The sequence below is a fragment of the Dryobates pubescens genome, chromosome 20 (assembly GCF_014839835.1).
Source record: "Dryobates pubescens isolate bDryPub1 chromosome 20, bDryPub1.pri, whole genome shotgun sequence".
NCBI classification, from domain to species: Eukaryota; Metazoa; Chordata; class Aves; order Piciformes; family Picidae; genus Dryobates; species Dryobates pubescens.
Window position 1 is genome coordinate 1,408,151 of NC_071631.1, and position 137,131 is coordinate 1,545,281.

At 55.4% G+C, this 137,131-nt stretch overlaps 5 protein-coding genes across 6 annotated transcripts; 2 read left to right on the forward strand and 3 right to left on the reverse strand.

Moving 5' to 3' along the window:
- Positions 1-2,136: 2,136 nt before the first annotated feature.
- On the reverse strand, positions 2,137-12,866 carry RCAN3 (RCAN family member 3). Of its 2 annotated transcripts, none has more exons than XM_054170994.1 (5): positions 12,790-12,866; positions 7,033-7,275; positions 5,813-5,986; positions 5,096-5,267; positions 2,137-4,321 (listed from the first exon to the last, which is right to left on the reverse strand). In XM_054170994.1, the coding sequence occupies exons 2-5, from the start codon at positions 7,225-7,227 to the stop codon at positions 4,113-4,115; spliced, it is 750 nt and encodes a 249-aa protein (XP_054026969.1). In that variant the 5' UTR covers positions 7,228-7,275; positions 12,790-12,866; the 3' UTR covers positions 2,137-4,112. The 2 variants fall into 2 exon arrangements, with proteins under 2 accessions (XP_054026969.1, XP_054026970.1); XM_054170995.1 differs by lacking the exon at positions 12,790-12,866 and adding an exon at positions 12,734-12,748.
- A 4,867-nt stretch (positions 12,867-17,733) lies between these two features.
- NIPAL3 (NIPA like domain containing 3) lies at positions 17,734-27,979 on the reverse strand. The gene is made up of 11 exons (XM_009908451.2): positions 27,771-27,979; positions 26,145-26,213; positions 25,502-25,673; positions 25,321-25,380; positions 24,215-24,360; positions 23,392-23,488; positions 21,810-21,945; positions 20,625-20,713; positions 20,216-20,279; positions 19,232-19,326; positions 17,734-18,104 (listed from the first exon to the last, which is right to left on the reverse strand). The coding sequence occupies exons 1-11, from the start codon at positions 27,867-27,869 to the stop codon at positions 17,905-17,907; spliced, it is 1,227 nt and encodes a 408-aa protein (XP_009906753.1). The 5' UTR covers positions 27,870-27,979; the 3' UTR covers positions 17,734-17,904.
- An 18,047-nt stretch (positions 27,980-46,026) lies between these two features.
- GRHL3 (grainyhead like transcription factor 3) lies at positions 46,027-80,178 on the reverse strand. Its single transcript, XM_054170692.1, has 16 exons — positions 80,090-80,178; positions 64,509-64,695; positions 63,513-63,574; positions 62,035-62,371; positions 61,677-61,756; positions 59,722-59,875; positions 59,146-59,257; positions 58,285-58,379; positions 56,484-56,642; positions 55,387-55,465; positions 54,310-54,446; positions 53,402-53,436; positions 52,506-52,594; positions 51,976-52,061; positions 49,843-49,907; positions 46,027-46,216 (listed from the first exon to the last, which is right to left on the reverse strand). Exons 1-16 carry the CDS (start codon positions 80,104-80,106, stop codon positions 46,102-46,104), a joined length of 1,809 nt encoding a protein of 602 aa, XP_054026667.1. The 5' UTR covers positions 80,107-80,178; the 3' UTR covers positions 46,027-46,101.
- Positions 80,179-119,530: 39,352 nt separating this feature from the next.
- IFNLR1 (interferon lambda receptor 1) lies at positions 119,531-124,690 on the forward strand. Its single transcript, XM_054170880.1, has 7 exons — positions 119,531-119,599; positions 120,170-120,293; positions 120,834-121,015; positions 121,581-121,723; positions 122,723-122,879; positions 123,373-123,497; positions 123,768-124,690. Exons 1-7 carry the CDS (start codon positions 119,542-119,544, stop codon positions 124,623-124,625), a joined length of 1,647 nt encoding a protein of 548 aa, XP_054026855.1. The 5' UTR covers positions 119,531-119,541; the 3' UTR covers positions 124,626-124,690.
- Positions 124,691-128,484: 3,794 nt separating this feature from the next.
- Positions 128,485-136,135, forward strand: IL22RA1 (interleukin 22 receptor subunit alpha 1). The gene is made up of 7 exons (XM_009908541.2): positions 128,485-128,602; positions 130,935-131,067; positions 131,821-132,002; positions 132,952-133,136; positions 133,655-133,790; positions 134,257-134,378; positions 135,212-136,135. The coding sequence occupies exons 1-7, from the start codon at positions 128,560-128,562 to the stop codon at positions 136,133-136,135; spliced, it is 1,725 nt and encodes a 574-aa protein (XP_009906843.2). The 5' UTR covers positions 128,485-128,559.
- The last annotated feature ends 996 nt before the right edge of the window (positions 136,136-137,131 follow it).

Genomic DNA, 137,131 nt, shown 5'->3' on the forward strand with positions numbered 1-137,131 from the left:
TCCTGTGCCTGGGCACCACCCAACAGAGCCTGGCACCTCCACCCTGCCCCCCAGCCCTGATACTGGCAGACATTGAGCAGATCCCTCTCAGCCATCTATCCTCCAGCCTGGAACAGCCTCAGGTGTCTCAGTCTTCACAGCAGAACTGTTCCAGTCCCTTCCTCATCCTCATAGCCTCTGGTGGACTCTCTCCAGCAGATCCCTGTCCCCCTTGAACTGGGGAGCCCAGAGCTGGACCCAGTATTGCAGAGCAAGTCAACAAACCCCAGTAAGGGTGAGAGCCACAAGACAATCTGTCCTGGGATTACAGGAACCACATCAGGAAGCCCAGGCAGACAAAATGGGAATGGAAGCTTGCAGGGAATAAGAGATTCTATGCACAAGGTCGTTGTGGGGGGAAGCAGCTCAGTGACAAGGCAGAGGCAGAATGAGATGCAGGCAGCAGAGGGCTGCAGAAGCAAAGCTCCATTCTGAGCTGTAATGCAGAAAGCCAAAGCACCCCAGGGAGGTTTTCCTCCAGAATCCCCAAGCAGCCTGCCCAGAGCACAGCCCCCTCCCTTTCCTCAGCTGCTGCTCAAGAAGGCTTCCAAGGGAGCTGGGATATTTATTTACACAAAGTGCAAGCTCAGAAGGGGCTGAGCTGGGCCTCTGTGCAAGCCTAGGTCTAAAAATAGCACTCTGCTTGAGAGCAGGTTAAGAGAAACAGGTTCTGATGGTCACCACCGGATCATCCCAGGCAGTAAATACAGAGAGCTTGACTGGCTCTCAAATGCAGGCAGGTTCTGTCAGCCTGGAGGTTATGGACACAGCGAGAGTGGAGTGGAATCACTTCAGGTCTTGAACAATGGCTAAATTCAAGCTTCCTGCCTGGGTTTGCATTTCCTTTCTTTCCTCTGCTCTGCCTCCTCCTCACTCACTGTGTCAGCACCTGCAAGGAGTCAGCCACCTCCTTCCCTGCAGCTCCCCTGACCCCAGCTTGGACACAGTGCCTGTGCTGGAGCCTCTCCCTGCCCTCTGCACAAGGATGCCCCTTGGCAGCAGGGAGCAGGGCAGCAGGGAGCAGGGCAGCAGGGAGCAGGGCAGCGTGATTGTGGAGCCCTCGTAGCAGAATTCAATGCTGCGGTGCTGCCGCGGGTGGGGAGAAGGCTCAGAGCCTCCCTCTGCCGGCTACCCTCACCCCTCTGCCGGCTGCCCTCACCCCTCTGCCGGCTACCCTCACCCCTCTGCCGGCTACCCTCACCCCTCTGCCGGCTGCCCTCACCCCTCTGCCGGCTACCCTCACCCCTCTGCCGGCTACCCTCACCCCTCTGCCGGCTACCCTCACCCCTCTGCCACAACCTGCCCGGGCTGGGAGAGAGCAACCCGCAGGCAAAGGCAGTTTGGTTTACACTATTTCACAGCAACTCTGCCCCCTTCCTGCCTCTGGAAGTGAGTCTGTGGAGAAGAGGCTGAGGGGAGCCCTGAGTGCTGCCTGCAGCTGCCTGACAGGAGGCTGGAGTGAGGTGGGGGTTGGTCTCTTTTCCTGAGTATCAGGCCACAGAATGAGAGGAAATGGCCTGAAAATGTGCCAGGGGAGGGTTAGGTTGGAACAACTAGGAGCAATTTCTTCCCTGCAAGAGTGGCCAGGCCCTGGGACAGGCTGCCCAGGGAGGTGGTGCAGTCTGGAGGTGCTCAGGAACTGTGTGGCCATGGCACTGGGGGCCATGCTTTGATGGCCACGGTGGGGGTGGCTTGCTGGTTAGCCTCAGTGCTCTTTTCCACCCAGTTCTGTGGCTCTGTGATTTCTGCCCACCTGCAATGATTTACCTCCCTTACAACCCACTCTGCAGGGCATCCTCTGCCACACCACCAGTCCAAGCAGGTGTCAGACTCCCACTTCAGCTTCCATCCCCATGGACCTTCTGCAGTGACAGGAACCCAACCCCACCTCCAAACCCCTTCTCCAGCCCAGAACTTCCCCAGAGTTTTCTGCTGAAGCCCCCAAACTCTTCAGCAGTGTTTGTGCAGTCATTTGGCTCAAGGGGAAGCAGAAACTCTCTGGCCTGCTCCCTCACTTGCACAAGCAGGAAACAGCCTCAGAAAGCTCCAGCTCAGGCCAGCATGGAAGAGGGGTAAGAAACCAGAGGGGAGTGGCACTGCATCGTTTTTATTGTGTCTTTACACAAGGGAAGATGTTGGGATGAGAGTTGTCAAACACTTCACACAAGGTACACTGACAACATCACTTGCTTGGCTTGCCTTAGAAAACTGTTTCTGAAGGTTCTTCCACCGACTCCTACTCACAGCAACTTCTACAAAGGGGGAGAAATGAAACAACCAACAAAACAAACAACCACAGAGGCAAACATCCCAGCTGGACCTTCTGGAACGTCAGAGACACACGAGGCTGGGAGACGACACAGGGGGTTTGGTGTTGGGCTGGGTGGAACAGTGAGACAGAGAGCTCAGACTTGGGAGTGGTTTTAATACCTCTTTAAATAGTGAAGTATTAACATGAAGAGAGAGAGAGAGAGAGAGAGAAATACCAGCCCTGGGAAGGCCAGAGGAACAAACCTCCACTTCCCTACCTTGTTAACACAGCCTGTTCCTGCCTCTGGAACGAGGACCTGCCTGCAGGATCCCATTGAGCAGCTGGATGCTGGTGGCAGGAAGGGGCCACGAGCTGGCACAGCACTGAGCTGGAAGCTGCCATGCCCATGGCAAATCCATGACCACTGCTGCTTGGCTTTTTTTCCTTTCTCTGCCATCACATCAAGTGGGAACACTCTGGAACACTCAGTCAGCACATCATGAACTGAAGCACACCCAAATGAATTTGGGGGAAACCCCACCGAGGCCAACTTCTGAGTGATGGAAATTCCATCCAAGAACATCAGCAGCCTGCTTTGCTCCCAAGGAAGTTTCATTCCTTTTCAAATAGGAAAGGAAAAAAAAGAGCAGGATCAGTCTAGACTGAGAAAGGTTGGTTATAAAACAGCATAAAAGCACAGGAGCATGTGTCTTCCTACTGAGGCCTGCTTGCCTCCTGCTAAAACACTCCAAAATTCACTAAAAGAAGAGCTCTGTGTTTTAGAAAGATGCATCCTGGTCTCAAGAGGTGGCAGCTGCCCCATCAGGCAGGATGCCCCCCAGAAGACAGCAAACAAGGGCTGAGACTGCATTAAAAACTGGCTGCAGGCAACTGATTGTCTTAAACAAAACCAGCAAAGAGGCTGGAGCCCAAGTGGAAGTTCACCGAGGTGGTGTTCACCTCCTGCCAGACCTCAGAGCATGACAGTCACTGAATTTGTGTATAAACAGAGGCCATCTCCAGGAGTGCAGGAACAAACCTTGCTGTGTTTTCAGGGAGGAGCAGACACCACACAGCCAACAGCTGAATCTCTTCCTCAGCTGTCAGTGCACACCGTGGTGTCCAGCAGTGTTCCCCCCAGGCAGGAGCAGCAGCAGTGCTGGGGACAGCCTGGAGCCTGTCTCCTCAGCAGCCTGTGGGTCTTCCTCCCATGTTCTCCAGTGGGTAGCCAGCAGAAGGCCTTGACTCCAGTTCCATGCCTGTATTTGTGCCTCATGCCAAACCCAACCCACATCCCTGGCATTTCTGAGAGCAGCCAAGATGAATCTTCACCTCAGAGAGCTGCAGGCTGGGAAGGAACTTTCAGCCTAAGGAGTAGGTTCCACTTGCATTTAATGCTCTGGTAACTGGGAGCTGTTGCAGCAGCAGAGCTCAGCTTCGAGCTGCTGCACAGTGAACGTCCTTGGATCCAAAGGTGAGAGGGAACATTTCAGCACTGGGTACATCACACTGCACAACATAAAGGAAAGGGCAACACCTCTGCAAAACAAACCCCAAACCCACAGAAGAAACCAAAACAACCACAACCAGACTTCCTACTTCTCACTATTTCAAGTCAGGTGGATTTGCTACACTTAGGGGGGACTAGGCCCTAAAATTAAAGTGCTTTTCAGAGCATTGGCATCCAAACCCTTGAACACGAGAGACAGCTACAAGTAAAACCTGTTGTCGCTATACAGAAGATATAGCAGCAGGACAGACATCAACACAGGGACTCAGGAGGTGTCTGGAGGCTTTGATACTACCTGCAGCATCAGCCAGGTTAACAGTGCATCCTACCCCCGACCTCCAGCCTACAATCAAAGGCTTTGGATTCACTCAGGATTGTGGTGGGTGGCTCTGGGCGCCTCGTCTGCAGGATCTTCTGTTTGGGGTTCTTTATTTCGTCCTCCTCTTCTGTCTCACTCTCACAGACATGAACAACTACACTGGGGGTTGATTCTGTTCCTGCATGGAGCTCATATTTCTCCCCTGAAAAGCAGCAAAACAAGAAGTCATGCTAACACCACCCCCAAGGAGAAGCATGAAGCCACTCTGTCTCAGAGCCTCCACACTGCCTGCAGTGACACAACCAAATACTCCTTCGTTGCCATCTCATCTTCCCTTTGCTCAGCTGCCACACTTCACCAGACCTGCTGTGAGGCCCTAAACCAGGCTCTCTCTCTGTCACACTGCAGTCTGAACATGATCAGTCTTTTAAAGGGATGGAGAGAAGGATGGAGGGAAAAGAAGTGGCTGCAGGCAGCAGAACACAAGCAGCATGCACACACAGTGCCATCATTTGTGCCCTGCATTTAGATGAGGTCTCTAAATGAAAAGCTACAGCAGGATTTAAAGACATGAAGCCTCCTGCTGCCCTGCTTTTCACAGCCAGCACCCAGCACATTGCCTAGGAAGGCTCCTAAAGAAGAGGGACAATTAAGCACAGGAAGCACACACTGGCATCCTTAGTAACTGGAGCTGTCCCTCTGCAAGGGATTGAACTTCTCATTCCTTTGCTTGTTTCCTACTTGGTCCTGAGACTGTGACAGAATTCAGCAAGTGGATGTGATGGAACCAGTACCACACAGCCTGGTTCCAGGCTGCACTTTCAATCAATGAACCAATTAAGTGAAAAATACAAGTGATGGCTCAAGTAAGAAACATCACATAAGACTCAGATTCTACTCACAAGGAGACAAATTCCCTTGGCTGGTTGTTGGTTGGAAGTTAAGCAACAGAAGGCAAGCAGGGAGAGAGCCCTACCTGGTCCCAGCTTGGAGACAGCACACAGCAAGTCATAGTTTATCAGGGGGGTTGCATCTTCACTCTGTTTCCATCCAACTGGTGGAGATGCAGGTGGAGAGATCAGGAACTGTTTCACAGGTTGTGGAGGAAGGAGGTAGGACTTGTCAGCTATTTCACCAGACACCTGCATCTGCAGACAAAGCCAGGAGACAGAGAAGGACAAACATTAGTCCTGGGTTTATTCAGCCTTCCCCAGTAACACACAGCCAGGCTCTGCACCAGCCTAGCTTTAGCAGTAACAGCAGCACAGCTCCTCTCAGCTCTCTTGCTGTGGAAGCCTCAGGGAGATGCTGCAGTTAGGAACCTGGCCAGTGGAAGTGTTGTCATGGAGCTGCACCAGACACAGACAAGCTGCTAAGCCTGCAAGAGTAACCTGCCTGGAAAGAACCTCTTACAAAGAGATCTTTGGAGCCACTTGTTTCCTCTCAGCACATTTCTGCTTATGGGGGAGGGTGGTCCTGTGTCACTCCTCAGGGACTGCTCCAGAACAATCACAACCCTAAGCTCAAGCTGAAAAGCCAAACTGGCCCCTGAAGCATTAATTGCTCAGTGAGGGGAAGTCAGAGGAGAATGAGGCTGAAGGTTAACTTGAGGTGTTTATCACAAACTCAGGAGGCAACACAGGACAGAGGAGAAACAGGGACACATGTGCAGCACCTCAGTGCTCCACCATACCTGTGCAAAGTACAGCTTCAGCTTCTTGCCATTGAAGTCAGTTTCATGCAGCTCTATCCGTGCTCTGGCTGCAGCCTCTGGACTGCTGAAGTTTATCCTCACTCTTCTAAAGCTTTTGAACAGCTGGAATGTCACTTGGTTGTCATAGACCGTGAACAGTGCTTCAAACCTCTCCTAGAGACCAAGTACAAAGATGTCTCCAAACACAAGATGAACATTTTTCACTCACTGAACACATCTGCTGTTCACTTTCCTCTCCCAGATCCCACCCACTTCCTTAACCCCACACATTCCCTCCTCCCCAGGTACCCTGACCTGCACACCTCTGCTCAGAGCTGCTTTGTCTCGCTGTTTCCAACCCAGCTCCACCGGCACCGCTGTGAACCAGCCCCTCACACTTCTTCGTGCACCAAGTGCCACCTGCTGACAGCGGCTCGGAGGTGCAGATCTCAACAAAGAGCGGTGCTCAGACAGGACTCCTGCCCAAACACCTCCCAAACCACCACCTGAGTCACTCAGGTTTTGTTATCAGCTACACTAGAAGTACTGAGTGCTTAAGCCAAGTGTCAGTGTTCTCAGGGTGAACAAAAGGCAAAGCAGCCACCCAAATGAAATCAGTTGTGGGTTACTGGAGATGGATCTCCTCCTTCAACAAACAGCAGCAGCATTCCTAGGAAATGGAGCCTGGAGGGGATCTAAAGGCAGGCACAAAAAAGGGCCCTCTGCTGTGAGGCCAGCCTGAGAGTTTGGGTTGTGACAGCCTGGGGAAGAGAAGGCTCCAGGGAGGCCTTCTGGTGGCCTTTCAGGGCTTGAAGGGGCCAGACTCTTCAGCAGATGTGGTTTGTTCTAAGGTCTTAAGCCACTTCCAAGGTGTTCTCTTCACCCCAGTTAGAGCACACCCTGCAATGCTCTTTTGAAAAGCAAACTCTTTCAACCAAACATTTGGGTTTGGTTTAAACCTGACCTTGGGTGAAAAGAGAAATCAATAAAGCAGGAGAGCTCCTCCTACAAGTGCTGTGCAACGTCAAATGCCAGCAAAGTGAAGAGCTCTCTGCTCTGTGGGACCCAGACTCACTCTGAGCTTGCCAGACAAATGCTTGGGGTTGGTTTTCCCTCCCCAGGTACAATATACAGCAATACACTGAAAATGCAGGCAATATGTTCAAGGGCTGTCTCTCTGCTTACAAACCTACACCCCAAGGGTGCTTCTCTCTACCTACCTTTTCTTCCTGTACCTCAAACACAGCTTCATGGACACTGCAAGCAAAGAGTGAGGTAGGCAAGTCACTTAAATCCATCATCTCCTCCAAGTCATCCTCATTTTCTCCAAAGATCATCTGTTCCTCCTCTTCTTGGTCACTGCTGTAGAGGTCTGACTGGCTGTCACTCCAGGACTTCATGGTGTCTCTGAGCATCCTTCACCCAAAGCAGCTTTCCCTTGGCTTCCAGCTTCCAGCAGGGGTCTGCCATGCCAGAAGACAAAAGCAAGAGGGAAGGGGAAGATATCACATCTTGCTTTGGCTGTTCTTGAAGGCTCTCAGCCACAAAAGAGCAGCACTGTGTCCCATGGCTGGCAGGAAGAGAGACTCTGCTGTTCAGTCAAGGGAGATAAAGGCACTCAGGCCAGTAAGTAAAATTTCCCCTCCCTCTCCTCTGCCACACTCAGGAGCTGCAGAACCCTTTCAGCAGCTCTGCTCCAGGAGAGATTTTTCACTTAACAGCAATTTCTCATTAAATAACTCAAAAGCAAGCTGGCCCAGTGGGAGGAGTTCCTGTTCATGGCAGGGGGGGGGTTGGAACTAGATCTTTAAGGGACCCTTCCAACTGGAGCCATTCTATGATTCCAACACTTCCAGCATGTGCAAATGAGAAAACCATCACTGAGTTCCCTTCTTAAGGACTGACCAACTGCTCAGAGACAGACACAGGGTGTGAGGCTGCCTTACATGAGTTGGATCAATGAGCCCTCAGTGTGGACACCTACAAGCTGTCTGAAGCAGCATGTGCACATGCACACCACTGCACCAGGTGACTGTCACACCTGGACTCAGAGCATCACAACCTCTTGCACAGCCCTGGTGAAACTGTCCCAGCCCAGCAAGCTGCCAGGGAATACTCCTCAGCATCACAGGGAGAAGGATGGCAATGCAAGGAAACAGCTGGCTGGTGCAGCAGCCCTCACTTTCTTTTGTACCTGCTGATTCATGCAGAAAGAGAACAGGAAAGGAGAATACATCAACACAGTGAAAACAAAAGCCACCATCTGGCTTGGCAGCACAGGCTCCAAGGGAGCTCTGGCCTAACAGATCCAACATGCAGCAGGACACAGACACCTACAGCCAAGCCAGGGTAGGTGCAGACAGAACCAAGAGCACTATGCCAGCCTCATCTTGGCTGTGGGCCTGCCTCCCCCAGAGCACCCCCCTCAGAGAGGGGCATGGACCACAGTGACAAACACCTAGCCCAGAGGTGACTGCTCCAAACCCCTGGTTTCTGACCCACCAGAGAACAGAAGACTTGCAAACAATGTGAGAGAGCAAACTGGCACAGAAAAAGGAGAGCCAGGGAACACTGGCAAGTCAAGTCAAAGGATGTAAGGTAACACACAGACAAACATCAATCTTGGCCATGCCATGAAGAGCTTTCAGAAGTTCAGGCTGTCAGAGTCTCATCCTCTAGAAACAAAAGCCAAAGCAGCAGACAAGCAGGAGGCCAAAGAAAATCAGATGAATGGAGGGCCACGATTCCTGGGCCTTACAGTGTGCCTGCAGCACTGCTCCTCTCGTCACTGCTAGCACCACAACTCAGACAGAACTGCCCCCACAGATGATCAGCTGAACCCACTACTCCTCCTTTAAGGTTGTTACCATCCATGATGTCACTTAAGGAGCTGCAATGAGCAGCTTGCTAACAGCAAACCTCGCAGTGACCTGCGGCGTCCCTGGGTTTGGTGTCAGCAGGAGGGACAGCAGCTCAAGGGGGAAAAAGGAGCAGAGAGACAGACAAAAAGGCAGGCCTGGGGTTTGCTTAGGCAAAGAACACACCTGAAGTCTGGTCTGGGTTGATATTCTTTACAGTGAGGCTTCTGTGAGCTCCTTGAATAGAACCCATCCTTTAGCAGTGATACAAGTATGCAAAGATCTGCTGGGAGCTAGAATAAAAACGAGTTACACAGAGCCACACAAAACACTTCCTGAAGCACCAGCTTAAAAGATGTGAAGCACTGGGGAGTGGGGGGAACAGAAACCAGTTTTCTCCTTCTTTTGCCAGACTGTGTTAAAGTCACTCAGAGAATTAAAATGAAGTCCAAAGTCCCAGGGTGAGGAGGCTCTAAAAAGTCTGCAAGTGTTGTTTTGTGCTTGGGGAAAAAGGTCTCAGTGCTGTTTCCCTCTCTGCTTGGTGTCACAGAAAAGGGCAATTCTGTGCATGAGAAGGGGACAACACACAGAAGATGGAGCAGGAGAAGAATGACAGCCAGGGGAACAACACAGTTAAGGAAAGGTCTTTGCCAAAGCACCTTAGGAACAGGAGAAGGATCAATAACAACCTGAAATGCTGGCAAACAAATGCCAGGAGCTCAGGTATCACAGAACACCACAGACTGTGAGAGAGAATGGGAAGGGGGGAGAAAAAAAGAGACAGGGAGAAAAGCCAAAGGAAAAGCCACAAGATGTAGCTCCCTTTACAACTCCCTTTCTAGAAAGTAATGTCTATGAACTTATTAAAGCAACCCAGGAAACAAAGGGATGGCTGTGAGGCCACTGTAATTTTCACCCTGAACTGGTCAACAGACATGAGAGACACTGCCCAGACAGCCTCTTAACACTGAAGAAATTCAACCTGCAGTCCCCACATCTTCAGTCTTCTGTGTCCCAGATGGAAGCAAACCAGCAAGGCACAACTGCTCAGCTGCAGGGCTGTGATGAGAGCCCTGGGGATCCTCCACCGACGAGCTCCCCGTAAACCTTTCCCAGCACCAGCACCCTTGACACGAGGGGAAACTGCTGCTGCTTTGCTCAGCAGCACTTTGGGGTATTATGAAACACAGCAAATTCTGCAGAGGCACAGCTGAGACGCTCTGCAGGTTTGTAAAGAAGTTTAAGGAGCCTGCAGGGAAAGACAGAAACCTGCCTGGGCTCTGCAGGCAGCAGAGAGCCTCCCCGGCCCCACGCTGCATGCCACGCCGAGCCTGCTGGCTTTGAACACAGCAACAACACATTTCACCTGGAGGTATCTGCTGCTCTGCAAAAAGGCAGCAGGTCTCAAATGATGTGGATAAAGCAGATGGGAGAGCTGGGGCTGTTCAGGCTTCCCCACTGCCAGGGGGCAGACGATGGCCTTTTTCTCAGCTAGTCACAGAGACTGAGTTACCAGAAGTCATCTTGCTCCTGCAGAAGGCAAGGGAAGAAACTCCTTCCCTGCTCAGCTGCAGAGGGCAATGAAGTGATGCCCTGAATTCCTGCAAGCAGTCTGCAGGGAAGGGGATTTAACAGAAGGAACCTTAGGCAAAGTTAAGGATAAGAAGATAACAATTCTGCCTGATTTGCAGGACCAACCTGGTGCTGGAAGTGCTCCCTCATGGGAGGATAATTTCAGCCTGCAGACTCCTGAGCAGGGCACAGGCAGGGCAGAAGCCATGGCAAGGGGAGAGCCAGTGGCATTCTGTTATCTCTGAGTGGAGGCAGGAAGGGATTTAGGGCTGATTACAGGCACTGCACCTCACTTCTTACTGCCCAGCACCTGCCTCTCGCAGGGGCTCTGGTCAGCTGCTGCAGAGTGAGAGGGTGTGAAGGGCCAGCCCTACCTCATCCAGGCTGTCATCACCACTGGGGAGGTACATTTCAGCCACACTTAGATCTGGAGGCTGTTTGGAGCTGCCTGAATGCAGATTCCCTGACAAAGAGGCTGGAGGGGAACTGGGTGACAGGTTGGACCGGATGATCTTGGAGGTCTCTTCCAGCCTGGTTGGTTCTGTTTCTTGAGGGCATCAAAGGAAAGTCTGAAGAGCTTCTGGAGGAAGCACTGAGCTAGAAAAGCTGCTTCAGTTAGGTTTTGTTTCCAGAACACCTCACAGCTCTAATTCTTTCCCCATCAGAAACCTACATGGTTAATTTCAGTTCTCCCACAGACTACTTCTGCTTCCTGACTTCACCCAAGTCACTAGCAAAACACCTCTGGTTACTGAGCAAGGCAAAGCTCCCCCAAAAGAAGGGTAAGAGAGGCAAGAATGATGTATGAGTGCTAATTAAGTGGTGCTGCTGGGAGCAGTTCTGTGGGGAGTGCTATGTGAACAGGCTAGGCAGAATTATTTTATGGTGCAATTAGCAGAAAGCAACCAAAATAAAAACCCCAGAAGAAATGCTCCAAGTGTGCCAGGTACCAATGCAGCAGCCAAACTCTGCTGCTGCAGCTTGCTTTGCCTGGGCAAAATCCCTTCCCTCCCCCTGCAAAGTTTAATCTAGTCACACTTATCAAGTAGTCTGATGGAAAGGAACGAATGCAAGTGCTCATTGTTCACACTGCAACCTGCCAGTTCTTCCTGCAGTAAACAATGCAGCATTATGAGCAAATTAATTGCACAAACACCTGGCAGTGCTCTTCAGCAAGCTACCTGATGGCTCTCTCCCCCTCTTACCCAGCAGCACTGAAAGGATCCCCCCAGCACTAAATCCGCCGGGATTAGACCTTGCACTCAGTCCTTTGTTCTTCTGGGAATCAGCAGCTGCTCACTGAAATGGCAGATGACAGGCACTCCTGCTGCACTTCCAAGCACCCTCTTCAACTCCACACAAAGCCTGAGATCTTCCAAAACCTAAGCAAGCTGTGGAAGCGCAGCTCCTGCCATCCATCCCTTGTGTCCGTCAGGGCACGGGCACAGACCACGCCGGTGTCTCCTCCACCTGTGCATCACCTTGACCTGCTCTTCAGGCACTGCTGAAATGCAAGCAGCTTGCTCACATCATCACATCCCATGGCTTCGGGGAGCAATCAGCAGCCTGCTTCCCAAAAAGCCTGATCACGAGGGCTGAAGATGGAGCGGCAGTTCCTGCACCCACAGCCAAGCCTGCTGCGAGGAGTTTCGTGGGAGCACAGAGGAGTTTTCAGTTGGAAAAGGCCTTTAAGATCCTCGAGTCTCGACCCCGGAGCGCTGCAGGGGACTGGCGTGCCCAGGGGAGCTGCCCTGGGCCAGGTACCGGCCAAGTGCAGAGTCAACACAGGACGTGATCAACACAGAGGGGGAGGCAAAAGACCCTCTGGGATCGTTAAATACTAGAAGAAACCTGCCACAGCCCCCCGACAGAGAACCGCAAAACCATTTCGGCTGGAAAACACCCTTGAGACCATCAAGCCCAAGCCAGCACCACCAGGTCACCACTACACCAGGTCCCTCAGTACCACACCTCCAAGGCTCTGAACCCCCTGCAGGGATGGAGGCTCCAGCACTGCCCTGGGCAGCCTGGGCCGGGGCTTGACAGGGCTTATGTGGAAGAAATTGTCCCCAGTATCTCACCCAGAAGCCTCATCCCTGGGGGTGTTTGCAGCCAGGCTGGAGGTGGCTGTGAGCAGCCTGCTGTGGTGTGAGGGGGCCCTGCCCATGGCAGGGGGTTGGAGCTGGCTGAGCCTTGAGGTCCCTTCCCACCCTGACAGTTCTGCGATTCTAACCCTCCCCGGCACAATTCGAGGCCATTTCTTCTTGTCCTACCCCTGGATCCCTTGGAGAAGAGACCAACCTGGCTCCAGCCAGGTTTCAGGGCACTGCAGAGAGCCAGAAAGGTCTTCCCCTCAACCTCCTTCCCTCCAGGCTTGAGCACCCCCAGCTCCCCCAGCCGCTCCTCCCCGCACTTCAGCTCCAGACACCCAACCCTGAGGAGCAACTGGTTGAGGAGAAAACAACTTCGCCGACGCCACCTCGGGACTCACCCAGGCCTCAACCGCGCCCTCACCGACCCCCTCAGAGCCGCCGGGCCGGGCCTCACCTCCACCGCGGGACTGCCGGTGAAGGACGGAGCCGAGGAGCAGCAACAGATGGCCGCCGGCAGCGCGAGGCTGCTGGGTTGAAGCGGGGGGGGCGGAGAGCGGTGGTCTCTCAGCCTCGGTCTCCCGCAGCGGGGGAGCCCCTCAGAGCGGCGGCGAGCGGGCAAGGGGTGCGGAGGGGCAGGGGGGCGGCAAACGGGAGCGCGCCTTCCCCACCCGCTCGCTCCGTGCGGGGAGTGCGCGGGCACGCGCGTGCGTACGCGCGCATCGCCCGAGGGGAGCTGCGGGGAGGCGGCTCGGTGACCCGGATGGAGGGGGCGGGGCTGAGGCTGCGCATGCGCTCAGGCCGTCCCTGCGCTTGCCGTGAGGGGAGGGGGGCGAAGGGCCCAGACCCCACCCCCCAACCCCCCCCCCCCCTTCCACCCCGCCCCCGGCGGAGGAAAAATGGCGGCCGCGGCTTCCCGCCTGGCATCCGGCCTGAACCTCCCCTGGCACAGCTTCAGACTGTGTCCTCTTGTTCTGCTGCTGGGTGCCTGGGAGAAGAGACCAACCCCCAGCTGGCTACAGCCTCCCTTCAGGGAGTCGGAGAGAGCAAGGAGGTCTCCCCTGAGCCTCCTCTTCTCCCTCAGCCTCTCCTCCCAGGGCTGTGCTCCAGACCCCTCCCCAGCTTTCTTGCCCTTCTCTGGACACCTTCCAGCAGCTCAACATCTTTTTGCCTGCCTCAATTATTTTGGCCTTTCCTTGCTGCAATCACATGCTTTATTAATCAATGTGCTGATTTTATTAATCAATGTGCTGCTTTTATTAATCAATATGCTGCTTTTATTAATCAATGTGCTGCTTTATTAATCAATATGCTGCTTTATTAATATGCTGCTTTTATTAATCAATATGCTGCTTTATTAATCAATATGCTGCTTTATTAATATGCTGCTTTTATTAATCAATATGCTGTTTTTATTAATCAATATGCTGCTTTATTAATCAATATGCTGCTTTATTACTCAATGTGCTGCTTTATTACTCAGTGTGCTGCTCTTCCTCCCCAGCCAGCTGTATACTCTGCTTCAGTAGCAGAAGCACCACTCGTGTCCGTGTCAGGGAGGGTCAGATACTGGCTTTTGTAGCTCTCTTGTGGCAATGCATTTTGCAGTGCTCCTGCCACCTGCCTGATTGCTGCCTCGTACCAGAGCTGCCTGGGGGGTGACACACTAACCCCTTCAATGATGGTAAAGAATTGCCACAATGAGTATAAACTCTGGGGCTTCAGTCTGCTGCTTCTGCAAGCACTCCAGCAAACTCCAGCCAGGGTTTTAATTCTGAAGTGCAGCTTTAAAGCCAAAGGCTGCTCTTGATTCCGCCCCCCCCCCATTTGTGGTTTGGGACCCCAAGAGGTGCATTTAATTAAGAATATCCTGAGGGTGATCTTCTGCTTATCCCACTGGACTAGAACCCATGTGGTGAGTGTTAATTAGGTTGGCAAGCATTTGATTAAGCCACGTTGCCAGCACTCTGAATTTTTAAGTGCCTGTATCTCTTGATGGTGTTGTTAGGAAGTGCCCTCAAGCTGTCTGCTCTGCCAAGCACAGGCATGATCTCCTCTGTCTGAAGGATGGCATCTCCCCCAGGACAGCATTCCTGACGAGGATGAGAGGTCTTCCCTGTCTCAGAGAAGCTTGCTGGAGTCTCAGCTGCAGCACTGAGCTGGCAGGCACACAGAAGCCTGAGTCAGGCCACCACCAAGATCACGCTCTTGTGATCTGGCTCCTCTTACGTGTTCCCCTGCTCCTTCAGGCTATTCTTGGATCACATTTTCAAGCTCTTTTCCAAAATCATGAATGCCAAGATGTATTTTTAAAGCCCTGTAAAACTCAGATTTGAAAGCAAACTGTGTGACTGGTAAAGCTGACTTGGAGACTGATGTTAAATGCTGAGCATTAGTAACGCAGCAGCAGCCCCAAACGTGAGCAAAGCTGCAGTTCATTTACAAGCAGCCTGTTAAAAAAAGGTCTCTCACTGTAGCTGGTCCTTAGAGTAGTAAACTAAATCCTGCTTTAACTTCTCCCAAGTCATTTATGGCTGATTAAAGCTGCGCCAAGAGTATGAAGCAGGCCAGAATCCTATAGGGTTCAGCACAATCTTTTATTGAGTTTCATTTCCAAAGGTCTCCCCTAAAAGACAAATCAAATTAAATAGACATGCAGCATGGCTTGTGAAAAATTAAGCAGTTATCCTTAGAGTCCAGTACTGGAAAGCCTGATTTATTTACACATTTGGATGTCAACAAGAGAACATTGTAGGCAGCTCATTGTGTACATTCAGCCAACAGAGGAGCACTGAGTTATGGGTGAGACAGACACTGAGAGAGTATTAAGTGCTCTGGTGCGTTGGGAAGCCACAGTGTGGAGAGGCAACAGCTGTCAGTTCACCTGTCAGAAAGAATCCCAGAATGGCTCAGGGTGGAAGGGACCTCAGAGATCATCTGCTCCAACCTACCTACCATGCCCACACTTGGCTGCTTGAGGCCTCATCCATCCTGGCCTTGAACAGCCCCAGGAAGGAGGCAGCCACAGGCTCCCTGGGCAGCCTCTGCCAGAGTCTCAGCACCCTCCTACTGCAGAACTTCTTCCTCAGCTCCAGTCTGACCCTGCTCTGCCTCAGCTCCCAACCCTCCCCCCTTGGCCTGTCTCTAGCCACTTTCATGAGAAGTCCCTCTGCAGCCTTCCTGTTGTAGTGGAAGGCAGCTCTAAGGTCAAACCAGCTCCTGCCTCCTGGATTAAAAGAGAAGAGATAAGGAAAGTCAGCATTGTTGTACCCTTCCCATTCAGCCTTCCCTGTCCCAGGCTTTGGTTTGCATTGTTAATGAGCAAAAGCTGCACAGGAATTCACAACCCACTGATCACCAGGGAGACAGAGCTGAAGGTAGTAAATCAGTGTCACTGCAGCCCCAGCAAGATAAATGCTCTGGCAGTGGTGGCCCATTCACAGTCCTTATCTCAAGGTACTGAGGATAAAAGAAAAGCTGTTTTGTTTCTTGGTTCCATAAGCTGCAGTGCAGGGGGGGTCACTGATAAGGTCTGCATGGTCAGGTGTGCCAGGCTGGTGAAGAAACTTCACCCACAGGTACAGCCTCCAGGCCCCTGTGCTTTGTAAGGGTGAGGGGAAAGGGTAGAGCTTTCCCTAAGCTGAGCAAAAATGCTCTGAGGTCCCCCCTGGAGTCTTCTCTTCTCCAGGCTGAACACCCCCAGCTCCCCCAGCCTGGCCTCACAGCAGAGCTGCTCCAACCCTTGGTTCCTTTGGACTTGCTCCAGCAGCTCTGTGTCCTCCTTCTGCTGGGGACAGCAGAGCTGGAGGCAGGACTGGAGGTGAGGTCTCAGCAGAGCAGAGCCAAGGGGCAGAATCCCCTCTCCTGCCCTGCTGCCCACACTCCTCTGGCTGCAGCCCAGCACACTGCTGCCTGCTGGGCTGCATGGAGGGCACTGCTGGGGAGCTTCTCAGCAACCAACACCCCCAAGGCTCTCTCTTCAGAGCTGCTCTCAGCCCCCTCTGCACCCAGCCTGGATTTGTGCCTGGGACTGGCCTGACAATCCCAAGTATTTCCAGACTCAATTTGTAGTCACAGCTGGCAAAGCAAACAGGCAGCTAACAGTTCTGTTGTCAGGTACAGTAGGAAGAACCTAGGACTATGTACAAGTCAGTAGAATTCTTGGGCATGTTTGGAGGTGGGAAGAGAAGCTGGCCCTGGGCCAACTGAGAAATAGAATAAATGAATGCAGAAAGCCACTGCTGGAAGGCCAAGGTGCACCCAACCCCCCTGGTGTCAGAGCAGCCACTCCACAGTGCAGAGAACACAACCCCCACTGGCTTCAGAGTGAGCCCCCAGCCACTCCTCTGTGCACACAGGGCAAGGCTGAGAACTGACTGAAAAGCAGAACAATGGCTCTGGGAGGGGAGGTTGGCATCACAGTGCCAGCCCAGCCTGCCTGGCCCAGGAAGTGTTGCACTTTGTCCTTTTCACTTCAGTTCTCCTCTCTGTGTCTATTCTCCCTTCTTATCAGCTTGTAGCCATCTCTGGGAAGCTGGAAAGATAAATATCCTTGAGTCCACAACGCTGCATTGTTCTTACAGGCCTCACTCAGTGCTGGGCTGGGCACACTTCTGGCTGCTTCTCAGACCACTAGCTTCTGCTCACTTCTTTGAAGAGAATAAGAGGAAGGGACCACAGCCTACAACTGAGCTTTTCAACTAAGGAAGGCCAACACCTTTGAGCATTTCAGATCACCAAGCAGCCTCAGCCAGGCAGAAAAGTGATGGAGAATGAGGACCTCATCAAGAGCCACCCAAAGATTCCCCCCAGCCACGTTACTCTTCTCACTCCTTGTTCTTGCAGTGAACAGTGATCCCCTCTGCACCACTGAATCAACCTGCAGCTCCTGCTGTGGAAGCAGAAAGCTGGCAAATCAGCTTTGTTCTAACCTGCCTCCCAATCCAGTGGGGCTGGACAAGCAGTTCACATTCTCAGTGCATACATCAGAGCAGTGGGACAGGAAGTGCCCAAGACTCACATTTGGAAGGGATGAAGTAGCTTTTGCTTAGCCTGCCCAGCTCTGCTGCTCTGAAGACCCAGCAGCAATCAGGACTGGTGCTCAAAACCAATTCCATCTCATTGCCATGTGAGGGGAGCTTGCTGCTCACACAGGGACAGGAGGAGCTGCAGCTCTCCTGGCCATCCCTGCACAGCCTCTGTAAAGGGAAGCTGAAATCCTGCCCTCCCCTCCCCTCTCTCTCAGCAGCTCCTGGAAGCTAAACTCCCTCCCAGCAGGGCCCAAAACTGCACAGTCACTTCTGTCCCCACAGCTCTGCGTTTCCACAGCCCCTGCAGGCTGCTGCACTCGCTGCTGGGCACTGCCAGACAGCTTCACCAGAGAGCTGGGAACTCCCCCTGCCCAACCTCACAGCTACAGAGAGCTGTTGATTTCAATCATCAGCCTTGGAAGTGAAGTTTGGAGAGGAGCTTTGCACTATAATCAGGGTTGGCTTTACACTGGCTTATGTTTTAAGAGGCAAATAAAGAAAGGTCACACTGTGATGCTTCAGCTCAGTCCCTCGCAGGTCACTCACTCCTCCTTGCTGTGCTCCAGCACTCGGTAGGGTGGAGCAGAGACTCCTTTGGATCCATGCTGCTCCTGCACGATGGGCAAGGTAGCTGGGGTGTAAATCTCTGGCATGTTGTCATTGTTCTCTAGGGCACCGTAGGAAAAAGAGGCTTTGAGGTCAGGCTGCACTGCAATCCCTTTGTCATGCATGTTCTGCATGCCTGCAAAGAGCAGAGACAGAGACTCAGTGCTTAGGAACAGAAGTGCATCCCTCCTGCTCCCTGTTCCAGCAGCAAGGGATGACACAGTCTGGGTGTTTGTGATGCTCATCGCTTCCTTGAGTGCTAAATGAAAGCCATCAGGGCCTGCTGCCTGCCACTGGAGCAGCTAATGAAGAAAGAAGCTGCCAGTGAATGAGGGCTGGCAGCCTGGCATTTGTCAAGTGCTGGGCATCCCTCCTCCAGCTCAGTGGAAAGACAGCTCAGCTGTGCTTCCCCAACAGAAATTTCTGCTCCCCTTAGCCTCTACCTTTTGCAGCAGATCTCAGCCTTTCCCACCCATCAGTTCCTCCTGCTGGGTAACACTGAGCCCAGTTCCAAGCATGGGCTCAAAACTAGGTGATGATCTTAAAGGTCTTTTCCACACAGATGATTCTGTGATTCTAGTTCATCTTCCCAGTCCAGGGGAGGCCACAAAGATGAGTGAGGGGTTGGAGCACCTCTGCTATTAGGACAGGCTGGGGGAGCTGGGGGAGTTCAGCCTGGAGAAGAGAAGGCTCCAGGGGGACCTCAGAGCTGCCTGCCAGGACCTGAAGTACAGGAAGGCTGCAGAGAGACTTTTCCTGAGGGTGTCTGAGACAGGCCAAGGGGAAATGGTTTGAAGCTGAGGCAGAGCAGGGTTAGACTGCAGCTGAGGAAGAAGTTCTGCAGTAGGAGGGTGGTGAGGCTCTGGCACAGGCTGCCCAGGGAGGCTGTGGCTGCCTCCTGCCTAGGGGTGTTCAAGGCCAGGCTGGATGAGGCCTTGAGCAGCTGAGTCTAGGTGAGAGGTGTCTGTGGTGGGTCTCTGCCCATGGTGGGGAGGTTGGAGCAGATGAGCTCTGAGGCCCTTTCCAACCTGAGCCATTCCATGACTCTGGGGCTGTGATGAAATATGCCATCCTCTCTTGTGCCAGAGGGCCCAGCACAAATGACCTCTTCCCTGCTCCACATCCCCCTCATGAAGCACAAAGAGAAGGAAAACAACAGAGCTGCCTGATACAGCCAGGCAGCCTCCAGCTCCTAGAGCCTGAGCTCTCACTGTGAAGCCCAACACTTAGAAGCCTGCTAAAGCACTTAGTTTGTGCTGTTACCTGGCATGGCATCCATTGAGATGTAAGGTTCAAATGGGACAGATTTCTTCCTGTTTCTTGTGATCAGGAAGACACCCAGAAATGCTATGAGGCACCTGAGAGAGAAGACAAGATCTCCTGAGATCATTCTGAGAGGGAGAGGAGGGAACATGGCATGCTGGTGCTCCTCAGTGCCTATCATGCAGCTCCATCAAGAATTCACAGGTGGAAAGTAAGGAATTGTGAAGTCAGCTGCAGGGAAGGGCCTCAGCTAACAACCCTCTGCAAAAGGATGTCAGAAAAGGTGAAACTGCTCTGATTGCAGCACAGTGCAGGAAACAGCCTTCATGGTAACTCATTACCTAACCCTGGCTCACTAAAGGCAAAAGGAAGCATAGCAAAAGTTGGCTTTCTTGGAGGAGATTCCAGGATTTAGCAGCTTGACCTCTGCAAGGTTCCCCACAGGCAGGCCACTAACAGCTCTCATCTGGATGTCCCCAGTGTGCTGACAGAAGTCACAGTTCATTCATTTCCCACTTGGGAGGTTGTGGACTCTCCTGCTCTGGAGACATTGCAAACCCCTGCCCTAGGTGAGCCTGCTCTGGCAGAGGGGTTGGACTGGATGATCTCCACAGCTCCCTTCCAAGCCCTAACACTGTGATTCTGGGAAGGCTCAGTGCAAAACCTCAATGAGATGCCCTAGGGAAGGCTTCTCTTGGCTATTCTGCATTCATGGGCAGGACACTTGGGAAAACCAGCCCACATGCTTGAAGGTCCAAGCTGATCCCAGCACAGCCAGGGAGGGATTTAGTGCTCATCATGGTCCACTTGCAACAGGACACTGAGCTGTGAGCCACCCTCTGCTCCAACAGAGGAACTGCTTTCAGTGTGCCCTCCCCTCCAAGGCAGCCCCTGGACATACATGGCTAGAGAGAAGAGATGCACCTGAAACACTTCAGTCACATGAAGCACCACTTCTCTACCAAGGAAGCCTGAAGCACTTACCCCAGTGCAAACATGCAGATGTGGAGGACATCTTCCCCAGTGAAATCCAGGTAAAAAGTTGCTCCTTGAAAGGAAAATAAACCTCATGAGATCCCTCTTGCCAGCTTGCATGAGCAACCAGTGCTGCACCTCCAGAAGCCACACCATGCAAGATTCCTGCCTCTATAGGCAGCACCTTTAGGGTTTCCCTGCTCCCAAGGCAGGAGGGGAGGGGGTGGCCTCATCTCCCCTTCCACACAGCTCATCGCCAAGTCCTTTACGATTCCGCTCCCCGGTGGAGAGGCAGGGCAGCCTCCCCTGCAGCACAGCAGCTAGGGCAGACCTCTCCAAGCTGGGCCAGGAGGTGGTGAAGGAAGCCCTGCTGGGAGGGTTGGAAGCCTCTCTGCTAGCAAAGCCTGGACACTGTTACCTGCAGTGATGGCTGCAGTGGTGGACAGGATGTAGCCGACGCTGGCGATCTGCGAGGAGTCGTAGAGCTGAGAGGCCTGAGCCAGGAACCTGCCACAGGGACAAACAGGAGGTGACTGGGGAAGGAGACACCAGCTGTGGAGCAGCCCCTGGGGGACAGGCTGGGGAGGGCTTCTTGTTGGAAACACCTTTCCAGAGTCATGCCACCAGTTTAAGAAACCTTATTCCCTCTCTCACTGAACCTGCAGCAGCATCCTTTGGAGCTCCTACCAAGGACAGAAAAGTGAACCTTAAGCTTGCCCTGGCTAAAGGCAGGGAAGTTGCTGCCCCTGAAATGTCTCTCCCATTTGGAACAGCTTTTCACCTCTGCTGCTAGCAGCTGTTTGTTATTGCAGCTATGGAGAGGAATAAAGACAAACAGAGCCATCACCAGCAGCCCTGATGCTGCACTCTGGTTGCAGCCAGGGCACAGACACTCTGCTGGATTTGCCTCCACTGCTTTGCAAATACCTGAGTGATGGATAGGTTTGGGAGTAGAGCTGCTTGGCAGTGCCACCACATGGAAAAGCAAAGAACACAAGCACCCCAGGCTCCTCTGACAGGGAATTGAGGGCAGGTCACAGAAGACAATGGGTCATTCTTCTAAAGTTTAATTAGCATTCTTGGAGGCAGATGATGGTTGGACTTGATGGTCTTGATAATGGATGCACTTGAGTGTTCAGCCTGGAGAGGAGAAGGCTCTGGGGAGACCTCAGAGCAGCCTTCCAGTACCTGAGGGGGGCTACAAGAAAGCTGCAGGGAGACTTTTTGCAAGGGCTTGTAGTGACAGGGTGAGAGGGGATGGATGGAAGCTTGAGGAAGGGAGATTTAGACTGGACATGAAGAAATGCTCAGCAGTGAGGGTGGGGAGACCCTGGAACAGGCTGCCCAGGGAGGCTGTGGCTGCCCCCTCCCTGAAGGTGTTCCAGGCCAGGCCTTGAGCAACCTGGGCTGGTGGGAGGTGTCCCTGCCCATGGCAGGGGGTTGGAATGAGATGGTCTTGAAGGTCCCTTCCAACCCAACCTATTCTATGAACCTATGAACCTTGGAGGGCTTTTCCAGCCATGGTGACTCTGTCATAGCAAGGAGGCACTGAGCAGTGACCCCCAGGGCCCAGCACAAGGACAGAGAGAGCCGAGAGCCTTACGTTGCTTGGTAGAGCGCCGTAGCGACCATGCACACCAACATGATGTAGAATATGGGGTAGTCCAGCTGCAAGTTCCCTTGGATGGAGACCACAAGCATGCCTGCCACGGCCTTCACTGTCACCACAGTCATGGAACCTGTGAAATGTTCACCAAGGCTCAGCTGAGGCACCTGAGGGATGCTCAGTGGGGCAGACTGCTGCTCCTTCGCCCCACGCGTGGCAGTCCCGAGGTCCCTGCAGTGAGGCACTGGAGTGGGCTGCCAAGAGAACTCGTGGATGCCCCATCCCTGGAAGTGTTTAAGACCAGGCTGGATGAGGCCTTGAGCAACCTGGGCTAATGGAATGTGTCTCTGCCCATGGCAGGGGGTTGGAAGTGGATGATCATCAAGGTCCTTTGCAACTCAAACCACTTTGTGATTCCCATTTCTTGAAAGCACAAGGCCAGGCCACTCAGAATGAGGACAGCTCCTTTGGCTTATAATGCCAGCAGCCTCTGAGGCACCACCTGCTGAAACCCAGCCCCACACCAGCCAAAAGCACAGCAAAGAGAGAGCACTGCAGTCACTGAGGCTGCACACAGAGCTAAGCCTGAGGAGTGTGACACAGATTCAGCAGCACTGCGTCGCTGCCTTGCTCTTACTCAGCCTCTTTAAACTTTAATTGATCACAGCTGCTTAAAGAAAACCCCAACAGGCTCATGCAGAGAAAGGTGCAAGTGAAGTCCTGGCCTCCCCAAAGTCACTGCAGGATCCCACTGGAGGCTGTGAGGATCTCCAAAGCAGCACTTGACCTCAAGCCCAGAGGCTCTCCCAACAGGGCCACGCTGGACTGGCAGAGGATTTCTCATCGTGTCTGCAGCCACCAGCAGGAGGATTCTTGTAGGTCAAATCCTCTCTTCCACCCACTGCACAGATAAGATCTGGCAGTGTGCTCTGCATGCAAACACCTCCAACAAGCAGTCTGCACTATCTGCAGCTGGCAGATTCTTTGCCATTAAGAGAAATAAACCTTAAGTGTTCAAAGGCCATCTGCAAAGGTCCTGAACATCACTGCAAGGCTTCACCTAACCTGCAGCAACCTTTCTGGGGCAGATTGGTGCACTTGGGGACATTGATTAGGTTAACCTCATTCCCTGTATGCCACAGATGCTTCAGTTTACTGCAGTTTACTCTTCTGAGCCAGGGTTAGCTCTTACAGAATCACAGAATGGGAGGGGGTGGGAGGGACCTCTGGAGATCCTGGAGTCCAACCCCCCTGCCAAGGTAAGGTCACCTAAAGCTCACACAGGATCTCATCCAGGAGGGTTTTGAATGTCTCCAGAGATGGGAGCCTCCACCACCTCTCTGGGCAGCCTGCTCCAGTGCTCTGTCACCCTTACAGAAGTTCCTCCTCATGCTCAGATGGAACTTCCTTGTGCCCACTGCCCCTTGTCCTGCCACTGGGCACCACTGTCCCACCCTCCTGGCACCCACCCTGTAAGTGTGTGTCAGCAGGCCCAGGCAGGTCCCAGCTGATCCCTGGGGAGCACACTGCACCCAGGCTTTGTGTCTGCACCATCTCCTGTCAGTTCATAGCAACTCACCCAGCAGAGCCACCAGCAGAAGAATAACCACAATGTAATTGGCATTTTTCTCCTTGTAAAAATACAGCAGCAGGCAGAACATGATGATCTCCACCAGCTGCAGAAGAGAGGAATGAGAGTCTCACAACACAGGATGGGCTTGGCAGCAAATGGATTCTGAGCCAGCCAAGCCCTGGAGTCACACAACAGGGCAAAGCAAAGGGAAATGAGGATCCCACACGATCATGGATCCCATTTAGCATGATCTTAGCTCCTAATCAGATGAGCTATTCAAAAGTTTCTTGCTGAACAGGAAGCATGGGACATTTGTGAGAGGATCTTCATGGTAAAGCAGCAGATGAAACAGCCCTGGCTGATGATCCACAGCAGAGAGCTCAGCCTGCTGCCCAGGATGTGGGCCCTGGAGCACACAGCTCATGAACTGCCACAGCTCCAGTCAAGCCCACAGACCCTCCCAAGACTGCTCAAGGACAGACTGATGGCCCCAGAGCAGGCCACTCCAGAAAAAGCCCAGAAGCAGGCAGAGCATTTGGACACCTCTGGAGCAGCTGCTCTCAGCTGCCATCCATACCAGAGGCTGAAGCTGCCAGCTCAGGGAGGGAAGGAGCTGTTAACAGCTCTCCAGTTCAAGGGAATTCAGCCCTAACAGAATCATTCAGAGAAGGAATGGGAGGGCTCCTGCAGGTGTGTCCACACACAAGGTGGAACTGACAGCAGGGGAAGCTGGGAGAGGTTTGTCAGCAAGCACAAGGAATGTGGTTAGTAACAAGAGAGAACAATGCAGGGAGCAGGAAGCTGCCCCCCCTTTCCTGGGCCACCTTACCATATACAAGAGAAATGGCCAGCTCACTAAGTGCCTAGTGATATTCTCTCCTGTCATCTTCTCATGACTATTAGGTCCAAATGTTATCAGCAGGTAAGTTCCAACAATTGCCAAACCACAGCCTACAAAGGACAAAACATAGCGCCCTGGGGGCAGCCAAGGCACAGGGAGAGAGAGGGGACAAGGTTAGTGGGGTTAGTGTGGCTGCACAGAGCAGCCCTGCACATGCACCAGGGCCCTGGGGACGTTCCCCTGGCTGAGTCATTCCTCTGCCCTTCGTGCCCCACCTTCCAAACAGCAGAGCCAAAGCCACCCTGGGCCCCGTGTGTGCTGCCAGCCCAGAGGAGAAGCTCACAGCAGGTAGCAGCTGCAAGAGCCCTCTGGGAGCCTTAGCCCAGCCTGGCACTGCCCACAGCCCATTTTCCAGGAGAGGGCAGGATGAGAGCCCCCAGCTCTGCAGATGAAACCCAGGCAGTTCAGCTGTCACAGAGCCAGAGCCCTGAACTGCAGCCCCAGCCCAGAGAACAGTGAGGCTGGGGAGACACTGGAACAGGTCAGGTTGTGGCTGTCCCCTCCCTGGAGGTGTTCAAGGCCAGGCTGGATGAGGCCTTGAGCAGCCTGGCTCACTGGGAGGTGTCCCAGGGGTGGAACTGGATGAGCTTTAAGGTCCCTTCCAACCCAAACCATTCTCTGAATCCATGGCCCATGGTTCCCCAACCCTGCAGGCACCATTCCCCTGGATTCCCAGAATCTCTGAGGTTCAGAGGGTTTGGCACAAGACAGAAAACAAACAACAACAAAGAACCCCAATCCAACCCCCCCAAACCCACCCCAACTCCACAAACCAAACCCCCCCCAGGCATTGTTCACAAGCAGAGGACAGCTGAACCTGAGGAGCTGCAGGAGCCCAGCCTGGTGGAGCTTGGAAGGGCCCTCTGGCAATCACCCAGCCCAACCCCCATGCCAGAGCAGGTTTGCCTGGGTCAGGCTGCACACAGCTGATGGAGATCTCACCACCCTTCTAATGATGGTCCTTGAGAGGTCATGCTCTGTGTTGAAGGGTTTGTAAACAGGGAGGGAAAATGAGAAGGAACCTTGGAACTTACTCAAGAACTCCTTGGGCTTCCATTTTTCTTTAATAAAGATAATTCCTATGATTGCACTGGCTGGGGAAAAAGGGAGGGCAAACAAAAGAGAGAGAAAGAGTGAGCTGTGCAGCAGCCAGCACTCAGCACCCCAGCCCTGCAACACTCAGCCTTGCAAGGCTGCTGCCTCTTTGCCCCTTACCTACAACAGACACTGCACTGAGTGGCACAATCAGGGAGAGAGGAGCAAAGGCATAGGAGGAGAACACTCCCAGCTCCCCCAGCAGCAGCAGCAGCAGCCCACACCACCAGGTCTTGGTTCTGAAGTAGGCTCGGGGGTCCTTGGAGCCTGCCAGCCTGATGTGGCTGTACTTCTGGAGAAGGAAAACCAGGCACAAAGATGATGGAGTGGAACATCTCCCTGCTGAGGGAGCTGGGGCTCTGCAGCTCGGAGCAGAGCAGCCTGAGGGCTGCCCTCACTGCTGGCATAAGGATGTGCAGGGCAGTGGCAGGAGGATGGAGCCAGGCTCTGCTCAGGGATGGCCAAGGACAGCACAAGGGGCACTGGGGGCAAGCTGGAGCACAGGAGGTGCATCAGGAGCAGAAGGGAAAACCCTTTCACTCTGAGGGTGACAGAGCCCTGGAGCAGGCTGCCCAGAGAGGCTGTGGAGTCTCCTGCTCTGGAGCCATCAACCCCCCTGGCTGTGTTCCTGGGTGACCTGCCCTGGGTGACCCTGCTCTGGCAGGGGGTTGGGACTGGAGGATCTTTCCAGTTCTCTCCCAAGCCCTAACACTCTGATTGCTGCTGTCCAGTGCAGGATGAGTGTTTGCTTCATGGCACTCACCTGGAGGTTGAGGGCAATACTGGTGACAAGATGGCCAAAAATAGCCAGCAGGGCTCCAATCAGGTTCTCCTGCAACAGCAAAGCAAAGGCACAGGCATGACACTTGGCCGGGGGGCTCTGAAGGAGCTGGGAGCTTTCTGCACAGCCTGGAAGGGAACAGACTTGTAAAGCAGCTCCAAGATCACCTGCCAACAAAGCCTCTGTTTACCTTCCTGCTTTCCCAGGGCAAGCCAGGTAAGCTCCCTGTGGCTATCTTCCAAATCTCTGAAGCTCAGGGGAAAAGGCAGCAGACAGACTCAGCAGCCTTCCTGAACAGCCACACAAAGGAGTGTGAGAGGGCTGCATGCTAGACAGCCTGAGAGCAGCCCAGGCTGGGGGAGGAGGAGGCTGACAGCAGCCCTGCAGAAACACACTTGAGGGTGCCCACAACAGGCACTGGCAGCCCAGAAGGGCAGTGGCAGCCTGGGCTGCACCAAAAGCAGCATGGCCAGAGGTGGAGAGGAGATCCTGCCCCTCTGCTCTGCTCTGGGGAGACCTCACCTGCAGTGCTGTGTCCAGCTCTGGAGCCCTCAGCACAGGAAGGACTTGGAGCTGATCAGGAGGGTCCAGAGAAGGCCATGAAAATGCTCAGGGGCTTGGAGCAGCTCTGCTACAAGGACAGGCTGAGGGAGCTGGGGGTGTTCAGCCTGGAGAAGAGGAGGCTCCAGGGGAGACCTTTCCCTTTGGAAGACTCTTTTTGTGAGGCTGTTGGCTGCCCTGGGATTCAGCAGTGTGAACCAGGAGCACCTGCACTGCACCCTGTGGGGCACATCTTAAGCACTACTCTGCTCCTCTCTTCTCTGCTGGTTCAGGGGAGGACTGAGCCTAAGCAGGCAGCTCAGTTCTCACAGATTCTATGCTGCTTTTTGTAGGAACTAATTATTCCAAGGCAACAGGGGACTGGTAGCAGCCCCCAGCAAGCCCCCAGCCCCTTCTCCATTAGCATTCCCAACTCAGCAACAATTCTCACGGTCTGCAGAAGAATTTGAAACGCAGAAGAATGCAAAGCAGGCTGAGTCACAAAGGAAATGCACTCTGGGAGTGAAGAGAAGAGCCTAAGGCTAAGCCAGGCCACTCAGCATTTGTGTCTAGAGCTCATTAGGTGTCATTAGCACTCTTCATTGCAGTGCTGCTCCCCAGCACAGAGCCTGGTACCTCCTTGGATGGCTGTGGGATGACCCAGCTCACGTCCCTGCTCCTCCCTGAACGCTAAACAGACAACCCAGGGGCTTGGAAGGAGATGATCTGTAAGGTTCCTTCCAACCCATTCTGTGACCTCCACTACTGCAGGCTGGGTCAGTCTGAAAAGGCACCCAGCAGGGCTCCTTGCACCTAACCTCCTCTAGGCATCCACACCTCCCAGCTGCCCATCCTTTCTCCACTGTGTTTGGCTCTCCAAGGCTCACAACTTGGTCTCCTGGCTTACACACACAGCACACAATACCCTGGGGCCTCCAGGTGAGGCTAAACACCAACAGTGACTTCCTGCAACAAAACCAGACCAGACCCAACCCAAACTACAGTGGTGCTGCCAGCTCAGTTGACTAGTTCAGGCCTCCTAGGGTTAAACTGAGACACAAATCTGACCTTGTAAGAAAAGGAGTCAATGTGTGGCTGCACAGAAACTGCTGCTGTGGCCAAGGGGAGTTGCTGAAGCTGCAGGTTGGGACTGTTGCCTCCTTCCATTCTGGTCGATTGGAGTCTTTGCTTTTCAGCCTCTTTGATGCTGGAGCTTCTCTTCAAAGGAGAGACTTGGACCCTGCTGGAAATGCCTTGTCTGTCACTCGGTGCCACTTCTCATCCATCCTGTTTCCCTGGGCAAGCAACAATTAGCTCAGTTGAAAGCAAAATGAACTGCTGTGCTCTGCCTGCTGCTTTTCCTCCCCTGTCAGCTCACACTGCAGGCAGGGCAGGCACCACCTGCAGAAGCACAGATGAGGCAATCACTCCAGCCAAGTTTTCTTCCTCCAAGGTGATACTGAGAGGAAAAACAAACAAACAAACAAACAACAAAATACAGAGGATTAAGCCAAATGGACTCAAAACCTGCAGTGAAAGCCTGGTGAAGGACAGGCCACAGAGAACTCCCTGGAATCAAACCAGCAGCAGAGTTGAGTAGGTTTGAACTGCCTGCTTACAAAGCCTCAAAGAGAAACTGCCACAGACCTCACTTGGCCCCAAGGGTGACACATTCAGCTGGCATTTACCATCAGGCCTTGCCATTTGGAAAGCTCTCATTACAAAGCCTCTGAAGTTCTCCAAGCCCTGCTTTTCATTTCCATGCTGCCTCTGTTGTTTGCTCAGGACCCAGCACCACGTTAGTCACACCATGCCCACGTGCTAGGGATGACAGTGCTGCTCTTCATGCAAGCAGAGGTCACTTCAGTGGAACCGCTGCGAGCAGACTGTGGAGGCTAAATCGCTCAGAGCCAGACTCATTAGAGGCGTCTGGAGAGCACCACACACAGCAAGCCTGCCTGAGGTCCCTGCATGTTGCACAGCTCCTTCCACCAAAGGCCTCCAGGAGCATCGGCATCACCCCTGCTGTCGCACAGAGGGGCACGGCGGTGCTGACACTGCGGGGCTGTGACACAAACCCTTCTGGGGCCACTCCAAGACTGTTTGAAACGGTGCAAGCTGTGCATCCCCTGGACTCAGAGCCTGGGCAAGTGGCCTGCGGTCTGCTCTTGAGGCAGCAGGACCCAGCTCATGCCCCGGCTGCAAGCTCTCCGGGCAGCCTTGGCCCCAGAGGGACGACTTCAACTGGAGCTTGTCCCAGCGCCTCCAGCAGGGCAGGAGCTGGGTTAGTGTGGCAGCTTACACACCAAAGGGCAAAGCTACGCCGTCCTGAGGGGAGATGGAGGGCAAAGCCCCCTCCCACGGCGAGGAAGCGCGGCCAGCGCAGGGCAGAGCCTGGCTGAGGCTGCCCCCAGCTCACCCACCCCGGGGGGCCGCCCTGCCCTGCCGAGCCCTGCTGACAGACCCCAGCGGCGCCTTGTTTCCGACCCGACCCCTCCGCCGGCCCCTCACGGCCGCAGGGGCAGCGGCGGCCTGCCCCGGACCCACCTGCAGCCTCAGGGAGAGGAGCGCACACACCGCCCCCGCCGCGCTGTCCCCATGGCCCGGCCCTTTGGGCCCCCAGCGCCGGTTCCCGGCCGGGCGCCGCGGTCGGTTCCGGTCCGGCCGCTGCGATTTGCCGCCAGCGCTGTCAGTCCGGGGCCGTGCCGCGGCTGCCGGCCGGGCCTGGCCCAGCCTATGGGCAGAGCCCGCCTGAGGCGCAGGGCTCGGAGGCGGCGGCAGGAAGGAGCCAGGTTGCGCCGCTCCTTGCGGGCGGGGCTGCGGCGGCAGCGCCCTGTGCGGGCCGGGCCCCTCCCGGAGCCCCGGTCCTGAGGACGGTTGGCTCCCCGGCCCAGGGCTCCAGGGACATCCGCGACTGCCACCCCACCTTCACCCGGCGGGGTCCATGTCCCGCAGTCTGCCCGGCCCGGGAGAAGCGGGGGACGAGCCGCCTCCGGGGCACGCCCCCGAGCCGCCAGCGCCGCCTTAAGACGCGAGCGGAGCGCGGCATCTCCGCGCCACCTTAAGCAGCCGCGGGTGGCTGTGAGCGCTCGCTTGTGATTGGGCGCCCGCCGGAAGGCCCCAAGTAACAGCCGCAGAGATTGGAGGAGAGCTCGGCCGTTGTCTCGGCAACCAGGTGGAAGCGATCCCTCGGACGCCGGTTCCGCCGAGGGCCGCAGCGTCCCGAGACTAACTAGCCGGTAGCGGCGGGGACAGAACGCTCCCGACCGCACCGCACTACCTCACCTGGGTGAGGAGGAAGAGTTGGGGCACCCCCGGTGCTGTACTGGCACGGCCAGCGTTCACTGCGCTACCTGGCGCTCCCGGCATGCTCCGCGCCGCCTCACCTGGGCGGTGACGTCACTTCCTGTACCGCGGCGCGGGGCCCTTCCTCAGGCGGCTTCCCCGCTGCGGGCCGCGGGTAGCAGGCAGCGTTTCGCAGGCAGCGCTTCCCTCCCGCCTGCCCTCCTCACCCCGCGAACCATCGCGGTGTACACAGGCAGCCTTTCCCTCCCGCCTGCCCTCCTCACCCCGCGAACCATCGCGCTGCACACAGGCAGCGTTTCCCTCCCGCCTGCCCTCCTCACCCCGCGAACCATCGCGCTGCACGCAGGCAGCGCTTCCCTCCCGCCTGCCCTCCTCACCCCGCGAACCATCGCGCTGCACACAGGCAGCGTTTCCCTCCCGCCTGCCCTCCTCACCCCGCGAACCATCGCGCTGCACACAGGCAGCGTTTCCCTCCCGCCTGCCCTCCTCACCCCGCGAACCATCGCGCTGCACACAGGCAGCGTTTCCCTCCCGCCTGCCCTCCTCACCCCGCGAACCATCGCGCTGCACACAGGCAGCGCTTCCCTCCCGCCTGCCCTCCTCACCCCGCGAACCATCGCGCTGCACACAGGCAGCGTTTCCCTCCGCCCGCTGCAGCCAGCGGGACGGCAGCGGTTCGCCGCCCGTTGCATCCCTATGGTAAAGCAACTCCGGCCCCTGTCCTTCCGCCGCGGGTTAGTAGCTGTGACTGGTGCGGCTTGGCAATAAACCAGTGGTGCTGCACGGAGCTGCTGGTGGGGGCGTGGGGGCTCCGGAGCACGGCTGCCTGCCTGTCCGCAGCTGCTCTCCAGAGATGCTCAGAAGCACGAGGGCCGTCAAGCAGAGCCAACCAAGCACAAGGGGCTTTAGAAGTGCCGTTAAGTCGTGCCCCTGCTGCTGTGTCTTTTGCAAGCCAGTCGAAAGTGTGCTGCCCTGTGGCACTGCCCCAACTCCTTGTCCTGCTCATCACATCTGTCCTTAGCACTTGCTCAGACTTCTTCACTAACCTTCCCTCAGAGCTCATCTGGAGCCCTGCCCTATCCTTGGCCACAGACACACTTAGGTTTTCATGGAACTTCTATTCACACTTTCCCTAAGGCAGCACTGTTGCCAGTGCAGCCACCCCTGCCCATCACAACAGGAGAGCTTGGTTAGATGAGGCAGCAGTGGCTTTGCTGTGATATCTCTGGGAGAGACTACAGTCTGAAACCCTGCAGTGGCTTCTGCCTCACTCTTAAAGCCAACATCACCAATAGTGCTTCAAAGTCTTCCCCCCCTCACCCCTTTCTTTGGGCATGAATTGCTGATTTCTTGGCTTGAATCCTGCACTCACATTAAATTTACCTTACAAATCCTGTTTAGAACGAATCCTGGCTTTGTATTTCCATCTCTCCTGCACCTCCATAGCCAGAATTCTGTTAGCATTGGCTGTTTTCCACTTCAAGATTTCATCCAGTCCTTACAAACACCACAGGGAAATAATCTCAAGGGGGGGGGGGGGGGGGGTGTAAAATGAAGGATTTAATTCTCCAAGCTATTTCATTACAACCATGTGAGGAACAAAAACGTTTGAAGTTGAGGTCTTTGTTTTGAGTTTATTTACTTACCTGGTTTTTTTTGCACCTCATGGTTGTGTTTTGCAAGGAGAAGAGCAACCAAGTTGAGATCAAAGTTGTTAAACCAACTCTGTAATCACCCCTGATAACAGGATGAGAGGGATGGTAATGCAGCATTATTGGTTCAGGCCTTGAAGTTACTCCACATACAGCATCCTCTGTTGCCCTCTCCTCCTCTCTCCCCCACCCAGCACTGGCTGGGATCCCACTTCCAATCAGCTGGAGCTCACCAGGACACATGCAGATGGGGGGGGTGAATATCCTGCACTTCTGTGCTTCAGGAGCAAACTGAAAGCAAGAGTGGAGTTAGCACTCCTGTGGTGTCAGCACAAGGTGCCCCCTCCTGCCCTGTGCCATTCTTCCCCCTGATCCTTCCTGGACTTGGAGCTGCTGCAGGCAGTGGAACATCTCCCTGCAAGGCCAGGCTGGGAGCTGGAGCTTGGAGCAGAGCAGCCTGAGGGCTGCCCTCATTGCTGGGGATGAAGATGTGCAGGGCTGGAGCCAGGCTCTGCTCAGGGATGGCCAAGGACAGCACAAGGGGCACTGGGGGCCAGCTGGAGCAGAGGAGGTGCCAGGGGAATAGGAGGGAAAACTTTGTTCCTGTGAGGGTGACAGAGCCCTGGAGCCGGCTGCCCAGAGAGGCTGTGGAGTCTCCTGCTCTGGTGACATTCAAGACCCTTCTGGACGTGTTCCTGTGTGCCCTGCCCTGTGTGCCCCTGCACTGGCAGGGGGTTTGGACCGGATGATGCTTCCAGAGGTCCCCTCCGAGCCCAAACGCTCTGCGACTGCGTGAGCGGCGCCGGCACAGCCTCGGAGCGGCCGGCAGAGGGAAGCAGAAGGATGTCTCAAACCCTTCTGCTTTCCCAGCCCGCACTCCGCCGCCCTCCTCCTCAACTCCAGCCAGCGCTCGCAGGTGCCAAAGGGCCTCTTGGGCTTTCTGGATCCAGCTTTCAAGCCACTTCCTCTGCCGGTGGAGAGAGGGTGCCCATGGCCCCTGCTGACAGCCTCCTGCTGTCTGGTGGCTAAGTGGCAACCTCAGAACTCTGAAAATGAAATAGATTAAGAATTTCTGAGTGCTGGGTATGGAAAAGAGGTAAATCAAGGAAGTGTTTGGCATCTTCCCCTCTTTCTTCTTCTGCCTTTGGCATCTTCTCCTCCCTTTGATCTCTTCCTCCTTGCTTGTCTCTCCCATCTCAGTGGTATCGGGGCTGTATTATCTCCGGATTGAATAACAGCAATCAAGGACCTAAAGGACAAAAGATGAGGGAAAACGATCAAGGTAGAGAAGTTGCTTAAATAGCCTTGAGTAGGCGCCATCAGTCTGTCTGGTCAGCTTCCAGCAGTTCCAGATGACCTGAGACTAAGTTCTGACTACAAGAGAAGAGGCAGAGTCTGGAGGCAGCTTCACAAAGCGCTCCCTTCCCTCTGAGAATTTCCTGCTGGAAGGGCAGAGCAGGCAGGAAGCCAAACCACAAACTACACAAGGGCTTGGCTGCTGCTTTCTTCAGCTTGATCCGCGGAGAAGAGCTAACCGCGGTGGGGAGGGGAGGGGAGCATCAGGTCCATTAACAGCAGAGCGTTTGAGGGGCAGCTGACTTCGCTGCCTCCACCAACAGCACTTCACGGAGTCCTCTTCACGGCAGCACATTCCTGCAGCAGCTTAGTCAGGGCTAAATGCCAGCGCCTGGAGTTCAGATCCTTGTAATTTAGAGCTTATTTTCCACTCACTGCCTGACCTAGAACTCCCAGGAGGGTTTGACCCACTTGGGTAACTCTGCCAGTGTGCCACTGCCCTCACACATCCCAGCAGCACCAGAGCACTGGGCTTGGCAGGGTGCTCCTGGAGGGGCTCAGCTGGCAGCTCAGCGCCGCTGCCTGCTACCTGAACAGGACTCGGAGGGCACAGAGGGCAGCGGCCACTGGGGCAGGAGGAACATTCCCAAGGGCATGGAGATGTCTGATCTCCAATTCCATCCAAGCAGGCCGAGGTGGTGATGGGCATGGCAAGCCCAGAGCTGGATGGGAGAAGGGCTCTGGAGCTCCTTCCCTGGCACGTGCTGCCCTGGAAGGTGCCAATGAAGAACCTGCTGCCAGGGCAGCAACTCCCCCTGGCAGGGCAGGGCTGGGCATGGGACTGCAGCCAAGCCTGGGCAGCAGCAGGGACTGGAGCTTGCAGATGCAGTTTTTTATCAGCTGCTTTGCCAAGCTGCTGCAAGGTTAATAGGCAGCTCTGGACCAATCTTGCTTCCCTCAGCACAGCCCTCTTGGTCCGTGGGGAGCAGGGTGGAGAACCTCAAGCACGTGGCAAGGCTTCCACCAGGCAGGGCCACATGGAGGTGCAGGCAGAAGACCAGGGCTGTGCTGTGTCTCTTCTGCCCTAGTGCTGGGGGGGTTGATACAAACCATCTGCTCCAGGATCCCTGCCTGCTCTCTGTGGGCAACCACATCTTCAGGCATCTCCTTCTCTGGGTTTGGCTTCCTAGGTGGATCCCACAGGGGTTGGAGCTTCCTAAGGCAGAGCAGCTCTGCTGAAATCCACAGAGTTGCATCAGGCACCTCAGCTTCTGGCTTGTCCTGAATCATTGTCCTACAAATGAAAACACAGGGAGAGCATCATCTGTGACTCTAACTCAGGTGGCTTCTGTTTTGTGAGAAGGAGCAAATCCCCCAGGATTCTGTGTGCAGGTAAGGAGAGGCTGAGAGCTGGGGTCTGATCCCCTTGCACTGCCCTCCCCCTGTCCATGGCACACAGCTGGGGGTTGTTATCTTCAGCCCAGCAGCAGCACTGCACTTGTCCATGCATGCAGCAAGAAACAGCTCAGCTGCAGTGTGAGAACAGACTGCTGAGGGGATCTGCCCATGAGCTCACCCTGCCTCAGCATCTCCTCCTCCAGCAGCCAGCACTGCCTGCCCACTGCCACCTATCCTTCCCTTTACCTTTGCAAGGCCAGGCTGAGCAGGAGCCTTCCTTCCTCTCCCTGCCAGTGAGGAGGAGCAAGCCCAAGGCTGCTGCTCTGCAGCCATCAGCACAGCTCCTGTCTGCCTGGTGGGTTTGAGCCAACCAAAGGCTCATCCCATGCAGGTTTCCTCTTCCTTACTTTGAACCTGGTATCTTCCCTGCTCCTTCTTGAGCCTGCAAAACCTTCCTGCAGCCTCATGGCTTTGCATGAGCAGAATAATGCCCAAACTCATTGGGGGTTTGCACTACTCTCAACTGCACAGAGCCTTGCTCTTCCATCCAGCCTATTTCCCCTCACTCTTATGCCAGTGCTGGGTTTTTTGGGGTGGGAGGGAGTCTGATCATTGTCAGAATCCAGCTCTGAAATCATCAGAAGAGGAACTGAGCTGCTCCCAGGCACTCCTTTCCCAATGGGAAATGGCAGACAGGACAGCTCCTGAAGCTCCCATGGTGGTAGAAGGCTCTTGAAGGTCAGGAGCTGCAGCTCTTCCCATCCTACCCACTGGAACAATTCCACATTTATGTTCCTACAAAGCAATTTCTTCCCTCTCCTATGGTCCCAGACCTCCTAAGTCCCACTGCTTGTTTTTCCCTTTCCTCAGTGGAATTGGCAGGAGCAGGGAACACCACCAAGGCCATGCAGCACTTCCTGGGACCACATCTGCAAAGCTGGAGGCATCAGGGACAACACAGGCAGGATTCATTTGCCTCTATAAATAGAATCCCACCCAGTCCTCTCTGTGAGAAGCTCAGGGAGAGAAGAGAGAGAGCTGGGGAAGGTGTGGTGGCTGCAAATCATGCAGCCTGCCCACATGCTGAATTAATTCTCTCCAGCTCAGATGTTACCAGGTGAGAGCTGAGATCTGCTCTGGCTCCCAGTCCCTACAACTCACTCTGTAGACAGGGAGAGGAAATTTAATCTTCCTCCTACTCAGAAATCTTCACTTTTCCATGCAACAGGAGACCTGCATTAAAAGATTAGAGGTCTGAAACAATGAAGGCATCAACCTGAGTGCACAATTCCTGCTGAGGCATGAAATTCAGGGGGCACACGAGAGGGCTGCGTGGGGAAGTGAGACAGGAGCTGCAGGAATCCCACCAGGGGCTGCTGGGCCCCCTCCAGCTGCAGTGTGCTGCTCAGCTCTGGCCTCCCTTACCAAAGGCTGTGGCAGAAACAGACTCAGGGTAGAAAGGGGATTCACAGATCCATGGAATGGGTTGGGCTGGAAGGGTCCTTGAAGATCATCCAGTTCCAGCCCTCTGCCATGGGCAGGGACACCTCCTGCTGGAGCTCAAGGCTTCACCCAGCCTGGCCTTGGGCACCCCAGGGAGGGGACATCCAGGACCCCCCTGGGCAACCTGTGCCAGTGTCTCCCCACCCTCACTGGCAGGAATTTCTTCCTCATCTCCAGTCTCAATCTGTCCTCCTCAAGCTTCAATCCCTTCCCTCTCATCCTCTCACTCCCAGCCCTTCTCAAAAGTCCCTCCCCAGCTCTCCTGTAGCCTCTTCAGGTTCTGGAAGGCTGCTCTGAGGTCCCCCTGGAGCCTTCCCTTCTCCAGGCTGCACAGCCCCAACTCTCCCAGCCTGTGCCCATAAGAGAGGTTCTCCATCCTCTGACCATCCTCATGGCCTCCCCTGGACTGCTCCAGAGGATCATTAGAGTCTCAGTAAAGACAGAGAACACTGAAGATATTTACTTCAGAGCAGGCAAATGAGAAGCTTCTCCTCATGCTGAGGTGGAGCCTCCTGTGTTCCAGCTTGTGCCTCCCCAACAGCAAGGGAGGAAGCACTTCCCTGCCCCTGGGATGGCAGCAACCTCTCTCCTTGCTTCATCCCTGGCTCTGCTACAGAAGGACCCCACAGCACCCCAGGACTTTTCCCCCCAGGAATCCCTCCTGCCTTGGCTGCTTACAGAGAGCTGCTGCCAAGCAGCTCAGGGCAGGTGACTGCTCCACCTCCACCAGGCAGTGGCTTTTGAGGCTCAGCCTCAGAGCTGGGAATCAGGTCTGAGTACCTCCACCTGCTGTAGCTGGCTGTGCCCTTCCACTTGCTGTGGAGCTCTGCCAGCTTCTATCAGCTGAGGACTTAGCCTTCAGGTTCAGTTCCTCAACCTCCTGCTGATTCACCCTTGTGTAAGGCACTTAACTGTTCTGCACCTGATGCTCCCCACCCACACCACCCTGACCAGGCTCCACTGGGGCTCTGTGAGCTTCACTCCACAGGAATCCAGGACCTTTGGAGATGTGGAAGATGCTCAACAGGGCACAAAGTGTCATTAGCAGTCACCAGGTACTCTGTAATAACATACACAGTGCTGAGGACCTCTCTGGCCCCTCAGTGGTGTCTTGCTGCAGCTGTGGTGCCTCTGGGAGTGCTTTGGTGTTCTTTAGAGGGAGGTTGTTGTCTCCTCCTGCCCAGCACATCTGCACTGCAGCCCTTCCTCTGCCAGCTGCCCCCCAGCTTCATGCAGGGTACTTCCACTGCATGGTGAGGCACAGCAGGTTGGCACATCATGGATCTGCTGGAGGAGGAGGCCACAGAGAGCATCAGAGGGCTGGAGCCCCTCTGCTGTGAGGACAGGCTGAGTTGGGTCTGCTGAACTCAGTGACCTTAGAGGTCTCTTCCAGCTGAAGCAATCCTGTGACACTCTGTTCAGCCTGGAGAAGAGAAGGCTCCAGGGGGACCTCCTAGTGGCCTTCCAGTGCTGGAGAGTTGAGGAGGGACCTTTGACAAGGGCCTGTGGTGACAGGACAAGGGTTTAGATCTGAGCAGGGTAGGTTTAGGTTGGACATTAGGTAGAAGCTCTTTGCTGTGAGGGTGGTGAGACACTGGAACAGGCTGCTCAGGGAAGCTGTGGATGCCTCATCCCTGAAAGGACCAAGCTGGGCTGGTGGGAGGTGTCCCTGCCCATGGCAGGGGGTTGGAGCTGGATGAGCTTTAGGGTTCCTTCCAACTCCAACCATTCCATGATTCCATGCCCAGAGCCTCTGACAGCCTGGCCTTGGCCCTCCAGGACAACCACAGTGAGTAAGCTTCCTGAGGCAGCGCTCGGCTGAGCCACCCCAGCTGCCTGCCTGCACCTTCCCCAAGCAACCTTCTGCTCCTGGCAGCCAGCAGAGGAGTCTCAAACAAGCTCTTAGCTCACAGCTTGGCTGTGCAAGGAGGGCTCTGCTGGACGTGGGGCAAGGCTCTCTGCTCACACAACCTCTGTGCTAAGCCTGAACTTTCCTTCTGGTGACTCACTCCAGCTCCACACCTGCCCCAGCATGTTCTGCACTTGATTAAATTAGTATTGCAGGCCCTAATTATTTTTTCCTCTCTCTCTATCATGCCATAATGGCTTTGCATCCCTATTATTTTGGCCAGGGTAAGAATTTGCTGCTGGGAACAGCCTCCCTGGATTCATCACTGACTCATGATTTACTGGAGCAGATAATATCTAACCTACAAGGAGCAGAACAGGAAACTATCTATTTGAAAGATGGCAGCAGCTGATAATTTATGGCTACAGACAGAGGAGCCATCTGAGAGGGAGGTGGTGGACAGGTCCTGCAGTCTGTACCTGGTCACTGCTCTCAGGGGGGGAAATAGAAGGAGAAGAATAAGTAAAAGAACTTTTGGCTAATAAGTGCAGAGCTGTGGGAGGCCAGAGGAGGCCACAAGGATGAGCCAAGGGCTGGAGCAGCTCTGCTGTGAGCACAGGCTGAGGGAGCTGGGGCTGTGCAGCATGGAGAGGGGAAGGCTCCAGGGGGACCTCAGAGCTGCCTGCCAGGACCTGAAGGGATCCTGCAGGAAGGCTGCAGAGAGACTTCTCCTGAGGGTGTCTAGAGACAGGCCAAGGGGGAAGGGTTTGGAGCTGAGGCAGAGCAGGGTCAGCCTGGAGCTGAGGAAGAAGTTCTGCAGCAGGAGGGTGGTGAGGCTCTGGCACAGGCTGCCCAGGGAGGCTGTGGATGCCTCCTGCCTGGGGATGTTCAAGGCCAGGCTGGATGAGGCTTTGAGCAGCTGAGTGTAGCTAAGAGGTGTCCCTGGGCATGGTGGGGAGGTTGGAGCAGATGAGCTCTGAGCTCCCTTCCAGCCTGAGCCATTCTGGGATGGTCAAAGGCATCAGCCCACCCTGGAGCCCAGCAGTGACAGCCCCAGGGACATCTCCCTTACTCCATAGCACTCTCCAGGGGCTGCCAGGCAGATCTGGCAGCACCACCTCCAGCTGTGTGCTGGGTTGGTGACTTGAGCCAAACCAGGCACTTGGAGCTGATGGTGGAGAAGTCTGGAGAGGGCAGCTGAAGACACACAGCCAGAAGCTGAACACACAGAGCCACATCTGCCAGAGCTTCAGGCTCTCAGCCTCTGTGTAAACACAACCCCTAGATGCTGAGCAGTGCCAGAGAGCTCTGCCTGCAGCTGGGGAACCCTCCCAGGGGTGAGCCCTGCTAGAGCCACTCACGCTGGAGACTGCTGCCCTTGAACTGCAGCCTTGCCTTTGCTGCTCACTCCCCACAGGTGAAGGCAATTCCAAGGCATTCATCAGCCCTTTTGCTGCTGCTCCTAGACCAGACCTCTGTGGATTTCTGCAAGCCAAGCACCAGCACTTCTGGCCAGGCAGAGCTTGTGCCCAAAGCCACAAGAGGATTAGGTTTGGAAATTGCCTTCCCCGCGTACGTGAGCCTGGAGCTGGGGGAAAGATGCTGCTGGATGGTTCTGGTTCTGCTCCTGCAGGGTGCAGAGCAGCACCACACACAGGTGCAGATCCCTCTGAGCTTCTTAAGGCATTTCTGATCTACCCAGGTGGCAGGATGCTAGGGGAATGGCCCTTCTGAGAGCCCTGGGTAGGTCTCTCTGAACTCTGCTGAGATGACCTTCCAGAAACCATGCTGCCAGTCCCAGCAGCTGTCAGGAGTCACTGGAACCCCCCCACAACTGGGGGCCAATGCCAGAGGCTTCAGGAGAAGCCACTTGAGTGCATAATGCACCAAGCTCCACAGTCCTCTGGCTACAGAAGCCTACTCCTGGCCCTTCCCCAGGCGAGGTTTGGGAGGGCACATCTCAGTCTTACAAAGGATACCACCTGGGAGCTCTCCTCTCTGGGCCTTTCACACTGCTAAGATCTGCTTTGTTCCTCTGCTCAGGACAAGGTTTAGTGTTGCCTTATCAGTGTCCCTGGAAATGAGCTCTGCCCAGCCCAGCAGCTGTGATTTCCCCACAGCCCTGTCCCTCCGGTTCTCCTCCCTGCTCTTGCATTCACTGCCTGATGCCCTCTCCTTCCTGTGCCTCTCTCCTGCCTGTTGTTTACATCCCTTTCCTGTTTGTCTTGTGTGTCACTGCAACAGCAACAGTTCCCTCAGCAAGGTGTTTAGCACCCCAAGGGTTTAACACATTTTGCCTGGAAGAGGTCTTTAAGGTCGTTGAGTCCAAGCATTCCCTGCCTCTAGCAAGCCTGGGGTGCTGAGCCCTGGCCCTCAGCACCACAGCTCTGCCTCTTTCAAACACCTCTAGGGATGGGGATTCAGCCTTCTCCCCAGGCAGCCTGGGCCAGGCTTGGAGAACCCTTTCAGTCAAGAAGTTTCTTCTAGTGTCCAACCTAAACCTGCCCTGGTGCCACTCGAGGCCATTTCCTCTCATCCTCTCACTGGTTTCTTGGGAAGGAGGCTCCAGCCTCCTCTCAGGGAGCTGCAGAGAGCCAGAAGGTCTCCCTCAGCCTCCTCTTCTCCAGGCTGCACACCCCCAGCTCCCTCAGCTGCTGCTCCCCAGCCCTGTTCTCCAGACCCTTCCCCAGCTTCCTTGCCCTTCCCTGGACCTGCTCCAGCCTCTCAATGTCCTTCTTGGAGTGACGACTCCAAACCTGAGCCCAGTGCTCAAGATGTGGCCTCCCCAGTGCTGAGTGCAGAGGATAATCACTGCCCTGCTCCAAGTCCCAGACCTCCAACCTCAGCAGGATTTACTCCAGAGCCTGCAACCTGCCAGCCACAGAAACCTCCTGGGGAAGCAAAGCAAACTCCTTCCAGGGGAGTCCAGCCTGGAAGGCACAGCACTTGCATGGGACACAGGAAAGTGTCAGAGAGCAGAACGCTGCCCACAGCCTCCCCCTGCATCCCCTGGCCCAGTGGGGCCAAGTTACTGCCACAGGAACCGGCTCAGAGTGGAAGTGTCTCGGGGCAGTGCCTTGAGGGGGGAGTGTGGGCTGCTGCCAGCCCAGAGCAGTGGATCAGAGGTGCCCTTTATCAGCTGAGCTCTCAGACATTTGCAAACAGTAATTAAGCACTGCACCACCCTTGGGATGTGGGGGTAATGTCTTAGCCCCATGGGACAGAGCACTGCATGACCTGGAAAAGGAACCTCCAGATCCCAGCAGAGGCTCCAAGCTTCACCTTGGGTTTTGTTTGCATTGCCAGGGCCTAAACTCACCCCCAGAGTAGCACACTGGGCAGGAAGAGTCCAACCTGGGGAGCACTGGGCAGGAAGAGTCCAACCTGGGGGGCACTGGGCAGGAAGAGTCCAACCTGGGGAGCACTGGGCAGGAAGAGTCCAGTCTGGGGGGCACTGGGCAGCAATGGTGAAGGTTTGTGGCTGCACAGCATCTCAAAGGAAGCTGCTGGAGAACCCTCAGCCCCTGCCAGGGCTGGAAGGAGGCTTGGGAGAGTCTCAGGTGCTTCCTCCAAGGCAGAGCTGCCATTCCCTTGTCTCCCAATCCTGCCACTCATTCCAGAGAGATTAAAAAGGCATGAAAGGAAAACTGCCTTCCTCCTCCTCCCAAGCCCTCCCTGCCCCTTGCCCCCTCATGAGCAGACAAATGAATCTGCCCATCAGCAAATTGCTCAAGGAAATTTATTGTCCCCCTGCAGAGAGGTTACCTGGCCAGAGATTAGCATCAACAATAAATTCCTGACCATGGACAAGAAGGAGCCCATGAGAAAGCCCCTGGCTCTCCTTGCCCAACAGGTGTATCTTTACTACATCTCTCAGCAGCTGCCTCTTGTGACAGAGGTTTTGCAAAGGCAGTGGGAGGCTGTGGGCTGGCAGGGGAGCGATGCCAAGCGGTGTCTGATAAGGACAGAGGGCCAGAGGAAGGGGCAAATTAAAGCTGAGGAGGGCAGCTCACCAGGCTGTGTTATCAGGCAACACACAAACACTCCACACCCAGCTGCTGGGCTCGCAGCCTGCTCCCTCTCCTGCTCCAGTCAGTGGGAGAGGATGGGAGGAACTCCCAGCTGCAGTCATTTGGCTTCCCTGCCCTGGTTTCAGTGCTGCCTCGCTCTGGGGCAGCTGGGCAGCCAGGTCTCTGCCTAGGCTGCACCACTGGCCAGGGAGGGCTGAGCCCTTTCTGCCCCAGATCATTTCCCAGAGGTTTGTGCTTTGGAGGATAAAGCTTCCACCACTACCACCCCCCAAAGCACTTCACAGCTTCTGTTTCCAGACTTCAGCCCCCAGCAGCGTGGGACCAGTTCCTTCAATCTCCTTTGCTCCTGACAAGCAGCCCTGCTGCATTGTCTCTTCTGCAGCCATCCCTTGAGCCCTTGCAGGAGGCCAGAGAGGGTGAGGAGCTTCCCTGGAGCCGCCTCCCAGGGTTGTGAGGCACTCTGTCAGGACACCCCCGAGAGCTGCTGAGGCAGGGCAAGATCCCCAGCCAGCAGAAATCAGCCTGGTGAGGTGAAGGAGCTGAGCTAGGAGTTTGCTCCTGCTGAAGATCAGCCCCACAGGCACAGAACCATAGAACTGCTGAGGCTGGAGGAGACCTTTGAGATCACCAAGTCCAAGCCCTCACGCGGAGCTCACAATCCCACCCCTGCTGCTGAGCCACCACCACCCTCAGCACCACATCCAGGCAGCTTTTGAACCTCTCCAGCACCCAAGCCAGCGCCAGGGCCTCTCCAAACACAGCCTGTGGGTGTCCTGACAAAGCACAGGATGCTGCTCTTCCCCTCTGTAGGGATGGAGAACCTCCCCACACCCCGAGGTCCTCAGCTGCCTGCCTGATGATGCAAGGGGTGAATAAGCAGTGAATAAAGACACAGAAACTGGGTGTTCTTTGGAGAAGGGGAGAGCAGAGCCCTCCACCCAGGGCTGGAGATAGCAGAGCTCTTGCACAACTCAGTCACCTGCTGCTTTTTTTATGCACCTCTCTCACCTGAGTCACTCAGAGCACTTGGGAAGCCCTCTGCTGTGAGGCCAGGCTGGGAGAGTTGGGGTTGTTCAGCCTGGAGAAGAGAAGGCTCCAGGGAGACCTTAGAGCAGCCTTCCAGTACCTGAAGGGGCTGCAAGAAAACCAGAGAGGGACTTTTGGCAAGGGCTGGGAGTTGTAGGACAAGGGGGAATGGACTGAAGCTTGAAGGGAGATTGAGACTGGAGGTCAGGAAGAAATTCTTTGCAGTAAGGGTGAGGAGACCCTGGCACAGGTTGCCCTGGGAGGCTGTGGATGCCCCTTCCCTGGAGGTGTTCAAGGCCAGGCTGGATGAGGCTTTGAGCAACCTGGGCTGGTGGAGAGATGTCCTGCCCAAGGCAGGGGGCTGGAACTGGGTGAGCTTTAAGATCCCTTCCAACCCAACCCATTCCATGAATGCATGAAACAAATGTCAACCCCCCAGAGCCTGCTGGTGCCCAGACACCCTCCAGCACCCTCCCACCAGCTCCACTTGAGGAGCCAGGCTGACTTGAGCCTCTCTGGCTGGAGTCAGCAGGAAGCAGAGCAGCCCTGGCTGCAGGGAGGCTGCAGTCGGCTGCCGGCGGCAGCCCTCCGCCGAGCACCGGCAGCTTCATACTTTCACACGACCTTTGTTCTCGGGGAGGTGAAGCTCCTTCATCACTCCCATCGCAATCTTCAAACGGCGCTGGTGGGCTCTGGGCAAGGGCTCAAGGAATGTTCTCACATACTTGGGAGCTCCGCTTTGCGCAACGGCTGCGGCAGCTCCGCCTCTGCTGGGAGGGATGAGCGATACTGAGCCAGTCAGCAAAACAGCCTCCTGCCAGGGCTGCCTCTGCTCCTCTCCGGGCGTGAATCAGCCCTGCCCGCAGCGCCCACCGGCCCCTGAGCCCGGCCCCGGGCAAAACGGCCCCGGGCCTCTGCCTCCAGCCCCTGGACACAAGGAGCAGCCTGCGGACAGGACGCAAAGTCCTCCTCGGAGCCACCCGCGGCTCCCCCTGCTCTGCTCCTGTCACTTGTTGCTTGGGACTGAGGACACAGCACCCTTGGCCCCATCCAGAAGGGATGCACCAAGCCTGCCTGCAGCAACCCCCTCCTCTCCCCAGCAGTGCTGCCAAGCTGCTTTGGCATCTTCTCTTGCAGGGATTGTTCCTCACGTCCAACCTAAAGCTGCTCTGGTGCAGCTTCAGGCCATTTCCTCTCCTTTTATCACCTGAGACTAGAGGGAAGAGACCATTCCCCACCTGGCTCCAGCCTCCTTTCAGGAGGGAGCAATGAGGTCTCCCCTCAGCCTCCTTTCCTCCAGGCTGAGCACCCCCAGCTCCCTCAGCTGCTCCTCCCCAGCCCTGCCCAACTCTTCCCTATCTTCGTTGCCCTTCCCTAAGCCCTCTCCCAAACCCTCTCCCTTCCCCATGCCTTGGGTGCCTCTCTCCGATGCACAGGAGCAGCAGAGGATGAAGATGAGGGGGGAGAGGGGGAAGTCCTCACTCTTCCCTGGTCAGAGGATTAATCAGAGAGCAGAGGGCTCCCCTCGGCGCTGCTCTGCCTGCATGGGAAGCAGCTGCAGAGAGTTTCAGCGCCGGGCTGCAGGTTTGGTGGCTGCAGGATCGCAGGTGCGAGCAGCTGGAGCAGGCAGTGCAGCAGGGGGAGGCAGACGCTCGGCTGAGCCCCGGCACCTCCCGGCGCAGAGAGAGGCTGAGCTGCTTCCCCTGTGAGCAGAGGTGAAACTGGCACCGGCTGCCTGAGCGCTTCCCCAGCTTCATCTGACAGCATCCCCCCAGCAGTGGGATGTGCCTGGAGCTGCTCAGCAGCCTCCTCCTGCCCGCGGCGCCTCGGCAGCGGCTCTGCAGCAGCCAGCGCCGCAGCGGGAGGCAGAGCCCGGCGCTGGGGCTGCACAAACCTCTGCACCAGAAGGGCTCTCAGAGGCTGGGGCAGGCTGCCCCGGGCAGGGGCTGAATTCCCGTCCCTGGGGGGCGTTTAAAAGCCACCTAGACATGGTGCTCGAGGGCCTGGGGTAGGAGTGGCCCTGGCAGAGTTAGAGAATGGTTTGGCCTGATGGTGATGAAGGTCTTTTTCCAACCACAGTGGTGCTGTGGGATCACCTCCAGAGGTCCCTTCCAGTCCCTATCGTCCTGGGGGAGGCAGAGCCCAGCCCAGCGGCCGCAGGGAGGGCCGAGGGGGAGTCCAGGAGCTGGTCTGCAGCTGCAGGTGGAAGCAGGGGCTGCAGGGGAGCAGCAGTGCTGGCTCTGGGGGGGCACAGGGGCAGTGCTGGCTCTGGGGGGGCACAGGGGCAGTGCTGGCTCGGGGGGGGGGGGAGGTACATGGGCAGTACTGGTTCTGGGGGAGGCAGAAGGGCACTGCTGGCTTTGGGGGGGCACAGGGGCACTGCTGGCTCACCCCTTCCTGGGGAGGAAAAGAGAGTGTGGTGCAAAACCAGCCTGGAGTCCCTTCTGTGCCTTCAGGGTCACCTCCCTGCCCTGGCTCCTGCCTGGCTGCACCAAGCTCCAGAGCTGGGGGGGCTGGGGAGGGGGGCAGACAGTTGACTTTCCATCTTTGAGCCTTTATTACTATGGGATATCCACACCAACAAGACCAACGAGACCGTTACAAAAGGAGTCCACAGGGAAACGTGAGGCAGCCTGTGTCTGAAATGCTCTGTGTCACCAAACTGAGGCAGGTAGAAAACAATGCAAACCGTTTATCCAGGTGTATCAAATACAAAAGGGACATCAGAAATGTATCAACAGGGGCTGGGGGGAGGCCTGGGTGGTATTTACACTCGGGGGGGGTGGGCAGGAGCGGGGGGGCACGGGCAGCGTCCGGCCAGCAGCGAGCTGTGAAGTCCTCTCTGGGCAGAGAGAGAAGCTCAGGGCTGGGCTCAGCCCTGCTGGAAATGGTTTGAAGGTTCTGCATGACTGATGGCTTGGGAGAGAGCCAAAGCCTGAGGCTGGATCAGGCAAAGAGCCAAGCCAGGAGGTGCCCTGCCCCTGCCAGGGCTCTGCCCCTGCCGGGGCTCTGCCGGCCGCGCTGCCCCCGGCCGGGGCCAGGGCCAGGGCCAGGGCCAGGGCCAGGGGCCAGGGCCAGGGCCAGGCCAGACTCAAATAAAATAACATACAAAATAATAATAATAATAAACTCAGCAGAGGGAAGGTCCATGGTCCATGTTCACATCACTGACAGATCTTCCAAGCAGTCTCTGGCCTGGCACCCTGTGGCCAGGGGGGGCCCTGCCCAGGGCAGTGGATTCAAGTAAAGGCAACAAGTTGAGGCTCCAGGCTGAGTCCTGGGGGGGTCAAACTTGATGGCTTTGAGACAAGTCCTGCTAAGTGCTGCCTGTGGCTCCTTTATAGCTCCTTGAGGATGATCTGGAACTTGTCCTCTGCTTCCACCATGTCCAGGAGAAAGGCCATGTGGTTGCTGTAGTGCTGGATGATGTTGTTGTCCATGTTCACCAGGATCCTGCAGCAGGGGGAGAGAGGCTTGGGTCAGGTTCAGCACATCCAAAGGCTTTGCAGAGCTCAGCCTGGTCAGCAGAGCTCAGCACTCACAGAGTCACTGACTGCTGGAGGTCAGAAGGGACCTCTGGAGCTCACCCACTCCAACCCCCTGCTCCAGCAGGCCACCCACAGCAGCTTGCCCAGGGGCACAATGCCCAGGGGGGTGGGTTGGGGATCTCTGCAGAGAAGGAGACTCCACAACCTCACACCAAAGGTTTTCCTCACCCAGCTGGAGGGGCTCAGCCAGGGTAAAGGAGTTCCAGCCACAGAACACCACACAGGGCTCTCCTGCAGAGCCTTTGGCAACCCCACCCCGGACGTGCCTGGGCCCAGAGTCTGCTCTGCAGGCTAAACGAACCTGGACCCTGTGGGATGTGAATCCAGAGCAGAGCTGCTGCCTCCTTGCTCCCTGCCTGGGTGCTTGCAGGGCTGCATTGCTCTGAACAAGCTGAGACTGCTTTGGGAGTGGGACCACAGTGGTTTGGAGCAGGCTGTCTGCCTCCTCTCCAGGCCAACCTCCCATGCAGACGTGCTGCCTGGGAGCCCTTTCTGGGAGGAACCCCCAGGCACAGGCTGGGTGAATGCTGCCAGCTGTGCCAGCTGTGCCAGCTGGTGGCAGGATCCCACCTGTGCTCAGGGGCACATCTCCACAGCCCTGCTGCAAATCTAAACAGGAGGAGAAACTCCTTTGTTGTGAGGCTGCTGGAGGCCTGGAGCAGGCTGCCCAGAGAGGCTGTGGAGTCTCCTCTGGAGAGCTCCCAACCCCCCCTGGCCACTGTGCCCCTGAGCTGTGGGAGCCCTGCAGGAGCAGGGGGTTGGACTGGGTGAGCTCCAGAGGTCCCTTCCAGCCCCTCCATGCTGTGACTCTAAATCACACAGCATCCTGACCTGGGACCGACTCCATGGAGACATGGGACAGAAGGAAACATCCCAAGAGCTGATTTGAACCCGAGGCTGTGGGGCTGACCCCGACCAGAGTGTGTCCCCCACCCCTATCCCCCTCCACTTTCTGTCCTGGAGGTCCCTGGGCAGCTCTGCATCCTGCCCCTGCAGCTCCCATAAATCAAGGAGGGAAATTTGTAACCGTTCAGAGGAAACAAAGAGAACAAATTATCTCTGGGTGCACAGAGCACATCCCCTCCAGCGGCCTGCTGGGGTCGTTAATGGGGCAGCAGCGTTAATTGAGCAACGCTGCACCAGCCAAGATGGCAAAGAAAAACCACCCCAAACCCCAAACCCCGTGAGACAAGGAAGAGAAAAGGGCTGAGAGCAACAAACACATCCAGCAGCTCTGCAAGACCTGACTTGGGGTCCCCCCGGGGGATGCCTCGCAGGCCACTGCTGGCTCCTGCCTGCAGCAGCCGCAGGCAGGCTTGGCACAGCCCTGGCACAGCCCTGGCACAGCCTGCCCCAGGTTCAGAGGGGAAGGAGGGAGCTCTGCCCCCGTGCCCACCCTGCTCTGCTGCCAGCTTCCTGCCAGTGCCTGGCACTGTGCTGCCTTTTGGCAGAGCACAGAGCGCTCCAGCAGGCACAGTTCACAGAACCACCAAATCCCAGCAGGGGGGAGGTGGGAAGGGACCTCTGGAGTTCATTCCAACCCCCCCTGCTCCAGCAGGGCACCCACAGCAGCTTGCCCAGGGGCACAACAGCCAGGGGAGGTTGGAAGCTCTCCAGAGAAGAAGACTCCACAACCTCTCTGGGCAGCCTGCTCCAGGGCTCTGCACCCTCACACCAAGAAGTTTCTCCTCCTGTTCAGATGCAGCCTCCTGGGCTCCAGTTTGTGCCCACTGCCCCTTGGCCTGTCCCTGGGCACCACCAGGAAGAGCCCAGCCCCAGCCTCTTGCCCCCCAGCCTTTAGCTCTTGCTGAGCATTGCTCAGATCCCCTCTGGGGCTGCTCCTCTCCAGGCTTCCACCCCAGGGCTCCTCAGAGATGATCCAGGCACACTCATGGCCTCTTGGACTCTGTCTCTCCTGGGGGATGAGCTTCCCACTGAGTGCAGGGAGAGGCTGAGCCTGGCACTGCCCAGGGATTCACTTCCCAGTGAATCAGAACCACCCCAGCAGCCTCTCTCCCCCCAGCACTGGACAGGAGCAGCACTGGGGCTACCTGGGGCATGTCCCCCAGCCCTGCATCCCAGAGGGTCTGGCCCCTGACAGCTGTCCCCAGAGAATACCCAAGGGTGGGTTGTGAGCAGAGCTGCTCTGATTGCCTCTGGCTGAGGGCAGGAAGCCAGAGCAGCCCAGAGCAGCCACCTGTGCCTCTCGCTTCCAGCTGACTTCTCAACCACAAAAGATTGAAGGCAGCATTGCTGAAGGGCCCTGAGCCCTCCCTTGTTTGTCCAGGCCAAACCTCACTGACTTTGTTATTGCCCTGGAGCCACCCTGGGGCTCATCTGAATGTCCTCCTGAGGAAGGTCCTCACCTGCTCTCCACCACTGAGCACCACCTCTTTGCACCAGGTGAAGAGCTGCAGCTGGCCAGAGAGGATGGCTCAGGGTGGAGCAGTGGGAGAGAATCCTTCCAAGGAAAAGTGAATCTGGGGGAGCAGGACCCAGAGCCTGAAGCTGGTGTCTGGCAGGCTGGGGAAGAGCTTGTGTGCCCCCTCCCTGCTTCAGCAGTGGCTGGTGGCTGCAGGCCCTCACTCAGGTCCAGCTGGGGGGCAGCTGATTGCTTTTCCAGGGTAATTTCCAGCCGTGGCCTTTTCTCCTCCTTGCTCCTCCTGCTCTGGGGAAGAGCTGCCAAGGGCAGCTGCCTGCTTGCCCTCCCAATCAGCATGAAACAACCTTCACAACTTATCAGATCAAGCCATGACCAAAACCCAAAGCAAAACAAAGCCTGAGCAGCCTCTCCCCTGCAGCTCTGCCATTTCCTGGTCCACCTTGCAGACTCATCAGTGCTTGGCTCCCTCCTGCCACGCAGATGCTCCCAGTCAGCTGGCCCAGGAACCCAAGCTGGCCTGGCCTGAGCTGTCTGATGACAGCCTGAGGACCTGGGGTGGCCACATCAGAAGCCACCACCACAGCTGACACACCTCAGCCTGGTTTCCCTGAAGCTGCAGTGATAAACTGCCCTCCCCTGTCCTCCACAGCTGCTCTGCTTCCAGATCAGACTCCAGGCACTCTGAAAAACCTTCTCCCGAGGCCAGCACTGCTGCTGGGTCACCTTGAGGAGAAAACCTCCGTTTCTGGGGCTGGGACCAGCCCTGAGCTCGGGAGCAGGTGGAAGAGCCGCCGCGGCTCTTGGTGAGCCGTTTAGGCACCGGCTCTGGGGAAGCAAACATCTCTGCCCCCTCCCCGATGCCAGCCAGATAAGTTCTCCATCACACAAAGGAACAGCCATTAAGCTTCCCCAAACAATTCCTCAATTCATCCAACTTCCTTTCCTGGGGACACTTTACACTCCAAACAACTCTGATACAAGGGAGCATTATCCATCCCCAAACCTTTAACCCCCACCCAGAGAGGGCTGAGGTTTACGCGCTGCAAACAGCTTTTTATTGGCTTGTTAAAAGGGACAAAGCCCAAAGCAGCATCTCTGCTGCAGCCGAGGGGAAGGGGCTCGGGCCGGCCGAGCAGAGGTCGGCTTACCCTCGTTTGCATTTCTTGTAGACCTTGTAAATGCTCTCCTCGGGGAGCCCGTACTTCTCCGAGATCTGCGGGAGGAAAGCAGAGCAGATGGGATGGCTGCGCTGGGAGCCGGGGAGAGCCCCGAGCCGGGGGGCAGCCGGCAGCGCAGAGCCCCGAGCCGGGGGGCAGCCGGCAGCGCAGAGCCCCGAGCCGGGGGGCAGCCGGCAGCGCAGAGCCCCGAGCCGGGGGGCAGCCGGCAGCGCAGGGCCCCGAGCCGGGGGGCAGCCGGCAGCGCAGGGCCCCGAGCCGGGGGGCAGCCGGCAGCGCAGGGCCCCGAGCCGGGGGGCAGCCGGCAGCGCAGGGCCCCGAGCCGGGGGGCAGCCGGCAGCGCAGGGCCCCGAGCCGGGGGGCAGCCGGCAGCGCAGGGCCCCTCCCCACCACCTCCCTCCCCTTCTGCTCCATCAAACACGAAGGGCCAAAGCCACGGTGCGAAGAGGACAGCCTGGACACGTCCGTGGCTGGCAGGGGGCTGCAGGCTGGCTTTGGGTCTCTTGCCAGGACATTAAGCCTAAGGAAGAGGATTCATTCCCTTCCCCTCGTCCCCGGGCTTGGTGCTTCAGGCAGCTGGGCACAAGCTGTGCTGAGCTCTCCCTTTGCTGGAGAGAAGCTACAGAAGGGGAGGAGAGCTCCTGGCTGGCTGCAGCTCCCTGAGAGGAGCCAGGTGGGGCTGGGCTCTTGCCCCAAGGAACAAGGGACAGGAGGAGAGGAAATGGCCTCAGGCTGCACCAGGGCAGGTTTAGGTTGGAGATGAGAAGAAACTTCTTGACTGAAAGGGCTCTCAGGGCCTGGGCAGGCTGCCCGGGGGGGTGGCTGAGTGCCCTTCCCTGGGGGGTTAAAAGCTGCAGAGATGTGGTGCTGAGGGCCATGGCTCAGCACCAGGCTTGGCAGGCAGAGAATGGTTGGGCTGGGAGAGCTTTAGAGACCCTTCCCAGCCAGGATGGTTCTCTGGTCCTGGTTTGTGACTCCATGGCTGTGTGACTGTGTGATTGATTGATTGACTCCATGGCTGTATGACTGATTCCATGGCAGTGTGATTGACTGAATCCATGGCTGTGTGATTGATTCCATGGCTGTGTGATTGATTGATTGATTGACTGCATGGCTGTGTGATTGACTGAATCCATGGCTGTGTGATTGATTCCATGGCTGTGTGATTGATTGATTGATTGACTGCATGGCTGTGTGGCTGACTGAATCCATGGCTGTGTGATTGATTCCATGGCTGTGTGATTGATTGAGTCCATGGGTGTGTGATTGACTCCATGGCAGTGTGATTGATTGATTGACTGCATGGCTGTGTGATTGATTCCATGGCTATGTGATTGATTGATTGACTGCATGGCTGTGTGATTGATTCCATGGCTATGTGATTGATTGATTGACTGACTGCATGGCTGTGTCTCTGGGGGTGCATCTGGCAGCAGCAGCTTTTGCTGACCTGCAGAGCATCCCTGCAGACCTCTCCTAGGCAAGCTCAGGAGCAGCCTGAGGATGACTGCAGCTCTGCAGCTTCCTCACAGGCATTTTCTGCAGAGGTTTTGGGCTCTCTGTGGGGCAGGGATGGGGCAGGGAGGAGATGGCAACGAATCCTCTGCTCTGGCATTTCCCAGACTCTCTGGTTTTAACAGTTTGTAAAACCAACAGAGCTTAAAAGTGCAGCCATAAAGGCAGCCCAGATCTGGGAGGTTTATTGTTTGCTCCCTTCCCAGCAGCCTCCAGAGAGAGGTGAGGTTATCAGAGCTGCTGCTGATAATCATCACAGAAATATGTCTGTGTGCTCCTCAAACACAGCTCAGGGGATTCCAGCACCAGCCCAGGGCCGGCTTCAGGTTGCACAGCTGCAGCCTTGAGAAGGGGAAGGCTGGCTCAGAGGGGCAGCCGTGGAGGTGCTGCCACAAAGAGGAGTTTGGCTTCGTGCTCTGAGCCCTGGGGTGTGCTCTGCCCTGCTGCAGCACCTCCCGGCCCGGCCAGCAGCTGCGGGCTGCTGCTGCTCGCAGTCTCCATTCCCGTTCTCAAGGGGAGAGCAGGCAGGAGCCAGGAGCAGCCTCACACCCAGCCTCCACCGCCCTGCTGCCTGTTCCTGCTGCCACTTACGGCTGTCCTGAGGCCCTGCAGGTCTGGGGTCTTCAGCATGAGGGCATCAAAGACTTCCTCCGACTCCCTCCGCACGTACAGCAGGACTGAAAGAGACAGAGCACAGCCCTGAGCCCGGGCTGCTCGCAGCACGTCCCCGGCGTGCTGCCACCTCCTGTCGCCGCGGGGTCCCTGAGGGCTCTGGCTTGGGAAGGACCTCTGAAGGTCATCCAGCCCAGGCCCCCCGCAGCCAGCAGGGACATCCAGGCCATCCCCATCCAGCCTGGCCTTGAATACCTCCAGCACCTCCCTGGGCAATCTCTGCCAGTGTTCCACCACCCTCAGGGTAAAGAACTGCTTCCAAATGCCCAACCTAAGTCTCCCCTGCTCTGCTTTCAAACCCTTGCCCCTTGTCCCTCATGCTACGAGCCCTTGGAAACAGTCCCTCCCCAGCTTCAGGTACTGGAAGGCTGCTCTAAGGGCTCCCTGGAGATCTAGGGGTCACTAAATGAGACTCCACCTTCCAGGAGAGTTCCCATCCCAGGGCTTACCTCTCTGAGGGTCCTCCTCCTTGGTTTGCTTTGGAGGTATCTGGTCAAAGTCATCTGTGAAGGAGGCACCGCTGCGCTTCAGGGGCAGCCTGAGCAGGAGGGATGCAACAGTCTCAAGGGGACAGAACAGCAGCAGCCAGCAAAACAACCCCAGCAGCTGAACCTCTGACTGGGCAACCAAGCACCACAGCATGGCCTGGCTTGGAGGGGATCTGGAAAACCATCTGGCTCCAGCCCCCAGCAGGCATCCAGCCACCAAAGCTCAGCTTAGTAAGGCCAGCAGCAGAGTCTGCCAGAGCTGCAGCTTCCTGCCTGGGGCTTGGAAGGGACCTCTGGAGGGTAGAGCAGGGCACCAGGAGCACATCCTGGTGGGTCTTGAAAGTCTCCAGAGAAGGAGACTCCACCACCCCTCTGGGCAGCCTGCTCCAGAGCCCCTCAGTGAGTGCAGGCTGTGGCTTTGGCATCACCCCAGAAGCAAAACCCTTCTGCACCTCCCTGTCTTTGTTTCTCTGCCTTGGGTGAATCCTGCTTCTCCCCTCTCTGCACACATCACAGCTGTGGCTGCAGCTTCATTCCAGTTTGTTTCCCAGCAGTGTCAGCCCCTCAGTGAGAGCTCTGTGTTCTCTCAAACGTTGTCTCAGGGCAGTCCTGGACCAGACCCACACTGCAGCAGCTCACAGAGAGGGAAGTGAAAGATCTCTGTGGCCATGCATGCCCTGAGGCCACTCTAGGCTGAAGTCCAACCCTGTTTTGACTCTGAAGGGCAGCAGGGAGACTCTGTGCTGTGTTGGTTTGCTCCTAGGGACACACTCTGCCTGTGGATGCCACCCAGCCACGCTGTGCATGGGGAGAGAGGGCAGCTGCTGGCTGGGAAATACAAAGTGCTGCATCCTTACCTGTTTGCAGAGCTGGGGACAGCAGGAGGAAGCACCTTGGGAGGGAAAGGAAAGACCTTTCAGCGTGCACAGCACCAAAGCTGGGGCAGGAGGCAGTGTGGGCACCTTGGGAACGTGGTTTCCCCTCCTCCCAAGTCCTTCCCTACTCAGTTAAACCCAAACTCCTGCCTGGGTCTTGTAGATGAAATGAAAGCTGACATAAAGCAGCTCTCTAACCCCTTCCAACCCCCAACATCCTGTGATCCAGCTTCTCCTCCTCTGCCCAGCAGAGAGCTGAACACAGACCCAGCTAGACCCAAAAGCAGGGCAGATCTCACAGGCTCCTTGGGATCGAGGTCCAGGCTTCCCAGGGAGCTCTCTGGCAGTGAAGCAGGTTCCTGTAGCCCCTGGTTTGGATGCTGAGGCATCAGTGCCAGCAGCCACTGCCAGAGGCTGCTGCAGGATTGGCACAAGTGGCTGTGCCCCCCTGAAGGAGCACTGCTGGGCTCTGAGGAGCATTGCCTCCAGCTTTCCTCAGGCTCAAGGGGAAAGAGAAGGGCAGAGGGCAAGTGAGGGAGGTCCCCACATGCAGGGAGTGCTGTGCTCAGTTTTCTATGGCTTGCTTCCTGTTGATATCTTTTTTTGTTCTGGCCACCACCCCCCAGGTGTCTGTGGAGGCTTCAGGTGAAGCCCCAGGGAGCTCTGGCTGGAAGGAGCCTGGGGAGGTTACCTTGCCCAGCACTGCTGAGCACTTTCTAGGCCACTCCTGGCAGCTGTGCCTGAAAGCTCAGCACAGTGCCTCAGAGCTGTGGTTTGGGGTTGGTTTCTTTTCTCCCCTGTCACAGGTCCCAGCTGGGGGACTGAGCAGCTTGGCCACGTGCTTGGTGAGAGCTGAGGGCACCAGGGAGGTTGGGCTGGAGGGGACTCACCTGTGCAGGACACCTCTGCAGGCTGGAGAAATGGACATTGGGGATGAACAGGACTGGCTGGGTTTCCAGGTCAGTCTCTGGCCTCAGGAAGGTGAGTTCATTCCCTCTGAAGCCAGAGAGCAAACAGCCTTTCAGACCTACAGATGGAGAGTCCAGTTCAGCTCAGCTCAGGTGGCACTGCGAGAGGCAGCTCAGGGGGGGAGCTCCTGCCCAAGGTCTGCAGCTCAGGGGGGGAGCTCCTGCCCAAGGTCTGCAGCTCAGGGGGGGAGCTCCTGCCCAAGGGCTCCCAGCAGAAGCATTAGAAAATAATCCAGACAGGACCCCCCAGAAGGTCTTCAGGGCTTGCCCACTGCTGCCTCCCTTTTAGGGAAGGCTTCCTGCCAAGCCTCCAAGATCCCAGAATGGCTCAGGCTGGAAGGGAGCTCAGAGCTCCTCTGCTCCAACCTCCCCACCATGCCCAGGGACACCTCTCAGCTACACTCAAGGGCTCATCCAACCTTGCCCTGAACACCCCCAGGTAGGAGGCAGCCACAGCCTCCCTGGGCAGCCTGTGCCAGAGCCTCACCACCCTCCTGCTGAAGAACTTCTTCCTCAGCTCCAGTCTGCCCCTGCTCTCCCTCAGCTCCAAACCCTTCCCCCTTGGCCCGGTTCAGACCCCCTCAGCGAAAGTCTCTCTGCAGCCTTCCTGCAGGATCCCTTCAGGCCCTGGCAGCAGCTCTGAGGTGCCCCTGGAGCCTTCTCCTCTGCAGGCTGCACACCCCCAGCTCCCTCAGCCTGTGCTCACAGCAGAGCTGCTCCAGCCCTTGGCTCATCCTTGTGGCCTCCTCTGGCCTCCCTCCAGCAGCTCTGTGTCCTGCTGCTGGGCACAGCAGAGCTGGAGGCAGGACTGGAGGTGAGGTCTCTCACAAGGTTGGTTAGAATTAAGTTGGTGGGAGATGAGGCAGGGACCTGGTGGACAACCTGCTTCTGAGCAGGGCTGATTTCCTCAGGCTTGGGAATAGCCAGGGCCAAGCTAACAGGCAAGGCTGCAGGGAGCCCAGCACAGGTGAGGGGGAGATGAGAAGCAGCAGCACTGACCATTGTTGTTGGAGTCCAGGCACTTCCCTTTCCTTCTGAACTGCTTCCTTTCATCATCTCTCATTTTCCTCTCTGCTCCCTGCAGGAAGAGAAGGCAAAACTGAGGCCATTGGCACTGGCAGGAGAGAGTTTGGTGGACATCTCTGAGGGATGAACAGCTTAAGGCAGCCTTTAGCCCACAGTGCTCATCTCAGAGACCTTCTAGAGGCCACCCAGAACTCTCTGATACTTACAAATTAAACCCAAACCAACCCAAGCCCCCTGCCCCCCAGTTTGCTTTTAAAAATGAGCAATGCAGGCAAAAGCAGCTGTGAGATCTTGTTATTGTTGGGGTTTCCCCATGGGAATATATGTGAGGCTGGGGAAGGACCTCTAAGGAGATTCTCCTCTCTCCTGCTCTTGAAAAACTTGTCCAAACTAGAACTTATGGTGAGGCACAACCCCATGGAGGCCTGAGCTGGGGAAAGCTCTCCAAGGGGTCTGCTCCTCAGAGGCTTCAGCCACACAGGCACAGCCCTGGGGTCCTCTTTCATGCAGGACCCCAACCCTCCCTGCTCCTCCAGGCTCTTCCAGACCCTCCCTGCTCCCCCAGGCTCCCCTAGACCCTCCCTGCTCCCCATGGCTCCCCTAGACCCTCCCTGCTCCCCATGGCTCCCTTAGACCCTCCCTGCTCCCCCAGGCACTTCCAGGCTCTCCCTGCTCCCCCAGGCTCTTCCAGACCCTTCCTGCTCCCCATGGCTCCCTTAGACCCTCCCTGCTCCCCCAGGCTCTTCCAGACCCTTCCTGCTCCCCATGGCTCCCCTAGACCCTCCCTGCTCCCCCAGGCACTTCCAGGCTCTCCCTGCTCCCCCAGGCTCTTCCAGACCCTTCCTGCTCCCCATGGCTCCCCTAGACCCTCCCTGCTCCCCCAGGCACTTCCAGGCTCTCCCTGCTCCCCCAGGCACTTCCAGGCTCTCCCTGCTCCCCCAGCCTCTTCCAGCCCCCCCCCCCCCCAGCCCTTCTGCTGTGGTTTTCTGCTGGCACCCCTGGCCCCCAGTGGCACCCTGGCTGCTGGCCAGGCAGCAGGGCTGCAGGGCAGCAGGGCTGCAGGGCTCTACCTTGTCACAGAATATCTTGATCTGGCAGACAGCTCTGTGCAGCAGCTGGCTGCTGCCGCTGCCGTAGTCGTAGGTGTCTATCTGCAGGTTGAGAGGGACTCCTTTCACCCCCTTCTGGGAGGAGAAGTCAGTGCTCAGGCAGTTCACCCCAATGAACACCTGCAAAGAGGAACAGAGGCTGCCTCAGCTCCCTGCCTTGAGCCCAAGCAGCGCTGGGAGCGGCGAGGGAGCGACAGAAGCAGCTCCTGAGGCATCCTCCCAGCACCAGCCCAGCAGGTGAGCTGCTGGCTCCCCCCCAGCCCTCCCCAGCCCCAGCCTCACACACACCCCACTTCTGCAGCTCTCCCTCTCTCTCCTGACACTTAGAGCATCCACTGCCACCAGCTCAGAGGCAAAGGCTGCCTGGGGAGGTCCCTGATGCTGTGTCTGGTCTCATGTTTGAACGAGGGACCCCCAGAGAGCAATGCCCTGGAGAGAGGCAGCTTCAGGCACTGCAGATGAGAGCTGCTGCTTCCATGAACGCTCAGCACCACAGCCTGGGCTCCTGCACCACCAGGGATGGAGTTTGCTCCAGTGGAAGCTTCTGGCTGAGAGCTGAGCACAGCTGTCAGCCACATCACATCTCCCAGCTCAGTTGTGTGACCTCCAAGCTTCCCCTGGGACTCTGGGAATAGACTTGCAGCTGGAGAAGCTTCCAGAGCTCCCTCAGCAGGGCTCGTTGCGTGGGGAGCTCAGCCCTGGCACCCTGCCGGCAGCGCTGGTCAGCACCTCTCCGGAGGACAGCAAAACCTCTTCCCGGGGCTGGGAGGTTGAATTGCAGGCAGGGAACCAGCAGGCGCTGCAGGCACCCCGGAGGTCTGCCCCCTCCTGCCTGGCTTCCAGCTGCCTGCAGGCTCCCCTGGGCCTGCCCCAGGCCAGCAGCTCTGCAGCGTTTCTGCTAGGAGTTCAACTCGAGTTTTGCCGAGCTGCCCCCGGGGGGGTCGCCACATTCCTGACCTATTTCCCTTTCTGACAGCTTCGCCTTGAAGGCTTTGGTTAACCTCTGGGGTTGTAAACGCCCGAGGCCTCCTTCTGGGCTAAAGGAAGGACTTCTGGAGATGCCAAAGCAGAGCAGGAGCTTTGCCAAGCTGCCAGCTCCAGAGGGATGGGAGACTTATGCTCTGCTTTCGTTTTCTTGGCTACTTCGTCCTTCTGATCAGCTCCACACTGGCTGCAGAGGGTGAGCTCTGGAGAGGTGCAGAGGAGGCAGCAGAGCTGCTGGAAGTTGTTGATAGAAGCTTTAAAGGTTTTTGAAGGCCAAAAGGGACCCTGTGAGCTGCCTGGCTGCCTTCCACATCACACAAGCCCCAGAAGGGTGCTGAGTTGTTTCTGCACCAAAATGCTGCCTTGAAAGAAGGTTTGGGGGGGGGGGGGTTTGTACCCTAAGCTGGGGTTTACCCAAATAGTTTTCACCTGCAGGTGAGCAGAGCCCTGCTGCAGGCTGCCTGCTGCCAAAGCCTTTCTGCAGGGTATCCATCGGCACTGAGCAAACATCCCTGAGCCATCCCCGGGCTGTCCCCAGAGCGGTTAGCAGCTAATGGCGATGCTTAAACACACAGAGGAGCAAGGAGTCCTCCCCCGCTGGCCTGGCAGGCAAACACGACCTGGGGCCACTGGGATGACTTTGTTTGGATTTCAAACTCTCTCTGTCTGTCAGCTGAGGGCTCTGGGGTGGGGGTATGGGGGGGAGGGGGGGAGCCTGGCTGGGTCCTCAGGAAGGAGGCTGCAGCTTTGCCACGGACCGAAGGCTCCCAGGCTGTACCTTGGCTTCCTCGTGGATGTTCCAGACGAAGGAGAGGGCATTGTAGGCCAGCTCCTCGATGTTCTGCACTGTGTTGAAGTTCTCTTTGCAGTCAGCTGAAAGGCAGCACAGAAGCAGGGTCACACTCTGCTTACACTCCCCGGGCTCCCCCACTTGCCACAAGCTTTGTCCTACAGCTGAGGCCATCCTTCAGACCTCTGGGGAAACCTTAGAGTGCAGACAGAGTCAGGATTCCCTTGGCTTGGCAAAGACCTTCAAGATCATCCAAGCCCAAGCACTGCCCAGCTCTACCAGGTCCCTCTGCACCACATCTGTGTGTGAGGGACAGGCCAGAGGTGACTCAAGGGTCTGGGCTGGTGCCTGCTGAGTGCTGACCTCATGCAAAGTCAGTGTAGGTGGCTTCTAGATCCACCCCCCCAGTGCCTGCTGCCAGGAGCTCCTGAGCCAGCAGCTGGATGGTCCAAAGCCTTTGTCTGGCCAAGCAGTACCAAAGCCTTCTCTAGCTCAGATCCCTGCACTCCAAGGAGTCCCACCTCACAGAACCATTGAGGCTGGCAAAGACCTCTGAGGTCATCCAGCCCAGCCTATGACCTAGCACCACAACCTCCAAGAGCCCAAACTGTTGAGCAGTTTCTCTCTCTCTGCCTGAGGCTCCCCCTTGGGGTATCTTGGCCTAGCCAAACATCATCTTAAACCCTCAGGAGCTCCTCGGCCAGAAAGGACCTGAAAGCAGCAGACCAGCCTCTACCTCCCCCCAGGCCAAACTCTAGAGATTCAGCTGTGTTCCTGTGCTCTGGAAAAGCAGGGAAGTGATGCTGGAGGTCCCCCAGCCCCCCCGGGCTCAGCCAGCCCTGCTCGTACCGACGTCGATGACTCTCTGCTTGGCCGTGGGCTGCCGGGAGTGCCAATGCTTCCAGAACTTGAGCTGCTCTGTGGGGATCTTCTCGTTGTCAAAAACAATCATCACAACGCTCTGCAACACAGCCAGGAGCAGCTCAGACCCTCAGAGTTTCAGGAACCCTCTAAGTCTAAAGCCCAGCCCCTAAGTGCTGCTCAGGACCAAGGTTCTTGGCTGGGAGTTCCGGCTCAGCTCAGTCTCAGGCACGGCTCTGAGGCCATCCCAGCAGCAAGATGGGGAAGCTCTCTGGAGCTCAGAAGCCTTCCCAGCAGGGCCAGCAGGCAGCCATCTGCTAAGGAGGCCTTTTGTGCACCTCTGACCTTCCAGGGGAAGGCTTCAGCTGCTAGGCAAGGCTAAGGCTGCTGCTGTGCTTCAGAGGATTAGTTTGCTCTGACTGAATCCATCCCATTCATTGCTCTAAGCCAAGGTGAGCCACAAAGCCATTACTCTTCACCTTCAGCTCTGTTCCCAGGCCAGCACAATTGCTGGATGTCTGGTTCCAGCATGTGTCAGCAGAGTTGTCAGCTTGTCTCTCTTACCTTCACTTTATTTGAGGACAAGTGTAAACATTTGCTGTCTCCAGCCGTCCGCAGCGTGATGGGGTAGAACTGTCCTTTGTTGAGGTAGGCCATGGGAGAGTCCCCAGATTTGATGTGAATGGCTTTGGGCGACCCCAGAGTGTATTCAAAGTCACTTTGATGGAACAAAGAGAGAATGATGAATAAGCACATCCTGCCTGCTTGGCTCCAGCAGCCAAACAAGAGAGCTGGGAGCCTCCACCCTTCGGCTTGCAGCCGCTGCACACCCAGCAGCCGCTGCCCCGGTCCCCATCTCGCACATCCCCACACCGCCAGCCACCTCCTGGAGCACACTGGAGCCTCCCCCAGCATCCTGGGGAGCAGCACTCCTCTGGTGCCCTCATTTTACCCTTGGCTTTGGGCTTAAAGACCTCCTCCCTGTGCATCGCTGTGCCCAGCGGTCTCCCGCGGGTGGCTCCGGAGCCCTCGCACAGCTGAAAGCCTAAACCAAGCCAGACTGGAAGAGGAAGCAGCCAGGAGGCTTTTCCAACCTCCTAGAGCGAGATTCCTGTCTCCACATTCACACAGCCACAACTGCCTGAGCCAGGAAGACTCTGCCAGGGGGTCCTGAAGAAAGAGGAGGGCCTGCAGGACACCGGCTGGGCTAAGGGACTGCTCTAAAGCCCAGCGTGGTCCCTCTCAGTCTGGTGGGCAGCAGCTTCAGCCTTTACAGGGAAGATTTGAGCTGCCAGACAGAGGAAGTGGCACTGTTGGCAAGGATGTTGAAAAGCAGAGCCTGCTTTTCCAGGAGCCCTGCTCCTGGGCCTTCACCAGCACCGATGGATGTTCCAGCCATGAAAAGCTCAAGCTCTGCTCTTCTGTGAGGAACCTGTGCAAGCCACCACCTGTCCAAAGCTTCACACAGACCCTTCAAGTGCCCCAGATCATCACAGTGCTGTTTAGTCACCAACCCAGCGCTTTTTTCCTGCTCCACCTCCCCTGTGATGCCATCTCTGAAGAGAGGCTGGGCAGCTCCTCTTATCCAGAGCCAGGAGAGGACTCAAGTGCACAAACAAACAGCAAACAGAAAGCCTCTGCTCAGCACCAGGAGCTGCTGGCTGTGTGAAAATCCCCACGTCTGACAGCTGAGTCACAGAGCCAGGTGACTCAGGAGGCAAATAAAAAGTGGGAGGTTGAATAATGTTCCCTCCTGGGAGGCTTGGTGCTAGATCTAGAGCAGGAAAGCTCTGCCCAAGAGGGGAGGGGAAAGGAGGAAGAGCTCTCACTCATGTCTTTGGAATGAGAGGCTGTGGCCCCTTCTGAAACCAAGGTGCTAGAGCCAGAGTAAGGACCTAACCTTGAGGTGAGGAGGCGGCTCCTGAGCACCCTCCCCAGCTCCATCCTGCTGTTCTCTGTCATTTACCCTGTTCCAAGCAGCTCCTGGGATGCTGCTGCAGCCACCTGGACCTATCTGCAGCACAGGAAGCCAGCAGAGCTCCCTGGGCAGGGGCTGCAGGGCACAGCTGTGCCCTTAGTGCCACATCTGCCCTCGTGCAGGCGGAGACGCTGCTGGGATGTGACCACGGCAGTGGAAGCAGCTGGCACTGGATTGGCACCAGTTTGGCCAACACAGCCTGAACCACACACACCCCTCTCAGACTGGAAACGTGGCCTGGCACAAGTGCAGCAGCTAACTGGAGTTGGAGGCTGGGTTTGACTCCTTCTCAGTGAAGCTCTCCAAAGCCTACCCCTGCAGTCCACACTGCAAGCACCTAACAGTCACCACTCTGGGTCTACAATGTCCCAGAGCAGCATCCTGCTCCTGACACCAGGAGGACACAACCTGGCTCAGACCTCTAAGTCCACAGTGGTCACAGTCAAGGCTGGCACTGGGGCAAGGAAAGGAACAAATCTTTCCCCAGGGAAGGGGCAGAGCCAAGCCCATGGGAGCCCAGAGAGCATGGAGGGGCAGTTACCTCTTGACACCGTCCGTGGCATAACTCTCGGGGCAAGGTGGCTCTGGCTGGGGCTTGAGGATATCACTGAAGAGCAGGGACTGGAGACAAGTGGAAACAGAACAGTCAGAAGTAGAATCTCTCACTGCTTTGTCCACCCACCTTCTCCCAGCCATGACACAGAGGTCACAGAGAAAACTTGGACCCTCACCCCCAAGCCTTATCCCACTTCCAAGCCCCAACAATCCGCTGGGGATGGCATCAAGCTCCTCATGCAGAAGCAAAGCTCCCACTGACCCCAGCATCAGCAAACCCCAAACCAGAGCCAGCCTCAAGCAGTACCCACAGTGCCAGCATGCACCCCACCAACAGCTCTGACCTCCTGGGGATCCTCCTTGAAAGTGCTGTCTGGCTGCCACCTCTGCTGTGCTGGGGCCACAGGGATGGCCTCGAAGAGGGAGTTGAGGGAGCTGTTGTCATACACATCCCCTGGAGGGACCATGTAGTTGTCTGGGGTGGCATCCAGCTTGCTAGTGCCTGGTGGCAGCATGGCTGGCTTGTGGGAAGCAGGGACACCTTCAAGGCTTAAGCTGCTCTTCTTCTGTGGCTCACAATATTCCTGGCTCATGGAAACGTTCTCAGACAGCAGCTTCATCAGGTGTGCTGAGCCATCAAAGGATGCCAGCTCGGGGTCATACTCCATGCTGTGGCAGTGCCTGGAAGGGAAAGGGACCTGTCTCAAACCAGGGCACAACGTGGGCAGCCCCAGCAAGCTGTGCCAGCAAGAAGCAAGCAGACTGCACAGTCCAGCTGCCAGGTGATCCTGAGTCAGCTGCCGACATCTCCTGCCTGAGACGGGAGACGGGAGGTGGGACAGGCCCCTGGGTCATCTCCACCCACCCACACACCTCTCACTGCAGTCAGCAAGAGCCAGAGGAGCTCAGCAGGTAAGGGATGGTCACACACAGCCACAGCATAGGGTTTAGACGTGGTCTGGGGCTGCAGATCCAGGGCCTAGCTCCATCAGGATGGACCTTTAAAGCTCATCCTGGCAGCAGGGACATCCCCAACCGGAGCAGGCTGCTCAGAGCCCCAAACCACCTGACCTGGGATGGCTCCAGGCATGGGGCAGCTCCCAGCTCTCTGGGCAACCTGGGCCAGGGTCTCACCACCCTCAGCATGAAAAGTTTCTTCCTGCTGCCTAATCTAAACCTCCCTCTGTCAGCTGAGAGCATCACCCCTGGTGATGCTTCAGAGAGGAGAAAGCAGCTGAGCTCAGCTGAGGCAGAGGGAGTGAAGAGTTGCTCAAGAGGCTTAGTCTGTCAAAGGAGTTAAAAACAGCCAGCCAGAAAAGGCTGCCAAAACACACAGCATTCAGGAAGGGGAACTGAACTCAGAGTGGCAAATGAGCCATTAATTGAATAGTTAATTACCTGAAAACCTCAAAGGACAACTGGGAGTCACTGGGAGAGAATCCTGGGAGGCTGGAAGCGAAACCCTTATCAGCCCAGGGAGTGGGAGAGGACTTGGTTCTGCCCTTTTGGCTGCCAGTGCCTAACCCTTTCCCCCTTCCCAGCTGTCCCAGAGGAGGGAACAAGGACAAATGGCTCAGCTGCTGCAGCTGAGTGCAGCTCCCCTGCACACAGCCAGGCTCAGCTGTGGCCATGGGTGTAGCTCCACTGCTGCCTGCTTGGGATCTGGCCTGAAGAGTTTTAATCCATGTCTCAGGGTTAATAACCTCCACTGCTGCTGGCAATAACACTCTGCTTTGATGTCTATTTTCTGCAGGCTCAGAGGGAGCCACCAAGCAGCTGCAGGAGGAGCAGACAGCTACAGAGAGCAGGGACTGGAGCTAACCTCTTTCCCAGCTCGTTGCGTCCCATCATGGCAGGGGGAAGGATCCTCTTCTCCTTTGGCACCTGGAAGGAGGCAGAACAAAGAGTTTGGTGATGGTTGGATTTTTCCTAATGGGAAAAAACCAAAACCCCACAGAGGTAAAATCAGCCTCAAAGTCTCAGAACCGAAACACTGCCTGCAAACAAACAGGAGGTGAGGGCAGAGGAGAGCTGGGGCCTCTGGCTGGGCTTCTGCAGTGGATTCCCAAGGTAATCCCAGGCAAGCCACACCACCTTTCTTTCTTTCCTGGGAAGGACTCCCCAAAGAAGTCCCTCTATGATTCCATGAGTCTATGAAAAGCACCCAAGTGAGGGATTAAAAAGCTGGGTAGAGCTTTAGCAGTGGACTACTTGGGTTGATGGTTGGACTCAATGATCTCAAAGGTCTTTCCCAGCCTAAACAGCTCTGTGGATGGGAGCATCACTCCCACTGGTTTCAAGGAGAGCATTTCCCGAAGCTCCATCCTGCAGCAGCACTGGGAAGAGCAAGATGCCAGGGTGTGCCAAAGCACGGAGCTGTGCCCAGCTCCAGGGCTCACAAAGCATTGCTGTTTCTCACGTGAAGGCTGTTGGGGGGGAACATAAACCTCACCAGCCTGAGACTCAAGACACCCAGGTTCAGTTTTCCACCCTGTTCTGGGTGCCCTCTACACCAGGATGGTGTCTGGTGCCTCGGTTTCCTGGGGCTGATGGCCTGGGCGTGTTGTGAGCATCATTCATTGCATAAACAACACAGCTCAGAGCCGGGCACCCTCCTGAGCTGCCTGAGCACACACTTGACCTTCCTGCTCCTCCTCTTCCCTCCTCTTCAGGCTTTTTTCTCACCCATTCACTCATGGGTTTGCTCAGAGGGGAGCAGGCAGGCAGATCACAACTCCCTGAGCAGTTCTCTTTGCCTTCACCCTCCTCCTCTGGGCCAAGCTCCCAGCCCGGGCAGCCAGCCCCAGCGGGGACCTACCATGTAGTAGTCATAGAGGAGGCTGAGGGCAGCCACGCTGTCGTCATCGCCATTCACCCTCATCATGGCTTTGGTGGCTGCAGTCAGGGGGTTCTCCAGGTAGGTTTTCCAGGCTTCATCCTCACTGGTGTAAGGGAATTTCTGGAAGCTCATGCTGTCATTCTTCATCAGCCGCACGGACCTGAAACTGAGGCAGCAGGGCATGGAGGAGGCCAGCTTCCCACAGCCACTTCCATGCCAGCCAGCTGAAGACAGGAAGGGCTTCCCAAAGGCACTGCTGGAATGGAGAAGGAATGCTTCCCTGCTCCTTGACTCCCACAGCCTTTGGGATTCCTCTGCCTGTAGCTGTGCACAGAATTAGGGCAGAGTCTCCCCGGCGGGGCACATCTGCCCCTGCTCCCCTCCCCCTGCCCCAGGGATGCCAACCACGGCCTCAGCATCTGCAGCTTCCCCTTGCCCAGGCTGCAGCCAGCCAGGTCTCACCCCCACTGAGGTGAGATGTTTGCTGGTCAGCAGCTTGAATGCATCACCAGCAGGAAACTGCCCAAACGACTGCAGGAATTTGATCCTCCAGAGGACTCTCCCAGCCAAAGCCGCTCTGGGACTCTGTGAAGCTGCAGCTAAAGCCCAGGGGGCAGCCAGAGATGATCACTCAGTGTCCAGAGAACTTGACCTGCCCGGCTGAAACCCAACCTCAGCCCTTTGCTGTAGCTCATGGGGTTTTAAAATTGAGTCCCCACCTAAGTCAGGGTTTTTTTCTGCCCAAGCATTTGCAGATGGTTTTGCTCAGAGGGAAGCAAGACAGATCACAAGACCCTCCCTTCCCCTAAAAAATTCCTGGCCAAGGTGAGGCTGCTGGGGACTACGTGAGCTGAGAGCATACCAAGACACTGCCCTCCCTGTCCTCTCTTCTGGCACTTTCTCCAGGTGTCAGACACTTAATTACCCAAACCTTGGTCATCTTCCCTCCTCCCCCTCCTCCCCCTCCTCCCCCAGCAGCCAGCACACCAGAACCTCTATGCATTCCCTGCTCAGAGGAGAGGATGAATCAGGGGCCCTGGCTCCTCTCACGTCCCTCAGCCTCGTGTCTGTGGTGTCATCACCACAGCTCACACTACCCAGCATGAAAAGCAACATAAAGCAAACAACTTCCTGGGCAAACCAAACCCAACCCAACTTTTTCATCTCAAAAAGAAAGGGCCAGGAAGGGCACAGTGGGGTTTATGAGCAGAAGAAATTTAGAGCAAAATGGGAGATGTGAAGAAATCTTCTTGCCAAGAGCAGAATTGGTTTCATTGCTGGTTGGTTTGGGGTTGGTTTTTTTTTGGGGGGTTTATTATTAATGAAAAGAAAATCTGCAGGAGTTGAGGTCCTGAATGCTGCCTTTCAGTGGCATTTCTGGAAGGAAGAGGTTGTTTCCACCCAGCTGCTCTCCCTGTGTTTCTAGTAAGTCCCAGGTTAGGCTTCTAAGTGAATCATTTGGAGAACAATAATTCCCCTTGAAAGGAACCTGGCAGCTCTGAGCCTCCCAGCTGCAGCTAACAGCCACTGCCAGTCTGAGGTGAGCTGCCCAGGAGCCAGGAAGGCCCTGGGCTGGAAAGGTGCAGAGGTGGACTTTAGGTGGGGTGAAGGATGCTGCTCCATCCTCCCTGGCAGCTCAACTGGAACAGCTCCACTCCTGCACCTGTGACAGAATTGCTGGGGTTGGAAAAAGACCTCTGAGCTCATCAAGTCCAACCATGGCCCAGGAGACCCCAGCATGGTACCCACATCCCTGCTCTTCACCCCAGGAGCCATCTAAGCCCTCTAAGATCATCAACCAGCAACCCAACCCCACCATGGCCACCAAACCCTGTCCCGAAGTGCCATGGCCACAGGTTTCTGAGCACCTCCAGGGACAGAGACTCCACCACCTCCCTGGGCAGCCTGTGCCAGGGCCTGACCACTCTTGCAGCAAAGACTTTTTTCCTCCACATCTGAGCTGGGCAGGAGAGAAGCCAGCAACACCTCCCCCAGTGACCCAGGGCCCCCAGGTCCCCCTGGTTTCTGTGCTGAAGCAGCAGCAGGCAGCTGAGCCCAGGCTGGCAACAGAGGAGCTGCTCCCACGCCACCAGCGGCTCCCACCAGGCGCCGGTGTAACAGAGATGCTGAGCTTGCTCCTCCTCCTCCTCTCCTCTCCCCTCCCTGGCCGGGCTGAGGCAGTGGCAGCAGTTTCAGCCTGCTCATGAAACCTCAGCAGGTGTTTGGGGAGTTTCGTTGCCTTTCGTGTTTCTCACGGAGCCCTCCCCCCGCGCCGCTGCTGTCTGCGAGGCGAGCGAGCGGCGTGAGTCAGGCTGCAGCAGGGCCATGGGCTGTTCAGTCCTGTCTGGACAGGAATCCTCAGCCCTTCTCAATCTCATCTGCTCAAGGAAGGATAGGCAGCAGCAGCAGAGCTGCCTCTCAGGGTGAGACTCAGCTCCTCTCGCCTGCAATCAAGGCACAGAGGCACACCGCGGGCAGACCTAGCAGCGAAGCGTCCGGGAGCTCTGGGAAGCAGCAGGGAAAGTGCTTGGGAGCTTTATCCTTCCCCCACCTGAGCCCTCAGCTGCGTGTGGGCACTCCTGGTTGTGCCAGTCCATTCTGCCTCCCTGCCTTGTCACTTTGGTGTGGCACAACCACAGAATCACAGAACTGCCAGGGCTGGAAGGGAGCTCAAGGCTCAGCCAGTCCCAACCCCTGCCATGGGCAGGGACACCTCACACCACAGCAGGTTGCTCACAGCCACCTCCAGCCTGGCTGCAAACACCTCCAGGGATGAGGCTCCCACCACCTCCCTGGGTAACCTGTGCCAGGCTGTCATGGGGAAGAACCTCTTCCTCACATCCAATCTGAATCTCCCCATTTCCAGTCTTGTTCCATCCCCCCCAGTCCTCTCACTCCCTGGCACCCTCAAAAGTCCCTCCCCAGCTTTCCTGTAGCCCCCTGCAGATCCTGGAAGAGCATACCTGGTTGGAAAAGACCTCAGAGATCTCCCAGTCCAACCTTGCACCCACTGTGTGCACAAAGGACTCCTGGGGTGCATTAAGAAGAGTGTGGCCACCAGGTCAAGGGATGTTCTCCTCCCCTTCTATTCAGCCCTGCTGAGGCCACAGCTGGAGTATTGTGCCCAGTGCTGGGCTCCTCGGTTCAAGAGAGACAGAGCCCTGCTGGAGGGAGTCTGGTGGAGGGTTGTGAGGATGATGAGGGGACTGGAACAGCTCTGTGAGGAGGAAAGGCTCAGAGCCTTGGGGCTGTGGAGCCTGGAGAAGAGCAGCCCCAGAGGGGCTCTGATCAGTGCTGGTAAATATCTTAAGAGTGGCTGTCAGGAAGATGGGGCCAGGCTCTGCTCAGTGGTGCCCAGGGGCAGGATGAGGAGCAAGAGACACAAACCTTCCAAGCCTAACAATTGTAGGATTCTGTTCCAGAAGGCCACCAGGGCTAACCAATAGCTGCAGGAAGAGGCTGAGCTGAGGAGCTGAGCAGATATGATCCCATGCTTAGGGGCAGCTCTGACACCAGCTGCATTTCAGTGCACACAGCTCTGGGACTGAGCAGCACCACAGAATGCACTGGGCTGGAAGGGACCTTTCAAGGTCATCATTCCAACCCCCATCATGGCCTGAAGTTGTGCCAGGGCAGGGTTAGGTTGGATGTTAGGAACAATTTCTTTCCTGCCAGAGTGGTCAGGCCCTGGCACAGGCTGCCCAGGGAGGTGGTGGAGTCCCCATCCCTGGAGGTGTTCAGAAGCCAGTGGCCTTGGCACTTGGGGCTGTGGTTTGATGGCCAGGGTGGTGCTGGGTTTACAGGTTGGCCTGGATGATCTTGGAGGTCTCTTCCAACCAAAACAATTCTCTCTTTCTATGTCAGTTTGCTTTTACAGCCTTCTTTTGACTCAGCATCTGCAGTCTGTGAAGCAGAGGTGCAGGAAAGAGATCCAAACCCAGACCCAAGCACACATGAACTTCACTCCCCTCGCTGCCTCTCCCTTGGGGCTGTGTCACCTCTGCCTGCTCTCTGTGTCCCAAGTGTCCTTTAGAAGCTGTCAGCTTGCTGTGGTGGCTCAGACAAAGCCAGGATGGGTTGGTGAGACACAAACACAGGGACCAGTGACCTCCCTTCTCCTGTGCACAGCCCCCACCCCCTGCAGCCTGGGGCCATGAGCAGAGCAGCAGCAGGGGCAGGGAGCAGCTTGCTTGTTTCCAAACACTTTGGAGTGTGACCCAAGCTGATACCAGCCCCCTCTCCCCACTCCAGCCCACCCAAAGCTCTGTTTCTCTGATTCAGCTGCCAAGCCCAGCAGAAGAGTGGCCTCCTGATGGTGAATAAACACTCAGGGCTCTGCTGCAGGAGGAGAATATGCCCAAAGGGTCTAGGTGGGGAGATCAGCCAAGCAGGGAAGCAACTCCCATGTTCCTCTTCCCTTTGGTTGGGTTTCAGTGGGTGGCTTTGCTGCCCTTTAAGCTTTGTCTTTGTTCTCTCTCCTATAACTGATTAAGCCTCCAATCCATGCCAGATGCTGGTGGCTACAGAGAAGCATCACCTTGGCAAAGGAGCAGAGAATCCATGGAATTCAAGGCCAGGGAATAGAGGCCCTGGCCTGAAGGGCTTCAGAGATAGCCCAGGCAGTCCACTCCCTGCTGAAATAACCCTGATGCTCCCCAGCAGCCTCTTGTCAGCAGTATGGGGAAGGATCAACACCTCAGCTTCTCTTAAAGGGGGCTATGGGAGAGCTGGAGAGGGACTTTTGACAAAGGCATGGAGTGAGAGGATGGGAGGTGATGGCTTCAGACTGGGAGAAGCTGGACTGAAATGAGACATTGGGATGAAATTCTTCCCCATCAGGGTGGTGAGGCTCTGGAGCAGGTCAGCCAGGGAAGCTGTAGAGACTCTGAGCCTGGAAGTGTTCAAGGCCAGGTTGGATGGAGCCTTGAGCAACCTGGGCTGGTAGGAGGTGTCCCTGCCCGTGGCAGGGGTTTGGAACTGGGTGATCTTCAAGGTCCCTTCCAACCCAGATCTGTCTAGGATTCTACACTGGAGAGAAGAGGGCAGATGAGGAGCAGCATTGATCATGGCTGAGGGCAGAGATCACAGAACCACAGGGGTTGGAAAGGACCTCTGGAGATCACCTAAGCCAACCCCCCCCTGCCAGAGCAGGGTCACCCAGAGCAGTCTGCACAGGAGAGCATCCAGGTGGGTTTTGAATTCCCCTAGAGAAGGAGACTCCAGCACCTCTCTGGGCAGCCTGCTGCAGTGCTCCACCACCCTTCAGGTGAAGAAGTTCCTCCTCCTGTTGAGATGGACCTTCCCACACCCATGTTTGTGCCTCTTACCTCCTGCCCTGTCACTGGGCACTGCTGAATAAAGGCTGAGCCCAGCTGTTAGCTTGCAAACCAGGTCCCCCTGCCAAGGAAGGGCAGCACCCCACGAAGCAGCCTCCTCCCTGCACCCAAACCTCTCAGCTCAGCTCTGGCTTCCCCCTGGGTTTTGGCAAGTATCACAAATGAGCACATCTGAAGGTGGTGTGGCAGGAGAGCCACCAGCCAGCAACTGCCACAGACCCACTCACACAGCCAGGCAGCAGCAGAAAAGGCACAGAACCAGGAAAACAAAGCAGAGCAGAACAGAAAAGCACCAAGAGAGGCACAAAGAACATCCAGAGCAGCAATGAAGTGCGTTTGTCTAGATGCCAAGGACAACACAGAGGGGATCTGGGGTGTCAAAGACTGCCCTAATCCCATGGCCCCTGACCTGCAGTGCCTCCAGGACTGAGCTGTTTTCCCTGGCAGCCTGCTAACAAAGAGGGCTCTGTCCCTGGATTTCTGCAGGGGCATTTCAGCAGGATCAGCCTCAGGGCACTGCAGTCTTACCTCAACAGCTCCAAGTTTCCTCCAGCTCTGAGCTCTGTTTCACAAAGGGCACAGCACAAACCTCTCTTTTTCCTGGAAGCACGTGGCCCGTGTGGCACATGCAGGAGGCACAGGATGTGATCCCATCACAGCCAGCCAGGGATCCTCATGGATGCAGGGCATCTGCTGGCAGTGAAGGAGTGCTGAGCAGAGAGGAGCAGTGGCTGGGGTGGAAAGAAAAGGAGCCAAGAGGAGCAGCACCTTGGGGAAATGGCACCCAAAAGGGCACTGAAAGCCCTCAGCACTGCTGGAAGCCAGAGGTGCTCAGCATCACCCAGGAGAGGCCAGAGAGGGGAGGGTTTGGGGTGTGCCCATGGGAGTGCAGCACATTGTGCTGGTACCTGGGGGACACAGAACCCTGCTGAGCTCTCGGGCTGGAGAGGTTTGCTGGCTGAATGCAGAGAGCTGTGGAGCCAGCCAGACCTTCCAGGGGCAGACACTGCCTGGGTGCTGCCAGGGAACTGGCCTGGCCCTTGCCCTCCTGCATCTCTTTAGGACCTTGGAGCTGCCTTCCAGCCCCTGGAGGGATCCTACAGGAAAGCTGCAGAGGAACTTCTCATCAGGGAGTCTGGAGACAGGGCAAGGGGGAAGGGTTTGAAGCTGAGGCAGAGCAGGGTCAGGCTGGAGCTGAGGAAGTTCTTTGGTAGGAGGGTGGTGAGAGTCTGGCACAGGCTGCCCAGGGAGGCTGTGGCTGCCTCCTGCCTGGGGATGTTCAAGACCAGGCTGGATGAGGCCTTGAGCAGCTGAGTCTGGCTGAGAGGGGTCCCTGGGCATGGTGGGGAGGTTGGAGCAGAGGAGCTCTGAGCTCCCTTCCAGCCTGAGCCATGCTGTGGCCATCAAGGTCTGAGCTCAGAATTCCTCTTCCATTTTCACACCAGCCTAAGTCTCTGCTTTTGGAGCTGTTTATCACCACAGGAGAAGCAACCAAGCCATGAGGATCAACAGCAAAAAGGCTTCTCCAAGGCTGCTCAGTGAAGATGAGAGAACAGAGCCAGACCTGAAGCTCTGCTCTAAGCCTTCACCAGCACCGTGCAGGTTGCTGCCTTTCTAGCCTGAAGGGCTCCATGAGGCAGTGCTGAGTGATGTCTGGGGGACACCAGCTGGTGGCTGTGTTGTAGCTGATAACATCACCCTGGAGGTATCCACCCACACGATCCCATGGCACCAACGGCTCCTGCTGGAGAGCCTCCCCTGCCTAACACAACAAATGACAGCACAGAGTTACTTGGCAGCTCAGGAATTGGGGCTGATCTGTTCCAGAAACAATTGATGATGTCAGATGCCTCAGTTCTGAGGTGCCCTGAGTTTCAGGGGGATCTGGTCCAGAGGGAGGACACAAAACCCAAGCTCTTCAGTACCTCCCAGTCCTTGAAGGGATCCTACAGGAAGGCTGCAGAGGGATTTTCCTGAGGGTGTCTGAGACAGGACAAGGAGCAATGGTTTGAAGCTGAGGCAGAGCAGGCTCAGAGTGGAGATGAGGAAGAAGTTCTTTGGTAGGAGGGTGGTGAGATTCTGGCCCAGGCTGCCCAGGGAGGCTGTGGCTGCCTCCTCTCTGGGGATGCTCAAGGCCTTGAGCAGCTGAGTCTAGCTGAGAGGTGTCCCTGGGCATGGTAGGGAGCAGATGAGCTCTGGGGTCCCTTCCAACCTGAGCCATTCTGTGGCTCCCTCCAGGGTGCATCTGACTGAGCCCCTGCTACCACCTGGCACTTCTGAAGTCCAGGTCTAAACTTCTACTCACTTCCTTGTGTTCCTTGCAGACAAGAACACCTGATGCAGACCTTGATCTCCACCAACACATATCAGAGAGAGAGAGAGAGCAGCTCCCAGTCCCCCAAACACAGAGACTGCCCCCTCCCAGCTCCCACATTTGGGGTGTTTTCTGTTACCTGCTTTGCTTGTTTTCAATGCTTCCACATCCAACAAACCTGGCTGCTGGCTCAGTTTTTAACTCTCCTCTATTTGCTGACCTCAAGACCATAGGCTTTTAATCAATCAATCAATCAATCACAGCTGAGCAAGATTTGGACTTTAAAAAGCTCACCTTTACACCAGACTTGGATTCAAATCCCCAGTTTCAGCCATCAGGGGACTTCCAATCTCCTGTGACAAAGTTTTTCTTCTTTCAGTGTTCCCCAGGTACTCCAGTTTTAATTTAGCAATGAATTATTAGGGGTTATTTGTCCTGCAGCAGGGCCAAGAGGCCCTGACTGTGAACACCGCTCAGTTCTGACTCAGGTTTCTCTGCTTCCCTCCTCACATCCTGCCAGAGGATCCTGCAGCACCACACTAAGCCTTACAATTGTTCCACTTGGGAAAGACCTCCAAGATCATGGAGTCCAACCACCAACCTAAGACCACCATGGCCACTGAACCATGTCCTGAAGTGCCACCTTACCGTGTGTGAGCCTCAGCACTCGCTTAAGGGAGGAGCAAGAGCAGAGATTGATCTTAACCTCACGGGAGGTCAACAGGGCAGCTTGGTCTTTCCCGTTGTGGGCTGGGGTGAGCTGATCTCTCCCTCCTGCCTGCAGGTTCTGTCAGCTAACAAGCTTGGCAGCAGGGCTTAAGCTGGCTGGAGTGGGTGAGGTGAATGCTGAGGTGTTGCCCAAGAGGACAGAGGAAGCCTGTGTCAGGGCAGGACACTTGGCACGAGCCTGTTCCCCTGCCCTGTCAGCCTGCCCTCGCCCCACGCCTGGCAGCAGCAGGACCTTCCTTCCCCTCAGCTGTGCTGTGGGATATCTGCAGACACAGCCTGGCCTGCCTCTCCCTTGGCTTTTTCTGGGGTTTTTTTCCCATCCTGGAGGGATTTTTCAGGCTGCCCAAATCTCCTCTAACATGCTTGGCTGGTGCACTCCGTGCCTACACCCTCAGGTAGCCTGACTCAGAGTTTCCTGCCAGCCTGCGTCCCCCAGGGTCAGGCAAGCCTCTCTGCTCTGCTGTGGAGTACAAAAGCAGAGGATGATGTGTCTCAAACAAGGCTTCTGCCAAGCAAACAGGATCCATCCCCCGCTGCCTACAGCCCTGCTGCACCAGGCAAGCATCACAGCTCAGACAGGATCAGGAAAAGAAACCAAAACCTGGCACAGAGGGTGGCTGGCACCCAGGAACCAATGCCCTTGGTGAGAGGCATCTGCCCTTTTCCTCAGAGCATTTGTGGTTATGAACACTTTGGGGACAAGTCTGGATCACAGCTACCCTCACCCATAGCACAATCACAGCTCATCCCAGCCAGGGCAACCTAACAGGGAAACAACAAAGCAGCCACCAAAGTGTCTTCCCTTCCCAGCCTCTGAAACTCGGGGGTTAGCAATGGAGCCCCAGCCAGAACACAACCATCTGCAGCATGGGGAATGGTTTGAATGAGGCAGAGCAGGGTGAGAGTGGAGCTGAGGAAGAAGTTCTTCAGCAGGAGGGTGGTGAGGCTCTGGCACAGGCTGCCCAGGGAGGCTGTGGCTGCCTCCTGCCTGGGGGTGTTCAGGGCCAGGCTGGATGAGGCCCTGAGCAGCTGAGTCTGGCTGAGAGGTGTCCCTGGGCATGGTGGGGAGGTTGGAGCAGAGGAGCTCTGGGGTCCCTTCCAACTTGAGCCATGCTATCAAAATCAGTTCCACTGATTCAGGCATTTTCCAGCTGTTCCTTTACCATCCCTAGATCCTCTTCATGGCCTCACAGCATGGACTGGCACCAGGCTCCCTGGCAGGCAGCTGAGCCAAGGCTCTTGCAGGTGCATTTTTGGGTGAAGGCTTCCCAGTGCTCCACAGCTCAGCCAGCGGAATGAGCACAGCAGGAGCAGATCCTCCTCAGTGGAACTCTCTTTACTCCCCAAACTCCTCTGGGACGACACCAACCTAGCAATCAGTGGGAAGTGGCACCCGAAGCATCAAAGCCCAGATGCTGTGTAAGTGTTGGTTTAGCCCTGCTTTGAGTCTGGAGTTTATTCAGAGGGCTTTTGTTGTCGTTGATGGGCTGTGTTTTTCCCTCGCCCCTCGGTTGGGAGCTGCCCAGCAGTGATTCGATTCTTCTTTCTTTAATTTACAAATCTCTCTTTCTCTTTACATAACTGAGGGGAGGGAGGGGCTGGGGAGGGGAGAAAGGGGGGGGAAATAAATGAAGCCCCAGCTCTGCCTTGAAAGGCTGCCTGGCTGCAGCAGGGTTGGTTATCCCTTGTGTGCTTTCCTGCCAGCGTTTCATAAAAGGGCTTTAACTTTTCATTCACCAGCAGCATAACTCAAAAGTTTTAATAACACACCTTGTGCATGACAAAAATTTGCTCCTGGCGATCATGGTTTCGACCACAAAACCACAACTGGGAGGAACTCCTGCTTAACTCTTTCAAGCCCACGCAGCGCAGGAGTGAAGACAGAGAGAGAGAGAGAGAGGATCGGCGGCAGAAGGCTATGGAAATGATCACTCGGAGTCCTTTCTGCTAGGCAAAGCAGCTGCGGCTCTCATGCCGCCCTGGTCTCTTCCCTGTCCTCTCTGTGGAATTAAAGAGAGGAGGTGGCTCTCCCTCTCCTCTCGGCGTGACAGCTCTGCTGGGTCCCTTTGAAGCCAGCCCCATCCTCCCTGCGCTCAGCCCGGGGGGCGAGGGGGGCGGTGTGTAAAGCGCAAGGGCTGCTACAGGCTGCTGCCCTTATCAGAGCCTCCTGGGAGCCCTCTCCTGCAAAGCTACGCCCTGGGTGATGGAGCAGAGGTTCACAGCTCCTGCCGCAGCCCCTTGCTCAGATGTTGGCCTTTAGCAGCTCTTCACAGAGTTCCTCCTCCCTCCCGACACCTTTTCCCCTCGCACTAAACCCAAAAGCCCTTCTGAACTCTTTTTCGGCTCTGCCTTTGGTCCCACGAAATTCCCAGCTCCCTTATCTCCTATCGCTGCTCCCCATCAGCCCCTGGGGGAGTTTTTGGGTGAGGTGCTCCAGGCCCATTGTGAGTTTCTCCAGCGAGCCTGCCCCTGCCCCTGGAGGAGGCACCAGCTGGAGCTGCTACACCCCCGCTGCCTGCACCCCCCCGAGAATGTTCGATTGTTTCTTCACTCAGCTGTGGGTTAGTGAATTAAAGTGAAGCTTTCAGAGAGATCTGACAGGATCTGCAGGAGGAGGCTGCCCGGAGGTCCTGGAGCAGACCTCTCTGAGTGTTATCAGTCTTGGGAGATGTGAATGACAAAAAGGATGCTGCTGCCGCCGCCCATGTGAAAGGCAGAGGGGTTAAGAGCCCGTTAGGGAGAGAGGAGCCAAGCAGCCATGCAATTCAGCAGGTAGCAGAACGCCCCAGTCCCTAATTAGCAATGCATCAATCTCCTGCTGCAGCTGAGCTGTGCACACACACAAACATTGGCAGAGCAAACCCACATGGCCCTGCCTCTGCCTTTCAAAAACATCACCCAAAGAATCCAGGAAGGGGGGGGGGGAAATAATCCCAGGCTCACAGGATGTCAGGGGTTGGAAGGGACCTCTGGAGATCATCAATTCCACCCCCCCTGCCAGAGCAGGACCATAGAATCCAGCACAGGGCACACAGGAACACATCCAGATGGGGCTGGAGAGGCTCCAGAGCAGAAGACTCCACAGCCTCTCTGGGCAGCCTGCTCCAGGGCTCTGTCACCCTCCCAGTGCAGAAGTTCCTCCTCATGCTGAGGTGGAACCTCCTGTGCTGGAGTTTAGATCCACTGCCCCTTGTCCTGTCCCAGGGTGCAGCTGAGCAGAGCCTGTCCCTGACCCTGTCCCCGTCCCCTCTCTCCTGACCCCCAGCCCTCAGATACTGACAGGCATTTGTTAAATCCCCTTTCAGCCTTCTCCTCTCCAGACTGAGCAGCCCCAGGGCTCTCAGCCTCTCCTCACAGGGCCCTGCTTCAGTCCCTCAATCAAATCACTGATTCCCAGCTCAACCCAAGCAGGTGGATCCCAGGACTTAGAGCTGGCACGAATCAGTGCTGCCCCTTCTCTGGGTTCTTCATTATCAAGAGCTCAGCTGTCACAAGCCCCCTGCCAGGCTTGGGAGCACGGCAGGAATGGAGGATCCCTTCCAAAGCCCCCCCCAGCAGCCTGCTGGCTGTGCACAGCTCAACGTTTCACTCCACACATCGACTTCTTGCCGTGTTTCACCCCTCAGAAGCGTGGCAGGCAGGGATACACAACCAGCAGAGCCACCCAGGGGGAGGGATGTACCCAGCCAGAGGTGTCTGGAGCTATAGCCCTAGAGATTTGTACACACCTGGACTGCCAGCAGCATCCTCAGCCAGCACGCAGCACCCCCCAGCCTCCTGCACCCCCTCATACCCTTCTGACACCTGTTTGCTTCCATCCCAGAGGCAGCAGGCATGGACCATTCCCCCCCATGGCACACCCTAAACCCATCCCCCCCTGCCCCAGCACATCCTAAACCCATCCACCTCCCCCATTGGCACACCCTAAATCCATACCCCCCCCCCCCCCCCCAATTGGCACACACCCCCTTGGCACACTCTAAACCCATACCCCCCCATGGCACACACCCCCGTGGCACACTCTAAATCCATACCCTCCCCATGGTACATCCTAAATCCATCACCCCCCCATGGCACACCCTCAATCCATCACCCCCCCATGGCACACCCCCCCATGGCACAGCCTCAATCCATCCCCTCCCCCCCCCCCAATCCATCCCCCCAGCACCCATCAGAGAATGGTTTGGGCTGGAGAGGCCCTGGAGAGGTGATCCAGTCCGACCCCCTCTGCAGTGGGCAGCAGCTTGGAGGTCCCCAGGTTGGAGTCCATCCAGTGCTGATTTCTTAAATGATGCATTATTGTATTGTTATTATTATATGTACTATTTTATGAGCTACCCTCTGATTATTATGGCTACATGGCCATGTGCTGCCTCTGTGGATAATTAGTACTATGCACAGGTAATTGTTTTATATTGATTATTTGATACAAATGATTGCTTTATAGATTCTTTTAATCGCTGCTCTCTGATTATTATCTCTCTGTGTGAGAGTTTATTCTCTCTATTGTCATTATTATTTATATGGTTATTTTACACTGATTAATTGATACAGACATGATTATTTTATACATTATTTTATTGCCTATTATCTATTGTACCTATGATTACTACCTCTAGGTGAGATTTTGGTACCTCTCTCTATCCCTATTATTGGTTACATGGTTATTTTATATTGATTGTTTGGTATTTATGATTACTTTAGGTATTATTTTCTTACCTATTATGTGATAATGAGATCTGTGAGATTTTATTCTCTCTCTGATTAGTATTTTTTATATGTATATATGATTGTTTGTTATTGATGATTTTATACATGATTATTTTAGATGTTATTTCACCACTTATTATCTGATTATGGTATCTGGATGAGATTTTATGATGTCTTTATATGGTTATTTTATATATATATATATGGTTATTATCTAGCTGTCTACCTATGGTTATTTTATATTGATTATTTTATATAGATATTATCCATTTAAATATCATTCCATCACCTATTACCTGATCATCACAGCTATCTGGGATTTTATGTCTCTATATGGTTATTGTACCTATTTGGTTATTTTATATTGATTACTTTATAGCTCTGATTAATTTTTATCTCTGATTAATTTTTATCTCTGATTAATTTTTATCTCTATGACCATTTTATGTATTTTATATATTATTATTTTTATATATGATCGTTTCATATCTGATTATTTTATAGTTATGATCTTGTATATATATCTGTGATCACTCTATATCTGTGATCACTCTATATCTGTGATCACTCTATATCTTATTCCATCACCTATTATCTGATTATTATATCTATATAGGACTTTATGATGTCTCTAGATGATGATGATGATGATTATATACTGTTATTTTATATAGTATTCTATATTGATCATTTGAGATATATCTCTGTATGATCATTTTATATATATGAGCCTTCCATACAGGATTTTATTATCTATCTATCCATCTACCTGATTTTATGATCTCTGACGACTATTAGATGATCAATGACGATTATTAGATGATCTCTGATGATTATTAGATGATCAATGATGATTATTAGATGATCAACCATCCTGCCATCACAACAATCAGAGGGGTTTGGAACTAGATGACCTTTCAAGTCCCTTCCAGCCCAAAGCCAGCCTGAATTTTATTTACTCAAAGCAAGAGAACAACAAGAAGAAGAGAGCAGCACACAGCAACCCCAACCCCCAAACCTCTTGAGACTCCTCCAAAAACCAGTGAAAGAAACCAGCCCACAGCGTGGCAGATTTTGCTGGAGAGCTTTGCCTCTAGACAGAGTCTCCGTGTGTCACATTTGAGTCTGGGGGGCAGGGGGAAGGAAGGAAAAAGGGGGGAGGGAATCCTGATTAAAATCAGCTAAGCAAAGGGATTTAAAGCAACCAACCAAACAGCCACACACACAAAAAAGTCCATCTGTCAACTCAGAGTCTGAGGGGGGCACGTTTTAGTAGAAAAGAAAAGGGGGAGGAAAAAAGCTGCTCGAAAGCAACTAAGTAAAGTGGTTTTAAATAGAGCAAATGTGTCAAGTTTTAGTCAGGGGGGAGGGAGAATGAATAAATAAATAACTAAGGATCCTGATGAAAATCAGCTATGGAAAGTGATTAAAAAAAAAAAAAAGGAAAGTGATCAAAAAAATTTTAGTCTGAGGGGAAAAAAATATTGCTAATAATAATAAAAATGGATCCTGATTAAAATCAACCAAATAAAGTGAATTAAAGAAGAAGACAAAGGGAAAAAAAAAGCCCATGTGTCAGAAGTTAGTTTGAGGGGGGAAATGAAATAAGATAAATGAAAGGTTTCTGATTAAAGTCAACGAAGTAAAGTGGACTTAAAAGAAGGTCCTTGTGTCAAATTTTAGTCTGGGGGGTGGGGATATAAAGGGGGAAAGAAGTCTGAGGGGGGAATAAGATAAAATAAGATAAAGTGAATAAGGTAAAATAAGATAAAAAAATTAAGGTAAATTATAATTAAGGTAAAATAAGACAAAAAAAGTAAGGTAAAATAAGACAAAAAAAAAGTAAGGTAAATTATAATTAAGGTAAAATAAGACAAAAAGTTAAGGTAAAATAAGACAAAAAATTAAGGTAAAAGAAGACAAAAAAATTAAGGTAAAAGAAGACAAAAAAATTAAGGTAAAAGAAGACCAAAAAATTAAGGTAAAAGAAGACAAAAAAATAAGGTAAAATAAGATAAAAAATTAAAGTAAAATAAGATAAAGAATTAAGGTAAAATAAGGTAAAATAAAGATCCTGAATAAAATCAGCTAAGTAAAGTGATGAAAACAAAAGGTCCATGTGTCAAATATTAGTCGGGGGGAGGGGGGGGAGGAAATAATAATACATGAAGAAAAGAAGGCTCCTGATTAAAACCAACTACGTGAAGTGATTCAAACCCTGTAACAGCAACAACAAAATCGTTCAAAGCAACTCAATCCCACCACGAAGTGATCTCTTCCGAGAGCAGCAAGGTGCCAGCGAGGAACACGAAGCCTGACAAACGCCTCCCCAAACGTCCTTTGCTTTAAGTTCCACTTGCAAACAGCTGCGAGCAAGCCGAGGAGCCCCCGGAGGTGCCCGGGCGCAGCAGGAGCGCTCGGCCGGCAGAGCGGAGCGGGCGCGGAGCGAGCGAACCCCCTGCGCTACTTACTCCAGTTCATTCGACATGCTCCCCCCGCGCTGCCGGAGCCTTGCCCACACTCCGTCCTGCTGCCTTCTCTCTTCTAGGAGCTGCCAAAGCCAGACATTGCCTGCGAGGGGAGTGCTTTATGGCCAGGTTTGGGTGCAGGTATTCTGCTGACAGGTGGGTTGGCAGAGCTGGGGATTGGCTGCCGGGACAGGTGCCGTGGGACAGGTACACCCAGGCAGGTGCAGTAACCCTCTGCCTGCCGAAGCCGGAGGATGCAGCAGAGGGAGGAGGGTGGGGACGGAGGGAAAAGCCCTGAGGGGAAAAGAAAAAAAGAAAGAAAGAAAGAAAGACCAAAAAAAAGCTGGGGGCAAGGAGTGGAATCAGTTATTCATCTGAGTGATAATTAGTTTCAGTTTGCTGGATGCATTCCGTGGAGGGAGATGCCAAATAGCTGTCATGGTTCTGAATCTGGGGGTTGAGCTGTCCTCTGCTGCGTCTTCATCTATAAATACCCAGAGAGAAACACACAGGACACAGAAAGGAATAAATTAGGGCAGGGGAAAAAAAAAGCCCTGGGAAGCTTCCTCTGCTTCCCAGACAGTAACTGTGCTGACAAGCTAAGCCTTGCTTCCCTGTCCTCACCTTCTCTGAGCTCCAGAAGCTCTCCACAAGTGGGGTTTTTTCCCCCTCTAAAAGTAACTTTGCTTAGCTCCAGAAACTCACCAGAAGTGGGTTTTTTACCCCTCTAACTTTCCTTGGCTCCAGAAACTCTCCAGAAGTGGGTTATTTAACTTTTTTCCCCCCTCTTAAAGTAACTTTAACGCTCCCTAACTTTAGCTTCCAGGACACACACCAAATACAGTGGCTCAGGGACTCTCTGCCTTACTCTGGGGGTGTAAAGAGGAGAGGTTTAAAGACTCTCTGCCTTTGAGTGTGTAAAGAGCAGAGGTTTAAGGACACCCTGCCTTTGGGTGTGTAGAGAGAAGAGGTTTGGGGACTCTGCCTTTGGGTGTGTAAAGAGAGGAGGGTTAGGGACTCTCTGCCTTACTCTGGGAATGTAAAGAGAAAAGGTTTAAGGACACCCTGCCTTTGAGTGTGTAAAGAGCAGAGGTTTAAGGACACCCTGCCTTTGAGTGTGTAAAGAGCAGAGGTTTAAGGACACCCTGCCTTTGGGTGTGTAGAGAGAAGAGGTTTGGGAACTCTGCCTTTGGGTGTGTAAAGAGAAGAGGGTTAGGGACTCTCTGCCTTACTCTGAGGGTGTGAAGAAAAGAGGTTTAGGGACCCTCTGCCGTTGGGTGTGTAAAGAGGAGAGATCTAGGGACTCTGCTTGACTCTGGGTGTGTAAAGGGCTCTGTGGGAGAAGCTCTCCCTGCCGCTGCTCCCCACAGCCCAGGCAGCAGCAGGCAGTGCAGCGCAGCGCAGCAGGAAGCTCAGCCGCACGCTGCCGTTCGGGGCCGCAGCAAAAGCAGCCCAGCCAAGAGGTCTGTAGCAACTCACCTGTAAACGGGGCAAAGCTTTGTGCAACAGGACAAAAACTCATCACAGATTCAAGCTCTGCTGCTGGGTGGTTTCTGTCATCCGTGTTGCAATGAGGAGGCAAAGGATGGGCTCGCAGCGGGTGACTCACGTTGACTGGGTTTGGAAGGCAGCAGAGGATTTGATGAGACAAGTTGGTACAAGCCTTAAAACAAAGGGGAAGAAAAAACCACACACACAAAGGTTTCCACCACTTGTTCTCAACCCCCATCACTGCCTCACTCCTTGAAGCTGTCCCACTCGGAGCCCTGCAGCAGCAGGTGAACGCAGGAGAGCCTGCAAGGTCTCCCTTCACATAACAGTAACTCAGTGCCCCCAGCCTGGTGACAAATGACCTTGCCAGCCCACGGGGGCAGGCACCAGGCATGCCTGCACAGGCAGATGTGAAGGCAGAGCACATTCATTTGGGTACAACACCCTAAAACACATCTCTGTGGCTTCTGGCTCAGAGCATGGCCAGCTGGGAGTGCAGGATGGAGACTGACCATGGTGTATCTGCACTGCCTGATAAGGACCTGCTGGGCTGAGCTTTGCCTGCCCCAGCCAGCAACTCTCACCCTCCTCTCTGCTGGGCAGACTCCTGCCTGCCAGGGACTGGGCACAGTCTGTTTGCTGGGAAGGTTTGGAGCAATGCAAACTCCATTTGGGACCTCTGGAGAGCATCAGCTGCCAAGACCTTGTACAGCAGGGGATGGCAACACCCAAAAGTCAGCTGAATGAGGGCTGATGATCAGAATCACTGTGCCAGGAGAGGCTGGGCAGGAAAAGAGTGAAAGATAAAAACCCAGAGGAAAGAAGGTGGACATCCTGCCCAGCCAAGGAAAGCATGAAGCTTATGCAGTGGTGGCAGTAGTTGATTAAGGCTCTGATTCTATCTTCTAAATGAAGGAAACCTCACCCAGCTTGCACTGACTGGAGTCACAGCCCTGGGTATTTGTCCTTTCCCCAGATCCAGGCAGAGAGGATTTTACTGGCTCTGCACGGTGCAAAGAACAGCAACATCCCCCCAGGGGGTTTCCAGGCTTCTCCTAACCTTTCAGTGAGACTTAGCAGATTCCAGCAACAAAAGTGAAGGAGGAGAAAACACAGTCGGAGGCAGACCGTGGGATGGCAGGGCACAGGGGCCTGACCTCCGTGGGAAATAGCCCATGTGAAAGGAAGGAGAGGGAGACACGGGTCTGGCACAGCTGAGCAGGGACAGCCTCTGCCTCAGTGCCTCCACGGCCAGGCCAAATCCACCTCTGGATGGAAGCATTCAGGCTGCAGCCTTGGCCTTCTGCAGAGCAGCAGGAATGATGCTGTCTGCTGCTGGGTGGTAGGGGACGGGGGGCAAACAAAGCCACCAGACCCTTCTGCCTGCCTGGAGCTAAGCTCTGTACCCAGCAGGCTGCTGACAAAGCCTTGTTCCTGCCTTTGGGGGCTTAAGCTCAGCCCTGCTGCACTTGCAGCTCCTGTGCCACGGCTGGGGTGGAAATGGGGCCAGGCAGGGCTGCTCTGGGCTCACCAGGCTCTGGGGGAGCATCCATGAGGCTACCTGCCCTGTCCTGCTTCAGTGTGTCTGGAGCCTGCCTGAGAAGCCACGAGGTCCCTTGGGAAGCTGGGAAGGATTGGCAGAAAGGACAGAAAGTCTCCTTTGAGCCATTCTCAGACTCCAGAAGGGCAGCTGTGCCTCTCTGGCTTGGGCTGTAAGCATTTCTGTTTCTTCTTGGCTTTGCTGCCACTGAGCCAGGACCTCATCTTCCTGCAGTGGTGGAATGAGAGGCTTTGCCAGGTGGGGAGACACAGCCCCACCTGTGATGCAACGAGCTCTGCTCTTCCCAGCAGCATGAGGCTCTCTCCCAGCCCCCAGCAGCTGAGGCATCAGCAACACCACTGACAGCAGAAACCAACCCCTCTGCCTGGGTGCTGTGGGGCACATTTGTCCTCCTTATGGTGACACCAGCTTGGGTTTACACCTGATGGTGACACCAGCTTGGGTTTACTCTTTGTGCTTACACCACCTTGGGCTTACTCCTGAAGGTGACACCAGCTTGGGCTTACTCTCTGTGCTTACACCACCTTGAGTTTGCTCTCCCAGGCACCTTTCCAAGGCCAGGTGTAAATGTTCCTGACTCCCTATCACAGAATTGTATTGGTTGGCAAAGCCCTTTCAGATCCTCCAGCCCAACCATTCTCTAGCTCTACCAAGCCTGCTGCTAAACCATGGCCCTCAGCACCACATCTCTGCCTCTTGGAAACACCTCCAGGGATGGGGACTCAATGATCTCCCTACAGACAGGACCCCCCCAGCCTCCCCTGAGTTAGCCTCCACCACAGGAGGGTCAGGAGCAGCGTGGGTGTGATGTGCCCTGGTGGGAAGCAGGGGCAAGCAGCACTGCCTGGGCACTGTGCTGCCTCCAGCAGCCAGGACCACCCTCCACCTGCCTCTTCCATTCTCCTGGGCACCTTCTCTTTTGTGTGCTAATGGATGTTCCTGTGGTGCTGGGAGGCCTGCAGGCCTGGACGCCCAGACAGTTCCTTTGACTGGGATTTTACTGTTTTTAATTACTATTTTCTCTCTCTCTTCTTACTTTTTGTTCCCCTCATTTACACTCCACCCTCCCAGAGTATCTGGTGAGGGGGTGGGTTGGAAAGAGAGAGACCAAGGAGATACATTCTCTATGCACAAAACCCTCCTACTTCCCCTTCCACTCCCCTGTTAAATATACCTTGGAACAAAAGCCCTTTATGGTGCTCTAAAAATAAAGCAGTCAAGGCAAACTGCAGAGCTGAAAAGAGAGGGCCAAATTTTGCTCACAGCTACACCCTCTCTAAGGCAACAGGGCTGCACTTGTGTTTGGATTGCTAAGCCCTCTCCAAACATCCAGGGGCAGCCTGTGATTAGCTGCAGTTGGTGAGCCAGAGATCAGCAGCTCCAGCGCTGAGGACAGCATCACTCAGCAGGGCTCCAGCCCTCAGCTGCTGCTGCTGTCAGGAGCTGGCTGAGCCCGAAGCTGGAGGAGGTGTGGGGGCAGCCCTGTGAGCATCCTGAGGTTCCTATTTCTCCCTCTGCCACTGACTGACCTTGGAGGAGTCCTTTCACACTCCCTGCTCCCCAGCCTGGCTTCTTGTCTGTCTCACTGGCAAGGAACTTCAAAGCCAAGGTTTTAATCCCTTTAGGATACACAGCTTTTTCCCACTGACAGCTGTCAAACATCCTCTCCCAGTGATGTGCCAGGAATTTCAGCTCTCTTTTTACCAAAGGTTATTAAAACACTTCAGCAATTAATAGGCAGCAAGAGGAAGCAGCCTGGAGCAGGTTGAAGTGAGCTGTCCTGCAAAGGGAGATGTGGCTGCTCCAGGTGCTTCTCCAGCAGGAACAAAAAAAACCCACTTTGTGCCATGGAAGTTTGTAGCAACCTTTGATATCCAGACCAGACACTCGCCCAGTGAGATTCCCTCTGCCTCCCAGAGCCTTTTCCTTGGGAAGGGAGAACAAAAAGCTGCCCTTAGAACCTCCCTGGGCTGCAAGCTGTGGCCTGGCAGAGCTGCCCCTCTCGCCCTGCTTGCCCAAGAGAGAGCACAGAGCTCCAGGGCCACGCTCAGAGTGATCATGAGGAAAGGGGGACAGAGGATTCAGCCTCCTGAAGGGACCAAGAGAGACCAAAGGACCCTTTCTTGGCTGCTGTTTTCCATCTGAGGGGAGTCCCTCTCTCTGCAGGGTGTGTGGGAAGCCAGCAGGGCTCTGCTGGCTCCCAGCACCACTGCACCCCACGAGCCAGGGCTCCTCTGTCTTCTTCACAGAGCCAGGCCAGTGTAGCCCAGGGGGCTCTAGGCAAATTCCTCTTGTCTTTAGCTAGTTCTACCAGTTCCTTGCATAGTGACAAGTTTGGGTTGCAAACAACTGACCCAGCTAACAGTCTTCAGGGCAGCCAGCCCCAGCTGGAATAAACAAACATGACTCCCCAGCACCACCCTCTCAGCCAGCTTCCCGTGGTGGGAGAAGCCTCAGTGTCCCTCAGTGTGGTCTGACCTCCCTGGAGGTGTGTGAGGCCAGGCTGGATGTGGCTCTGAGCAACCTGACCTAGTGTGAGGTGTCCCTGCCCACGGCAGGGGGGTTGGAACTGGATGAGCCTTCAGGTCCCTTCCAACCCTAACAATTCCATGACTCTATGACCTGAGCCTGTCCCATGGCCTCCCTCTGGAGCTGCCTTTCAGCACCTGTTTAGCTGACACCTGTCCATCCAAACCCTGCTAGAAGGAAGCCAGAGCAGGGAGTGGAGACCTCAGCTCTGCAGAGGGAGGGAGTTGGGAGATGTCACAAGGATCAGGTCAGCCCAAACACCTTCCTCAGCCCCAGGGAGCCTCAAAGTCCTCTGTGTCTGACCAGAGCACTCCAACCACCGCTCTCACTCCCAGGGGACCCTGATCTGCTGCTTCAGCCCAGCTGAGGTGTTTGTGCAGTCCCTGTTTGAGTCAAATTTGCCACCCAGGCTTCCTGGGATATTCAGCCCTAAGTGTGCACAGAGAAGGAGTCAGGAGAAGGTTTCACAGAGCAAAACTGTTTAAAAGGGACTCCAGACCAGCTCCAAACCTTTTCCTCTAAGCCCAGTGCCCGGCAGCAAGCACTGGCTGCAGCTCTGCAGGCACAGCTCGCTCAGGAGGCTTCTCTCCCATCGACTGCTCCCCCCAGGAGACACAAGCAGCACACTTTCCTTTGCAAAAACACCAGGAGCTGCCTTCCCCCTCTGCCAGTGATTACCACACCAGCAGCAGAAGCTGCCCAGTGACGCCAGCAGAGCAAGGAAGGGCTGAGGGCTGGGCCCCACAGCCACCACAGAGCTGTGCTTCCTCACCCAGAGAGACTTCATTTTTAAACATGAAAAACAGCTGCTCAGATGGCCCAGATGCAAAGCACCAGGGACTGCTCCCAACCATTTCCCCTGCTGCTGCAGCCTGATCAAAGCTGAGCTGCCTCCCTTCAGGAAGTTATCTGATGTCAGGCAGCGAGGCTGCAGCAGAGATGAGCTTGGGCTCAGGGACCTCACTTGACTCCATCCACCAGTAATCAGCCCTCCATGAGCAGAGATATGGAAATGGCACCGGCAGAGGTGGCCCAGGCTGCTCACAATAAATTACCCTTATCAGCCAGAGGCTTAGATCCCAGCAGCAGAGGCTGGGCTGGGGTTCAGGCTCCGGCTGAAGCACAAAGTCTGTTTGCAGCTCAGGATCTGCTTGGGGCAGGCAGCTGCAGAGGTGCTGGCTGTGAGCTGAGCACTAAGCACGACACAGATGTGGGATTGCCACCAGCAGGTCCCTCAGCAGCAAATAAGCCCCAGATGAGATCAGCTGAAGGAACAGGGCAGAGGCTGTGCTGGTGGGCTGCAGGGAATCTGCTCAGGGAGCTCGGGGTGGAATCCTTCCGTGACAAGTGAGTTTCTGTAGCTAATTAGAAAAGCTCAGGCCAGAGATATTTATCTGTGTGCAACATCTGGAACTCCTAACACCTCAGCTTTGCCAGCTTTCATGGTTTCATCACAAATCTGCTGCTACTTGCTGCTGTGAGTTTATTTAGCTGCCTGACCTCCTCTAACCACACGGCCGTGTGAACGTTTGCTCTGCAGAAAAGGCTTCATCCTTCATGGCTGTTGCAAAACACCTCCAAACACCATCCCTCAGAGGCTTCAGGAATGAAGAGGCAGGAAGAAAAATAACTCCCTCACACACCCCACAGAGTGAAGCAACCTTCAAGCCAATCCTACATCTACCATGGCCCCGGCCTGTGGTTTCTCAGCCAGCCCTGTGCTTGGCAGGACCCAGGGCTCCTGGCAGCTGAGTTCTCAGGCTGGGCAATACTGGCAGCATCAAAGCACCCCACAGAGCTGAATCCTTTCTCCTCTTCCACACCTGGCAGCAGTCATGGGACACTGGTGCAGGGGTGTCTGGAGCTGGCACATGCCAGCAGCTGTCCCTGTCCTGCCTCTCCCTGTGCCTCAGCACTTCCACAGGAGCTGACTTTCCCACAGCACCCCGAGGAGAGAGCTGCTGGAGTTGGTTATTTATAGAAAAGAAGAGGAAGAAGTTGGCTCCTGACTCTTGATTTGACTCTAAAATTGTCCCAGGAGCTGGGGTTCCCTGCTCAGATCCCAGATTTGGAGGCACCTTCCGCTCCTGAGGTATTCAAATGAAAAGGCAAAGGCAGAGGGAGGGGAGAAGCAGCCAGGCTGGGCAGGGGCTTGGTGCATCAACTGTGGGAACTGAATCTCATTTCCACCCCTGCCAAGGGCCCTGCCTGAGTCACTGAGCTGAGTTCTGGGGCTGACAGAGCGCAGGGAGCGCAGCGCAGACCTCTGCACAGCCCCGGGTGGGAGCAGCACCCCACGCTTGGAGCTCAAGTTCTCAGCTCCTCACAGGCAGGCAGGGATCTCCCTTTGAACACCTCCTGCCAGCAGGCCCAGGGTTTGCCCTGCTCCTCCCCAGGGCTCCAGCTTTGTCATGCTAACAGGCAGCTATCAAAGGGAGAGGAGAGTCCCCCACAGCTGGAGCTGTCTCTGCCCTTTGGCAGGGGGTTGGAGCCAGATGATCTTTAAGGTCACAGAATCCTGGAGCACATCGAGTTGGAAGGGACCCTCAAAGGTCATCTTGTCCAACCCCCCTGCAGTGAGCAGAGACAGCTGCCACGAGGTCAGTTTGACCTTGAATGTCTCTCCACCGTCTCTTTGGGCAACCTGTGCCAGTATTTCACCACCCACATTGCAAAGAGCCTCCCCCTAATGCCCAAACTTCCTCCTGATGTCCAAGCCTCTTCCTCATGTCCCCTTCCAACCCAAACCATTCTGAGACTTGCAGAGCCCACAGTGTGTGGGCTGCTGTGGCAGTGTTGAAGCCTCCTGTGAGGATCACAGCTCTGGGATGGAGAAAGGAGAAGCCTGAGCTTTGCAGCTTCTGGAGGAGCAAGAGCAGCTCAGGAGAGCTGCTGCAGGATGTCCTCTTCAGCTGCTAGCATGAGGGAGTCAGTGGCTCCCTGGCTGCCCTTTGGTGCTGCCCACCAGCACTGCCAGCACAGAGCAGCAGCAGGGAAAGCTCTGTCAGGGGCTCATGGGACCTCTCAATCACTCTCCAGCTGCACCTCCTCCATCCACACTGCAGCTGCATCCAGCCCTGAGGGAAGCTGTGATCTGGATCCAGGTGATGCCAGCCAGGTCCCAGGTCCTCACCTGCCAGAGCCCACAGGCTGCAGCCCACCTTCTACTGACACCTCTGATGGAGCTGGGGCCCTGTCAGAGCTCCCACAGCAGGCACATGGCAGCTTGGAGGAGCCCTGGAACTCCATCAGCATCCTCCCTCCCAAACACCCTCCCCATGGCTCTGAAGTCTAGGAGGGAAAGCAAAGCAGATACACATCTCCTCCACCCCCTGGTAGTGGGCAAGGTCTCTTTGCTCCCTGCCTGGCACCTGTCTGTCATATTTGATACCAAATAAAATCCCACTAAGCTCTGACTCACTCTGCCTTCTCATATTGCTTTCTTTTCCTGGCCAGGCCATAATCCCACACCCCCAGTGCCAAATCTTGCCATCTGAGTTGAAACCTGAGCCCAAATCCTATCAGTGCATTGCCTTCTCAGATAACAGCTCTGAGCAAACCTCCTAAGAGCTCCTCAGGTTGTTTCTGGATTGCCCAGCACCTAGGGTCCAATGTCTAAAGCCATCAACCTTCCTGCACAGCAAATCCAGCAGGTGAGGTTTTGCCACCCTTTGTAGGGCTGCAAGTCCCTTCCTGGGGCAGGTTATTGGTGGGGGCCTGACAGAAAGTTCACTGCAAGGTACCACCTGTCCCATGGGGTGGAAAAATATCAGGAGGTTTTGCAACCTCTTGCAACCAAGAATGTCCTGGGTGGCAGTTAGCACATGAAGGGCTGCTGGCCCTTGGGGGCTTTGGGGATTTTCCTTCCTCGTGGAAAATGCCTCCTGCAAGAAGCAGGCAGCCACTGCCAGGCACACTGCAGCCCCAGTGGTGCTGCATAAATCAACCTCCTTTGACTTCAGGAGCTGAGGAGCAGTTCCCCTTCTAAGCCAACTCTTGCATATGTTTCTCTCTGCAGCGCTGGGGCCAGGTCTGGAGTTCTGGAAGCTCCAGGACATAGAGAGGGCATGGAACTGTTAGAACAGGTCCAGAGGTGACCACAAAGATGATCAGAGCCCTATGGGGACAGGCTGAGAGAGTTGGGGTTGTTCAGCCTGCAGAAGAGAAGGCTCCAAGGAGACCTTAGAGCTGCCTTCCAGGATGGGCTACAGGAGGGCTGGGGAGGGACTTTTGACAAAGGCATGGAGTGACAGGATGGGGATAATGGCTTCAGACTGGCAGAAGCTGGACTGAGATGAGACATTAGGAAGGAATTCTTCCCCATGAGGGTGGTGAGGCTCTGGAACAGGCTGCCCAGAGAAGCTGTGGAAGTGCTCAGAACCAGACTGGATGAGGTCTTCAGCAAGCTGGGCCAGTGGGAGCTGTCCCTGCCCATGGCAAGGGGTTTGAACTTCAAGGTCCCTTCCAACCCCAAGCAGTCTGTGCTGCTGGGACCCTCTGGCGCTGCAACAGCAGCACTGCTGGCTTGGGTGGGACTGTGGAGAACAGCAAACCCCTTGGCCCCCAGAGCCGCGGTGCTGAGCAGCAAGGGCCCTGCTCAGTGGCACCCAGGGAGGGTCTGCTGCCACAGCTCGGCCCTGAGGCCCTGAGATGCAAAGCAGGAGCCCAAAACGCTGCTCGCTGCAGAGGGCTGTGCCTGAGCTTTGCCTCTCACCACCTTTGTGCCTGTTCCAGCTGGGGGCCTGTTTGGGCAGTCCCACACTTGGAGAGGTGCCACCCCCGGGGCTCTCATGGGATTCACAACCCTGACCCTGCTGGGAGTAATTTCATGTGAGCCTGAGCAGGATTTGCCTACCCTGGGTGTCTGGGCACCCACGCAAACCACCAGTGGGGATGTGACTTATAGCCATGCATTTCTTTTCCTTCCCCCCAGTTTGAAAGAGGATCAAACAAAGCAGAGTGCAGCAGGCACCAAGCAGGGCTCTGCTGGAGCCGGAACTGGGAGCCGAGGCCAAACCCCAACTGCAGAGGAGTCTTAAAAAGGCACAAAAAGGAAGCTGCAATTTTGGCTCAACCTGAAGGATTTCTAAACCTCCACACTGAGACCTTTTCCTGTCAGCTCCTCCAGCAGCTCCAGGGCCAAGGGCTGCCAGTGGAACCGGTGCCTGCTGCTCTCCTCTTCAGCACGGAATGCAATCGGTTTAGGATGAACCAGGAAGCTCTAACCTGAGTCAGACCCAGATTCAGAGCTCAGTGGAGAGGCAAAGCTGAAGCCTGGCTTCAGCTGAAGGATGCCAGGTGGTCAGAGGAAGTCCTGTGATAAGGATTGAAATGTATTTTACCAGTTCTTGAATTAATTAGGGTCAGACCAACGAGTCATGAGGCTCCTGCCTGGCTTCCCTGCCTCTCCTCCTGGGCTCCTGCATGGGATGGTGCTCAGCAGGTAGGCAGAGGTAGGCTCACTCCTTGTCCTAGGTCTGCACTGCTCTTGCATGCCAGCTGCTGGGGTTAACTGCATCAGACTCACCTCAGCCAGGCTTTGGAAGGAGCAGGACCAGAGATGAGGATGAGAACACAGCCTAGGGAGTTCTCCTTGCACCCACGATGTGAGATGATGTCTGGGGAGCCCAGCCAGTACCTGAGCCAGCACTGAAGCCTGAGTGCCAAATGGGGCAGTGCAGGGCTGCTGTGAGCCTTGCCAAGGGATGCTGTGGCTTAGGGACTGTTCTCTCCCCCCTCAAGGGAAACCTGCAGAGCCTTGCAGGGCATGGGGCACTGCTTGGCAGCGTGCAGCAAGGGGACCTGGAGACTCTGCTGCTTGACCCGAGCATGACACTTGGCTGACATTTCTGCAGAGCCCCTCCCTGCAGTATCAGATCCTCCCTGCCTCTGATCTCCTGTGGCCTAAAGACCCCAGGCAGCTCCCCTGGCTAGCAGGAACCCAGATCGAATTCTGGCCATGGGCTGCCCGGGGTCAGGCTGTAAACTGAACCACCCCAAGCCTGCCCCAAGAGCTCCTTAGGGAACCCTTGGGTGGCAGCTCCCAGTACCAGGCTTTTAATAACTGCAGGGATGTTTGAGAAGCAAATAAATTACATGATGAAAGTCTACCAGGCTGCAGAACCCAGAGAGGTAATGAGCAAGACTGGCACCAAGACTGAAGTTTTGCCCCCTGGGCTTGGCATTTCGTCTGATTGCCTTCGCAGATGAGCGAAGGTATCCGGAGCTTCCGGTCCTGCTGACTGCTTGGCAGGGAAGGATTTCTCAACAACCAGCTGCAGAATCATCCAGGGAAGGCTGGAGTTAGAGAGCCAGCACTCCTTGGCACACCAGCTTCACCAGGCAGAGGGCCCCAGGTTTCTCTCCCCGCTCTTGGACTCCAAGGGGACAAAATCCACTCTCCCTGTGCTTGATTCGGTAAGCAGCTGGCTGGGCAAGTCCTGCAGCTCTTCTCCTGGCCAGGGATTGCTCCCTGCCTGCCTGCCTGCAGCCTCTGATCCCATCAGGTGTCCCACACTCTCCTGGGAGCTCTCTTCGAGCTGGGGAATCCTCTTCTCTCTGCCTCACAACACAGCAGGTGCAGAGGTCCCGGCAAAACGCAGCCATCTGCCCAGCACATCTGGAGGGGGCAGCCCAAAGCCACACACAGCCAGGCTCCTGCTTCCAAGCCAAGTCCCTTCTCCCAGCCACAGAGGCCCTGGCAGATCCAGGGCACCCACAGTGCCCAGCACAGGGCCATGCAAGGAATCCTGCAGGGGCAGCCACCTTCTGCTTTTGCCAGTCCATGACACACAGCAAGGCTCCTTGAGTCACTTCCCTCCCTCCAGCTCAGTGTGCTGCACCCTCCCTGCTTCCTTCCATCGCCCTGGGACCTCTCTGTGCCCTGCACCGGGGCAGTCAGCACTACCTTCCAGCTGTGCCACCTCACAACAGCCTGGTCCCTGCTCCTCCCTTGGCTGGGCTCTGCAGCCATTGCCTCACCCAACACACACCAGGAGCACCCAGCTGACACTGGGCCCTTCTCCCCTCCCCCACCTTTGTGGCTCGACCAAGAGCTCTAATAAATCTTGCAAATGAGAAGCCTCAACCACGAGAGGTTTATGGCTCCCTGAGAGTTTGCTTAGCCCCACAAGGTCATCACAGCACTCCCCCAGGGTGGACCTGGCTTGAAAGCAAACTCCCAGGCACATCCAGACCCCACTGGAGACAGCCTGACCCCACTCGAGCCGTGCTGAGCAGCAGAGACCGAGTTGGTGCCACGGGTGAGGAGTGAGGCAGCCCCAGCCCATAGCTGCCTGAGAAAGGAGGACACCGGAGCCTGTCTCACACCTCCAAGAGCTTCCCCTCACTCGCAGGCTGCTGCTGCAGCTCCCAAGCAAGCCACACACAGGGTTGGGGTGGGGGTTTTGCCGTGACAATTAAAGGGGAGCTCTGGTTTCAAGGGCTGGCCAAGGAAATTGCAGGAAGAGCTGCCCTGCCCCAGCAGCCTTTGTGGACTGAGAGCTGCTGACCCCCAGCCCAGCTCCAGTTCACTTCTCATTCTCCTGGCCTGAAACCCTGCAGGAATAACATAAGGAGCTTGTAGTCATCGCGGGGGGGTGGGGGTGGGAGCAACAGGAATAATCATCCCAGCAGGAGGAGAGGTTCCCTGGGCTGCTTCGGGACCTGTTTCTATTGCCGACCCCTTTGTCAAGCCGGCACAGACCTGCCTGGCTCTGGGGCTGCTTTCTCCCGGCTCCTGCACTGCCTTTTTTTCTCAGCAGACCTCCCATAAGGGTTAAATGACCTCACATTAGCGCTAATTTGGGGCTAACTTTCCTATTCAGCACATAACAAAGCAGTTGGTGTTTACCCAAGTCCCGTAGGGTGACAGGGACCACACACAACCTCCCTGCGCTCAGCCCCGACGCAGCCAAACCTCCTTCCACCTGCCCTTGAGGAGCTGCTGTCGCTTGGTGAGGGAGAGAGGGAAACCTGCCAGGGGCTGGTGGGAAGTCTACAAGGGGCTGGTGGAGATCTACAGGGGGTTGGTGGAAGACCTACAAGGGGCTGGTGGAAGACCTACAAGGGGCTGGTGGAAGACCTTCACCCAGCTTGAGCCCAAAGCAAGACAGGCTTGAATCAGCCACCCAACACTCAACCCAAAGCAGCTGCCTGGCTGCCCCCAGCCAGATTCTGCAGTGGGGAGAGCCAGTGGCCATCCCTTCCGCTCCCCTGCCTGTCCTAATTGCGACCTGCTGACTCACAGCCCCACAAAACCCTTGGCTGCCTCATTCCTCAGCTGCTTTTCTTCTCCACAGGCTCCTTGTGAATTCAGCTCGCCTTAATTTGATGCCAGCACCTCACCCTAACACATTAAGTGTCTGCCTGACCCTGCTCCTGGGGGAGGGGAGGTCGGGTGGGAAGCGAGCGGCGCAGCCTGGCTGCACACCCGCCTGCCTGCCACCGCTCCAGCCCGGTCCCCGTCCCATCTACCTCCCTGATTAATGACAGCACAAAGCAGGGCATGCTGAAAAATAAAACAACGAACCCTGAGCGCTGTCCTCAAGCCCAGAGCTAGGCACAGATCCGCAGCGGCGGTGAGCTGGAGCCGGGGCTGGAGCCCCGGAGCGCTTTCCGCGCCGGCAGCCCCAGCCAAGGGTTTTGCTCGGCCGGGAGGACATCATCCCTTTGCCCCCTCTCCCACTGCTATCAAATAAGGGGGAAAACAAATAAATAGGAGGGAAGACAAACATGTTGTCGGCCGAGTGAGTAAACATTCGGGGCTCTTTTGCAATCGTTAATGATAGCAGGAGGCGTGGGGGAGCTTCCTGCCCTCCGCGCTGCAGCTCAGCCTGCATCCACCAGGGCAAGGCAATTAGGGTGGCTTTTTGTGCAAGAGCTGAAATTCACCCAGATTGATTTAACAGCTATAATTTCCTCTTTGGAACTGCTGCAGATTAATCAGCACTTCTCCAAGCTGCAGCTGGAATTCGCTCTGTCAGCACACCCAGGGCAGCTCTAGTGGTGGCAGCCGGCAGGGAGCTGCAGGCTGCCTGCTCTGCTGTTGACTTTGTTCAAGTGTTTCCTATCCTTAGAATGGGAACTATCTCAACTATGCAGCAAAGTCAACTCTCTCCCAGCACAGGGCACATGGAATTTTTCGAGGTTTTTTGGGTTTTTCCTCTAGTGACAACCACCTGACAGACAGCAAAGCCTCAGCTCTCCTCTCGCTCATACAGGTTTGCATCGAGGCAGCTCCACCAAGTTAATTGGTTTGACCCTGATTTGCAGGGAGTGAAAGCAGCAGAAGAAAACAATGAAATACACAGAGAGGCATCCAGAATCTAGAATCTCCAATACACAGAGTAGAGACAGAGAGCAGCCCTGAGATGCTGGTTGATGAGAAGCTCAACAGGAGCCAGCACCATGTGCTTGCAGCCCACACCCAGCCATGAACCCACCCCAGCAGTGTGGGCAGCAGGGGGAGGAAGGGGATTCTGCCTCTCTGCTGAGACCCCACCTGCAGTGCTGGGCGAGCTGTGGAGCTCCCAAGATGAGGAGAACATGGAACTGCCAGAGAGGATCCAGAGGAGGCCATAAAGATGATCCTCTGTTGTGGGGACAGGCTGAGGGAGTTGGGGCTGTTGAGCCTGGAGAAGAGAAGGCTCCAGGGAGACCTTAGAGCAGCCTTCCAGGATCTGCAGGGGCTACAGGAGAGCTGGGGAGGGACTTTTGACAAAGGCATGGTGTGAGAGGATGAGAGGTGATGGCTTCAGACTGGAAGAAGCTGGATTGAGATATTAGGAAGAAATTCTTCCCCATGAGGGTGGTGAGGCACTGCAACACAGAAGCTGTGAGGGATCCAAGCCTGGAAGAGTTCAAAGCCTGGCTGGATGAGGCCTTGAGCAAGCTGGGCTAGCAGGAGGTGTCCCTGGAACTAGGTGATGCTTAAGGTCCCTTCTAACCCCAAACCAGTCTGGGATTCCATGGTTCTATGAATACTTTAAAGTGAAATGGCATAACTCCATGCAGCAGTTACAGCCCTGAGAAGCTGCACTTGCACACAAAATGTCCCTTTGTGCAGGCAAATCAGGGAAGCAGCCACCTGAGACCCTGTCCTCGTGGCCACCTGCCTGAGCTGGGCTTGGAGCTGAAGGATTTGGCGAGCCCAGCACCATCTGGACTCCAAGAAATCCGGGCTGGATTTTCCTTCCTTGCCCATCTCCCAAGTGGAGACAAAGAGCCACCAAGAACAACCTCCCAGGGCATGAGGAGGCCACTGCAGGGAGCAGCAGCTGAGAGAAGAGAACACTCCAGAAGGAAAACTGTTTTGTTTATTAAAACAATTAATGCAGCTTAAAAGGAAGAGGCAGTGAAGTAGGTGTGAATGAGCTGCCCTGCTCAAACCCGAGGTGTGGCTGCTCCCGAGGTTTTTCCCAGCATTTTGCTGCCTTTTGATGTAAACCACAGAAACTAAACTTGTATGAATTAAAAATCTGAGCTCCTTAAAAATGCAGAAGTTCCAGGATTATTCTTGGGAGCTGACCCATCCCTAGAACACCCCACAGCTGTACAGTCACAAAGGAACTCACATGAAAGTTTGAGCCAGGCTTTGTTGACTTCTTCCACCCCAGTCTTGACCCATTTCTAGCCACCAGCAGCTTCCATCATTTTCTTGGACCACAATCTCTACATTTCCTTTTCTTCTGGACATAATCAATTTAATCCAGCTGATAATAAAGCTTCCTTGTCTCTGTCCCATCATGCAAATCCCCCAGGAGTCTGTGGTTAAACACAACTGATCCCCATCCCTTTCTGGCTTGTCCATACCTATCCTGGCTTCTCCATACCCTTTCCTGGCTTCTCCATACCCCTTCTGGCTTCTCCATACCTATCCTGGCTTCTCCATACCCTTTCCTGGCTTCTCCATACCCCTTCTGGCTTCTCCATACCCTTTCCTGGCTTCTCCATACCCTTTCTGGCTTCTCCATACCCCTTCTGGCTTCTCCATACCCTTTCCTGTCTTCTCCATACCCTTTCCTGGCTTCTCCATACCTATCCTGGCTTCTCCATAGCTATCCTGGCTTCTCCATACCCTTCCCTCACCCCTTGGGAAGAGCCAGGATCCAACTCCTGAGTATTTTTTCCTCTGGCCTGCCACAGAAAGCTGCATATTGGAGGTACTCTGCAGGGACCATCTGATTAAGGTTTGCAGCATCACTAGGAGATCTACCCATCCATGTGATCCTGATTGCTGATAACTGAGGGGGAAGACAGACTCAAAGCTGAAGTGTTCTGCCCAAGACCAGAGGATGAGAGAGCAGCAGAGCCAGGAGAGCAGCAAGCAACCTGCTCCACGATTTCCCTGCTCCATGATTTTCAGGTTCTGGTTGAAGAACAACAATTAAAATGTTTGAAATCTTCCTTTTGCTAAGCTTCTGCCTCCCACTGGAGCCAAGACAGATGGAAATCAAACGAGAGAATATCTCCTCCTGGGAGACCTCCATCCACTTCGGCAAAGAAGCACAAAAGCAGCCACCAAGTCGTGGGGGGGAGAGGGGTGGAAGATAATCCTGAGCTGGGCTCTGGGGTGCAGGAAGCTCTGAAGGATAACAAACTGAGTGTGGAGGAGCTGGAACTGCAGACACTCCTAACAGGGACAAGCAGGGCTTGAACTTGCTGTGAACAAACCAAACCTATAAACAGACCTGGGAGATTCTCAGAGCCCCTGGAGAGAGCAGCAGGGAAGAGGAGAGGTGGGGAGGAAAGCTGCACAAAGTAAGGAAGCTGCCACAGAAAACTCGGAGCCTTAAAAGCCTTCCCTTTTATCTAGGGAGCTTTGGGGTAAGAGTGGAGCAAGCAGGAATAATAAGCAGCATAGGTGCTAATTGCATGGAGCATCTCCATGGAGCTGTAGATTAAAGACTCCAGCACCTCGGGGGGTGAAGGAATCTGTTGATCTCGGAGCCAGTGTGGGGCAGGCAGCTGCACCCTTTGTTACTAACCTGCCTCCCTTCCCCATCTGATCATGTAAATGGGAGCTACAAATGCCGGCGTTTACAGCCTGCACCATCGGGGCTGGGATCTCTGGGGAGGCAGCAGGGGATTTATTTACATGTGCTGAGTTATCTCTGCACAGCATCTGGCAGCAGCCCCTCCGCGGCGGCAGGGCTGTGATGAAAGTGCAAACACTCTGCCAGCTCTGTCTGCCTCTGCTCCTGGCACCCGGGACGCAGAGGACAGATCCTCTGCCTGCTCCACACCCCCTCGGCTCTGGCTCTGGAGTCTGCTCCTACCAAGTGCAGCCTGCCCTTGGCCGTGAGTGTGAGGGGAGGAACCAAGGGTCAGGTCCAGTCTGATCTGCTCCAGCTTGGCCCCAGATCTCCTGCAGAGGCCAGCCCAGCCCAGCTGATGCTCCTGACTCCCCCAGCAGTGCTGCACCACAGCAAGGACTTCTTAGAGCATCCCAAGGCTGGGATGGTGGCAGAGAGGCCAGGACAGAATAGTCCTGCTGTGGTACTTCAGAGTATGGTGAAGCTCTCCCCATGTATCCCTACCACCAGGGGCTCAGGGAAAATGACTTCTCCAGCTGGGCAGCAAGGACCAGTCTAGGGAGCTGTGGTCTTAGAGGAAGGCAGGAGGGAGGATGAGCAACATCTCTGCTCAGAAGAGAAAAGTGAAGGGAGAGGGGAAAGGGGAGAAGGGAGAGAGGAGAGGGGAGGAGAAAGATTTCATCCTTATTGGGGGGAAAAAAGAACTCTAGACCCAAAGAAGAAATGGAAGTGGCTGAGCCCCACAGTATCTCCAGCACACTCCTGGACTTTTGAATGCTTAGGGCTGACCTAAAGTGCAACAAAGCTGGGTGAGGACACCACTGCATTTCCTTGGCCTGTGTGATGGAGAGATGATCCAGAGTGCTCTCAATGGGGCTGCTGGGAGAGGGCACCTCAGGAGCTGCACTCTGTTACCAGAGCCATGGTGATGAACAGAGCAAGCAGCTCCTGCAGCCTGGCCTGGCCGAGCAGAGGCTCTTTGCCCCACAGCCACAAGTCCCTTCCATCCCTCCACCTCTCTCTTGGAAGTCCTGCAAACTCTAAGGCCAGCCCTGAGCGGTGAGCTCCATCCTGCGAGGTGCTGAGCACCTTCAGCCAGACCCTGTGGGAGCAGGCAGCAGAGGGCTGGGAGGGAAAGGAGAGGAAGGAACCAGCTGCGCCCAGCGCAGGGCAGAGGAATTCGCCGCCGCGGGAAGGCAGCTGGGGCAAAGAGCTCTGCCTGGGCTCCAAGCCCCACTTGGGACACTTTATGGCTGCAAATAACCCTGGCAGTCATCTCACCCAAGGGGAAAGAAACCAGGGGTAATGAAAGCTCCTGCTCCAGGGCTCAAGCTGCTGGCCTGCAGGGACAGGGGAGGAATTTTTGCCTGCCCTCCACAGCATTGCTCAAGCAGCTGGCTGCATGCTGGAGGGGTTTCACCATCCACAGGCATCGAGTGGGGGTTGGCTGCTGTGCTGGACAAGCCACTGGCTGGGTTTGGTTGAGGACATCTAGCAAACAAGGCAGGCAGCAGTGCTGCCAGCAAATAAAAAGGGACCTTGGGTGAGAGAGTCCTGCCCTAGGGGTCCTGATGGATCCACAGAGATGCTCTCCAAGGAGCAGAGATAAAGGCACCAGGCACAAAGCAGAAGCAAACTGCAGCCACAGTGCAGTGTTTGGGCTCTGAGCTGCAGCAGGCTGCCCCACACTCTGCTGCTGCCCAGCCAAATCACCTCTGGGGAAGTGAGGAGTTTGGATTCCCACCTTGGGTGGCTAAAGCCTGGGCAGCTGGGTTCTGTGGCTCTGCCTGGGCTCCTCTTCCTCCTGCACGCTGCCAGCCTGCAGGGGCTGAGGTCTGCTGGATGTCTCCGTCTCTGGAGTCATCTGGATGCTGTCCTGTGCAACCTGCTCTGGGTGGCCCTGCTCTGGCAGGGGTTTTGGACTGGATGATCTCTAAAGGTCCCTTCCAACCCCTCCCATTCTGTGAAATCTTCTTCTGAGACCTAAGCTGGCTCAGAGCCACTTTGTAACATCATTCCCAGCACCCCCTCATAATAAGTAGCTTAAAACCCCAGACATCAGGTCTCAGAGTCTAGCAAATGGGCCCAACAGCATCTTCTGGCCCACAACACTCTGAGCAGCTCCAGAGGCACTCAGACACAGAGGGATTAGGTACTTTGTAGGAGCCAAGCTTGGCAGGTCTCCCTCCAGGGCCCCCAGCCGTTTGCTCTGTGGGTCATCATTCCTGTCAGGCTAGTTCAGAGGCTCTCTGCCTTTGCTCCTGGTGGATTAAGGGGTTGGTGGAGCAGTTATTTTCTCCTGCTTGGTTGCTTGGAGATGGGGCTGTGGAGGGGGATGAATTACAGCAGGTAAATCCCTTAAACTGCCACTCTTGAGAAGGAGCTGCAAAGCTCAGCCCCTCCAGGGGAAGACTGCAAATGGCCAGGGAAGAAAGTGCCACAGGAGCCACTCTGCCTGGCAGCCACGTGGATGGGGCAGCAGTTTTGCTCCCCAGTAATTAATTTCAGTCTGTTATTAATTGTAATAAGCATCAATTGCTAATGGATTACAGCAGGCCTCACCAGAACCCTGGGCACTGGGTTCAAGTAACTGTGGAGCTCCCTGCTGGGGGGGGGCTCAGTCCTGCCATCCCCTCCCACTCCAAGCTGAGCCCCAAGCCAGCAGCACCTGATGGCCAGGGAAAGGGGAGGTGAGTGCAGCATCACCCCAGGGGTCAGGGGCTCTGCTGCTGATCCCCTGCAGGGCTTGGAAGAAAACTCTCCTTAAGCGCCAGCTTCTCCAGAGATAAAATCAGCTCTCTGCTGCCCTTGTTTATGTGGAGGGAAGCTCAGGTAGAAATGTGGGGAGGATTCAGATGGTTAGATAACAAACTGCTGAGAAAACAAAACAACCTAAGGGAATCCTGCAAAAAAATTGTCTCCAGATAGAAAGACCCAGGTCAGGTTCTCAGTGTTCACAGAATGGTTTGAGCTGGAAGGGACCTCGAGGATCATAGAATCACAGAGCTGTCAGGGTTGGAAGGGAGCTCAAGGCTCAGCCAGTCCCAACCCCCTGCCATGGCCAGGGACACCTCACACTACAGCAGGTTGCTCACAGCCACCTCCAGCCTGGCTGCAAACACCTCCAGGGATGAGGCTTCCACCACCTCCCTGAGCAACCTGTGCCAGTGATCATCCAGTTCCAATCCCCTGCCATGGGCAGGGACACCTCCCACCAGCCCAGGTAGCTCAAAGCCTCATCCAGCCTGGCCTTCAACACCTCCAGGGATGAGCAGCCCACAGCCTCCTGGGCAGCCTGTGCCAGTGTCTCACCAGCCTCACACTGAAGAACTTCTTCCTCCTGTGCAGTTTAAGCTCTACCCTGCTCTGCTTCCAAAGCTCAGCTGAGGTGGCTGAAGGCAGCACAACCTCCATGGCACATCCCAGCAGCTGGGGGCAGCCTCCAGCCTGGCAGGGGCAGCAGCAGGAGGCTTTGTCATTTCCTCTGCAGGGCTTCACCGACCAGAAACAAAACAAAGGATTGCTCCATGTGTCCTTAACAACTCCTCACACCACCAGCACACTCTCATCAGATAGAAAGCAACAACCATCAATTACAGCATCGAGATCTTAGTCACTGTCCTGATCAAAACAAAATCCAGGAATGTTATCATCCCCATCGTTGCCATTTGTCACTCTCCCAAAGGAGGAGCAAGAGGTGCCCTGAACGTGCTGGTGACATCTCCCCTTGTGGCTGAACTCTGCTTAGCACAGGGACTACAAGAAGGACACAGAGAGGCTGGAGCAGGTCCAGAGATGGCCAACGAAGCTGGGGAAGGGTCTGGAGAACAGGAATGGGGAGGAGCAGCTGAGGGAGCTGGGGGTGTGCAGCCTGGAGAAGAGGAGGCTGAGGGGAGACCTCATTGCTCTCTGCAGCTCCCTGGAAGGAGGCTGGAGCCAGGTGGGGGCTGGGCTCTGCTCCCCAGGAGCAAGTGACATCTTGCTCCTGAAGTTGCACCAGGGGAGGTTTGGACATTAGGAATAAATCCTTCAATGAAAGGGTTGCCAAGGCCTGGAACAGGCTGCCCAGGGAGGTGGTGGATTATCCTCCCTGGAGGGATTTAAAAGCCTTGGAGCTGTGGGCCATGGTTTAGCAGCAGACTTGGGAGGGTTGGACTGGATGATCATAAAGGTCTTTTCCAGCCAAAACAATTCCATGCTTGCCCTCTGCTCTCAGCAGGTCCAACACTCTGGCATTGCAGACACTACTACAACAGCAATTAACTTTCCCATACTTGCACCTTGCTCTCAAGAGGTAATAGTTACCCTTGCCACAGCAAAGCACTCAGAGCAAGTCAGTCAGGGTATCAGGTAACTGTTTTCTTCCCTTTCACCATATTGTGGGGATGGCACCAAGGCTGGAAGAGCCTAAACAGCTGAGAAGAGCAATCATCTTCAGGTCAGGGTTAAGGACATGGCCTGAGATTGTGCCAGGGCAGGGTCAGGCTGGATACAGGAAACATTTTCTTTTGCTGCAAGAGTGGTCAGGCACTGGACCAGGCTGCCCAGGGGGCTGGGGGAGTCACCATGCCTGGAGGTGGTCAAGAAATGTGTGGCCACAGCTCTTTGGGCCATGGTTTGGTGGCCATGGTGGGGGTTGGGTTGCTGCTTGGATGACCTTGGAGGTCTTGTCCAACCCAAACCATTCTGTGACTCCCTGATGTCCAGAGGTCCCTTCAACCCCTACCCTTCTGTGCTCCTGGGATTGTATTCAGGCTAATGGACTCCCAGGCTGCCAACTTCATCTCCTGTTGGCTGAGGGCACGGCCAGCTGAGGCTCCTGCCCCTGCCAGCATGGCCTGAGCCGTGGGCAGCCCTTCCCTGAGTCATTTCCACCAGGCAGAGCTCAGGGCAGCAGCAGCACTGCCACCAGCAGCAGCAGCAGCAACACCACCAGCACCACCACCACCACCACCAGCAGCACCACCACCAGCACTGCCAGCAGCAGCAGCAGTATCACCAGCAGCAGCACCACCACCACCAGCATCACCAGCACCACCACCAGCAGCAGCAGCAGCAGCACCAACACCACCAGCATCACCAGCACCAACACCACCAGCATCACCAGCACCAACACCACCAGCATCACCAGCACCAACAGCAGCAGCAGCAACACTGCCACCAGCAGCAGCAGCATCACCAGCAGCAGCAGCACCGCCACCACCAGAACCACCACCACCACCACCAGCACTGCCAGCAGCAGCAGCAGTATCACCAGCAGCAGCAGCAGCAGTATCACCAGCAGCAGCACCACCACCACCAGCACCTTTGCAATGTTTTTTTTTTTGCCAGGAACGTTTTTGCTCCTGGGCTGTGGCCCAGCTCAGAGCTCCACAGCACCAAGAGCTGACTCTCAGGAGCTCTCCCTGCTGTAACCTTCCCCTCGGAGTCTCCTCCCCTTTGTTTACTGCTGCCCGGGAGATGCTGCGAGCCAGAGGAGCTTCCTCCAGCCCCGGCTCAGCCTCTGCTCCACAAGCAGCCATTTGCATGCTGTGGGACACTTCCCCGACCCAGGACTCACTCAGGGGGTGGGGGGAAAAACAAACTAATCAAGATTTCGAAGCCATTTGCATACATGCAAATTAAGGTGGTTTTTTCTTTTCCTTGCCATTTGCTGTGCAAATAAATAAATAAATAAATAAAGCAACCTCCTTCCTCTGGGATGCCTCTGACTCAGATCTGATCCTATCTCTCCAGTCAAGATTAGAGCCCACGTTGTGCAACTCAGCTTAACTCACAGTATCAGTTGCTATGCAAAAGGCAGTGTTTCATAGCCAGGTGTGGTCTGCCCAGCGATTGCAACAAGCACAGACCACAGCTGGCTTGGAGCACAGCTCACAGGAGCTGAGGGGTTGGAAGGGACCTCTGATGATCATCGAGTCCAAGCCCCCCCTGCCAGAGCAGGGCCATAGAATCCAGCACAGGGCACACAGGAACACATCCAGATGGGGCTGGGGAGGCTCCAGAGCAGGAGACTCCACAGCCTCTCTGGGCAGCCTGCTCCAGGGCTCTGTCACCCTCCCAGTGCAGAAGTTCCTCCTGATGTTGAGGTGGAACCTCCTGTGCTGCAGCTTGCACCCACTGCCCCTTGTCCTGTCCCAGGGTGCAGCTGAGCAGAGCCTGTCCCTGTCCCCTCCCTCCTGACCCCCAGCCCTCAGATACTGACAGGCATTTGTTAAATCCCCTCTCAGCCTTCTCCTCTCCAGACTGAGCAGCCCCAGGGCTCCCAGCCTCTCCTCACAGGGTCCTGCTCCAGTGCCTTAAATCCTTGATCCAATACCATCAGAAATCACAGCCAGCTGGCCAGGTTTGATCCTAAAAGAAAGTGATTATTGCCTGGAAGATGGGGACTGACCTTAAGCCATGGTGAAATTAATGGGCTCAGGAGCCTTTGAAGGCCTGTGCAGAAACTACCCCTGAAGACATCACCCAGAAAAGGTGAAAGCACTTTAAAACACAGGGGGGAAGAAAAAGCTTTTTTCCCACAGGAAACTTCCATCACTGTTGTCTTTTCCCTAAGGACATCTCTGTATCTGTCACTAAAAATTACTGCTGTCAGCAGTGATGCATCAGCATGAACCAGAGGGCTGGGCTTTGGTGGTCTGAAAAGGGCTGGAAACCACAGCTGGTTTTAACCACCAGCTCACCAGAGCTGTGGTGAACTCACCTGAGCTGTAGTGAACTCAGTTTAGTTACAGGGAACTCAGCTTAACTACAGTGAGTTCACCTTGCCTATAGTGACCTCACTTTAGGTAGCATGAGCTCAGCTGTAGTGAACTCATCACAGATATAGTGAACTCACCTTGGCTGTAGTGAACTCACCTTGGCTACAGTGAACTCAAATTAGTTATGGTGAACTCATCTATAATGAGCTCACCTAGGCTATAGTGAACACTCCTAGGCTATAATGAGCTCACCTAGGCTATAGTGAACTCACCTAGGCTATAGTGAACTCACCTAGGCTATAATGAGCTCACCTAGGCTATAGTGAGCTCACCTAGGCTATAGTGAACTCACCTAGGCTATAATGAGCTCACCTAGGCTATAGTGAACTCACCTTGGCTATAATGAGCTCACCTAGGCTATAGTGAACTCACCTTGGCTATAGTGAGCTCACCTAGGCTATAGTGAACACTCCTAGGCTATAATGAGCTCACCTAGGCTATAGTGAACACTCCTAGGCTATAATGAGCTCACCTTGGCTATAATGAGCTCACCTAGGCTATAGTGAACTCACCTTGGCTATAATGAGCTCACCTAGGCTATAGTGAACACTCCTAGGCTATAATGAGCTCACCTAGGCTATAGTGAACTCACCTTGGCTATAGTGAACTCACCTAGGCTATAGTGAGCTCACCTAGGCTATAGTGAGCTCACCTAGGCTATAGTGAGCTCACCTAGGCTATAATGAACTCACCTTGGCTATAGTGAGCTCACCTTGGCTATAGTGAGCTCACCTAGGCTATAGTGAACTCACCTTGGCTATAATGAGCTCACCTTGGGTACAGTGAACTCACCTAGGCTAAAGTGAACTCAGCTATAGCCGAACCCCTTTGCATCCCTGAGAGAGCAGAGCCACTTCCACCAGAGCCCCTGCCCCAGTGCCTTGCAGTCTCAGTGGCCACAGGAACAAGCCTGGAACAGATTTCCTCTACAGTGAGAAACAACAGCCTAGAAAATTAACACCCCCCCTAATGAGAAGGTGCCCTGGGAACAGCTCTGCCCTGCAGATAACTTTGTCCCTCCTGATCCTGATGAGCTCCCCTGCAGTTTTGACAAGCTCTGGTTGCAGTGGCACCTGAAATTCTCCCTGCTGGGTGCTGCTCCCAGATGGGTTTTGTGTCCCAGGGAGCATGATGTAACTCCTGAAAAGGCAAGGCCAGAGCCTGCTAATTATTCATTGTTTGCAGAGGGAATAAAAAAGGTTTGGATGCAGCTAAGGTATGGTAAAGTGTAAGTATCATTAGGGGTAATTACAGTAACTGCCTCTCTGATCCTCCTCTGTTATATCTGAGGCCAGACTTCGTTTCATAATGACAGGTTTGTCTGCTAAAAATCCTCTTTCACAAGAGACAGCCCAGTGGCTGCTGCCACAGGAAAAGAAAAGGGGGGGGAAAAGAAAGGAAAAAGGAAAAGGAAATGAGGAAAAAGGTACAGAAAAGGAAGAAAATAAAGGGGGGGGGGGGAGAAAAAGGAAAAGGGAAAAACAACAAGAAAAAGGAAAAGAGAAAAATAAAAGTCAAGAGAAAGAAGAAAAAAGGGGGGAAGGAAAAGGGGAAAAGTACAAGGAAAAGGAAAAAGAAGAAATAGGGGGAAAAGATAAAAAGAACAAGAAAAAGAAAAAAGAAAATTAGAAAAAGGTAAAGAAAAAGAAGAAAAGGGGAAAAGTAAAAATAAAAAATGCAAGATAAAGGCAAAAAAGAACAAGAAAAATAAAAAGGCAAAAAAAAGAAGGAAAAGAAAAAGGAAAAGGAAAAGAAAAAGGAAAAGTAAAGAAAAAGGAAAAGTAAAGAAAAAGGAAAAGTAAAGAAAAAGGAAAAGTAAGAAAAAGAAAAAGTAAAGAAAAAGAAAAAGTAAAGAAAAAGAAAAAGTAAAGAAAAAGAAAAAGTAAAGAAAAAGAAAAAGTAAAGAAAAAGAAAAAGTAAAGAAAAAGAAAAAGTAAAGAAAAAGAAAAGGTAAAGAAAAAGAAAAAGTAAAGAAAAAGAAAAAGTAAAGAAAAAGAAAAAGTAAAGAAAAAGATAAGAAAAAGAAATATAAAAAAATGGAAAAGAAAGAAAAAAAAACTACATAAAACGAAGAGGAAAAAAAAGGTGGAAAATGAGAAGAAAATGGGGTCTGGAGTGATCTCCTTTGGACCCCTGAGGCTAGAGGGAAGCTGCAGTTGGTGCTGTGTTTCTCATCTCAAGGATCCAGGGATTCACGGAATGGGTTGGGTTGGAAAGGACCTTGGAGGTCACCCAGTTCCCACCCAGCCCCCCCGCGGGCAGGGCCACCTCGCTCTGGAGCAGGCTGCTCAAGGCCTCATCCAACCGCGGTGCTCAGCAAGGGCTTTGCAGGGAGCGGGGTCCGCGGCGGGACAAACCACCCAAGCAAAGACACAGTGCAGGGTCCTGAGCCTCTGCTTCTTTCTGCCGGTGAAATGCACCTGAGAGCAGAGCAGCCCCGGGGAGGAGAGCAGGGCCAGGAGCAGAGCTGCCTCCTGCCCGGGCGAGGGCAGAATTAAATAGGATGGGGAGGGCGTGGGCTGCAGGCAGGGACTGGGACCTCTGGTGATGCAAGCAGCATCTCGGCAGAGGGCACAGCCCAGCCTGCAGCTGACAGGCAGCAGCGTCCACCCAGGCAGAGGTTCACCACCATGCCCCCCTGCCCCAGAGGGAGCGAGGGTTGCTCTCCAGAAGCGGGGACGCGGCGGCTGTTAACCCCTGGTGGGAAGGGGCAGGGGGAGATGCCCTCTGCTCGGCACCGAGCCCACGCAGGGCGCTCGGGGTGGGGCTGTTTGTCTCTGCGGAGCCACAGAAACCAACAAACAGCAGCGTGGAGAGAGGCACCAGGGCCGCATCCTCCCCACGCCCACGCAGCCCTGAGTGGCCTTCTTTCTGCTAATGAAGTGAGGGTTAATTAGAGGAGGTAATGGGCTGCTGCGGACGGCCCCGGCGAGCGCTGCCTGCTGCCGGGGGTTGATTCAGCCTGGAGTGTTGTAACCTCAGCCTTGTTTTGCAGCAGCTACAGGAAACAGGGGGGGTTGGGAAAGGACAGCTCAGCCTTGCCAGCTTGGAGGCAGCTTTGCAGACCCTGCAGGAATGGGAGTGATGCCACACAGAGGATGTAGAATCATAGAGCTCTTTCAGCTGAGAAAGATACCCAAGGGTCATCCAGACCAGCCAGCAAGCCAGCACCACCGTGGCCACTAAACCATGGCCCCAGGTGCCATGGCCACAGGTGTCTTGAACACCTCCAGGGATGGGGACTCTGCCAAGAGCTGGTCAGGCATTGAAACAGGCTGCCCAGGGTGGTGGTGGAGTCACCATTCCTGGAGGTGGGAAAGAAACCCATCTAGACATGGCTCTGTGAGCCATGGTTTAGTGGCCATGGTGGTGTTGGGCTGTTGGACTTGAGCATAGAATCCCAGAATGGCTCAGGTTGGAAGGGACCTCAGAGCTGCTCTGCTCCAACCTCCCCACCATGCCCAGGAACACCTCTCAGCTAGGTCTCATCCAGCCTGGCCTTAAACACCCCCAGGGAGGAGGCAGCCACAGCCTCCCTGGGCAGCCTGTGCCAGAGTCTCACCACGCTCCTGCTGCAGAACTTCTTCCTCAGCTCCAGTCTGACCCTGCTCTGCCTCAGCTTCAAACCATTTCCCCTTGTTCTGTCTCCAGACACCCTCATGAGTTCCTCTGCAGCCTTCCTGCAGGATCCCTTCAGGTCCTGGCAGGCAGCTCTGAGGTCCCCCTGGAGCCTTCTCCTGTCCAGGCTGAATACCCCCAGCTCCCTCAGCCTGTGCTCACAGCAGAGCTGCTCCAGCCCTTGGATCATCCTTGTGGCCTCCTCTGGACTCTCTCCAGCAGCTCTGTGTCCTTCTGCTGGGGACAGCAGAGCTGGAGGCAGGATTGGAGGTGAGGTCTCAGCAGAGCAGAGCCAAGGGGCAGAATGCCCTCTCTTGCCCTGCTTGTGATGCTCTTAGAGGTCTTTCCCACCCTTAATGATTCAGTGGCTTTGTGATTCCCTAACAAACCAGCCCTGTTTCTGTGCTTTCCACCTAATTCTGCTTTGGGCTGGGCCATGAAGTAACACAGAAAAGCTCCTTCCAAGTTTTTCCCTGCTGAACCCCTTGGTAAAGGACCAAGTTACTCTCCAGGGGTTGAAATCCCTCTTATCTCCCTGGCCAACCCCCCCTGGATGTCAGCAGTCACTCTCCTGTCATGGAACTCAGCCTGCAGAGTCTGAGCAAACACCAGCAGGTTTAAACTGCCACATTTCTGTGTCTGGGGCTGAGCAGAGCTCAGGGCAGGCATCCAAAGCTGTCTTTGTGTCCACAAACCCACCATCCAAAGACAAAGAAAAAAGACCCAAAGTGCTGAGTCCTGATTTTACCCTTTAGTTCCTTCCAGGGAAGCTTAGCCCTTCACCCAGGCACTGAAACTTGGAGGCCCCTTTAAAAGCTGCCCTGGGCTGCTGTTTGCCTGCCCCACAGGCCAGGTGACACTTCAGATTCCATTGCATTTTCTCAAGACGTGACATTTGTGTTGGCTCCTGGAAGGGGAAGGCATCTCCTTGCCTTTCTGAAGAGCTCATGCATGAGCACACCACAGAGCAGACAAAGCTTTTGCCCTTCCCCAGAGAGAGGGTTTGAAGAGGGTTTGTGCTGGGAGGGGAGGCAAAGCTCCCCAGGCAGAGCCCGTCCCGAAGAGAGAGCAATCCCTGCGGGCAGGGATCCCATGGGATCTGCGTCCAAAAGGAGAGCAGAGGGTGAGCAGCTGTGCTCTGTCCTGCAGGAGCGGCCTCTGCAGGTGGGGGTGGCAGCAGTAGCTCAGGATTCCAGGTGGGAATGCCCAGGAGGAGCCTGGTGAATGGGTTGAGCTCCTTTTCTTCCCCTCGGTTTTCACACCTTCCCCCCACAGCTGCTGTGGCTTGGGGACCAGGCAGTGGGAGGCATCTGGTGGCAGCAGTGCCAGTGTGCTGAGCTGGCACTGCAGGCAGTGCCTGAGTCAGCTGGGACAGTCAGGCTGTTCCTAAAGGACAGCTCCAGGAAATCCCTTCCTGCCCTAAGGAAGCAGGAAGAATGCCTTCCACTCGTGGAGGATGCAACAACATCTCCTGCGTGCCTCCAAACAGGCTGAGCAAGACTTCTGCTGAACTCTTGCTCCACTCTCTCTGTTGGCTGTGCAGGCCAGAGGAGGAACTGTCCTCCACTTTCACAGGGAAGGGAGGTTTGGTGTTTTGAGGCATAATGGTCCTGCCAGGAGCCTCCTCCACCCCTCGCTTCCTCACTCCCCACTGGAGCAGCCAAAGGCTATGGAAGAAGCTGGAGGTCTGGAGTGGAGCTCATCTCAGAGCTCATCTCTCCACAGTGGCCATTCAGGGAAGTCAGCCTGAGGTCCTGGATGGTGACAGCTGAAAAGAGATGAGTGGAAGGGCAGTGAGCTCCGCTGGGCAGGTCACAACCAGCACCAGCTCAGGCACTGCAGCTGAGCTCACCCTCAGGTCACACTCCCTCGCTGCTGGGTGCAAGTGCCCAAGGGCCACCAGCACTGAAGAGAAAGAACAGGAGCCTGGGAAGATGCAGCCTCTTGGGTGGAGGCTTATCATAGTGCCAGGTCATCAGAGGAGAGCTGAGGATGGTTCTCAGGGATTAAGAGCTGGGTTTGTTCAGCCTTGAGGGGAGAAGGCTCAGGGGAGAGCTTATTGCCATGCACCAGGGCATAAAGCGTGGCTACCGAGAAGATGAAGACTCCCTTCGGACAAGGAGCCCCACGGAGAAGCCAAGGGGTGATGGGGACAAGCTCCTGCTGGGGAGGTTCCAGCTGGACCCCAGAAGAAAACCTTTCCCCATGAGCACAGTTGGACATTGGAATCCTCTCCCAGGGCCAGCAGTGGAGCCCCCTGCATTGGTCACTCCTCAGACTCAGCTGGACAGGCTGCTGGGGCAGCTCTTTGCAGCTCCACCATCCTCTGGAGAGGTTGGAGCAGATGCTCCCCGGGGTCCCTTCCACCCTGGCACTCTGGGGTTTCAAACACTTGGCCTTTCCAGTTCAGCTGCAAACCTGCCCAGCCCCTGCAGCACACAGAGCCAGGGCCCCTCAGGACCCAAAGCAGCAGGGCTGAGTGCAGGCCCCCTCTCAGCAGTGCCTGTGCTCTAACTGAACTCTTGAGCAAGTTTGTGTTATTATTATTATTTGTCTCTGGCCATTCCCAAATTGGTTTCTTACAACATCCAAACCAGTTGCTGACTTTCCTTCAGCTTATCTGATCAGATTGAAAGCAAACACCCTGGCAGTGCCACTGCAGCACAAGAGAGGCTTTGATCACACCTCGAAGCCTCTTAGCCAGACAGGACTTGGCTGATTGCATCTGCCCCTTCCCATGAAGTGGCCCTGGGAGGGAGCCACCCTCTGCAAGGGGCAGTGCCAGGGAGAAACCAGCTGGGCTCTGGGTTCCTTGGAGGCTCCAAGAGGTTTTCTTCCACAGGAGGAACATTCAGCACTTTGTGTTTATCCTGTCACCCAGCTCAGATAAGCAAAGGCCAAGTGAAAGTGCACTTCTGAGCAAGCTGTGGGCCAGAGCTGACCTTTCCTCTGTGCTCATGAATGGAGAAGCTTTCCAGCAGCAAAAACCAAAAACAACAACAACCAAAAAACCTCCAACAGGTCTCAGGTGCTCAGGGAAAAGAAAAACTCCAGCAGCTCCTGGGTGCTCAGGGAAAAAAGCCTCCAGCAGCTCCTGGATGCTCAGGGAAAAAAGCCTCCAGCAGCTCCTGGGTGCTCAGGGAAAAAAGCCTCCAGCAGCTCCTGGGTGCTCAGGAAACTCAGCAGATGCAGAGCAGGCTCAGCCCTTGGGCAGGAGGTGCTGCTGGGCCCTGCTGGGGGTCTGGATGCTGCTGTGTTGGGGATTCATCCCTCCTCCCCCTCTCTGCATCAGTGTCCCAGCATCCAAAGGCTCCCCTGGGGTCAGAGCAGCCCTGAGCACTCCTCAGCTTCCAGAACCAGAGCAGAGCTTTTAGAGGTTCAGGTCAGGGGAGCAGATAGGAGACAAATGCTGGAGCAAGAGAAGCTGAGGCTTTATGCCAGTCTGGCAGGAGCTGTGTGGTGGCATCTCTGAAACCTCCTTTCTGGTAACAATAAAAGCAGGAATAACAATAACAACAAAATTCAGCCATTTCCATCAGCCTTTCATTCCCTGCTGCTGCCTCAGGACTCTTCCCACTTAGCCTCTGCAGCACAGACCCCAAGGCCACCTCATCCCCTGCCCTCTGGGAAGATGAATTGTGGCTCTGGAGGTTATCTGGGGTGTGGGGTGGGGGAGGAAGGAGGGGAGAAGAAGGCTGGGGGGTGCCCTGCAGATGATTCCCATTAATTTTGGAAGGAGCTATAAAAAGTCAGCTTGAAAGCCTCTGCTGAGCATCAGGATTCAGCTGATTGAGAGCTCATCTGCCTCTATCTCTTGGCTAATCGTGGATCCACTTCTGCTGTGTCACTTCAAAGGCACGGCACAGCTGGGAGGGTTTTCATCAAAGCTCCTGCATGTCTGGGGGAGGTTTTCCCCCCCATGAATATACATCACTGGAGGCTCCTTCTCCCAGCCTTTCCCATGCCTGCCTCTGATTGATCCTCATTTCATTCAGATGAGCTCTTCCTCTCTGGATGGCTGAAGGGCAAGAGACAGCTCCCTCCGAAGCTTTCCCACTCTGCCTGGATGCCTTCTCCGAAGATTTTCCTCTCATCAGAGTGGGGGAGGGAGGGAGGGCAGGAGGGAGGGAGCTGTTCAGACAAGAGATTGAGCCTTTAAATTAAATTCTTGTCATCCGAGGGCTGGGCCTGATAGCGGCGGGGGTGGAAGCACATTCTGCCGCTGTCGGGACTCTGGCCAGATCCTCATCTGGGGCAGATGGGTGCCAGTGGCCTGATCTCAGCACTCGTGTCATCAAAGCTGCCAGCCCCGAGAGCCCTCCCCGCTCTGCAGGCAGCAGGTTGCTGGGTGAAACCGGCGCCTCCCCTCCGGGGACAGGCTGAGAGGGCTGCGGCTGCTCAGCCTGGGGAAAAGGCAGCTCTGGGGAGCCCGCAGAGCAGCCTCCCAGGACCTGAAGGGGGCTACAGGAGAGCTGCGGAGAGACTTCTGACAAGGGCTTGGAGTGATAGGATGGGAGGGAAGGGATTCGAGGTAGAGGAGGGCAGACTGAGGCTGGAGACGAGGAAGATATTCTTTCCAGTGAGGGTGGGGAGAGTCTGGGACAGGCTGCTAAGGGGGGGTCATGAATCTTCAAGACCAGGCTGGATGATGCCTTGAGCAACCTGGGCTGGTGAGAGGTGTCCCTGCCCACGGCAGAGGGCTTGGAACTGGGTGATCTTTAGGGTGCCTTCCAACCCAGCCCATTCTCTGGCCCTGTGAATGCCCCTCCGAGCGCCTGCCCCGCGGGGAACGTGAGCTGCGCCGCCCGGCAGCCCTGGCAGGAGTTGCTCAATTCCCCTCTTCTTCCTCTTCTTCTTCTTCTTCTTTCTTTTTTTTTCCAGTGGGGAGGGAGGGTCGGGCAGCTGGGTGGAATGTCAAACACTCCACCACCCCCAGCCAGGTTGGGATTTCACAAGAGCCCAGACCCTGGGTGCAGGCAGCACGTGCAGAGCGCCGCCGCGGCTCCGGGCCCCTCTCCGCAGCGCGCAGGGGAGCTGAGCCCTGCTGGAGGCTCCGGGCCCGGTGCCACCTGCTTACAGCACGTCTGCTGGCTGCTGGCCAGGACTCCCAGCCTCAGCTCAGCTCTGCTACCCTCCACCCTCTAATTGCACGTTCCCCAGGGCCAAAATGACCCCGGCGATCGTCAGGTCAGGACGCTGCTGAGGCTCCTGGCTGTGCTCTCCTGCCCCACAGCAGTGCCAAGGTGCTGCTGGCTCACATCAACCCTGCAAGGACTCTTCTGTGCAGGGACCCGTGGGAGGGAGACAGCCGTGGGGACTGGCAACATCTGCTTGTCCAGTGAGACCTTCCTCCCTCCCTTCCAGTGAGACCTTCCTCCCTCCCTTCCAGTGTGACCTTCCTTCCTCCCTTCCAGTGAGACCTTCCTCCCTTCCAGTGAGACCTTCCTCCCTTCCAGTGTGACCTTCCTCCCTCCCTTCCAGTGAGACCTTCCTCCCTTCCAGGGAGACCTTCTTTCCTCCCTTCCAGTGAGACCTTCCTTCCTCCCTTCCAGTGTGACCTTCCTCCCTCCCTTCCAGTGAGAACCCTCCACAGAAGGGGACCCTGTCTGAGAGCAGGAGAGCTGCAGAGCCACCACCTGTCACCCACCAGCAAAGCTTCCCAAGCTGGTGGCCTTGCAACCTGCTGTGTCCTCTCCTAGCTCACAGCCCTGGAAACCACATCCTGGACCTTTTAGCAGGGAGCTCCAGCCAGGTCCTCAAGGACAAATCGTCCCGGTGGGAACTCTTCCAACACCATCATGCCTGCTGGCACTTACAAAGCCTGTCCTGCATGCTCAGCTCCAGGCTGCAGCCCTCCCCTCACAGCAAGAGCCCCTCTGGAGAGGTCTCCCAGGCCGGGTCAGTGGTGTGGAGCTGCCTGGAACTGGGACATTTCTTGCCCCCAGCCAGGGATGGGATTTTTCCCCCCACCAGTCCCCTGAATGTTCAACTGGATCCTGAAGGCTTTATCACTTCTTTCACTGGGCTGTGTGGCTGGATTTACTTTGACACCAGCCCCTTTCTGAACTGCAAGCTGGCAACAATAAAAGGGAGAAGTCTTTAATTAGTTATCTGCCTAATTAACTTTTGCAGCACCGTACAGCTCTGGCATCCAAATGCTGCAATGCAGAGCACTGCAAGCATTCCAACAAAGGCTCCTCCACCCCACCAGGCAGCTGCTGCCACTGGGGGTTGCTGGGAAGGAGCACCCCACAGCCTTGGCCATGCTGTGCCATGCTCCCTGGGTTCCTGCACATCCATTCCCCTTCTCCTGCTGATGTCCAGATGAAAGGCACAGGCCACGAGTGGCTTCTCCACGTCAGTGCCTCAGAGGGGCAAGGAGGCTGCTGAAGGGGCTTCAAGGCTGAGCAAGTGTTGTGGGGAGCAGCTGAGGGAACTGGGATGGTTTGGTCTGGAGAGGGGGAGGCTGAGGGGAGACCTCACTGCTCTCTAGAGCTCTCTGAAAGGAGGCTGGAGCCAGCTGGGGGTTGGTCTCTTTTGCTGTCAAGTGATAGGACAGAAGGCAGTGGCCTCAAGCTGCACCAGGGGAGGTTCAGGTTGGATATTGAGAAAACAAAACATCCTGCCAGAGTGGTCAAGGACTGGCAGAGGCTGCCCAGGGAGGTGGTGGAGTCCCCATGGCTGGAGGTGCTGAAGGCCATGGCACTTGGGGCCATGGTCTGGTAGCCATGGTGGGGTTGGGTTGCTGGTTGGATCTGATGATCTTGGAAGCTTTTTCCACCCCAAACAATTCTCTGATTCCACACTCCTCCTTCCCAGCTGTGCTCTCACTCTGCCACTGGGTGAAACACATGCAGGGGAAAATGCATTTCCTGTCTGCAAGGTGCTTGCAGAGCTCCCTGCAGAGCTCCCTGCATCCCCTGGCCATACAGCAGAGAGTTTCACTGCCAGGCTCAGTCCCTCTGCATCCCACAGCCCTGAGCCAAGAGAGGCAGGGTGGCATCACCTCCTCAAGCAGGCAAAAGGCTCTGGGTGAGGGCTCAGCTCTGGAGCCTGTGGGGTGACCCCAAGAGCAGAGCTTGGCTCAGAGGGTGCAAGAGGCAGGCAGCTAGAGTGCAGCCTGTGCCTCTCTGTCGGAACTTGCAGGGTCCCCAGCGCCGTTCCCACGCTGGGAGCTGGGGGTTTCGGGAGGCCTGGTGCCCCCAGGACGTTCCTGTGTTGTTGTATCTGCACCTTGTGGGCTAGCACATGTTTGACTCTGTGTGCACTGGAGTTTCACTGCTGCTGCAAGCCCAGGCAGGCTCCCTGGCTGCTTTCAGCGTGAGCACAAAGGTGCTGAGCAGGGGAAGGGACAGGTTCCAGGAAAAGGGAGAGGAGCAGTGGCAAGCAGCAGGGCCGGCAGCTTGAGCCCTCTGCCCCGGCTGCACCACCCCAGGTGTCTGCCCCACTGCTTGGGCAGGCAGAGAGGGAAGGCAGAGCTTTGTCTGACCCCGGGCTGGGACCCACAGTACACAGAATCAGAGCGGGGGGAGGCTGGAAGGGACCTCTGAAGATCATCGACTCCAGCCCTGGATGCTCTGATGAAACCATGACACAGCTACAAGCCTTAGGCTGAGCTCCAGGGGCCAGATGCTTCCAGCAGCTCACTGCATTCTCCTTGCCATGCAGGAGCAGCACATGGAATGCAAACTCTCTCACTAGTGACCCTTCTGTCCGGGGCAGTGTCAGCTGCAGCTGCTGTCTGCAGCCAAAGCTTTCAGTTCCTGTAAGAACTCTGCCCCAGAAGGAAGCATAAAGGGCATGAAGTGATTCACAGCCCTCCTGTGGGGAACATTTCGTGGCTGTGCTTTTGCTTTTCATTTTAAGTCTTTTCAGACCCAATTTGAACACAACCCAGGCTCATTCTCTTCTCCTCCTCCTGGTGACAGCTTGCCCAGATGCCTGTCTGGGTCAAGGGGACACTTGCTGGGTTTTGCTTTACCATCAGGGATCACTCAGCTCTGCAGGGTGGTTAACCTCTTGTCTCCCCACAGCATTTTGTTCTTTGCCCATTTGATCCTTTCCCCACGTTAAGTTTCCAAACTTGGTGACTTCTGAGCCGTTTGGAACTGCTCTGCCCCAGCCCTCAGCATGGCTTTGCTGGGAGAGCAGCCTGTCCTGCACCCAAGTGGCTTCCAGGGAGTCTTTGGGAGCTGGCTGAGGTCTCACTTTCAGATGAGGCTTTTTGTTTTGTTCTGGGGCTAAAGAAGCTTTTCTCCTCTGCCCCTGCCATGCTCAATCACCTCTCCAAAGAGGTGGTGAAGGAAACCTTCCTCCCCTGCCCTCTGCTTTTACTTTGCCCAGCTGCAAAGCCAGGCCCATGCTGCCCACTTCTGTCCCCACGGTTACACCAGCTCCACCACCCCCAGAAAGAAAGAGATGGAGCCAAGGAAAGCAACCTCACGCTGCTGGAAGCTGGAAGCTCTGCTGGGAAGCTCTGCAGGAGGCTTCCTCAGAAGCCATGGCCAGCACCGAGCTGGCAGGAGGCAGGAGAGGTGCTGAGGGCAGCTGCTGCCAGAGCAGAGAGGTTAATTCAACAGCAGGAAAGCAAAAGGCTTTAAAGAGCTGAGGCTGAGTGACTAAAGGCCTTAGTCACTCGTTTACAGAGCTCTTAGGCAGAACCTTCCTTGATCATCATTTTTACCTGCATCAACTTCCTCTCAGGAACCCCTCAGACCATCCAGAGAGAGCTGCTGGGGAATGCCTCTCATTCCCTCAGCAGTGTCCAGAGTGTGACCACTGCCACCTCCTCTCCCCACTGAGCCTGAGCCATCTCACCTAGCACAGGCCTGTGAGAGCTGCCAGAGAAGAATGAATGTGGTCCTGCAGAAACTGAGTGTTTTCTTCCCCCTCCCCAAGCACTGAGCTGGAACTTTGCAGAGTTCCAATAAAAACCTTCTCCAAACACATCTCCTCCTGGGGAAAAAAAAAAAGGAGTTCTTAACCTATCAGAAAGAGACAAAAATCAGCTGCAGGAGGCTCCATGTGGAGGCTGCTCCACGTTTTAAGACAGACTGGAAACATCCCTGCAGGGTGCTGAAGAGCACATCAGCAGGGTGCTGAAGAGCACATCAGCAGGGTCAGTCGTGCCTGGGGCTCCACGGTTGGGTTTCCCCTGGTGCCACTCTCACCAGCAGTGCCCTGCTCCAGCTTTCATCCCCTGGGGCTCAGCTCCCCCTCCCCAGCTCACACACAGCACCCGTGTGGCTGGGGTGGGAGCACAGGGAAGGAGCTGGGGTGCCTCCAAAGGTTCCATGAAATCAAAGCACAGCCCAGACTGTGCCTTCCTCCCCAGATCAGGGCTGCACTTCCTGCAGTGCCCATCCTCAGGAGAGGAAGGCATCAGTCAGCCTGACTCAGGAGAGGCTGCAGGGTTTGCCCTGGTGCTCTGAATCATCTCTTGCACGCAGAGAGGCAAAAGGCAGCAAAGGGAGGGAGTCCCCCAGGAATCCTCAGTCACTGCAGCAGCGTGGCAGAGACCCAGCTGGAGATGAGGCATTGCCCTGAGGAACAACTGCTCCATCCTCAGTCTCTCCAGAAGAAGGCTGGTGTAGGGCACTGCCCAGCAGGATGCTTTCAGTCTGGAGAGGAGAAGGCTGAGAGGGGATTTAATAAATGTCTATCAATATCTGAGGGCTGGGGGTCAGGAGGGAGGGGACAGGGACAGGCTCTGCTCAGCTGCACCCTGGGACAGGACAGGGGGCAGTGGGTGGAAACTCCAGCACTGGAGGTTCCACCTCAACATGAGGAGGAACTTCTTCACTGAAAGGCTGCCCAGAGAGGTTGTGGAGTCTCCTGCTCTGGAGCCTCTCCAGCCCTGTCTGGATGTGTTCCTGTGTGCCCTGTGCTGGATTCTGTGCTCCTGCTCTGGCAGGGGGGGTTGGACTCGGTGATCTGCGGAGGTCCCTTCCAGCCCCTCGCGTCCTGTGAGCTGTGGCGCTGCGCTTGGAGCTTGCCGGGGGATGCTCTGCTGGAGGAAGAGGACTTTGTCTGCCAGGCAGCGACACCTCGCGGCTCGGCCCTCCCGCACCCCCCCGGCTGCCGGCACAGCAGTTGGGTTTTCCTGGGGCAGGCTCTCGGCCAGGCTGAAACCCGGGGGGAGTTTCGCCACAGAGCCTGGTGGAGCCCGGATTTCAGAGCAGACGTTTCCCAGGAGGCACTGATGGTGATGAGGATGATCTGGGGAGGGACTGCTGAGGGTGTCAGGGAGGGATAGGACTGGGGGGGATGGAACAGAAGTAGAAATGGGGAGACTCAGATTGGATGTCAGGAAGAAGTTGTTCCCCATGTGAGGGTGGTGAGAGCCTGGCACAGGCTGCCCAGGGAGGTGGTGGCAGCCTCATCCCTGGAGGTGTTTGCAGCCAGGCTGGAGGTGGCTGTGAGCAACCTGCTGTGGTGTGAGGTGTCCCTGCCCATGGCAGGGGGTTGGAGCTGGCTGAGCCTTGAGGTCCCTTCCAACCCTAACAATTCTGATTCGATGATGATGATGAGATTCAGCCCTTGCAAACACTACACCTCACTCACCTTCGAGGGGAGCTGCCTGAGGGCTCTCAGCAAGAACTCAATGAGAACAGTTAGAGGCTGGAATCCTCTCCCAGGGGAAGCTGTGGATTCCTCTGCCCTGGGCAGTCTGAAGGCTCAGCTTGCCAGGGTGCTGGGCCAGCTCATTTCAGCTCTCCCATCACCCAGAAAGGTTGGAGCAGATGATCCTTGGGGTCCCTCCCAAGCTGCCATTCCGGGGTCAGAGATTTTTTACCCTGCTAACAGAAGTGAAGAGGTGAGAGCCTGGCACAGGCTGCCCAGGGAGGTGGTGGAAGCCTCATCCCTGGAGGTGTTCAAGGCCAGGCTGGATGTGGCTGTGAGCAGCCTGCTGTGGTGTGAAGTGTCCCTGGCCATGGCAGGGGGCTTGGAACTGGATGAGCCTTGAGGTCCCTTCCAACCCTGAGAGTTCTGTGATTCTATGATTCCAAGAGCAAACCCCTGCCCTGCTGTGAACACCAGACCATCCCAATGTCACACACTGGGGCTTGCCATCGCTGCCTCATCCCCAGCTCTCTCGGGCAATAAAAACTCCTTTGGTTTCTGTGAGAACCTCACAGCCCAGCAGGTGAATTCCAAAGGTCGGCTTCTTCCCGAGGACCTCGGCCGGCAGGGCTCAGGCTGCTGGCAGCCAGCCTGGGCCGGGGATCAGCTGTGTTTCACTGGAGGGCGTTGTGCTGCAGCCTCGACACTGTTTTTGCCTCCCGAGGCAGCCCGGCAGCAGCTCCTTCCCCGGCTCGGGGCGCAGGGCTGGCCGTGGGCCGTACCAGGAAGCGCGGCCGTGGGCGGCCGCCGGCGGCTGCCGGGCAGCAGAGCAGCAGGATGAGAAGGTAGCAAGGAGAACAAAGCCTCTCTGGAAGGGCAGAGCTGTGCTCTGGCATGTCCTCCTGGAGAGCCGGCGTCCTGACGGCGCTGTGCTTCCTGCAGCAGGCTGGAGGTACCGTGCGGGACCCGCGGCCGCTGCGTTTCGCTGCGCCGGGTGGCTGGGATGGAGGAGGGGAGGTGTGGATGGGCGCAGCTGAGGCAGACGGGACATTCACAGACGGTGAAAGAGAAAGCTCTGGGGAGGCCTGAGAGCAGCCTTCCAGCCCCTGGAGAAAGAAAACAGTACCTGCATGAAAGGTGGGGAGGGGCTGGTGCCAAGGGCTGGGAGCACTAGGACAAGGGGCAAGGTTTGAAACCAGAGCGGGAGGGATCTTGGGGGATCGGCTGGGCTTGATGGTCTTGGAGGTCTCTTCCAACCTGGTTGATTCTGTGACATCAGGAGGAGATTCTTTACTGTGAGGGTGGTGGAACACTGGAACAGGGTGCCCAGGGGGGTGCTGGAGTCCCCATCACTGAAGGTCAGGCTTGATGGGGCTCTGAGCAGCCTGATCTGGTTGGGGATGTCCCTGCTGACTGCAGGAAGGTTGGACAAGATGACCTCTAGAGTTCCCTTCCATCTCAAGCCACTCTCTGATGCTCTGCCACCCTTCACCAACCTCCTGGCCCCTGCTGTTTCAATCAGGTCAGGGCAAACTCCCTGCTCCTCAGAACGTGACGCTGCTCTCCAAGGATTTTGACATGATCCTGACGTGGGCTCCAGGAGCAGGCTCCCCACCAGGGGTGAGATACACTGTGAGGTATGAGAGGTAAGTGCTTGGGGGATGTCTGACTGGCAGCATGGCACAGGGAAAAGGGTGCTTGTGGCTGCCTGCTGCCTGGGGCTGTTCAAGGCCAGGCTGGATGAGGCCCTGAGCAGCTGAGCCTGGCTGAGAGGTGTCCCTGGGCATGGTGGGGAGCTTGGAGCAGAGGAGCTCTGAGCTCCCTTCCAGCCTGAGCCATGCTGGGATTCTAATTAGGATCCTTTCACCAAAACCAGTTCTTATCCATCTGCAAAGAGCTCCAATCAAGATTCAGAGATCCATAGAATGGGTTTGGGTTGGAAGGGACCTTAAAGCTCATCCAATTCCAACCCCCCTGCCATGGGTAGGGACACTTCCACCAGCCCAGGTTGCTCAAGGCCTCATCCAGCCTGGCCTGGAACACCTCCAGGGAGGGGACAGCCACAGCCTCCCTGGGCAGCCTGCTGCAGACTTGGTAGCATCCTCCAGAAGCCTTCCCTGTCTTGCTCTGGGAGCTGTACCAGAGCAGTGAGTTTGATTTTCTGTTCTGCTTGTTCCTTCCCTTAGCCTGCAGCACCTGAACAAGTGGAAGAAGGTTCCTCACTGCAAAGCCATTCAGAGCACCTCCTGCAAGCTGACCTGTGAGCTCCCAACCTACTTTGTCAAGGCTCGAGCTCAAGTGAAAGCTGTTTTGGGAAGCTCTCGCTCCCCGTGGGTGGAATCACAGTTCAAGGAGTACTACCTGGATGGTGAGTGGCTGCCAGGCTCCAGCCTGGGGGAAAGGACATCCCAACAAGTGCTGGCAGGGCACACACCACGGGAAGAGAGACAAGCAGCTTGTGGCAGAGGCCTGGGGGAGCACAAACAACGAGGAGCCTTCCCCACCTGAAAATGAATTTGGTGGCAAGTGCCAGGGTTTGGTGCTCAGTGCTCTGGCTGAGCTGGCTGCAGGCTTGCCAGGTGCCAGAGGGGCTATGTTAGAGCAAAACAAAGCTCTTCCTTTGCCTTCCCCATTCCTGCCTCCTTCAGAAGATGACAGAGGGAAGAAGTTCTTCCCCATGAGGGTGGTGAGGCACTGGCACAGGTTGCCCAAAGAGGTGAGGGAGTTTATAAGGCCAGGCTGGAGGTGGCTCTGAGCAGCCTGATCCAGTGTGAGGTGTCCCTGCCCAGGGCAGAAGAGTTGGAACTGGCTGAGCCTTGAGGTGCCTTCCAGCCCTGACAAGTCTGTGATCCTAAGTGCAGAGAAAAGCCTTCGTTCTGTGCAGCTGAGGCACAAGCTCCTGCCTCTGCTCATGCCTGCTCACTCCATTGCAGTGGAACTGGCTCCCCCAGTGCTGAATGTCACCCTGAAGGACAACTCCATCCACGTGGAGGCCTCCTTCCCCTTGCCCCCCTGTGTGGAGACCTTGGTTTGGATGTATGACCTGAACTTTTGGGAAGCTGGCTCTGAAGAGAAGGTCAGTGAAAGTGACACTTCTTAGAGGAAATGCAGGGAAGATGCCCAGCTTGAAAGGAAAGAGATCCAAGTCTCTGGGCAGGGAGAGACTGGGTGGAAAGTCTGGAGAGCATGAGAGTGAAAACAGAGCCAGAGGGGGAAAGTATCTGTGTGTGTGTCCCCAGAGAAGGGCAAGGAAAGTGGGGAAGGGTCTGGACAACAGGGCTGGTAAGGAGAGGCTGAGGGAGCTGGGGGTGTTTAGTGTGAAGAGGAGGTTGAGGGAGACCTCATTCCTCTCTCCAGCCCCCTGAGAGGAGGTTGCAGTGAGGTGGGGGTTGGGCTCTGCTCCCTTGTACCAAAGGATGTGATGAGAGGGAGCAGCCTCAAGTTGCACCAGGAGAGGTTTAGGTTGCACATCAGAGGAAACTCCTTCAGTGGCAGTGGTCAGGGATTGGCACAGGCTGCCCAGGGAGGTGGTAGAGTCCCTGGAGGTGTTCAGGAGACCTGGGGCCATGGCACCTGGGGCCATGGTTTAGTGGCCAGGGTGGTGTTGGGTTGCTGGTTGGACTGGGTGAGCCTAAAGGTCTTGTCCAACCTTGCTAATCCTTTGATTCTGTGACATTTGTTCTGCCATAGTTTCCTATCCTGAGCAGGAAGCTGTGATCTGGAGGCTCCACTAGAACAGGGCTGTAGCTGAGGTTTGAAGCACCCAGCTCAGGCACAGCTGAACAGAGCAGAACAGAGCACAGCACCAGCTGCAAATCCTGCTCTAGAAGCCAGGAGGTGCTTGCTGTGAGCAGCAGGAAGGACAATGAGTGCCCTTTCCATGCACCTCCCAACCACTGCAGCCACACAACCTCCTGACCAGAAGGCCCTGCTCACTGCAGGGGGGTTGGACTGGGGGACCTTTGGAGGTCCCTTCCAGCCCAAACCCTTCTATGGGGTAAAAGGCTGGAGAAACCTCTCCCAGGCAATGACAGCAGCACCTCTGCACCCCTCTGCTCTTTTTGTTTGCAAACAGAAGCAATATGAAAAGATCCTCAGGAAGCAGGCAGTGACCATTGACACCACTGCCCTTCGAGGCAACTACTGCCTGAGTGCCAGATCTTCCTTCCAGGGCATTGGCTTCAAGTACAGCCACTTCTCCCAACCACTCTGTGTGCTGCTGACCCACAGAGGTATGGCCCTGCTGAGGAAAGGCTCTGGGGGGGCATCCAGTGGGGACTGGGGCAAGGCAAAGATTGCCACCAAAAGCAGCCTGTGCCACCAGAAGAGAAGAGAGAAAAGAAACCCAAAGAACCCCAAAGGTTTTCCTCTGGGGCTGGTCGGGTGTGCTAGGGAAAGGTTCCTGCTCTCTGCAGGGAGATCTGGATTGAGACAATCCAACCCTGAAAGAGGTTGGAGCTCAGGAGATGCTGGCCCTGAGCTGGAAATAGTCCAATTTGTCCTGAGAACCAGAGAGCAAAGCCTCAGCTCTGCCCTGCTGCCAGGGAGGCAGTGCCTGCTGGCAGAGCTCCCTGCTCTGGCTGACCTCAGGAAGGTTTCTTTGCCTTCCTCTGCGTTTGTGGAATTAGGAGCTGGAGTTTTCTGAGGGGAAAAGCTGACTCAAAGAGCCTCTTCTGAGCTGTGCCACCAGCAGGAGCTCATTGCTGTCTTTTTCTTCCTCAACAGGGGAATGGAAGTTCCCCTTTGCTGTCACCATCCCTGTGTTTGTCCTGCCCATCTTCCTGACCACCCCCTTCATCATCTGCTTGCTGAAGCAAGATGCTAAGCAGAAGAAGATGCCACATGCTCTGGTATGGCTCCAACACTGGGGTCCTCTCCTGGCTCAGAGCCTTCCTGATGTTCAGAGGGTAGCTGGGGAGGACTGGGAGAGTTCTGAGCTTCCCACTTGTCCCATGGGGACTCTGCTTTCCTGTTGCCAAACGTCTCACGGAGGCACAGAGTGGGTTGGGTTGGAAGGGACCTTAGAGGTCACCTGGTTCCCATGGGCACAGACACCATCCACCAGGCCAGGTGGTGTCTTCCCAAGGCATCACTAACTCCCTGGCTCTCTCCCTTGGCAGGATTTGTCTCCTCTAAAGGCTGCTGGAGCAGACTTTCACTGTGAGCTCAGCACCAAGGAGTTCCCCAGGGCCTACCTCACCTGCACAGAGCTGCCAGAGTCCCAAGGGAAGAGAGCCAAAGCTTCAGCAAGAAACAGCCTCCCACGGATGGCTTCTTTCCTATCATCATCATCAGAGGAGGAGGAGGAGGGCAGCAGTACTTTCATCCCATACATTGGAATGCCTCACTTTCCAAAGAGACCTCTCAACCCTCAGTCATCCAGGACAGATCAGGGGAAGAGCAGCTTGGACTCTGGAACTGGAGATCTCTCTGTGGGGAGTGAGTCTGAGCTTGACCTAAGTACCTTGGACTCTACTTCCTTTCCACTGAGGAAGAGTGAGGTGGACACCTCGGGATCCCAAGCCAGTGAGGAGTCCTCCCTGTCCCACAGCTCCTCCCTGGGGAGAATCTCTCTCACTGATGTGAGATTCCCAGGTCCTGAGGAGCATGGGCAGCAGGATACAGGCTGGGAGGGATGCCTGGATGTGACCCCACTTCATGCACTGACAGAGGGCACTTGTGCCAGGCTGGCAGGAGCCCAGCACGGGCAGGCTCCTCACTTCACCAGGTATTACCAGAGAGCAGCTGAGCTGCACCTCCAGCTGGGTGAGACAGCCCAGCTCCAGCAGCAGCCCAGCTCCCAGCTGCTCCTTTCCTTCCAGACACTGCAGGGGGCAGAAGATGAAGGTATTGCCAGCGACTGTGACAGAGACACCCTGGCAGCAGGGACGTTTGAAACCTCAGGTGTGGAGGGAAAACACAACGAGGTGTTTAAATGCAAAGGCTATGAGCATGCACATTACTTGGGAAGGAGCTAGGGGGTCCCAGCTCTGTGGTGTGCCTGGGAAATGCTGGAGAGAGCCAGGGAGCCAGGCAAGGACACCTGGACATGGACACCTGGACAAGGACACCTGGACAAGGACACCTGGACATGGACACCTGGACAAGGACACCTGGACAAGGACACATAACCACCAGTGGTGCTTGTTGTATTTATTCACCTAAAGAGAGTGTTGTCGAGTCCTCTGCTGGTGTCTGCCCTGTCAAGGCACAGGGACACAGCTGGTGACTGTTTCCTGCTGAGCAGCTGCTCTGCCTTCACCACCCCCTGTAGGTGCTGTGCCAAGGTGCTAAAGCTCTGGTAGGAGGCAGCCATGAGCCCAGCTGGGGTGAGACATGGAGTGAGACCCCTGGTAGGGGTGGCACAGCAAGCACCCAGTGCCTTGTGCTCACTCCAGGCTTCAGAGCAAGGTGGCTTTGATGTTGGGGTGTGAGTTATGGAAGGCAAAACCACCTCTGAAGCAGCAAAAGCACAGCCTGGACCTGTGCAAAACCATCAGCTGGGTTCTGAAATCAGGCACAGAGCTGTGCCTGCAGGTTGGGCCTGGGGCTGGGTGACGTCCTGGCATCCCACTTGGAGCTGCAAACCTGCAGCCCTGCTGGCCTGGAATCATAGAACCACAGAATTGTCAGGGCTGGAAGGGAGCTCAAGGCTCAGCAGTTCCAACCCCCTGCCATGGCCAGGGACACACTGCAGCAGGTTGCTCACAGCCACCTCCAGCCTGGCTGCAAACACCTCCAGGCAGGAGGCTGCCACCACCTTCCTGGGCAGCCTGTGCCAGGCTCTCACCACCCTCCTGGGGAAGAACTTCTTCCTAAGACATTCCAGAGACATTTGCTTTTGGTGGGATGAGAAGGTCTCCAGCTCAGCCTGCAGACAGCACCTTCTGTGCCTCAAGAGAGTGAGCTGAAGCCAAAGTGATCAATGTGCCTCTTGGTTTGTTTGTTTAGAACCCCTCCTGCTGTGCAGGATGTCTGAGAGCTGCTGGAGGCAGAGGCAGGAGTGTTTGGATGCACAGCTCCACCTGTGTCTGCTTTTATGTTCCCCACAGCTGCAAGGGGGGACTGCAGCAAAAAGTCTTGCGTTTGAAAACAGGGCTAGGGGTGAAACCCCCTCAGGCTTCCCTCCCTGCTCACTCTGGGGCTCCATGGTCCTGGAGCATCCTTCTGAGCAAAGAATTAGAATCACAGAATGGGCTGGCTTGGAAGGGACCCCCAAAGCTCCAACCCCCCTGCAGTCAGCAGGGACATCCTCAACCAGATCAGGTTGCCCAGAGCCCTCTTGAGCCTCACCTTGAATACCTCCAGGGATGGAGCCTCAACCACCTCCCTGGGCAACCTGCTGCAGTGTTCCACAGGATGTCAGGGGTTGGAAGGGACCCAAAGAGAGCATCGAGTCCAGCAGCAGCAAAAGGCAGAGCAGAGACTGCCCTTGCCTGGGCAGTGCTGGCCTGGTTGGTGTGCTTTGAATTTGCTCTCTTCACACCTCCCAGCAAATCTCTCCCATTTCAGCCCAGTCCAAGGAGAAGCAGAAAAGCAGAGCATTGAAATCCAGAGGGAGGCCCAGGACAGCCAAGCTCTGCCTTCAGAGCTGCCAGGGGCTTGGTGGAAGATGTTAAAGCTGAACCAGGAGAAGAGTGTTAGAGGCAGGGGGTGACAGGGAGGGGTTGGGAATGGCTCTGAAACTGAAATGTACCAATTACAGTCCTGGATTAAAACACAAAGGGGAGGGGAGAGAAAAGATTCATCCACGAGGGTTTTCCTTTGGTTTGGTTTTATTTCCCCCCTTGCCTGTCCTCCCCAGAGAGTCCTTAGGGACATCCTGCACTGTAATCCCTGCTGCTCATTTAGGCAGATTGGGATCACCCGAATCCAATCACCACCCATCCTCTTGTGCAACCCAGGAAAGCCCCCGGGCTGCGGCTTACAGGAAGCTCCGAGGTTGTGTAACCTCTGCAGAACTATTCTGGCATGTCACAGCTCTGCTAACAGCCTCTGGGATCGGCTCCTTGTCTTGTCCAGGCTTTCCCAGGGTGGAAAGGCTGCAGGTTAGCTGAGCTCCTGCTGGAGGCAGCATCCTGCTGCTCCACGAGTTCTCTCCGCAGGGCTGGAGACCTGCTTTCCACTGCAGGAGTCAGGAACAGCCTGAGCACAGTGCTGCCCCTTCCAGCCGTGAAGGGAATCCCAGACCCGTTTGGGTTGCAAGGGATCTTAGAGACCATCTACTTCCAACCACCCTGCCATGGGCAGGGTAACTCCTACTGGAACAGGTTGCTCAGGGCCTCATCCAACCTGGCTTTGACCACTTGCAGGCTGGGAGCCTCCACAGCTTCTCTCTGCCAGTTCCAGAGCCTCACCACCCTGCTGGGGAAGAATTTCTTCCTAATGTCTCATCTCAGTCCAGCTTCTTCCAGTCTGAAGCCATCACCTCTCATCCTCTCACTCCATGCCTTCATCAAAAGTCCCTCCCCAGCTCTCCTGTAGTCCCCTTCAGATCCTGGAAGGCTGCTCTGAGGTTACCCTGGAGCCTTCTCTTCTCCAGGCAGAACAACCCCAGCTCTCAGCTCGTCCTCACAGCAGAGGTGCTCCAGTCCTTGGATCATCCTTTGTCCTTAGGAGCTACCTTCTGACCCAGGCAAAGCTTCTACACTTCGGAAGCTGAAAGCCAGATGTTGAATTTCAAACTTGGAACCAGACTTTTGGAGACCTTCAGGTACCTAAAAACATCAGAGGTCTCCAGAAGGTAACCTCTCTCTAGAATTAAGGGCAGAAATAAACCTCAGAGCTAGAGTCTCAGAGCCAAATCCTCAGGTGCTCTACAGTTTGCCTCACCTCTGCCCTCTCATAGGGCATTGCACAGCAGAAGCAGGAGGCTGTGAGGTGAGGGCAGATTGAAAGTGGAAATACACCAGGGAAACACCCTGGTGAAGAGCTGGAGTTAATTAGATGGCAGCCGTGCTGGTGCCTAGGTGTGCCCTGCTTAACAGACCTGAGAGGTTTCTGCACTCCTCCAGCTGAGCTGGAAAGGACCAAATGAGAGCTCTGCAGCACTGGCATGCTTTGAAGCATCCAGCTTGAAGCAGGGCAGGGGACAGCAACAGCTGAGCTGAAGAGGAGAGCAGAAGGGGCAGCGATTGCTGTGGTGTTTGGCCCCGAGGGTAGAGCAGGGACAGGATGCAGAGATTCATGGAATGCGTTGGGTTGGAAGGGACCTTAAAGCTCAGCCAGTTCCAATCCCCTGCCATGGGCAGGGACACCTCCCACCAGCCCAGGCTGCTCAAGGCCTCATCCAGCCTGGCCTTGAACACCTCCAGGGAGGGGGCAGCCAGGACCTCCCTGTGCCAGTGGCTCCCCAGCCTCACTGGCAGGAATCTCTTCCTGAGCCTGGCTTTCATTCTAAGAACGCATTTGGAGGCATTGCTTGAGGCAGTAGGTGCCTCACTCACAGCAGCTGTCAGCCCAGCTCTGTGCACAGCACCAGCTTTCCATTTCCAGAGCTTTCAGGAGCCGAAGTTACCTGACCAGAAAAGCAAGCCCCAAAACAGAGAGCGCTCGGGGAGGGCTCGCAGGCAGGAAGCTCTCTATCAGCACTGTGCTCTTTGGCTCTCTTTCAAAAGCTGGGGATTTTCTAAGCCTCTGGCTTGTGCACCTTCGCACAGCGAGGTGTGTGTCCTGCCAGAGGGAGAGGTGCTCCCAGTGTCACTCCTTTGTCTCCCACACATGCGCAGGGATCTGCGGCTTGCTGACCTCCGATCCCGATGCAGCTGGCAGGAGAGCGCTCCGCAGCCTCTCGCGGGGGAGCAACCCCGACCTGGCCTCACAGGCTACAGCTTAGCTCCTGTTACAGGTGATTCACTTGCATCCAGGAAGGATCAGCTGCCTGCTCTCCCAGCCCAGCCTGCATAGCTCTTCATGAAGCAACTTCTGGCCGTCCTGGCTGTGTTCTCCCTGGCTGGTAAGTCGACTTCTCTCCGGTCGCTCATCGAGGCTGCTTCTGCCTTGTAGCTCAGTCACGGTTACCGAAGGAAGACCTAGAGAACGAGCTACTGTCTGAGGTGGCTCAAAAGGTCTCCTCTTTGTGGCTCCCTCCTCTTAATAGCTCCTAAGTGCAGTTGGTGTGCTCAGTGCTTTGAGGATCAGTAGGGAGAAGAAAAGATTCCTTCCTGCGAGGGAATTTGCTGCTGGTGTGTTACAACCCAGAGCCTACAGCAGCAAAGGACATAGAGGGTTTGGATCAGCTCCTCTGTGCCTTAAGAGGAGAGAGGTGTTGGAATAAAGGACACAGGGGGTTTGGATCAGCTCCTCTGTGCCTTAAGGGGAGAGAGGTGTTGGAATAAAGGACACAGGGGGGTTGGATCAGCTCCTCTGTGCCTTAAGAGGAGACAAAATGAGTACAGGAACAGCCCTGATGAGGTACAAACAAGGAAAGCAACCCTAAAAGCCACTGAATCCTGCCCCAGCTGTGGCAAGCTCCCCTTGGGTGAATCAGGGATAAACCTGCAATGTTTCCCAATGCCAGCTCTGCAGCAAGCAACCTTTTCACCACCTGCTCCTGTGCCTGAGAGCTTAAGCTGGAGGGGAAGCTCCTCAGCAAGTGCCAAAGCAAAGGGGCTTTCACACTGTGGAATATCCTTGGGTTTTCCCTGTCCATGCTTGACTGAGCCTGTGTCAGGCTGCTTTGCATAACTGTGTGGAGCAGGGATGGCTGTGGGAAGATGGAGAGTTCCCCTTTCTGGTGTGCTCAGGGTATTGGTGACTCAGTTTTCGTGCTGCTCAGACAAGGGGAACCCACCCACATTGTTCCAGCTGCTGCACTTCTGCCCCGCCAAGGAGGTGCTGCTGAGCCCTGTGCGAGCAGCTGAGGGCTGAACTGAGGTGAGGACAAAACCTGGACCAGGCTGCAGCCATTTCTGAGTTGCTTCCCTGCCCAAATGCCAGCACAAGATGCCCGAGGACGGGGTCTGTGCCTGTCTGCCTCATTCTCCTCTGCAGCAAGCTCCTCTGACCTGCTGACACTCAGCTCCCCTCCGTGGAGGCAGCTGGAGGGAAAGCTTGGAGTGAAGATCCAGGAGCAGCTGCAGTGCTGCCACAGCTGCTCAGTGTGGTCTTGTTGAAGTCATCCCCATTGTGGTCCCCAGTTTTCCCCTCTGTGAGAGAGTGCTGCCTCAACTTGCTCATCACCACACTTCTTCCCGGGGGCACTCCCTGACTTTGTGTCCACGTCCCAGCACCACAAGTGGGACTGCTGCTTCCCAGCAGGAGCAGGCTGAAGCCCAGGCACCCTCAAGGTGTTCATCAACACTGCAGACCAAGGGTTGAGTAATCACAGAATGGTAGGGGTTGGAAGGGGCCTCCAGAGATCACTGGGTCCAGCCCCCTGCCAAAGCAGGCTCACCCAGGGCAGCCCACGCAGCAGCCCATCCAGGCTGCCTTTGAAAGCCTTCAGAGGAGGAAGGCAGAAATGCTCTCTGGGGATGTGTGTGCAACCCAAAATTGCAGAGCTTGTAAGCTGAAGGTTACTCTGCAAGTCAGAGAGCTTCCTGAGGCAGGTCTGGGCTATTCTCACGACAAGAAAGAGCCAAAAGCCTCTGGGACACTCCTGAGCAGTGCCTGCTCTGAGCCCATTTGCTGCAGAGGGACCCTGGTGACATTCTGCTCTCCATGGGCAGCTCAGCCCAGGGGCACATCTGGCAAGGACAAGTGAGCCTTGTGTTTACCAAAGCCAGAACCCATCCTGGGTGAGGAAGAGGCAGAGGGCTCAGAAGCAGGGAGCTGAGCTGTTTGCCTTCTCCCTGGCACACCCAGAGCAGAGTCCAAGCTCCAGGGCTTTGCCTGTCGCTGCACACAGGCAATCTCCATCCCATAAAACACAGAGCCCCAGAGGTCGATGGCTGCCCCATCCCCACAGGTGTGAAACTGAATTACTTCCCTGAGTGGGAGCAGCGAGCAGAGACATTCACAGCCAGCCTTCAGACCAGGTCTTTGCCCTTCCTCTCCCAGCCAGTTAACTGCTTTACATTGGTGAGGAACCCAAGGGTTCTCTCTCTGACTCTTGGAGGGTTTTGAAGCCTTGCTGCAAAGATTCCTGACTCTCATTTCTTTGGGAGGAGTTAACAATCCTCAAGGCACAGAGGCTGACCTGAGTGTGGCTTGAACTCTTGCTCTGCTCAAGCTTCTGCTTCCCATCCCACCTCCTTCTGCTCACTGGAAGCAGTGCTGGAGCCGTGTTCAGCTTAGGGCTGGGATGCCAGAGCACGCTTCTCATGTTGGTTTCTTTGCTTCCCCAGGGACTGTGACTACAGAGAGGTCATCATGTCTGAAACAACCAAGATTTGCCTCTACAAACTTAGACAACATCCTGACCTGGGAAACTGAAGCAGATATTCCCCCTGGCACTCTCTTTGATGTCCAGTACAAACAGTAGGTGAAGTTTGCCTCTTCTCACAGGTCCTGTCCTTAGGCTCACTGCTCTCAGAGGGAGAAGGGTGAAGGATGAGAAGCAGATTTTGCTGTTTCTGCAGCAAACCTGGCAGATGAGGCTCAGCTAAGCAAATATTTTCACACCTTGGGTTGCCAGCTTTGCTGCATTACAGAGCTGCTCTTTGCCTTCAGCAGCCTCCTTCTCTCCAGCCTGCAGTTTCCTCACCTGCAGATGCAGCAATTGGCTTCCTCTGGTGCTGTCACCAGGGCAAAGTCAGAGCAGTGCTGCCAGATCAGGTTTGTGCCTGCTCCCTCTTGCCCTGTCACTGGGCACCACTGAAAAGAGCCTGGCCCTGGCCCCACCCTCCTGGCACCCACCCTTTAAGGGTTTATAATCATTGGTAAGATTCCCCCCCCGCCCCCCCAGTCTTCTCTTCTGCAGGCTACAAAGCCCCAAGGCCCTCAGCCTTTCCTCAGAAGAGAGGTTCCAGCCCCCTGCTCATCTCCACAGCCCTTTGCTGTACCCCTCCAAGCAGTTCCCTGTCCTCCTCGAACTGGGGAGCCCAGAACTGGACACAATGCTGCAGAGGAGGCCTCAGCAGGGCAGAGCAGAGCGGGAGGAGAACCTCCCTTGCCCTGCTCCTCGATGCCCCCCAGGATGCCATTGGCCTTCTGGGCCGCCAGGATCATTCCGGAGCAGGTTTGTGTCCCGCCAGAGGCACTGAAAGCTTTTGTTTCCCTCTTTCTCCTAAGGTATGGAGATAAAACCTGGCTGAGCAAGCAGGAGTGCCAGGGCATCACCCAGCCTTTCTGCAACCTCACTCGTGAGACAGAGAACTTCACAGAGCACTACTACGGCAGGGTGAGGGCCACCGGCCACAGCCTCTGCTCCGCCGGCTGGCTGCGCTCCGAGCGCTTTGAGCCCCGCAAAGAGAGTAGGTACCGGAGCGGAGAGCCGCTGCAGCCTGCTGGCTGCCACCCATCCTCGGTCTCCAGCGTGCCCAGCTCAGCTCTGCCTCTGCTTGCGCTGTTGCAACGTGATAGGAAGGGAGTGGAGGCCTGAAGAAGCCTTCACGTTGGGCAAGGAGGCAAAGGGGTGAAGGGCAGGGACGACCCCGGGGTCTGAGAGCAGAGTGGGCTTAGGGGAGAGAAGGAAGAGACAAACTGCCTGAGGGAAGAACTGCTATGGAGGCAGAGTGTCAGAGGTAGGAAGGGACCTGGGAAGATCATCCAGTCCAATCCCCCTGCCAGAGCAGGGTCACCCAGGGCAGGGCACACAGGAGCACATCCAGGTGGGTTTGGAAGCTCTCCAGAGCAGACTCCACAGCCTTTCTGGGCAGCCTGCTCCAGGGCACAGCACCCTCACAGGGACAAAGTTTCCCTCCTGTTCCCCTGGCACCTCCTCTGCTCCAGCTTGCCCCCAGTGCCCCTTGTGCTGTGCTTGGCCATCCCTGAGCAGAGCCTGGCTCCAGCCCTGCACATCTTCATCCCCAGCCATGAGGGCAGCCCTCAGGCTGCTCTGCTCCCAGCCCCAGCTCTCAGCCTGGCCTCCCAGGGAGATGTTCCACCGCCTGCAGCAGCTCTGTGCCTCTGGGCTGGACTCTTTCAGGCAGTTCCCTGAGGTCCTTCTGGAACTGGCAGTCCTTCTGGGGTGAGAATTCTAGGGCCAAACACAGGCTGCAGGTGGCAGAACCCTGGGGAAGAAAAGATCTCTGCCTGCCAGATTTCTCCTGTGCTCAGTGAAACAGAGCCCAAATCCCTTCCTGTGCCTGAGCTGAAGTGATAATTTAGAGTGAGCCTGGGGGCAATGTGTAACAACTGAGCTGATAATGCATCAGCTTTAACTCAACAGCTGACACTGCTCTATTTTCCTCTCTCCTCCAGCTACTATTGGAGCCCCAGGAGTGAGCTTTGTGCCTTCTGTGCGCTCCATCAAGTTCCTCATCCAGCCTCCCTACACCCCCCTGAGGGATGAGGGTGGCCACCAGCTAACCGTGGAGGACATCTACAGCAAGTTTGGTCCTGTTGATTACCACTTAACAATATTCAACCAAAGGACACAGCAAAAGGTAAAGCACAACCTGAGGCCACTTTGGTAAATCAGTTTTGGGGAGGACAGAGAAGGACCTCAGAGCTCTAATGTGTAAGGGGGTGGTGGGCTGTAATTTGCCCCCCCAGGATTACCTTGGCCAGCTCAGGGCAGCCCAGCTGGAAGCAAATGAAAGCTGCATTTACAAGCAAAGTCTCAGAGTCTTTGACTCTCAGCAGGGGGGGGAGAGGGATTTTAAGCACTCCCCTAAAATCCTGGGGAAGGAAGTGGAGTTTCCAGGGGTGCTGTGTAAGCAGAGGAAATAAAACTGCTGGGGATGACTTCATTAGCTCAAGCATTAAGGAGCTGAAATGCAACAACTGAATGCAGCAACAGCAGAAGACAAACTTATTTGGACCTCCACATCCACAAAATTATTACAGCCCTACAGCTCCTCCCTGGTAAATAACTTTTCATGCTGGTTTTCCAGCCTGGTGTGAAGCAAGCTGTGGGTTTGGCTTGTCTAAAGCACAGGATTCTGCCTTTGTGTTTGAACAGTGGACAAAGAGTGAGCACAACAAAGAGTTTGAAGTCTCCAACTTGGAGCCTGACACTGAGTACAATGGAACAGTCTACCTCTGCCTCTTCCAGAAGAGGAGCAAGCCTCAGGTGTTTTGGGTTAGAACACAAGCAGGTGAGGTGGCTAACTGCTCCTTGAGATGTCCAGCTGGGATGCTGGATCCATAGAAGGATGGATTTTCACCTGGAGGTCCGTGGGGGAGGCCAGGTTGGATGAGGCTTTGGTCTGGTGAAGGTGTCCCTGCCCGTGGCAGGAGGGTTGGAGCTGGATGATCTTGAAGGTCCTTTCCAACCCAACCCATTCCAGGGTCCTGTGACTCTATGACCATAGCCTTGAGAAAGACCCCAAAGCAACAGTGACCTTCCTCACTTAAACATCAGGTCACAGAGTCACTGAGGCTGGAACAGACCTCTGAGATCACCCAGTCCAACCTATGACCTAGCACGACCACATGGACCAGACCGTGCCTCTAGTCCTGTGAGACCAGCCCTAGAACACCACCTGGCTAACCTCCTGTGTGTTTTTCCAGCCCAGCTCTCTAAAGCTCCATCTCCCACTTGTTCTCTTCCTTCCCTCCCAGACAACACTTGGCTGCTCTACTGCTTCGTGGCCCTCGCCTTCTGCGCCGGCCTGGTGTTTGCTGCCATCAGTTATGTGATCTACAAATACATCAAGCAGCATGGGGCCCAGCCCACAGCTTTGGTGAGTGCTCAGCAAACCTTGAAGGTGCTGGGGACTGGCTGCATGCCCCTGACCAGCACTGCTGGCTGAGCAGGGGGAGGTGAGAGCATTTAGAAGTGTAGGCAGCAGGTCGAGGGAGCTGATTCTCCCCCTCTGCTCCGCTCTGCTGAGACCCCACCTGGAGCACTGCATCCAGCTCTGGAGCCTCTGTTCCAGGAAGGATCTGGAGGTGCTGGAAGGTGTCCAGAGAAGGGCCACAAGGCCACAAGCTCCAGCAGAGGGCTGGAGCTGCTCTGCTATGGGGACAGACTGAGAGAGTTGGGGTTGTGCAGGCTGGAGAGGAGAAGGCTCCCACGAGACCTCATTGTGGCCTTGCAGTATCTGAAGGGGGCTACAAGAAAGCTGGGGAGGGACTTTTTAGGGTGTCAGGGAGGGATAAGACTGGGGGGGATGGAACAGAAATAGAAATGGGGAGACTCAGATTGGATGTCAGGAAGAAGTTCTTCCCCATGAGGGTGGTTGCCCAGGTTTCCCAGGGAGGTGGTGGAAGCCTCATCCCTGGAGGTGTTTGCAGCCAGGCTGGATGTGGCTGTGAGCAACCTGTTGTGGTGTGAGGTGTCCCTGCCCATGGCAGGGGGTTGGAGCTGGCTGAGCCTTGAGGTCCCTTCCAGCCCTGACACTTCTATGATTCTATGCTGTCCAGGCACCACCCTGGAAGTGTTTAAAATGAGCCTGGATGAGGCACTTGGGGCCATGGTTTGGTTGATCAGATGGTGTTGGGCGATAGCTTGGACTTGATGCCCTCAAAGGTCTTTTCCAACCTGGTTAATTCTGTATTCTCTCAACTTCAACAGGACTTCAGAGGGATTCCATCATTCCAGCCTCTCACCCTGACAGTGGAACACATTATCAAGCCCATCAGCTTGTCCAAACCTTCACTTCTCTTCCCTGAAGTGCAGGCACCACAGATCAGTCACCGTCTGGACAGAGCCCTGGAGCCAGCAGCGTGGTCCTTCCCTCCAGCTGAAACTGCCTATCAGCAGCAGGTGGCTGTGCCAGTGCTGCAGCCACCCTGCTTGGCAAGCACAGATCCTTCCTGTTATGCTCCCCAAACCAGTCACCAAAGTGTTCCTGCTGCCACCTCCAGCAAGAGTCTGTCCCTGACCTACGGCATGTGCGTTGAGAGCACCGAGCAGCTTGACAGGAAGAGCTCCAAGCCAGCCCAGAGGCTGAAGGAAGCTTCTCCAGGTGGCAATCTCATAACCCAGGGGCTGGATAAGAGCTGCAGCCGTTGGGATTACAAAGGCCAGGGACCAAGCTGGGCACTGTGGCACAGCAGTGACACAAGAGGGTCGGTTTGCTGGCAAGGGCAGCAGCTGGCACTACAGACTGAAGGGGTGGGGAGCAATGAGCCTGCACCCCAGCTGCCACTGGCCCTGCTGGAGCAAGGAGGATGCTACAGACAGCAGCCAGGGTCCTCAGTGGCAGCTGACACAGACTACCTCAGGGAGGAGTCTCTATCAGCTCTCCTTTCCTCTGTCAGTACCAGGAACAACTTCCCTGGAAGGGACAGCACAGAGCAGTGGCTGCTGCCACATCCACATCCCACAACGAAACTGCAGCTCCCAGAGACTCCAGAACAGCTCCAAGCAAGAGAGGAGCTGAGCTGCACAGAACTGAGCAATGCTGTGTCCCCAGATGCTGTCTCAGATGGGGACAGTGACACTGTCCTTGCTATGTTCTTCAAAGACTTGAACTTGCAAGTGGTGTGGGATTAGGGGGAAAAGGTGGGATTTGATGAGGATGACTTAGTGGCATTAAAATCCAGCTGATTGCTTGCATGAAATAGTGCTGTGGCCTGCAAAGAACACAGCTGACCTTGGAGGTGTTAGCAGGGTGTGGAGCCCTCAGGCTCTTTCCACTGCTGCTCTGGCAGGGAGAGAGGTCCCTTTGCTGGTAAAACTCCCTCTTGGTGCATTGCAATGCTCTGTCCTTGCATATTCTTGCATTTTCTTCCTTCATCTCCTCTCCTCTCCCAACCTCTCTGAACCTCTCCTCTCCTCTCCTCCTCCATCTCTTGCATAGTCTTCACATGTCTTCTGAACTGGACTACTTTAAAGGCTGAGTTATAATTCAAGTTCCAATTCCAGACTCAGTTAATTGAGAATGTAGCCAACCAACATTCCCAGCAGAAGCTGTGTTTGCTCTTGACCACCAAAGACCCAGGCCCAAGATATCTCCACTCTCTGGAAAAATAACCAGGTGCAGATGTGTGCAGAGCTACAGGACTTGGAAGTACCCATGGCAGCGTGGCACAGTGGAAGCATTCAGTGCCTACTGGAGTTCTGCCCTTGGGGAGATGCTCTGTGCAAAGCAAAAGGCTGCTTCCATGGACAGGACTTGGCCTTTAAAGCTGTCACTGGAGCTGTGCTAATAGCTCCTGATGCAGCAGTGCTGTGAGACTACAGCTGCCCTGCCCTGCCCTGCTGTGCTCTTGGTGCCTGCAGAGAAGATGAAGCCTTTTTCATCCCTGCAGCCCACAGCTGGTGGATTTCTTAGCTGCTGCTCACTTCTCTCTCTGGAACAATCAGCATTCTCCTCTCCTCTTGAAACCCTCCGGGGTGGAGCAGCAAGGACCCCATTCCATGTAGGCAGGACTGTGAGGATTCACACTTCTCTCAGTCCAGCCCTCAGTTCATACTTCTACACTCAGCAATCTATCAACAAGGCTGAGGAGGTCTTGAGCTGCTTCCCCCCACCCTCACTGAGGCTGT

Coding starts and splice junctions, on each gene's coding strand:
- IL22RA1 (XM_009908541.2), top strand. CDS start 128,560: ATGAAGCAACTTCTGGCCGTCCTGGCTGTGTTCTCCCTGGCTG. Junction 131,068..131,820: donor TTTGATGTCCAGTACAAACA/GTAGGTGAAGTT, acceptor CTTTCTCCTAAG/GTATGGAGATAAAACCTGGC. Junction 133,791..134,256: donor TTGGGTTAGAACACAAGCAG/GTGAGGTGGCTA, acceptor CTTCCCTCCCAG/ACAACACTTGGCTGCTCTAC.
- GRHL3 (XM_054170692.1), bottom strand. Junction 54,447..55,386: donor CCTGGACTCCAACAACAATG/GTCAGTGCTGCT, acceptor CTCCATCTGTAG/GTCTGAAAGGCTGTTTGCTC. Junction 53,437..54,309: donor TGCAGAGGTGTCCTGCACAG/GTGAGTCCCCTC, acceptor TTCCCTCCCAAG/GTGCTTCCTCCTGCTGTCCC.
- IFNLR1 (XM_054170880.1), top strand. CDS start 119,542: ATGTCCTCCTGGAGAGCCGGCGTCCTGACGGCGCTGTGCTTCCTGCAG. Junction 122,880..123,372: donor TGTGCTGCTGACCCACAGAG/GTATGGCCCTGC, acceptor CTTCCTCAACAG/GGGAATGGAAGTTCCCCTTT. Junction 123,498..123,767: donor AGAAGATGCCACATGCTCTG/GTATGGCTCCAA, acceptor CTCCCTTGGCAG/GATTTGTCTCCTCTAAAGGC.
- RCAN3 (XM_054170994.1), bottom strand. CDS start 7,227: ATGCTCAGAGACACCATGAAGTCCTGGAGTGACAGCCAGTCAGACCTC. Junction 5,987..7,032: donor TTGAGGTACAGGAAGAAAAG/GTAGGTAGAGAG, acceptor CTTGGTCTCTAG/GAGAGGTTTGAAGCACTGTT. Junction 5,268..5,812: donor TGAAGCTGTACTTTGCACAG/GTATGGTGGAGC, acceptor CTTTGTCTGCAG/ATGCAGGTGTCTGGTGAAAT.
- NIPAL3 (XM_009908451.2), bottom strand. CDS start 27,869: ATGGAAGGAGGCAACAGTCCCAACCTGCAGCTTCAGCAACTCCCCTTG. Junction 25,674..26,144: donor GTATTGCCCTCAACCTCCAG/GTGAGTGCCATG, acceptor TTCCTTCTCCAG/AAGTACAGCCACATCAGGCT. Junction 25,381..25,501: donor CAGTGCAGTGTCTGTTGTAG/GTAAGGGGCAAA, acceptor CTTTTTCCCCAG/CCAGTGCAATCATAGGAATT.